Here is a 121896-nt window from a genome sequence, read left to right as displayed (position 1 = left end):
TTTTTTAGTATGCAGGGGATTGGCTTCACGGCACTGCACTACGGAGAGTTCCCTAACCTCTCCAGCCTTTGGTACAGAAAATTTTTCTGAAATCTAAAAAACAAACTGCAGGGACAAGTGAGCCCGTGAAAAAAAACATGGACGCGCCGGTGGGGGTTTGTTTACATCTAACAGCATCCACTACCGATACGTCGAGATGCCATCGTCATCTGAATTTTATGATTTTAAGAAAATATGCCGTTCTGTGTAGTTGCGGCCACACTCGCAGGATAACTGACATTCTCTCACAAAACTTCGTAAACAAGCGTTTATTTCCTATTTTCTTCTGAACAGAGCTGTTGTCGGCATGCATGCGACGCGCTCGCAGAGGACGACGCCATTTTTTAATTCCGGTTACCACAATCAAGTCCTTTCTTGACCAAGCTGCATGCATTAGCACGTTTTTTTTTTTTCTTTATTGCGCGATCTGTTCAATCTAAAGAGACCTCAGCAAAATGAATCAAGGTAGCTTAAGCAATGCCCCCAAATGGTTCTTTCAGCATGGACGAGCCCAGCTCGTCTTTGGTGGGAGCGGTACAAACCATGAGGACGAGTCTTTGGTAGGGAAAGGGTTAAGCAACACATAAAGGCACAAAAAAAAAGTTTGATTGCCTGACATGGCCAAACAAAAGTTGATCATTTACACAGTTCAACCAGCTTGACTGAGTCGTGCATGTCACTTGTGCACTGGCATGTGTTTTAAATCCACACATGTATCGCTTAGATTTATCATTTTGGAAATCAATGACTAGCTATGAAAGCACATGAGTGCTAGACATAGGGAACACAGCTACGACTGTGTAACGCTCATGATATAAATTAACTGCTGTGAATACATGCAACATGTCTGTTTTCTAAAATACTTCAGCTGCAATATGGAGTTATACAATTGCTTCAAATCAAGGCTATACTCACTGTTTTGTCAAACAATAACCTTTCCCATGATGATGAAAGGTGTGACAATTTGTAAAATTCAAAAGCTGCAAATCACTGCAACTTTAGAAGCTCTATAAACAGTGCCAAATACCATGACAAGTTTAATGACATTAAGCAAGACATTCAAGAGTCTTACACAGTGCTAGATAACATGCATGTCATTACTGTAATAAAATTTGCACATTTTAGATTAGTGCCCATGCCCTCTCACATAGAATTCAGTGTGCTCTTCTAGAACCAGCTATTTTTAAGAAGCCAAGAAACATATTGTAGGCACTGCCAAGAGCACATAAGTTTTCAACTGCTGAGGAGACCGCACAGAATATGAGTATAGTACGGGATTAGCCTTCGGTAACCAACTCCTAGTTGTGCCCTTGTATGATAGTATTATGCGGCAAGTGCAAAGGTATGTATGTGTGCCACATGCAGTAGGGAAGGTTATGGCACGCTTTTTCCACTGTGTGCATGTGTATGTTTGCAAACAATGCCAATGGCCCAAACTTTGTGCAATTGGTTTTAGAAATGTATTAAGAGCTGTGACAGGTTCCTATGTCTCCCAGGCCAATCTGAGATGCATAAAATCCACCTTACAACTAGATGAATGGCAAACAGTGCAAGTAGGTAGTGCATGTTACACAGCATGCACACAAAGCTGTTTTTCAGCAGTGTATTGCAATCAATGGAGTGTCACTTGTGCTGAAGAAAGAACATTCACAAAATGCCTTTGTAATGTTCTGTGCTGGTATGACTGGCAGTGCAGTGGGGTTACATGGTTCACACATAAAGGAAAGCTATCAAAGTGGATGGAATGTGATTGTATACATAGCTATGCAATTGCTTTTATGCAAATGTTGTGACTTATAAACAATAGAGAAACTAGGGACATGACTAGTTAAAACACAGGCATCAGCTACTCATTACCAAAGGAAACCTAAGTTTTCAACAGTGGGTTCACGTGCCATGTGACACCAGAAAATTTTTCTCAGCTGCCCATCACCGATACAAAGCCATTTGATTCACAATGTCCTCCATTGAAGTGTCGCCAAACTTGTCACTGTGTGCTGCCATGAGCCGGTAGATCTCTTCTAGCTGCTTCCTTTGAGCCCTAGCAAATTGGCATCAAAAAGAGATCATGTAGCAGCACATTCGGTTTTGACAAAATGAAATCTGCATGCACATTCATAAGCCTTTAGTGAACTTCACTGCACAGCACGAAAGGTATAGTTTTGTAATGGTGCTACTATTGTTTTAAAGACTAAAAAAACTGTGAGCAAACAAATCGCACTGAAAAGTTTTAAGCAATGCATTTGTAGGGAAAAGAATGCACCTTCCACTTTCTTTGCAGTTTTTGTGGAGTCCTGCTCAGTGCTGTCAGGTATGGCTACTTTGTGCCTATTTGGCTACTTTTTTGAGCCAGTGGAGGCATAAAAAACAGCTGGGCTACTTCGCTACATTTTGGCTTTTTTCTCGTTGCCTCAATTTGAACCAAATTATCAATATCGGGTGACATCGCAGCCATTGGCGTTCACCTATGCAGTGTCAGAAAATGGCGGCAAAGGTGTGTTTCAAGCTCACAAAATTGAATTTGACACTTGAATTATGCAAAAGAAAATGCTTTTGGATATGTGGCTGGGACTCTGGGAAAACTGTTGCATGGCACCTCATTTTACACACCACACACTGCTAAATGCGACTTTAAACCATCATTGAAAGTGAACAGGACAATCAAAAGCGCCACGTCCAGGGTATCCTGCACTCATAAACATTAGAATGTGAATGTCCAATGAATTGCTTGTGTAATTTCTACTAGGCACAGACTGCTACTGAGCAACATTAACTGTTTGCAATTTGTCATTATGCAAGAAATTATTGCAAAACTGCAATTTATGCTTCAATCCCAGCAACTGTGATCTTGAGCACGCTCATGCTGTACTCATTTTTATTCTTGCCATAGGATGCATGAAGAGAGTGTCATTTTTGCAACAGCGCAAAAAACTTCATTATCCTGCACAAAATAATTGCTAAAGTCAACAATTTATGCCTGAATCTAAGGAATTCTGGTATTGAAGGGCTCATGCTGTACTATTTATTTACATTTTAGCCAAGAGGCTTCTGCATTTAGTCATTTAAATAAAAGTGCTGCAGTTGTTTTCACACACGCATGGCTACTTTTGGCTACTTTTCCAATTTTCTGGCTATTTTTTTTCAACCTGGCAACCCTGGCCCTGCTGTGTTTTTACCTGACAAGATAAATCTGAAAACAAGAGTAGACAGACATTACACATGTTGGACTACAACTGCCAGTTACTTCGCAGTTGGTAACATGAGGTAGAAACAATCTCATACAATGCACTTCTCTTACTTTCTGATGCCAACAAAAGGAGTGATAATGAAACCATCCCCCTCATTTGTTAACGCAGAATGCTTCAAAGACCGACCTGTTCTCTTCTCTGTATTTAAACTGACATAGGATGCGTGTTATAGTAAAGTTGGCTACACTGACATTTTCAAGAGTGATCAGTCGTTTTTACTTGTGCACACTGTTCTCTCATCCTCACAGCCAAATGTGCATTGCACATGGGTTCAATCTTTGTGCTCCACATTTTGCATTGTATTGTTATAAAACCAACAAATATACGCATAATTCAATGTACTTCATAATCGTCAACGTAGACCTAGAAGAGAGTTTCATTGCAGCTTCAGAAATGTTCCGATGTCTACCTTTTTTATGCTTACACTTCATCATAAACAATGTGTTAAAAAAAGTACAATTCCATTCACTGCACAATTCACGTTGCATACTTCATAGCATGTTCATAGCTAAAGACATGCCACTAAAAAATTTTGTCTTGCTATTCATTTTCCTAAACATTCTCCTTTCGAGAAAAGAAGACACTGTATTTAAGCACAGAGCATGCAGCAGCTATGTGACATGGCTGAATGCAGCTTTTGTAATCTGAATAACGTTTGCTGTCGGGCTAGTTGGTGTATAGCTTAACTTCAATTGATGGCGCAAATGTTAAAGACACGTAAGACACGGACAAGCGCACTTGTCCGTGTCTTACGTGTCTTCTACGTTCCTGTCTTAACATTTGCGCCATCAATTGAAGTTAAGTTTTCTAATCTGCTCAATATTCAGCAAGTTTCCACACAGATAGCCACGATACACTTTAAAACTGTCGGATAAGGTGACAGGAAAGCATAAACATGACACTTGAAAAGATCAACTTTCATGCGCATTTGCCACCTGAAAATAACAAAAAATAATAATCTGGCTACTAAATTAATGGATAGAGAGAGTGAAACAGCTACTGTTTCCTGCACTCACTCTTTTTCCAATGTCTTCTGCTCTTCAGTCATTGTAGCCTCAATTAGCGACTCGGCTGCTTTGGCTGCCTGAGGTTTCGCAGACATCTGCTCCTTCTCCTCGTCAGATAACCCATCAAGATCAATGTCCTGAAAAACCAGAAAACTCTTGGAAGACCTACATTTTTCATTTCTTTTATAAACTTGCACATACATGGCAGCAAAAAAAAAGGTAAGAATAAACAGTAAACTTGAGCATTTGGAAAACATACAATAGTAAGTTAAAACTAAAAGCCTGGGACATTTCTAAATAGGTTTCTAATTTAAAAAAGAAATAGAAAGCTTAATTTGCTACCTACACAAGTCCGTACGACAGGCTCTCCAGTTGGTGCAGCAAACAAGTTAAGCTGGGGTGCTATCACGCAGCAATTGTATTGCGATTATATGATTTTTTTATGCCTCTTGCCACATTAACTGTCTGCCATTGGTCAAAAGGCACGGCCCGGAAATTTTGACCAATGGCAGACAGCTAATGGCGGCGAAAGGCACCAAAAAAGTCGTAGATTCACAATAGCATGGCTCTGCAATAGTACCCCTGCTGTACACTGAGCAGCAGGCCAAGATGAATAAAAGGCTTCCTTTGCAGTGCTCAGATAATAAAGATTAAAACACTGAAAAAGAAGCCACAGCAAGGGCTTCAATACATTTCCTTACAAAAGGAACTGTGCAGTAAATGGCATGCACATATTGGAAAAGGTTACACGTTCAGATGAAATTACTGATCAGTTATCTGCAGTGACTGTTGGTGGACTTCAAGTGAACATAACCCTAGTGAAGAATCTGATCAACATAAAAGCTACTTGTGAGCTGATGAATATTAGGCAAGAGCTCGTAATACAATGTGCAAAGTGGTTCAGAAGTATGTAAACAGAGATTCTGTTCAATAATGCATGCACTCGTCAAATTCTTTTAAACTTAAAAGAAATATGCTCACTTAAACTCTTAAGTGTGTAAATACATAGAACCCACATATACCGAACTCACATATAATGAATTATTGCGTATATTGAACAGTTGTAAAATCCCTTTAAAATATTTTCCATATATAAAATGTTTTATAGTCGAATTACCTATACGTTTCAAACTCGATCTAACGAAACCCAATTTTACGAATTTCCCAATCTAACGAAGAGATTTCCATTCCCTGGCAGCTACCCATAGGGTTCAGTGTTCTCAACTCGAATTAACAAAGCTATCATGACACCAAATCCGATTTAATGAAGCTTTTTTGGAACTAAGTGAGTAAAAAATGCAGTGATTTTTTTTTTCTAATTTTGAAACAGACTAGTTTTTAGATGCAAAGCAGTTTTTGCTCGGGGCTGTGTCCGTCGTCGGTGGTGGCGTCCGCGCTCCACTGCGCATGCGCCTACACCCTCTCCCACTCTCCTCCATTATGCAGGTGTGTGGTCGCCTTCTCTCCTCTCCTCCCCCGCGCTGCAGCTGCGGCGCAGCCTCTCCTCCCACGTGATGCAGCCACGCCGCAGCCAAATACAGCATATAACACACACTCTCCTCTCCCTCCCCCATTTCATGTATATATACGCGCGTGTGCTCGGTCGGCTTCCGTCATTCTCGCTTTGCTCCCATTCAGATGAGTTGTAACGTCAACGTCGGCGCCACTCGTTCACTCGGCGCTAACGGAAAGCAACGCACAAACACAACGTAATGATAACACAAACACTAAATACAAACCTCACACACTAACGGAAACGCCGAGTGAACGTAACGGAAACTTGGTGTGTGCCCCCAATGCTGCTTCGCATCCCCTCATGGTTCCCTTGAGTGGGAGATGGTGTATTCTTCGGGCGTGCGTTACACATCAGGCCACCTTAGTAACGACCCTAGTTTTATTCTGACGAGGCTGCATGCCACAGCCATGCATGGAACAATGGACTTGACAGTCGGTAGCGCTTTTACATACCAAATGGCACTAGGGGCGGTTTGTTTTCCCTGGAAATGTTCCCACAGGAACGTAGTGGTTGCTTTCATTATGTAAAGGTTTATGCGACAAGTCGCTCTGATCGTCTCCTTGCAACTTTCTTGCTCGGCCTGCTCGCATAATCACTGCATTTGTTCTCGCCGATTTTGCATATCAGCAACTTGTCATAACTGCATCACCGTGACATGGGAAGCTCTATGTATGGGCCCCCTCGCGGATTTTTCATATGCACAGGCAGTGTTAGTGGCAAATAAAGTGCCCCGGTAGCTTTTGTATGTTGCTACATTAGAACTTCACATTTTGAAAGACCAAAAATCCTCTTCTTGATCTTATGAACTTCCCGATTTAACGAAATAATCCAAGCGTGTAGAACTTTTTGTGATCCCTTGAAAAGATCTACCTAGTGCAGATGCAATTGCACACAAAGAAAGCTACGAAAAGCCCACAGGGCATAATTCAACATCTTTTATACTGTCTCGTGGAAATAAGTTAGACAAAAAACAATTTCATACAGTGCGTACATACAAGCATAGAAATAACTTGGCCAAGATGGAAGCTAGTCCACGTAAGAACAAAGTATGTTCACTGTCTCTAGTTCCTTCAGATATTACTATGGATATGGCCCACTATGTCAACATCAACATTATCTTTAAGTGCCACAGCTCCCTGGATGACTAGTTATTTCTGCACTTCTAAACATATACTGTGTGTATCTTACTTCCATGCGACAATGCGTACAAATAGAATGGAAACTGCAACAGTAGTTGGCAAAGGCTTCAATGCCTTTCTTTGCCACAAGGAACCTTGTTTGCAACTAAGACACTTGAACTCCTAAAGCATGTCTGTGATGTACAAGGATTGTTTCAATGTTAGCCAGAACTTTTCACAAGGAAAATAAAATTTCTCACAGTTACGAAATTAGTAATTTTTTTCAAAAAAGTCCTCTAGGATGTTTAGCCACCATGCCACATCACAGCAACTCTACAATCATTACTGTGCAGAACGACACAAAGATGTTCACAGCATTTGTAAACTGCTCGTCATAGCACTACCTCTATCTTGAGCACATTCTGACTCAAAATTCTTGCTTATGGGTCTAGACAAGCAGACACCTCTAAAAGCCTACTCGGAGCTGCAAGTCGTATTTCATCAACTTCACTCACATAGCACTTATTTTTTCACAGCACATGTGTTTAGGTTTTGAGTTACCTTATGGTGGCTGGTTATACTGGTTCACATATAGACACATTCAATCACAATTGCGCCCGATCAGGGTTGAAATTCTTGACCACAATTGGCTCCCTTTCATAGCTTCCACAAGTCAATCTCACCTAAACAATTTGATCCCTATTGCAATCTAAAATGCACAATTTGACACTCATATTATACCAACTTCTTATTGTTTTCTGTGAAGCTTGTTTAGGAGACATCCAATTTCAAGAAAGCTTGGGCACTTTTTCCATGATTGCAAGCTTTGCATTAAAACTCAAAAGAAAAACTTAAAAGGAAAAAGAGAAACAACAAAATTGCAGGTTCTGTATAAAGAACATGGCATTGAAATAAAATATTTCCTGCACAAATACAAGGGTGCCACTAAAGGGCATATTTCTATACCAGGAGTTGATGAGGGCATACAACTCAATCTTGTGGCACTGCATGGTGGAAGTATCAGAGCAATGGTGCAGAGGTTCGGGGAGGAAATAGTAGAAAGGTGGAGGTAGGGGTGGGCCACCCCCATTCCCCCCCCCCCCTTTTTTTTAGAGCCACTCTTGCACAGTATGCAGAGAGAATGACTTAAAAACCAGTTAAGAAACAACCTTTTATGGAACAACAAATGCAATAGCCACCATCATTGTTACTTATTAGCAATATTTTTGGTACGCTGAAGCTCTCAATAATTCTTGCCTTATGACACGTGTTATACATATATCCTTTTCTTTTTTTTTTTAGTGCTTGCCTAGACTTAAACAATAAATATTCCAAAGCTGTAATGAAGTTACCTGTATTCTGGTTCCACACAAGTTATAATCTTAACTGGTATATGCAGCACTTTCACGTTTATGTGCACAGTGGAGTGAGCTCCCACACATTCATGAACCACACATTTACAAGCCATCTACTTTTTACAGCCAGCAACACTACTTAAACCACCAATAAATTGCGCCTTTTTGTGTGCTTAGGCAAGAATCGAACTTTCATGTAAGTCTGCAAAATTAAACCTTTGTTGTATTGACAAGCTTTTAAAACTGTAAGAATGGTTCAACCAGCTTTAAACAGCTTCCATAGTGCATTTCTGCACAAATGTATGCACGTTCTCTATCAATAACACCATTGTGAGAGTCTGTGGGCGTTATAGAGGCAGAAAAATGCTGCTTCTGGCACACGTTTCCGTACTCTCTCGCAGGAGAAAAGAAACCTAGTTTTGGTATTTTTGTTTACGACATTTCTTGACCCGCCAATGTCTATTTTGTCAACAACCTTTTGAACGACGTCGCAATCGATTGCGACAATCGGAAATCAACCTGAAATCACATTGTACTGATTGTGCCCCTATCTGTATGCAGGGTCGACGTTTATGAGGTGAATTAAGCTCGAACTTAACGACATTTGAAGACGCGCAAGAAATACAAAAACAAAATTCATTGTTAGCTTCGCATTTTGGCTCTTCCCAATACGCATCAATGGTACGCTTATCGAATAATATTACAACATCGAAAGTTGACAGAATGTATCTGTTGTGACACTTGTGCCCTAGTGTGTACGTAGTAACGTTCAAACGCAAAGTAAACCGCGCCAGCGTAAACACAAGGGCCGCAGGCACAGTTTGGCGATATCGGTACTACATGCAAGTGCAACACTCCGTACCGTTTTCCTTTGCCTTATAAAGCAGCCGTACTTCGACGTTCTGTACGCGAAAATAACTGTAAAGAATACTACAAGTGCTGAAGTGACCAGAGAAAGCAAGAACACCGGACTGAAATTTGTCCACACGTCTTCCATAGCGAAACCAACACAGCCTTTCACTTTCGACGACGTATGATGGTGTGATGATGATGATGGTGATGCGCTCTGGCGGTCTTGCAACGGCAATCGACGGGGATTTTTGCTCATAATAATACTTGCGCTCCGTTTCATAGATGCAACCCTGTGGAAGCTTGCGAGACTTCTTGTAGGGGGTGCGTTCGCACCAAGGAATAGTTCAATGATTTTACCACCCGTACGTGTGTGTTTGTTTTGTTTTGTTTTTCTGTTTTTAGACTCGCTAATATATCAAGATGCTTTGTGCATTAGAAATAAACAAACCCCATTATTTATACGGCTGTCAAATGGTTGTTCTGAATCGCTTAGCGTGTCTTTGTCTTCGTATCGCATGGCCTCCCCGATTGGTTCCGGTAGCGCACAGCCGGAGACCACCGCGGAGGCCGCGTTTACAACGACGAATCCAAGCGCGAGACGCGCGAACTTTACATATTTTGCTGACCACCGAACTTCTTGCACAGCTTCCACAGCTTTCACCTGAACGGACACTCGTAAGAAAAAATTGAGTATTTGGGGAGTATTTCCGCCACGCAACAACACTGTAAGAAAAAATCGAGTATTTGGGGAGTATTTCTGCCACGCAACAACACTCTAAGAAAAAATGTAGTATTTGGGGAGTATTTCTGCCGCACAACAATAATCGTCATCTGGCTTGTTCGCGTTTCCTTTCTTGAAAACCCAGCTCTCATCACTTCCCTATCAAGGTGCTGTGTCACGCTGATAAAGCGCGCGCCGTTCGTGACCCGGAAGTACCGGGATCGCGGTGATAGCGCGATGAAAGTACGCGAGGTGGATGACGATTACATTGTGGGGCAGAAATACTCCCCAAATACTCGCTTTTTAACAGCGAAGCTGTTTAGCAAATCGTTCGTTGTCCGGCAAACCAAAAAAACTCTCATCATAAACAGGTATGTGCCAGAGAAATGCTGTAAATCCAACTACTCACCACTAATCCACAAAAAAAAAATGAAAAAGGCAACAGTTAGCCCAAGAAATGGCTGCGAAGCGACGGCGGCAAGCCGAAGACCCCAAGTACGTACAACAAGAGAATACTAGGGAACGGGAAAGACAACGACGGCTTCGAGAAGACCCCGAAGCGATGGAAGGCCTACGCAACGACGATCGACGTGCCCAAAGCTCTATGAGAGGTGCGAACGCTTAGTTTCAGCGCGAGGTTCTGTCTCTGCAGTTTGGACATCCATGCCATGTCTGTGACCATCTCTTGTTTAAGTCAAATCTCTCTGCGCTGAGAATCAACGTAGAAACAACCTAGCTGAAACCTAGAAACGACCTAGAAGCAACCTAGAAACAACCTGTATCACCTAGCGCCTGCGAGCAGACCGCGAAGTGATAGAAGGCCTACGTCAACGACGACGTGCCCGTAGATCTATGAGAGGTGCGAACGCTTGGTCTCAGCGCGAGGTTCTGTCTGTGCAGTTTAGACATTCCTGTCGTGTATGTAACTGTCTGTGGTTTAACTCGAACCTCTCTGCGCTGAGAATCAACGCAGAAGCAACCTAGGATCACCTAGTTAAGGTCTATCAACGACCTAGGAGCAATAGAAACAATCTGCATCACCTAGCTAAAGCGTAGAAACAACTTAGAAGCACCCAGATTAGTCTCCAGAATCGTCCAATTTCGCTGTTTCAAGCCTTGCGCGGCTTAGTGCAAGCTTCGCCAATTTTTTCGGTCTTACATTCCTTCATTATTTCTTAAACTGTACACTCTAAGAAAATACCAAGCAAAAAAGCCATAAAAATTAACAAGGTCCTAAACATAACAGTTGAACTGCCATCAACACGTATACCATATATCTGTAAAGTCACATTGCGTACTCTATACCCCTTACGCAACACCCCCAAACAGGGGGTCTTTAAAAACAATAAACTGAACTGACGTTCCCAATGGTGTTTGCCAGCATGCTTAACTTCGGTACTATGTCTCTTTATCCACAGTTCAATGTTTAATATCTTCACATGGCTCTCACCTATCCGAAGACGGGCCAGTAAGATGGATAAGATGGCTCTCATCCATCTTACTGTTCAACAACAAAAAAAAAAAACCAATGACGAATATCTGGCCCTCAGTTTTATTGCAATAGCAATTATATGGACAGTCTCGACGGGTTTTTGGCGTCGCCGTTGCCGTCATGTACGTCCTTCCGGTATGAAGTCCAAATTGATAAGATCCCCCCCCCTCCCCCACCGCGCATTGTATGTTCTACCGCGCGTAAAAGCGCGCGAGCGGGGGCGACGAACGCGGCCGAAGCAGAGTTCAAACAAGACGGCCCTCGCTCGGAGGGTGCATGCGATAACATCACCCCGCTCGGAAGGCCTGCCGTCGAAGCAGACAGGAAATGCCCCGCCCGTCTTTAACGAGCCTTAAAGGGATACTGAACAAAAATTTGAAAAATCTACGAAAACACTTACATTCGACTCGGACGACACGACTGTTCTTATAAACAGCGTTTATTTCACGTAATTTCGAGCAGTTGGTCGTATTTTTGGTGGATTGTGAGAGCGCGGCGGCTGCACGCCAGTGCGCTTTTCGACGGCCGTGACGTCGAATGCTCCTGCAAGAGCGGGGCAACCGGCACGCTCTTTCCTGCCCTGTCACTTCCCTTTCTCCACCTCTCCTCTCAAGAACCGAGGGTGGCTTGGGGAGCTTGGGGTAAAGCAAAAGCCCCTTGATCTAGAAAGTAGCGACACTCTCCTCCGCGCGCGCGTTTTCCTCCTCAATTCTCCTCGGATTTCTCCCCTCCCCTGGCCGGCGCGCTGCGCACGGCACGCTGAACCCTCCACTGGCTCGCCGCAGCCGCATTAAAATCACTGCACGCGCTTGTTTATTCGGCCCCTTGAAGCGTCAAATGAGAACCTGTTTCTTAAGCAATAGTCATGACGAAAGTGGGCTTCCGATAGAACAGTGACAAATATATTTTTAAAGACGCGTCGGTATATACAAATAAGCGCTTCGAAAAAAAAATGAGTATATCAACTGGCGGCTGAGCGGTTTACCTAGTTTACCTTCCCGTCGCCGCCTGGGCTGTCCTTAACACGGTGTATTAAGGCATATAATGTAACCAGCATAAAGTATAGGCGAGAATTTTTTTCATAATTGTGGTCTTGATGAGCTAAAAGAAGGCACCCAAGAAGGAATGTGGTGGTTTACTTAAATTGGGCCAAATGAGTGAGCCCGAAGCCTTTTTGTGTCAATTCCGCTGTCAGACACGCACGCACGCACACGATGCATGCACGCAGGCACACACACACGCCTATACACACGTGATAAAGACACGCACATATGTACACACACGGACATGCATACACACGCGATACAGACACGCACACACAGATACACACGATCATACGCACGGGATACAGGCAGGCACGCTCATACACATGCAATATAGATACGCACATACATACACACGCGCGTACACACGTGTTATAGACACACGTGCGTGGACATGCGAACAGACACGCACGCACTTACATACACATGCGCATACACACGTGATATAGACACGCACGCACGCACATACATACATATACACGCGCATATAGACGCGATACAGACACGCACGCACATACATACATACACACGCGATACAGACACGCACGCTCATACATACATACACACGCGATACAGACACGCACGCTCATACATACACACGCGATACAGACACGCACGCTCATACATATATATACACGCGATATAGACACGCACGCACATACATACACACACTATGCAGACACGCACGCACACACATACACACGCGATGCAGACACGCACGCGCATAAATACACACGTGATACTGAGACGCAGGCACATACATACACACGCGATACAGACACACACGCACATACACAGCGATACAGAAACGCACGCGCATGCACAAGTGATACAGAGTATACAGACACGCACGCGCACGCATACACATACGTGCGTACACGCACAAACACCGCGAATACACAAACGCACGCACATGCACTCACACGTTAACACGTGCGCACACGCACATACAAACGCAGGCGCACATATGCGCACATACAAACACGCATACACTTGCACACACCCGTACACACACGCCTGGAGTGTTGACGCCTGGAGGGTTCATGGCGGGCGTGAGCAGCTGAAAGCGCGCGAAGTTTGCTTGCGCTCGCTTCTCGTGACGTCAGGGTCACCTGACTGGGAGCTATCGCGCGTCGCAGCCATTCAGCGTTGCGGATGCGCCGGCTCCGCGAAAGAGAGGGTGAAAAAAGAGGAGGTTGACGGCGCGGCGAGGATGAGCAAAGACTATGAGCCGGCGTGGATAAAGGAGCGTCGCTACTTTCCAACTCCAAGGGGCTTTAGCTTGGGGTGGCTGGTGTGGCGCTGAGCCTATACTCGCGGACTACTTTTCTTGGGAATGAAGGAAAGGCTACGGGGCGGAGCTACTGCACATGTACTGTTCCGCGAAGTAGTCCGGTACGGCGCGCGTTTCGAATTTAGTTTTGGTTTGTGAACCTTCCTTACCTCCTGTGACGGCCATTTGATTATTCGAGCGGTCGTCACAGGCTTAGACAGCCATTTTTTGGTGAAATGCGTCACAAGCTCCCTCGACGAGCCGTCGGAAAAGCTGGAGGGTGACGAGCGCCCACCTGAAGACGAAGACGCCATTTTGATTGTGAGGTGCACGTAAAAGGTGCGGCGTTTTCACAGGTGCAAAAACGCGAAATGGCACTGCATAAAGCAAAACAAATATAAATATCTCTTTGGTGCGCTCTGACCCTCTCTTCAAACAGCGCCCCGTAGAAAATAAAGTAATGTTGTTTTTGTTATTCTCACGCAGAAAACACGGACACAGTTGTGGGACTATAATCTTCAGCGGTAGTACACGCGTAGTTCGGCTCTCTAGACTTCCCTTCATTGCCAAGAAAAGTTGTCCGCGAGTATAGTCCTCTTTTCCCCACATGGAGACAAAATAGCGCTTCTTCCTCAAAAACCACTACAACTACCGAGCGCGTCGCGAGCGCGCAAAGATGCAAGGTGCGAGTGACAGTGGTTCTACGAGCGGTGATTGCTACTCCGAGTTCGATAGGCCTCCAAAACGGATGCGCCAAACCATATGCGTGTGACCCCTTCTGCTTCCTCAAGCGACAGCAAGGACGACGAGCCAGACGAGCCGCCATAGCCCAGCCGGGACCAGCAATTTATACAGTGACTCATAGTCACTATCCTCGAAGTGTTCGGAGCACAAAAAGTCACGCTTTGAAGGCACCCATGTTGGCTGCGATGGGCGCACAGCGCGAATCTATATCCTTCGAAAGTTCGGCTCTGTCGGAAAGGCATGACAGGGCTCGTCTCTCTCGACGCTGCTTTTCGCACACCCTAGCGCAGAACAGCGTTGAGGCATTCTGCGTTGCGCCAGGTGCTTCACCGCTCACATTACGTAGCAGCGCACAACACAAACGGCAGATTCGTAGACGTGAGCGCAAGCTTAGGGATGGTAAAATCGATGAACGATTAATCGATTAAAGGTCCACAATTAATCGATTAATCATAATCGATTTGTGCCTTCGATTAATTAAATTAATCGATTAAAACTATTCGATTAATCGATTACGGCATCCCCCACTCCCGCCCCCAACCTCGCCCCTTGGCTGGAGCGCGTGACTGCGAGGCGCAGTCCTGAACGCTATCCTTAGACGCAGGAAGTTGCAAAGCCGAATACAACTACTTTTTCTGGTTCTATTTGGGATGCCGTCGATCGCGCACTTCTACGAAATTACGTTGCACTGGAGTAACATCCGATGAACTAAATGCCTTCTCAGTTCAAGACATACTATAGTAACCCTGTAGTCGATCGCCGCACCAATCCGAACCCACTTGAGACTTGGCCCAGCATGCGAACTGGCCTAGATCATGTGTTTGACGTTGCAATGGAGTATTTGCCAATTCCTGCAACGTCAGTAGCACCCGAGCGCCTTTCTTCGCGTGCTGGATGTGTGGCGACCCAAAGGAGGTGTCGGTTGTCGCCCGAGCATCTCGGGCAACTGACATTTCTTCGCTCTGTAGAAAAAAGCATGTGGTTCGGAGCAGCAGCCCCATGAAACAAAACAAAAGGGGACTGTTGAGAAAGTAAGCAGCACATGGATTCGCCAACTTTCAACAGAGAAGTTTATTCTTTTCTGTAAATTTCATATGTGCCAGGGCAACATCTTGTAGCTTACTTTGTTCGTGTTTGGTTTTTGCCGCGGTGTTTCATCGTGTTGCCGCATTAACGCATGTCTGCTTACATTTGATAAACGAGTAGTTTTCGTCATCTGTAGTGTCAATCGCAACTTTCTTTGTATATTATTCAACCCTCAGATTTTACTCGTTTCTTGTGTAAGTGCGGCATTGTAATATGCGCTGCTTATTTCCTCACTGGTTCTTAGTGCCGTTCTGTTTTACTCTTTAGCAAATAAAATATTGTTTAAAAATGAAAGAGACAGAGAAAATATATTATAAGGCAAAAAGGGAGGCCTGAGCTAGTACGCCCCTGCCTGCTACTCTGCACCGGGGAAAACGCAACGGGGCAAAAAGAGTGATGAAGTACGATGATGGGGAGATGATTGGGTAATCCGTATATACATAAAATACACGTTTGCTAGCGTAAAGAGGAGAAGGACGCTAGTGACTATCTTTTATTATGCTGTATACCAACTAGGCCAACTGTCCGTCTTGTAGGGTATATACCATTTTCATAATTGTTGAGCTAACTTTCCTATGATGCTGTTAGCCCAATTAATGGCAGCTAGTCACTTCTTCAAACAGAGTGTTCAAGCGCGGTTTGCTTGCGCTGGAATGCGGAAAGTGTAGACTCCGCTCTCTTGACACGAACACGCATAATAGACAAACGCCAGCATGCGCAACTACGACCTCGTCTTCTCTTGAAGCACGAAAGTTGCTGCCATTAGTTGAGAGAAAATGTAGCGCAGGAATGCGCACTCGCGAATTGTGAAACGGGTCTTATAGACCCTTTATGTAATCCGCAACTTTACGCGTCGGTTTACCGAACGTCTAGCATCCATTGCATTACTATTGAAGAAGTGACCTTGCAGCATTTAGCAATACTGTATGGTCGCATATTTAGGGAGAAATACAGCTTTCAGCTAGAGGCCCCCGTCTTCTGCTGTGAGAAGAAAGAAGGACAGTCGCGAAATTTATGTTGTAATGTCTGATACACTAAATAGCGCTCACAGTTCAGGCTGTTCGCACGATTGAAAAGGTGCGAGTGGCGCCGTGTTACGGCTTCGATGAGATGAAACCTGCGGAGTATACTGGCCCAGCTGCTGTTTTTTCTAGCCGGGAGGCAGAAACTCATGTCACTCTATTTCCCGCAATATTAATTAGAACTAACAGAAAATAATGCCAAGGAAAGTATAAGGGATGTTATTTGCAATAATTGGGATATCAATGTGACGAAAGTAAAGTGGACGAAAAGATGACTTGCCGCCGGCAGGGACCGAACTTGCGACCTTCGAATAACGCACCCGATGCTCTACCACTGAGCTACGGCGGCGGTCATCCCCCCGTCCACTTCATAGGGTACACATGTGCATTTAAACCTAGGAGTGTTAGTGAGCGCCGATCACAGCCATGGCGGCTAGTGTGGAACACTCTTTTTCTGCTTTTTGACGTCACGTAGCAAGTGACCTTTTTTCACGAGCTGGCAGCTGACCAAAAGTCCCTCGCATACTACCTGAAGGCACCAAGTCTGCCAGAACGAGACCCTCGCTATGAATGAAGGAAAGAAGTGAAAATTTGAAGGGCTCGTTTTTCTTTGTCATACACCCTTAACATCCCCTATACTTCACTTGGCATTATTGTCTGTTAATTCTAATTATTATTGTGTTTAACAAAGGAAAACGAGCCCCTAAAAGTAATCTTCTTTCCTTCATTCATAGCGAGGGTCTCGTTCCGGCAGACTTGGTGCCTTCAGGTAGTATGCGAGGGATTATTGGTCAGCTGCCAGCTCGTAAAAAGATAACTTGCTACGTGACTCCAAAAGGCAGAAAAAGAGTGTTCCACACTCGCCGCCATGGCTGCAATCGGCGCTGACTAACACTCCTAGATTTAAATGCACACGCATACCCTATGAGGTGGACGGGGGGATGACCGCTGCCGTAGCTCAGTGGTAGATCATCGGACGCGTTATTCGAAGGTCGCAGGTTTGGTCCCTTCCGGCGACAAGTTATCTTTCCGTCCACTTTACTTTCTTCAGATTTATATCCCAATTATTACAAATAACACCCCCTATACTTTTCCTTGGCAATATTGTCTGTTAGTTCTAATTAATAATTTGTCTAACAAAGAAAAACGAGCCCCTAAATGTCATCTTCTTTCCTTCTATTTCCCGCAGTTGCCTGTACGGATGGTCTATTTGAGGGCAGTATATTTCTCTGTAATCTCTGCATAGGTTAACCCTAGAAAAAGACCGCGTCAGTCCGTAATTATAGTATTATGTAGGGCTTCCACACTATCTAACCGACAAACCGAGAAAAGATGCCTTGCTTACTAGAGCGAGCGTCTTATTAAATTTTGCCTCGTCTCTGTTTTACCTTTCTCGGGATTTACTCACCTTCCGCCACACTGCATGTTTCAACTGCGACTTTCCAACCGGTGTGGTCCCTGAACGCGCCTCCGCTTTCGATGAGCTCGAGTAGGGAGGCTTCGAGAAAATACGACCTGCTGCCGAATAGTCCAGGGATGATGGCCACAGATGCTGCTTGAATCTGCGACATCAACCAACGACTACGGGCCCCTTGCGTCCAGTGTGCGAAAGTATGAATTTTCGCACACTGGACACAAGGGGCTCGTCGTCGACACTTTCGAAAGTGGGAATTTTGGATCGTCAGCGCGTCTAATAAAAAGATTTGGGCCAATATCAAACACGAACGATGCCTCTCAAACAAAGAGATATCGGTTTTAAAGCACCCATTTAAAATGTCGATTAATCGATTAATCGATTAAAAGTTTCCACCGAAAGCAATTAATCGATTAAAGGCTAAATCGATTAACGATTAACGATTAATCGATTAAACATTTTAATCGACCATCCCTACGCAAGCTCCGCTTGAGAAAACAAATATACGGCCGAGAGCGCGGCAATGGAGTCGTTGGCTGCCTGTTGAGAACACGCACGGAGAACACCTTCCCGACCGTGAAAACACGTTTTGAGAGAGACGCGCGGCAGCGGGTGGTGGCTTGCGATGTCGATTGGTAAGCGATTTTGCAGCGAGCGCGGTTGGCGAGTCAGTATCCGCCAGTATCCGCCGAGTTTCGCGTCACTTCCTCTCTAGTTCGCGGCGCGGCCGCTAGACGCGCCAATTTGCGAAAAAATGCAGTAAATTCATTATTTTCTGCTAGTCTCTGGCTGAAATGAAGGTTGTTTCAACAAACTTCAGCACCCAGTCTTTCAATTGGGCCATTTATCTCGGCGGCGAAAATTTTGTTCAGTATCTTAAAGACAGGGGGGTGTGGGGGGGGGGGGGGGGGGGAGTGTCGCGTCGCGTCGCGCGAGGAGCAACTTTGAACTTTGAATCTAAGGGCGCGGTGGCGATCGCTGGCGCGCGCGCTATCTCGAAAGCCATCACAGAGGGCGGCTCGTATACCCTTCTACGTGCTTCGCTCTCGACGCGAATGTAACTTCGAAGAGCATCTCTCCTTGGAGCGGTCGTATTCTCTTACACCAGCGTTTTGTAGTTACGCGAGATCGGATGCAAAACAGGATGCCAGCCTCACTTCGTGCAACACTACAATTTGTTGCTATCGCATTCATTGCTTCGCCCTTGCGGTGAAACTGTGACTTTTTTTATCAATCTAAAAAAAGCATTTGACAGCATAAATCATAATATTCTGTTCACTAATCTCGAGTCCATTGGCATTTGCGGTCCTGCTCATTCACTACTGAGAATCTACTTAGTCCGCCGCGGTGGATCAGTGGTTCCCAGTGCTCGGCTGCTGACCCGAAGGTAGCGGGTTCGATCCCGGCCCCGGCGGTCGCATTTCGGTGGAGGCGAAATGGTAGAGGCCCGTGTCCTGTGCGATGTCAGTGCAGGTTAAAGAACACTAGATGGTCGAAATATCCGGAGCCCTCCACTACGGCGTGCGTCATAATCGTATCGTGGTTTTGGCACGTAAAACGCCAGATATTATTATTATTATTAAAAAGATACTTATATAGCAGAGTTCAAATTATTTCTATTTCCAACGTTTATTCCCGACAGCGAACCACTAAAATCGGTGGGCCCAATTGGGCTCTATCCTGGGGCCACTTGAGTTTCTGATTTATATTAATGACTTACCTAATTGTCTTTCTTCTGCCCCGTGCATTTTTTACGCTGATGATACCATCATATTTACCTTTCATAAAGATATCGCATCTCTTGTAAATAATCTGAACGCCGATTTAGCGAATATTTTAAGGTGGTGTAATATCAACATGCTATTAATGCTTCGAAAACCTGATTCGTTCCATTCACTTCACATCAGCGAAACTTAATATCGATACCACCTATCGCTTTTGGTACCCACTCTCTCTCTCCAAGTTCATGTTCTTCTTTTCTTGGCATTCTACTTGATAGCAATTTAAAATATCAGCATCATATTTCTCACATAAAAAAAATAGCTTACAGTATACGCGTTTTAATTAAAACGCGCCCTCACTTCTCACGTGCCACATTACTGTCTCTTCATCACTCGTTTGTCCATTCTTATTTATGGCATAACATGTTGGGGAAATACAATAACTCATACTGCGTCTCTCCAGATTGTTCAAAACCAACCTAAAAGAATAATTGCATGCGGTTCACGCTTTTCTAATGCCAAACCACTACCACACGGGAATAACATCCTTACCGTTACTGAACTCACTAAATGCAACAGAGGTATTTTTTTCTACAGATTATCAATGATGAACTCCCGCCGGCCATATTCTTGCCTTCTAACCTGATGATTTATACTACTACCCGATTCGCGTTGAACAACAATTGCCAAGAGTTCGTACTATTACCACTCCTACCAAGAATTCGTACTCCAAGAATTGTACCGAGATTTCGTACTAATTACGGTAAGCAAACTGTGACATTCACTTCTATATCATTATGGAACACTCTTCCACTTATCATCAAAACTGCAAGATTATTACAGCAATTTAAGAAAGAGCTACTTACTTCGCGCAGACTAACCAGAAGACCTACTGTTTTTTCCATTTAATGTTTGCTTTGTTGTTCGGTGTATTTTTTTTGGTTTTTTTTATCAAGCTTGCGAATCACCTGTTGTTTCTCTTTTTTTCCTTAGAATTCTTTTTTTGCAATCATGTGACATGCTAAAATCGTTCCATTGTATGTAATCACTTGCGCATTTTGTTCTGCTAGTGTTCTGTTTTTCGCTTGAATACTGCCTTGTGCTACTGTTGCTTCGAATTGACCTCCATAACTGTCTTTGTACAGGAGGTTCTGATACAGTCCCTGACTATGGGACATCCTTCTGTATACTAAATGCCTGTAATATTACCCAACTTTTAATAAAATTCTGACTCTGATAGGATTATAGTACTGTGCACGGGGGGGGGGGGTTCAAACCTAATCGTCGAAAGGGGGCACCTAGTCTGCCCATATACGTAGAGTTACTGTATATGACCCAAGGGGAACTTATAGAGTAACTCTACCCATGCCGTTACTGAGCCGCGGACCTGTCCCTTCATTGTTCAAAGTGCAGAGTTATGGCGATGCAGGTTTTTTACGATAATGGCGGCCGAGGACCACTCACCTTACATTCCAACAGCTGTTTACTTCTCACCTCTACCTCCGGAAAGTCGGGCACTAAAGGCAGACCGTTGTGAGAATACGTCGTCTCTTCATTTTCATTTTGCGAAGCTTGTTTCCTTTCGGACTCGATAAATTGGGAGGGGGGGGGGGGTATACATAAGAGTTGCTTCCGGTCCACACGGTGATCGTAGACTTACAGCGCAAGGACACACACACACACAAAAATGCAGCATACACAATTACTGACCGACTGCTTCGCATGAAACCGATTCTCATAAGGCGTGGGATCTGCCGAATTTTTTTTTGTGTGTGTGCGCGCTGCTTAAATTCATAACGAAATAATAGTTTCGGGCCTATTTCACCATGTGCCAAGGGTGGAGGCTTGGGCTTGTTGGAAATTCATGACAGTAGGCGTACAGCGCGAGGACACAAAGACAACTGAGAAGATGACACACTGCGCTGCGCAGTGCGCTGCGCATTTTTCGGCTTTGAGCCAAACGTTACGAGGTGGATCGACGTTTTTTTGTAAGTGTAGTCGTTGGGGGCCCAACGGTGGCTTACCAGGAACGTCGACTACACTGGTGTTTAAAGGGTAACTTATAGTCTGACGTAACGTCAGCACTCACGTTAGAGCACGGACGTCACTATTATTGAAACGAAGTGCACTTTGCGGTGCGATCCCCTAGCAAAAATTCCCAATAAAAAACCAATAGCCTATTGGGTTATTGACACCTATTGGTCTATTGGTTCTATAGGTCTATTGGAACTGTATTTGGCTATTGGTCTATTGGTTCTATATCAGCCTACTGGACCTATATTGGTGTATTGGTTCTCTATTAGCCAATTGGAATTATATTGGCCTATTGGTTCTGTATTTGCCTGCTGGCATTGTATTAGTTTTGTATTTGCCCACTTCTCAGCCCCATTAGAATTAGTCTTGCGCAAGTGTTTTATGGGTGTCTTGTCGTCATGCAGAAGGCCCACACTGTGGCAGCGCCCCTGCAATGATAATCACAGTGGATGAATGAGGCATATGTTCAAATATATTCTCATAATCAAAACTACAAGTGCTTCTTCTGGCCCTTGATGATGTTGACGATCTTGCGGGCGACTATTTTGCCAAGGCAACTATGTCTTGTGTCAATTTCTTCTGGACTGCCTCATCAGCACTCGAGGAAGTGCCTGAAAGATTCTGTAAATAAACAGAGCCATGAAATCAGAAAACAGTAACACATGTTTAATTAAAGTTTACCTTCGAAGCAATGTATAGAAAGTAGGCGGCACAGTGAGAAATTATCTAGACCTTAATTCACTGCACATGTTCACAATGTTGCAGGAGCTGAACTATAGCAAAAAACTGAGTGAAATATTACACACCCAACTGTGGCTTATTGCGTGGAAGAAAACAGTATATCGGCAAAATTTTGCGGCAAAAAAGGAAGGAAAAGAAAGGGGCAAAATTTTTTTAAAAATTAAGCAGCACCTTATCCCGTTTACACGCTTGCGTCCTGTGTTTTTTGAGCTGTACCCAAGAATGAACTGCAAACTCGTCCTTAAATTACAGCAAACTCAATAATCACTTACTATCTGTGACGTGCTCTTTTTCACGATGGTGGTGCGACTATCATACCTAGAGCATGCCACTAAATCTCAACTTAAAGATGGCATGAAATAAATTAAGCTAAGGTAGATTCACGATGAGGCAACGGTAATATGTAAGACAGTAGTAAAGGCAGCCTAGATTCCATATCGTTGCAAGCACAACACAGCAGTCAGGCTGCAATGAGTTGGATATAACACACATGCTGCATGTTACGTGCTTATGCAATTAAGCCAACAACATTAATAAACCCACTCCTGCGATAGCCCTAATTGGGCTGCAGTATGTAAAAATAAAAAAATATGAAATAAAAAATCGCACCAGTGCAGTACATATGCTATGCACATTTTGTATAATGAATTATCATGTGGCCTTCTGTGGCTCTTGTGACATTATGTCGAACAAGTATGATAAGCCGATTGGCGCGCACTACAACACACAAACCGCATCGACTAGAGCGTTTTACTATAAGGCGATAAACGCGTTTTCGGCTTAACACGCACGTTGTAAATACTTACAAAGGGCTTGCGAGACTCCAACTACACTCACGAGCAGGGCGCCTGTCCTTTACCTCTAATCTATGCTACGTTTTTTTGTGCATACTGACAAACACAAAAACAAACTGCAGTAATATATGCGCCCAATCATTCAACTTCTGAGAGCGTGTGGACTTGCAATCGAGGCGTCGCTGGTCTCGCTGTCATCAAATACCGGAGACAAAGGACGAGGGACTTGTTTTCCCGACCTTTCAGCTTCGTCCCAAGTTTGATAAAAAAAAAAAGGTGATATCAAATAAATACTAAATAGGAGTAACTACCATGCCCACTCAACTCACCAAACAATCGGAGCACATGGGCCTTGTTGCTCGTCTTGCCATTATTCTTGGTGCCACTTTGTAGAGTCGAAATCGGTCGAAATCCAAGACATTTATGGCTCAGAACGTCTCCATCTGGTGCACGCTGAACACAGTCTTCACGTTATTGTCGCGGAAGCACACTAAAGCAAACATCGTGTAAGCAGGCTTACGTGAAGCATCGAGATCACACAAAGCGCGCGCTAGGGCGACAGACACAACGTTTTGGCTTAGCTTGGCCGCAGGCTGGGCTGGCTGGGCTTGTCTTCGTATCGGCCGAGCACGGATGGCGCGCCAAACGCACGGTCGGTCGCGTTTGCAGATCCACAATTCTTTCTCCTGTATCTTTACAGCACTACTTATATTGCTTAGCATAAATAGTTATAAACTTTACATATTATCCAAAGCTTATCTTAAAGCTTAGCACATGGCTTAGCCTGCTTAACCAAGGAACGTGTAAAAAAAAAATGTTCACACATGCAGCGTCGCCACGCTGCGCACCGTCTCACTTTTTTTTTTTTTGTCACCTGGGTGGTTCTATCCGCTTGTGATCTCATGGCGGTTTCTTTATTATTATTCTGTGGTGTCTGTGTTGTCGATTCCTTCGCAAGTTCTTCTTTAGCGTGTTTTACTATAGTGCCCGTTTACCGCACGGCATGTACGGAGACACCGTACCGCCGTGGTCGACACACAGCCTTTTTATATAACTCTTTTAGTCGCGTGAGTTGCTAACTGCACACGGTGTCTCACGGTGTACGATTAAGCTCAATCGGGATCAGACTTATCAAAAGTGAATTGATCCCGTCTGCAGCTTGCTTGTAATGCTGCCAATCATGATCAAGAAATTTGATCGGGATCGGGTCCGACGCGCTCAATCAGTCATAAGATGTTATAAACAGCTACCAATAGGCGGTAGCTGTTTGAACAATAAAACTCCTGTTGGCCTTATACATCTTCTGTTAGTACATTAAGAAACCAATAGGAGTACTTATTTGACCAATACAACTCCTATTGGCCCAATAAGTCACCGATAGGCAGCACCGATTTGACCAATACAACTCCTATTGGTCCAATAAGACACCAAAAGGCAGCCCCTATTTGACCAATACAACTTCTATTGGTCCAATAAGACACCAATAGGTGGTGGCTATTGGTGTATATCGGTACCCATAGAAGTCTTATACAACCAATACAGCTCCAATAGATGTCCTATAGAACCAATAGCGATTTCCTATTGGACCAATAGGAAATCCTATTGGTATTTTTGCTAGGGTCATTTGAATATCACACGCCACTTTCGTTAGCTTAATTCCTCCGGGGTCAAGCAACGCTTGAGTACATATAGCTTGCTGAATCATAGCAATACAAATGTAATGCTTATTAGACTGCTGTAAAAGCGGAGCCAACACTGCAACCACAACAGATATTAACCCGGCATGACGCCCCTATCATAGGAGTACATATGTAATGCTTATTGCTTTGTTATAAGATTAGATAGCCAGAACCGCAACCACAGTTGACGTTGCGTTGGCATTACGCCTGTATACGGTATTTTCCAAAGCTGCTTCAAGACGTGGCGTGGCTCTGTGGTAGAATACCTGACTGCCACGCAGAACGTTTGGGTTCTATTCCTGCTGAGATCCGGATTTTCATTCTTTGCATTCGTCTGGTCAACGCTGCCGACATCGGTTTTTCTTAACGCTCTCGCATTTAAATGACTAATGTCTGTTCTCGCCGTTCCTGGGTTGACTCCTCAAGCTGTAGTGAAGCGTTGCTCAAATACGCCGACTACCTCTACTTCTAATAGGCACATCATCGAGCCGCAGCGTGCACTTTGTTGAGATAAAACTGACATCGCTTTAACGTGAGTACCGACGTTACGTCGGCTACCCTTTACCATGAATTACCCTTTACATGCGAGTGTGTTCGACGTGCCTGGCAAGCCCAGAATATAGGCACAACTATATACTGCATTTACACAAAGACGTCGATGCACCTCGTAACGCCTGACTCAAAGCTAAATATCCGGCATAAGCTGCTACTCGCCGACTGCTTCGCATGAAATTGATTCGTTCCCGCAATGCGTGGGATCTGTCGGATTTTTTTAAAGAGCTTGCTTGGGTCAGCGTCCATCGACTTTTGACCTTTGGCCGTCCTGTGTGGCGGGTATTTCGCAAGGGCATGTTTATTCCCACTACTTTTACCTTTCAGGCTTTTAAAATTTGGATCTTGGTCCATTGACAGGTCTAACACTGAGTGGAAAATGCCCCTCACAAGAATTTATATGCGCGGAATATGTTGTTTGGATGAACAGCTGAAGTGCCCGCTTATGCTATGACAGGCTAAAAATAGTCTTAAATCGCGCAGAGAGAGAGAACAACTTTATTGGTTCGATCCGGCAAAACAGGGGAGGGGATAGGGATGGAGACTCTTGCGTGCCCGCTTGCCCTACGGAGGCGGGGGCCGTACTACAAGCCCGAAGGCGAGCACTGGCCGCCTCGCGCTCCAAGGGGAACGTGGCACGTGCTGGATCTTGTCTCTGTCGGTAGTCTTGCCTTCGTTGTGAATCGCGCAGCAACATCTCTTGGCTTTTAGACTACAAAAAAAAAAATGCTTCTGAGAGTAAAAAGCATCTCCGACACGGTTAGTCAGTGAATGTTTTCGCACAGTCTTTCTCGCCAAGCAAAAAAGTGTAATTTCTTGGATGTCTACAAATGGGTGCACTTTCGACCTGCTTACAGTAGTGCCGAGAAAAGAAGGTGGTACGCATTTTCGAATGGTCAGTAAAGAGTTTTGCTACGAGTTCTGTCAACGAAGAGCGACTCGGATACTCCTCCAGAAAACAACTTTTGGTGAAACAATTCGTAACGCCAACTTCGCACAAGGTGTAGTGGTACCAAATGGTATTTGCCACCAGCTGATAATTATTTCTGGCCATCTTAAATTGAATTGACTTGTATAATTAAAGCTTCCTGTGCCAGCATTATCCCACCTTCCCATGGTCGGTGCATGTTTTACAAAAGTAAACCATGAATGACAACAAAATAACACCCGAGAAGCCAAATAGCAGCATCGCAAAACACAATAAAAACAAATGGACACTGCATTGACAAAAAAAAAAAAAAAAACCTGTGGGGGAAGAAAGCGGTTTGGCCTTCCTGTGATGCGCTACCCTTGTGCGCTATGCTATGCTTCCTGCGTAAAACAAGTGTCCTCTAGGGGATAAAAGTAAGTGTAGAGACGCCCACTAGAGCGCTTCGTAATGAGATCGCTGTGCCGGCACGTAAGAGACGAAAGCTGTGGTAAAATTGCTAATTTGAAGATCGGGCTCGCCAGAAAAGGAATATATATATATATATATATATATATATATATATATATATATATATATATATATATATATATATATAGGGAGAGAGAGAGAGAGAGACGTGTAAAATAGCATGTCGGGCAAGGGGTACATAGCTGCTCACAATACCATGGCGTTTCCGAATTAACCACAGTTTTTTCCTCCGGCAATCCAGGGACTAACTTGACACGCTTGCCGTGCAGCGCAGTGTCGTTTCCTCGCGTGTTCGCACACATAGGTAGAAACCTATGCCACACAGACACAAATGGTGTTGGCGAAACTCTCTTTATTAAGTTTTGTCACCCCTCCAGCCTGCGCAAATCACTAAGCGACCTGTGCAAATCCAATGAGATCATTGCCCCGGTCAAATATAGTGCAAACCAGGACCGTAACTAAGGTGGGGGGGGGGGGGGGGGTGAGAGGGTTCTGGCACCCCCCGAAATTTTTTCATGCTTGAACTTATCGGGTGACACTAAAATACTTGCACGCCTTCAAAGCGACTACCAATTGTCAAAGTTAGCCGTTCTACACAAAAACACCCCTCCCGAAAAAAATTCCTGGGTACGGCCCTGGTGCAAACATGACGCATGAAGCTTGTCCCAAGACATAATCGGTTGGCTTGCCGTGCTCCTTAAAACCGCTGTAACAGAGTACTTTTTTTTTTGGGGGGGGGGGGGGTCTATACCATGAAACAGCAAATAAGAAGGGCAATAATTTTTGTAGTTGTGAGAAAGTGCGCTCACAATTTCCGTTCACCTTAGGAAAATGAAATCCGCATTCTGCCACTCTAGCTTGTGCAGTCTGCACATACAATGCACTCACCCATTGTTGTTCACTCTGACATCATTTCCTTACTTACCTGCAAACATTTATTACAGATCATGGGCAACTAACCAAGGCGTTTATCAACTGGATCAATACTGATTTGAGGTAGACAGCGGCCGTCTCACTAAACCACATTAGCATTGGTGATTTGACCGAGAACATTCCAATGCACTGTTCAAAATGAATCATAACAGCTGTGCATATGCAGCTGCCGCGTCAGCCATGGCCTAACATAGGCTATAGTGGTCGCATACATTGGATGCCACTGACGGCGGCACATTGCATCAGATCACGCGTTCGCTACGGACTGCTGCAACCATCATACACTGCTTGCCACTGAGCTCGGGGGTCCTATAAGCCTTCCGACCCCTTCCGTGCCTCCTTTTATACCCACTTTTTCATTGCCAAGCTTCTGTCTCACATACGTGAGATTTCTTTCGGTGTCCTGAAACTTTTTACTCGTTGCTTTTTTTTTTCCTTTGGTTGAAAGCCCACTATAGCGTCGCCGGCACGGGTACGCTCACGTATTTGCGAATTCCTATCCTCGCTAAATTATTTCTAGACTCTTGATAAAAGAGGAAAAAGTGCACCAATGGCACGGGTCATGACGGTATATATTTAAGAAATGATAATAACAGCAAACAGACTCATTTGTAAGGTACGATCGAACATCAATAGCACCAGCCTATAGAATATAGTATATGTTCTGTATATGCACGTTGTTTCAGAAAATGGTTCATCCACCATCTGAAAGTTTCCCGGCTGAATAGTACAGGTTTTACTCAAGACTTGGGGTCGTCGTTTGCGGAAGGTTTGTTTAGGGGCGAGAGGGACCATAGGTGCAAAGAGGAGCACCGGGTCAAAAAAAGAAGACATCTGTTGTACCTCGATGTCTCTCACCGACCCAAGAAGATTTAGGAAATTCTGGAGTAATTGGGTGGTGTTTTCGGCCCTTGTAAAGCTTTCTGGCGTGTGCCACCTCTTGGATGAACAAAATGAAAGGCCGCAGCGCGTATCAGAGGAGGAGGTTTGTTCCTGTGTTAGATACGCGGTGTGCGCAATCTTCTTGACGTGCGGTAGACGGTACGTGGGCCAAACGTCACGTTGTCTGTTGTGAGCGCAATCACAGCATTCGTACAAGAGTCTCAGGCCATCTGGGCATCCATGGGCAGAAATAAAGGTGCGTACGCCTGTCTTTGAAGACAATGTGGTCCCTTGCACGTAATCAGGGTCAGAGGGTGAGGGAGATCATTGAAGCGGGGGAGATCGTGCGGTCGGGTCACGCATGCATTGTCATTTAACCTTTAGCTGTCATGCCTTCGTAGTATTTGTCAGACAATCATATTTCATTTCTGCAATGATCACGGGACGGAAACGAACAGTGTGCATCGGAGTGACGTCGACTATCTTGCTTATGTTAATCCAGCGTGCGATTCGACGTTTCGGTTGTTTTGTAATTTCAACGCGATAGCGTTAAAGAGCTCGTTTCGCAGAAATTCCGGTGTCGCTGTCGGCGTCATTGGTTGTGAGCGAAAAATGAGCGTTGTTCGTGAGTTGAAATTCGGGATAGATGCAAATAAAGAAATAATAAAAACACTTAATTGGTTCGAGTGGGAATCTAACCCTGGACTTCTGTGTGGCAACACGGTGTTCTGCCAGAGAGCCACGCCCGTTCTAGAAAGTGTTTCGGAAAAAGAAATAAAAAAAACACTATATAAATGTTATCTAGCGCGAGGAGTGTCCTTAACGCATGTAATATTGCGCGGCAGAAGCGTAAAATCGCACCATGCTTCAAAACATGTGAATTGTGCATCGGGTGGTTGGTTTAAAGGCTCACCAATTACAAAGCACACAGGCATACTTAATGAACATTATCAGCAACAGCATCAACAACGTGTGCAGCCGCGCAGGTGCGCGCGTGTTGCCTTACGGACGCGTAGTGGGTACTTCGCCAATTCGCAAAAGGAAAGATTACGTCGTAGTCGGCACTCCGCAGCTGTACCTGCAGTAGGCATTCTAGGATACTCTGAAACAGCCAATTTAGACGTGCACAGTCATTCCTTTCCTTGTGGCACGGTGTCCACCGAGAAGCGAAGCGAGGCTAGCGATTGAAAAGGCGATGCGAACGGGACCCGATTACGCTATCGTGTTCTACTCCTAAAGACGAAGCTCAACCGTCCTCCAAGTTTTGTTCTTTGTTTTCTTCAGTTTGTCTTAAAATAGAGTTATTCGACGACAACAGCAATTTCAACGCTCGTTGACACCCTTAGGAAATTGACTGATTCCGGTTTAACAGCAGCAGAAGTGTTTATTGACTTCGCGAAGGCGCTTGGCTCTAAAGCATAATGTGCTTAAATGCAAACTTGATCGATACGGAATTACTGGAGCACGTCTAGCGCATATCAGCAGCTATTTAAACGATATATAACAAAAAATCGTTCAATTAGGCAGGTTGATGTGCTAAGTTAATGGACGTCAGCGTGCCACAAGTTTCTTATAGGACCATTCCTTTTTTTTCTTTTGTTTGTTAATGATTCGCCCTCTCACCTAGTCAGTGACACTGCGACACTTTTTACGCAACTTCAACCTCCTTTCTTTTCCTTGATTTTCTGTTTGTACACATGCGCGCAGCTATCTGATAAATTTCTGTTGGAAGAAAGCGCTGCGCCGTAATGCTGTCTGGCCTCCTGTGTTGAGGGTGCGCTTTACCATTATAACTGAATAGTTTCGACCAGCCCAAATCGTCACTCTCTTTATTCGATATTTGATTCGATTCACTTCTGGCGTTGTTCGATTTGTGTTGGATATGGCCTCAAATATTAGCTTGAATATTAGGATTGGTGAGCCCCTAATTCCGCGCCTTACAATAATGCTAAGCAAGAATGCATCTATTTTTTTTTAATATTGTCTGGGGTTTAACGTCCCAAAACCACGATATGATTATGAGAGACGCTGGACATGTTAATATGTCTAGAGAAATCAATTAGGCACTTTGGTAATTAAGGAAATTGAATTAATTATCTTTTGCGGAGACAGGTGGTCGGATCAAATGGGAGAATGGAGCTTTGAGATTTCAAAAAAAAAAAAATAAGAGAGACGCTGGTAATATTAGAAAAGGGACGAAATCTGACCCATTTCGCCGGCGAAACCGAAACAGGAACAGAAACGCGTAAGAGCGCTACTGCCACAGCAGAATAAGCGAGCGTCGTTATAGCAGCCAGCGATCTACATCGCTTCGTGAGTGTGAGAGCTGCGCTTTCGATTCTAGCACACGTGGCGCACGCAAGTTGACGAACGCATAAGAAATAACAACACTACAATCGTTGTCGTGAACAGCGACGTCATTCTGGTCGTCTGCTAGTTGCGCTTATCTGCGCTTCGGTTTCGATTTTGCAGGTGAATTTGGTCTAGCTTCATTACTCCGCAATAATTACCAAAAGCCTGGAGAGAGGGAGAGAAGGTTATGAAATGCGGGGCGGTTAATTAAACCAGAGGCCGACTTTTTCGAAATCTCAAAGCGGCAATGGGCTCTTCGAGGGAAGGACTTCAGCTCTTCCATTTGACCTGACCGCCTGTATCCACTAATGAAAAAGTTAATTAAATTATTTTATTTAATTACTGCCGCACTTAATGTCTCTAGTCATTTTAGGTGTAGTTAAGCCATCTCTAGTAATCTTAAGATGTACCGAAAGTAGTAACGAAGGCAGCAAGCAAATATTTCATTTCCATTATTTTTGAGGATTTTCGTACGCATTTCTTGAAACACCCTGTATATTCACGATGTTGTGATGGTTAGCTATGCTTATAGAGACTTGCGTTCTCGTGTTTTATGTTTTTTTATTTCTTTCTTTCTTTTTTCTGTTTTGTCATATAGAGCATCAGTCGGTCGAACAACTTGTAACGTAGCGCTCGATAAAGAAACGTGAAAACGAAGGACGCAGAATGCACGCGTTGCCTTAAGACTGCAGTTATATTGCACCATTTATTCGCTTTTCTCGTCTTTTTCGGTTTCTTGCCCTTTTCCGCGACGAGGCCCGTCTTTCCTTTTTGATTGCTATCAAAAATCATCTACACAACTGCAGCGGACGTTTCACAAGTCCCCCGAATCCCAGCATGCCTTTTCTACGCCAGAACTCTCAAAAGGCTACGTCACGCACCGTCGCTGACACCTAGCTTGGTTTTGACAATATTTTATCAACTATTCCGTCCATATCTATGGCAGTCCTTTTATTTGGTAACTCACGAGACTATTATCGCTATCCATGCGTTGGTCTGTGCAATCACGCCATAAAAAGAAGTCCGCACTTCAGTGACGCCCATTTACGTTTATTGTCCAATCACCGAATGTTTTAGTAGATTTTAAAAAGGAGAGACAATTCCATGTTCGCGACATAACGCGCCATCGCCGCAGTTTTTTTAGCGCGTACGCTTAGCCGGAGTTGTCCTATTTTCAAGCAGCACAGGACTTTCCAGCAAATCTACGACTGCTTGCGAGTGACAACAGCACCGACTCGAGGGATCTGCCAGTTCTGTGGAGAAGTATTCGATAGGAGCACGAGGAAGTGAAAAGCACGATGGGCGGCCTCTGTTGCTGCTGCATGCCTTCGCTGTCGGAAGTGGACGAGCGGTCGGTGCTTGCATCTCGGGCGGAAGCCATAGCCGCTGAGCCGGTGTACCGACCCATCGCGTCCAACATACCCGCCTTTAATCAACCACCGCTGGTTCCAAAAGCGCCGCCACCGCAACCCCTGGTTACACCACAGCGACCCGAAACAACCAGGGCCCGGCTCATGACTTTCAGTGAGCAGGTGCCGGTATCCCACTCTGAAGACTTGGTAAAGCAGCGCTCTTCGTCTGACGCCGAAGTTAACAGGATAGAGGGGCCCTTGTTAACTTCGAGCCCTAAGATCGAAGGTCAGAAGGCTTCGTCTGACGTCGGCCCCAGCGGCTGCTGAGAGAAGCCCGTCACGTCTGGCTTTGTATACGAGGTAAGAAACTGAGCTGGTGTTGCCCGCCTAAAGCTTCGATGGCGAGCCCTATGTTAATTTATTATTACTCCTATATTTATACACCTTGGTTATCGCTTTCTATTTGTCGCTTCACTGCAGCGTGAAGCGACAAGTCCCCAATCCCCCAGTGTACGGTAGCCAACCGGAAGCTTTTCTGGTTAACCTCCCTGCCTTTTCTGTTTCCTTCCATTTGTAGCTTCAGTTACCGAATAGGAAGCCTATTTCATGGTATAATCGACGCGACATGCAGAATAGCTGCTTTTGTAGCAGCTTCGTGCACTTTATATGGTGTTGGTAGTGTACCAACGATTTGCCAGTTATATGGCTTGATGTCGTGAGCTTCCCATGAGCCGCTTCCCACAACCACTGAGCCGCAGTGGCTCAGTGCATGGTTGTGGTGCTCGGCTGCCGACCCGAAACGGGCGGATTCGATCACGGCCGCGACGGTCGCATTTCGATGTAGGCGAAATGCTAGAGGCCCGTGCAATATGCAGTGTCAGCGCACTTTAGTCTACCTTCATCGCAGGTGGACTGTTACATTTTGTAACCGCTACGTCGATCTCATGTCGTTCAACTCCAAGCTTTCCTTTTTTTTTTTTTTTTTTGCAGGTTTGGTTCCTGCTCTTCAGACCAACGCTTTGGCCCAGGTATCCTCGTCCTGCATGTTAAGTCTTCGCTACGGGGCACATCTGCTTTCTTTTTTTAATCATCCGCGGCTTGCTGCGTGGCTTTAAAACTATGTACATACACAAACTGGAGTGCGCATGTTTTTCATTCTGGCACCCCTATTCGTGGAATAAAGCTTTGATTTTAGCCTTCACTGCCTTCCCATTTTTGAAATCTTGCTTTGCCGGCATGCAGGCACAAGGCGTTTCTGGTTCCGCAGAGTTTTGGCATTGCACCGTTCGGGCACGCCATTCTAAAAGCGCACCTCACCACTTTGAGCGGTAAGCGTTCAGCAATTCTGTGCTTTTAAACTCAGCCAATCAACTTGTTCCTTCGTTTACCCTTGTCCGCAACAATTTACGTTTGATATTGTTTTCTTTTCAACCTGTAGTGGTGATGCGCCAATCGCACGTCGGGACGACGTGCGATTTAATTAGCTGAAAAGGTCGTTATGAAATACGTTGTTATCGACTGCAGCTTGCTTTTCCAGCCTATACTGATGGACAGTTAACACGTTTTGAAAATGTAACAACTGTTTATTGCTCTGCCGAAGGGCGCCACGCTACAGAATGAGCGTTAGCAAGCGCGCGGCCGGGCGTGGCCGTTTCGAATCCGATTGTAATGCTGTATACAACAAAGGGGCTGACTGGCCTAGTGAAAAATGAGCACAAGGACGAAGACTGCGATTTTCAGTTTATTTCTCGTTGTCGTGTTTGCACTAATTTCGCCCAATTCTCTTCGGCAATGCGATACTTCGCTTGTGCGGTCCGAGGAGTGCGCCGGTGCATTCCTCAGTGTAATGATACGTGCTGGGTGTTTTTTTTTTTTTTCGTTTTCGAGGCAATAATCTTTTTTTTGTATACATGCTGACGGTCGGGTACCTGTCGTCCTTGCGGACGAACTCTACGTCAAGGCAGAAATACCTTACCGGTGCTAAAGCTACGTTGAAAAGACTAAACTTCATAATCAACTTTTTTTTTTATTATCGACTTGTAGGACGTAACGATCTGAGTAAGCCCCGTCTGTTAGAAAAAAAAGAAACATTGAGCCATTCCACTCAGTGAAGATGTATGACCAGCGAAGCTGTTCAGCACATGATACTGAGGTGACACAGAATTTCGAAGCATAGCCGATCACGTACACACGTGCAACTAAATGGGAAATGTCTGTCCAGAAGGTACGTACCTTTTGAATTTAGCGTATGCTCCTTTAAAATCTCAATTACGAGCGGCATGCGTCTTTTTTCCACAACATGCGTCGTCTTGTCTGGCTTGCCGCATGCGCGTGGTGCGTGTCGCGCTCGATCTTAATTGGTGCTTGCCGCCTGTGCTCCCTTCTTCCTTCTTATTGGACTTGGGGTCAGTAGCAGGGTTTGCCCAACTTGTGTGATACACGCGTCGGTATTTAATCGCCCCTGTGTTCCCTTCTTCATTTATAGTGGATCAGTCGTGAGAAGTGGTGTTTGCCCAATTTCTGCAGCACGTACATTTTTGTCCGCGGACGATGGACGTGCCCTAGCCATGTGTACAGTTTCGCCGTAGAAAGTCTCGCGTAATATATGAGATAATCATTCTCGAATTTTGAGGCTTCCGGTACGCTGGGAGGGCAGAAAGGTCGACCGCTCTGTGTCGTAAAACTCACAATCACAGGTCGGCAAACTCACTCATGAGTCGACTCACTCAGACTCACTCAGACTCATATCGAGACGTGAGTCTGAGTCTGAGTGAGTCCGGGTGAGTAAAGTTTTTGTGAGTCTAAGTCCGAGTGAGTTCGATTGGGAAAAATTTGGTGAGTCTGAGACCGAGTGAGTCCGGTTGAGGAAAATTTTGGTGAGTCTGAGTCCGAGTGAGCCCTAAGGGCAAAATATACTGCATGAGTGAGTCTGAGTGAGCTCCACATTTTTTGCCGACATATGGTCCTATCTACTCAACTTTAGCATTACTATCAGCCCTATGTCAGCTCACGTTTATACTCCCGCATACTTCAACGCGCTACCGTTCATACGTCAGCTCAATATTTATTGATCAGAGGCATGAGTTTAGGAGGGAGAGGGGGAGGAGGTGCCTTGACCTCCCCCCGCAAACTTTTTCATGGGAAGTTACTGATAAAAATATCTCGTGAGTCATGACTTTCAATAAAAAGGTCCTTATTGAACTGCAAACTCAGATAACTCGTATTTGAAGGTACGAGATCAAAAGGTGCTAAGTAGCGCACCGATTATGCGAGATATTGGCGTTAAAGAGCATTGACATTATGGTAGAAAAATGGTAATTAAATGCTAACGGATTCGTGAGTCGACTCACTCAGACTCAGATCGAGCCGTGAGTCTGAGTGAGTCCGGCTGAGTAATATGTTGGTGAGTTTGAGTCCGAGTGAGTCCGGTTGAGAAAAATTATAGTGAGTCTGAGTCCGTGTGAGTCCGGTTGAGAAAAATTATAGTGAGTCTGAGTCCGAGTGAGCCCTGAGGGTAAGATATGTTTCGTGAGTGAGTCTGAGTGAGCTCCACATTTTTTGCCGACCTATGCTCACAATAAATCGCGAAATTTGAATAAGGGCGCGTCGCGGCGGTATCTTGTCGGGAAACGTGGCAAGTCATCTCGCGAGCACCTCGGGATCGCTTATCTATTTCGCCTGATTTTTTGGTGCTTATCTGTTTATTTCGCGCTGTGCCTGTGCGAGGAAACCGCCTTTTCTACTTTTTCAGTGCACTACTGCGTAAAACTGCGAATTAGCCATTGGGGGCGGTGCTTTTTTCTTGCATACAGTGCGGGAAGCGAAAGTGATTTGGGCCTGTTTGTACTGTAAGAAAGAAACAAGTAAGCAACACACATTGTACGCAAAGAATACGCTTTCCGCTTTTGCATGCCGGATGACTTGCCGTTTGTTTTAGCGGGCTATGCTGCGACGCTCCTTCATTCAAATATCGTCACGGGGCGTTTCCGTGCGATGTAACAGAGCGGCCACTTTGCGAGCTCGACGTTCTCGGTTTCGATATGGTCTTGAAATTCGATTATGCATTTTTCAAATTATATGTGAATTTTCGGATTTTTAGAAAATGGGGTCTGCCTTAAAATGTGAAGCCCTACAACTTTTTGATTTAAACAACTGCCCTCAAGCTGATAAGAAAATGTTAACACGTTTTTGTTAATTAGACTTTTCAAAGCAACACTAACAGAGGCAGGACATCCCCGCCTCGTCTTATATATATACCGTAAAATGCCGAGCAAGCGCCCCCCTCCCTTTTTCGGGTGATCTGAAATAAGCGCCAATGGCCGAGCAAGCGCCCCCCTCCTCCTCTGCGGCCACTTATTTTTTTCAAGGCGAGCATCGCTTGTGTAAAAAGAACCACAAGAATGAGTACACTGAATGCGTATTCAGCAGGTGTGGAATATCTAATGCACTAGATGGTTCGGAGGATGCTTCGCTGTACGCCAGGCTCTCCGATGTCGGCGATGTGCCACCAGAAGACTGCATGTCTCTGCAGGCCTGGTGCGCGGACTTTTGCCTCCGATTATGAGGAGTCGTTTGACGAGTTTGACAGTGACCAGGGGAAATAAAAACAGTAAATAAATGAAGCATTTCATTAGAAACATGGACTGGCATTTTTATTTTTAGTGGCTCTCCCACCACCATCTTGAATTTCGGTCCGGGACCGAGCAAGCGCCCCCCCTCCAAATCCGGTCGGATTATCCTTCACCGTAGGGGGGGGGGGGGGGGGGCGTTTGCTCGACATTTTCCGGTAGAGTTCGTCTGCATGTACAAAAGGTGGCTTACTTTCATAGCCTTTTGATTTTAAGGCGAAAGGCTTAGATGTCTCATCAAACGCGAACATTGACCGGTGTCCCGCGTCGGCGTCCCCTATCGGCGGCGTCAACGCAAGTGGTGCAAAAAAACGTCATCACGTGATTACGTCACCATATGACATCATCATGACGTCACAGATAGCCAAATTTGTGACGCCATGATGACGTCACAAATTCTGGTATCGTCTCAAAGCACCGGTATTGAATGTGCCTATAGCGGAACAGGAAGGGAAGTATATCCAGGGTACCACACTCTGGATATACTTCCCACTACTCAACCAATCCGTTTTCATTTACGATATATATATATATATATATATATATATATATATGAGGGAAAGGCAGGCAGGTCAGCCAGAATTGTGACATCCGGTTTGCTACCCTACACATAAGGGTAGGGTGAAGGGGAAAGAAAGATAGAAAGATGAGCGAAGAGTTTACATTTCGCGTAGTGGTATTTCCACTAAATCATCCCGTACCGTGGTCAAAATTATGCTAATATGAGATTTGTCTATCAATAAAATCTGTTACTATTTACAGTTTCACTAAATATGGAAAGCAAATAAGTTCGTTTTCTTTTCAGCTGTATCTCTTTAGAACTCAGTACCTGCTTCGTAAAGATGTTTTCATACATGTGTTTTTTCAAGTTTGTTCTAGAAATTTGTAATGATTGAACTGCTATCGTGATTTTTAACTCTGCCACTGTTTTCTTTCGAAGATGATCACCAGAACTCAATAATTATTCTCACCTTAATCTTTATATCTTAACATCGGAGCTTTTAAACGCGGGCGTAAGGTGTGATCCGTGGACTGGAAGAACCTCGCCGAGCGATGACGTCACTGCTCGTCGCCATAGCAACCGGGCGCAGCCAAAATCATGAAAAGGGCGCGAAACGCATGGCTATGCTCGCTTGAGCTTGGATACACGTTTAATACGGATCGATATCTAATCGATAGCCAATCAGTACTGATCGATAAACAATCAATATACAATAATTTATGGGAAGGAATTGAAGCGTCACCTAACTTTGCCATTCGAAAGAACGGCTTTCCCATGCTTCACATATTTATTTATTTATTATTTATTTTCAAATACTGCAGCCCAATGCAGGGCTATTGCAGGAGTGGGGTACATACAATAGGAAAGAATAACAGTAACATCACAACAAGTTCTTCTTCAGAACAAATATCGCCACCTCTTGAGCACAACCGGGTACATAAATGAAAAGAAGAAAAAAAAATAGGACAACAATGTCATTCAAGTGCCTCCAAAAAATCTGACATATTCATTTCACGAACAGAACCGGGTAGATCGTTCCAGTAGACAATAATTTTCGGAAAAAAAAAACTGTATTTGAACATACTAGTATGTGCGAAGAATGGCCTTATGTTAAGATTGTGACCACGTCTAGTTGCAAGAGCATTAGCATACACGATGTAATTATCATTAGATAGCCGGCATGATGAATGAACATAAGAGTGCAAAAGTTTCAAAGAGTCAATATCACGCCTAGCGCACAATGGAGATAACTTCAAAGATTTCATTGCAGATGAGGGCGAAAAATCATGGTCATAGCGATGAAAAATGAAGCGAACAGATTTCCTTTGGACAGATTCAATTTTATTCACGTCACACACTTTGTATGGATTCCACACACACGAAGCGTACTCATATAGGGCGGATCAGTGTTTTGTACATTAGTAATTTGGTGGATTTTGGCGATGCAGATGATGTACGTCTTAAGTAACCTAATTTTTTTAATGCTTTAGATGTAATGTAATCTATGTGATGCGACCATTGCATGTTATATGTGAACATAACGCCAAGGTATTTGTATGTCTGTGCTCGGGGAACTGCGATGTTGTTGAAGGAGTATGCATATTGTGATGGAGAATGGCTGTTCGTGAAAGACAAAACTACTGTTTTTTGGAAGTTTATCTGCATCTGCCAATCCGAGCACCAAGAACAAAACTGCGAGAAAGAATCTTGAAGTATGGCATGATCATTAGGAGAAGTAATTACTTGGTAAAGTACACAGTCGTCGGCGTACAGGCGAACTTGGGACCTAATATTGCTGGGAAGGTTATTTATAAAAATCAGAAATAACAGGGGACCGAGAACGGAGCCCTGTGGGACACCAAATGTAACTTTTACTGCTGACGAGGACTTGGAATTGAATGAGACGAATTGAGAGCGCGAGTTTAGAAAACTTGCTAACCAGTCAATTAATTGCGGATTATTTAAAAGTACCTCTAGTTTACCTATAAGCTTGCTGTGTATAACGGTGTCGAAAGCCTTCGAGAAATCTATAAATAATGCATCAATTTGATTACCAATATCTAAATTACTAATAATATCATGTGAAAATTCCACCAGTTGCGTTATTGTGCTGAAGCCGCGACGAAATCCATGTTGTGTGCAGGACAGAAGATTATTCGATTCAAGAAACTCAGTTATGTGTTTATGAATGATGTGTTCGAGCAGCTTTCCAGAATTGGAAGTAAGTGATATGGGTCTATAGTTGGAGAGGAGTTGTCTGTTTCCTGATTTATGCAGAGGCAGGACCTTGGCTAACTTCCAGGACTCGGGGGCTGTACTTGAAGACAAAGATTTGTTAAAATGATAGTCAAATAACGTGAACACCACAGAGCGTATCGCACCGGAAAGCTATTCGGAATATTATCGGGGCCAGTGCACTTCTTCGTATCTAACTTGAGAATCAAGTTTAGGATACCATCTGTGCTAATTACCAGATCGTCGACGGACAGCTCTGGATTAGAACTTCTAAGCGAATGGAGAGCATTATTGTCGTGCGTGAACACTGACTGAAAATAGATATTGAACGCATTAGCTATCTTAATAGGGTCTGAAACTGCCGTGCCATCTAATATAAAGGAAACTGTATCGGTTCTAGCGGGGTTAATAGAAGACCAGAATTTGCGTGGGTTAGATTTTAATAATGCTGGAAGTTCAATTTGGAAATAAAAGTTCCTAGCACATTCCATTTTTTTACGCAGATCTATCACAGCAGTGTTAAAGCGACTGATAACATCTGGATTACCTGTCTTTTTCAAACGGCGCAGACGACGAACGCGACGTGAAGTTTGCAGCAAGCTGCGATTCATCCATGGAATCTGCGGATTTCTTTTTTTGGTTTTGAGAGGAACGAACTGATCAATGCATAACTTCACGACATGCTCAAATGCGCTGACTAAAGTGTCAACGTGACCGTGACTACAAAGTGCCTGAAAAGAATCAAAGTTGGAAGCTAGCACATTTGTGATAGAGGCATCATCAGCATGAACGAAATCATGAAACTGCGTAATGCTAGGCTGCTGTTTAATTAGACGGGATGGAAGCGATATGTGCACAGCATTGTGGTCGGAAATGCCATCAATTACGTCGCACTGAAATGCTGTTTGAACTAAATGAGAACTGAGGAAAACGAGGTCTAGGAGAGCGTTGTGGCGAGTTGGAGATTGTACAATTTGAGTGAGGCCCAGGGTTAGGGAAATTGATACGAGTTCCCTACAAATAGAAATTTCTTGCCCAGTGCAACTTTTTGTTTGCCAGTTAATACCCGGTGCATCAAAGTCCCCCATAAAGACAAATTCTGAGGTACCGAAGTCATGTTTGTGCATAAATGTGTAAGCCTTTGTAAATATTCTAAGGAAGAACCTGGTGCACGATAGCATACACCAACAATTATTGACAGTTTATTTAAACATAGTTTACACCAAACTAGTTCAACATCTGGTGTGTCGGGGAGCACAAAAAATTTGATGTCAGAACGAATCAGTAGCGCTACACCACCACCTTTATCACGTGATCGGTCATTGCGTACTGCTACATAACCGGGTGGGGTAAATTCACAATCAAACACTCCATCATGTAGCCAGGTTTCCGTTATGGCCACCACTACATGGGGAGAGTACGACGTAACAAGAGCAAGTAAAGGCACGAGCTCTTAAACAATACTTCTGGCATTTAAATACAAAATACTGAGATTTTTAGAAATCCCTGGCAGTCAACGAGAAGTTGCTTTAGTTTTTGAAGCAAACGATTCTTTAGTGGCACCAGTAGAATCACGCTTTAAGGAATCTGTACTATTGTCCCAGATATAGCGCACGTCATCAATATAGGCATGATCATATGGGTCATTCCTGAAGGAGGCTTGGCGTCAGGATTCGAGAAACGCCGACACCGATTGTCAGGAAGAATAAAATCGGGACGCCGATTCTGAAATATTGTTCCACGGTTATGCTGAACACATCGTGACCGCATGGGGTGCCTCACGAAAAAAAGATGCCTGAGACCGGTCCCGTCTCTGCAGCTTGCCCGAAAAAAGCGTTATGAATCGCAAGAGGTGAGAAAATAATGCGAATACCTTTTAGCAGTCGCAAGACCTTATTCCTTGTGAAGCCGCGGGCCGCATGCGGCCCGCGTGTTTGAGACCCCTGCTTCAAACAGTCATCTTGTTGGGCAAGGAGTACATTAACAAATGTAATATCGCGTGGAAAAAAAGTAGAATGGCACCTGACGCCACACAATGCTGATTGCGCAACGAGTGAATGGTTTAAAGGCCCAGCCATTACAAATCGCTCAGCCATAATTAATCATCATCATCATCATCATCATCATCATCTACAGCATCAGCAAAGCGTGCGGCTGCGTAGGTGTGCGTATTGCCTTACGGACGCGTAGTGGATACATCGGCACTACGCAGTATGATGAATTACGGCGTAATGGGCACATCGCAACTGTACTTGCGGTAGGCACCCTAGGAGAATTTACAACTGCCAATGAGAGGCGCACCGACGTTCCTTCCCTTCCAGTTGATGTGTGCACCGAGAAGCGAAGCATGGCAAGCTAATTAGAAAGCCACGCGAACGGGACTCAATTGCGCTATCGCAGTTCCGCTCTTAAATGTGAAAGCGTACGTCCTCCAAATTTTTTCATCTGCCTGCTATATAATTACGCTCTGTACACTTGAATATTTTCTTTCCGGAGGCCTTTCTGGCGGTTTTTCTTCCATGAACTGTCTTCCGTAAAACTTTAGATAGCGTGTAATGTTTAATTGATTAATTAGTTGAAATAAATTACTCGAATCCTTCATTGCATATTAACGGGGCCAAATACTGAACGCAAGAAAGTTTGTGAATGCTTACTGCGCCACGACTGCCCGACTGCAATAAAATACTTTGAAATCTCTGATGCATGTCACTCCAGAGTGTCAATAATTTCAGTATCCTATATATGCACGGATTTCACGTCCTGACTTACATGCGCTCGTGGTTTCTAGGGCCTTTATTTCCTGTTTTATGTTAAAGAACGAGAAAAAAATATCAGGAATAAGATTGTTCAAACAAAACTGGCATCAGCATAAACTCTGCGTTCGTCTTTAGCTTTCCTTAAAGGGTAGTTGTAAGGCTTCCCAACACATTCACATAGTCGGAAACCTAGAGCACGCCATCAGAATATTCCACTTTATTGTAGTTTTGCTTTCGCCATCTCACTGCACCGTAGCTCTCAAGAACAACATGGGGCGCGCACACATGCCACTAGCGCGCTTCAGCGAAGCCTATCCTGTCGGCATTTCGGTCAAAGACTGTGTAGAACTTCCGCATGAAAACTTGGCCCAGGATCCACAAAGGCTTCTTCGTTCCATAGTCGTCAGTAGTTCCAAAGCCGGCGTAGCATCGCACCTTGTTGTTGGATGTTTGCAGCTGCATTTTGAAAAGAAGGATCGTAATTATATATGTAATGTGCAAAACGATAGTGCATACATGCAGTGGGTAAATGAGCTTTCTATTCTGCTTATTTTACACTATTTACCATTTGATGATGACGATGTGGTGCTCAACGCGCGGTGAGCTTGTGAGAGAAAGAAAGTCAGAACAAAAACCGAGAAAAACCACCGAAGAGTGTTAGAATTACAGGAAATCAAACTTGCACTAAAAAAGTCACAGTTTCACCGCAAGGGCGAAGCAATGAATGCGATAGCAACACATTGTAGTGCTACACGAAGTGAGCCTGGCAGCTAACTGTTTTGTATCCGATCTCGCGCAACTACAAAACGCTGGTGTAAGAGAATACGGCCGCTCCAGGGAGAGATGCTCTCCGCATAGTCACTTCACGTTGAGAGCGCAGCACGCAGAAGGGTATACGAGCCGCCCGCTGTGATGGCTTTCGAGATAGCGCGCGCGCGCGCCAGCGATCGCGACCGCGCCCTTAGATCCAAAGTTCAATGTAGTGGCTACTCGCGCAACAACACCCCCCCCCCCCGCGTCTTTTTTCATGGTCGTTAAAGACAGGCGGGGCGTTTCCTGTCTGCGTCGACGGCAGGCCTCCCGAGCGGGGTGATGTTATCGCATGCACCCTCCGAGCGACGGAAACGGGCCGGCTCGTTTGATCTCTGCTTCGGCCGCGTTCGTCGCCCCCGCTCGCGCGCTTTTACCCGCGGTAGAACAACAATGCGCGGGGGATCTTATCAATTTGGACTTCATACCGGAAGGACATGACGGTGACGGCAACGGCGACGGCAAAAACCCGTCGAGACTGTCCATATAATTGCTATCGCAATAAAACGTTGGCAGCACCATTGAATTTTTTACCGTTAAAACTGGGGACGAAAGATTAGAAACTATGCGAAAATAATAGTTTTCGCCTTGGCTTTCGAGAGACCGCTACTAAGCATCGCGCTTCATTAGTTTCCTTAGTTTTGACTGCGTCCTCCATTCCTTCTCATGCTGCTCGAATAACATGGCAATTCAGTCCACAGAAAGAGCTTTCATCTTACCTTAACTATGTAGTCGACTCCCTTGAGCGTGTGTTGCCTGCCGCCAATGGTGAAGATGAGCTTCGGCAACTTGCTAACTTTCTTGCAGTCGACGAGATACTGTGGCATTTTACAAGAAATGAACATAGAAATGTAATATTGACATTTTAAACATGTCCCGTTCAAACATATATCAGTTAGCTTCTCGACACGTCATGGTGCTTATTCCCCAATTTTTCTGCACTAAATGCCATCTATAGAGGTTAAAATTGATTTGCTTTGAACAGACTTGATGTTTTGTTTGCTTGTTTCTCTTTACATTGCTTTCCTTATTCGGACAGGGCAAGGTGCCGCGCTGCTGTGATCGGGGACGAGTGTTCGATTTCCGGCCCTGGCGACCGAATTTCGGTGATGGTGAAATGCAAGAACACCCGCGTACTTATACGTATATAGGTACGCGCTAAAGGACCCTAGATGGTCAGAATTAATCCGGACTGCCCTACTATAGCGCGCCTCATAATCATATCGTGGTTTTGGCACGTGCAACTCCACGACTGCATTACATGGGTTCAGCCGTTTGAATAAACGAAAGAAAGGGTACGTAGTTGTATTCTTCAGGGGCGCACCTAGAATTCCCCAGCGGCACCGAAGAGACGCCCCTAAATGAAGGAATTAATTCGTGCCAGTTGCACACAATAAGCAAGCGGAGGAATAAAGTGAAGCTTTTAACAGCGAAGCTGTTTAAGCCAGCCGTAAAAACTTTGGTGTGTACAAATGTGTACAAAAAACTATCATCATCATCAACGGGTATGTGCCACAGAAATTGGGCAAATCCCACTACTCACCGCTGGTCCACTAGAAATGGAGAAGGGAACAGACGGGCGGCAAACACCAATTAAGTTTTCTAGACAGACGGGACCAGTAATTGAGAAAATCTTTATTAAACCGTCGGTATTAACCCAGTGATAAACTCAGTGGCCGCACGCCTCAGCTTCGCGGACGCATCTGTACAGAGTGCTTCGGCGGTACAAGGCGAGAGTACTAGGAAACGGGAAAGGCAATGGAGGCTGCGAGAAGACCCCGAAGCGATGGAAGCCCTACGCGAAGGACGACGTGCCCGCAGGTGCGAACGCTCGGTTTCAGCGCGAGTTTCTGTCTCTGGAGTTTGGACATCCGTGTCGTGTCCTGCTGAGAAGCAACCTAGAAACAACCTAGCATCACCTAGCTAAAGCCTAACAACAAATCTACAAGTAACCAGATTAGACTTCAGAATCGTACTGCTTCGCTATTTCAAGCCTTGCGCGACTCAGTGCAAGTTTCGCCATTGTTTTTTTCATTACAGCAAAGTTGTACATGGCTAGGGCATTCCATATGTACGCAGAAAACCTCTAGTGTCCTCTAGGGACCAGAGTACGAACTAATGTGTATTGAAGCATTTTGAAGCATTACAGTGGAACCCCTGGCACCCTTTATGTAGTGGCGTAAGAAACTAATGGATTAGAGTGGAAACAAAATTCCCCGACGATTACAATATTGCCTAATGCGAATTCTGAGCGCAGCTTCGTGTTGGGGCAAGGCCAACTGCGTCTGAAGTTTTGGCTTTCCGCAAGGTATCGACTACGCCATAAATCAATTTTTGTGAAGTAGGACAGCACCCACTACGCCATTATTTGTCTTTCTGCCGATAAGTAAGGTACCCGCTACACATCTGCAAGGTATTATGCACGCTTTGTTGATGCTGCATGTGGCTGATGACGATGAAGAATTATGGCTGAGCAATTCGCAGTGTGTGGGAAGCATTAAACCACGCACTCGTTGCGCAATTAGCATTGTGCGATTGCCGGTTGTTCTTTTACTCTTCTGCCATGCTTTATTACATAGGTTAACGCGATTCCTTGCCCGACATGGCGCTTGTATAGTACCTTTTTGCAAATGAGTTTCGAGCCCCAGCGTGGCTCTGTACACTTGCCTACAAAGTGTACAGAGCCACGCTGGACTACCTGTTTTCTGTTGGAAAGAAAAAGCCTTACAAGGATGTACGTGACATTCTCTTGCCCATCCCAATGTAGAGAGCGCTATATACTGCAGGCAAGGGTCAGAATGTACTTAAGCGAGTTAAAAAAAATGGAAGCAGCTACAAATGCAAAATCTTTCTCTCTTAAATTACACACATGAACACTACCAGTAAGAACCTTTTTAGAGGAGCGAGGTTTCTATATGCCATGGGGCTCCGACTGCTTTATCTGTAACCAACCTGAAACAATTGACCACGTCTTTCTGCACTGTTGGGAGGGGGTGTACTTTTGGGACGTGTTGCAGAGGAGAATAAAAAAAGGATTTCCGTTAGATCCTCATGGAATTAGGTACTTAGGAATAGACATTGAGGACGGATTACCATTTGACCTACTCGTAATCATGATGATCGGCTTGCACAGTATATGGCGCTCACGAATGGCTGGAGTTTACTGTGACCCGGATAGAGGACCAGCAAGACAGTATTTTAAAGAAAGTATGGCCCGGTTTATCGAGGTATAAAAAACAAAAGAATGTGTTCCTTCATGATTGGCTAGGGTAGAACTCCTGCTTGCTATGAAGGAATTTTAAATCGCAATGTTGTTCGTGCAGTGGTTGACGGTAGATGTGCGCTTACATGTTTGGTTTGTTGTGTCTTGTAACATAATCCTGTAACACAATCACCCCCCCCCCTCCCCCGAAAAAAAGTTCTGCCTACGCCACTGTGATGAACCACCAACTAGCCCAAGTTTCTCTTCTAGTGCATACCTATTATTTAGAAATCACAAAAATTGCATGCGATTCGAGATATTCATCATCGAGGGTGCTATTCTGGACATTGTCAAATTCCGCCATTGGTCAACCCTGATTGGTCCAGAGGGCTGCTACGGCCGCTCTGATTGGCTTAAAATGCTACCATTATGAAATTTTACAATATGCCGGAATTTGAAACTGTCCAGAATAGCACCCCGAATTTTAATGGCACCCGGCGCGCAGGAGGCGCGGCCGCTCTGTGACGAAATTCGAATCAAGGTGCGCCGTGGCAGTATATTGCCGTGGAAAGCGCCAAGTCATCTCACTTGCACCAGCGGATCGCCTTTCCATTGCGTTTGTTGTTTGGCACTTATTGTTGCGTTTGGGGCGTTTGTTGTTTGGGGCTTGTTGTTTCTAGCTGTGCTCAAGAAAACCGCAATATAGCCTTTTCTTTCTCGGTACAGCGCCAAACTCCGGCACATCCGCTGCGGCGCTTCTTTTTGCAGAAGAGCGAACGAGTTGCTTTGTACTTGCTTATAGTTTAAGAAAGAAACAGATAAGCACCACACATCGCACACAAAGAATAAGAGGTCTACTTGTGTAATTCGGGCTACTCGCTGTTTTCCCCGATCAGATCCTGCTTCGATGCGCCTTGCTTCAAATTTCGCCACTTTCTTGTCACGGGAACTTTCGGTCTGACGTAACAGAGTGGCCGCGTTTCCTGCGAGCCGGACGCAGTCAATTTCGACGTCGCCATTAAAATTCCATTATGAATATCTCGAATTACGTGCAAGTTTTGTGATTTCTAAAAAAATGGGTATGCAATAAATTGTCACGAACTACAACTTTCCAATATGAACAACTGCCCTCAAGTCAATAACTGAAAAAAATTATTAACGAGCTGTTGTTGATTACTCATTTCAGTGTCACTTTAGCTGCGGCAAAGTATATCCCCCTCGTCGTAAAAGTATCCCCTCGTTTATAAAAAATCTGTATTGTCTAAAAAAAAAAAGAACACTCTGTATAACACAGCACGACGGGCACGCATGCGGGAAGCGCTACGAGAGCACCAATCGAACAAGCAAACAGTCCGAGTAAATATGTAGCTGCAGCCGATGACTTCTGATATATCAAGTAACAACTTCGTATTTGTCCGAAAATGGCTGCCGGCCAGAAACCGACGTAAGAATTCTTGGTACATGTGCATGAGATGGTTTGTTGTACAAGTCGGGCCTGTGACATGTGCACGAGATCCCACATGTTCACCGAGTCATTCTTCACAGGCGAGATCCTAAACAAAATTATAACAAAGTGTCATTGTATACATGCTAGCATTCAAATGACATCGACATAAACACATATATTCAACACTAAATTTCTGCGTGAACTTCTTATAAACATATAAATGTTGCAGGCGTAGTGCACAGTTCAAGAGTAAGATACTGCTTATATAGCAAGGAGGGCAGAGAATGACCTCAAGGGAGGGAGTGCGACCCAAGCATCCGAGCAGGGATGCTTATGTATATATATGTGTCCGGGGACAGTTGTACGCACCCTCTCGTGCTCTGTCTTCTGGGCACCAATAACTTTGTTAATCCTGTCGATTTCCTCTTGGGGCCCTTCGATGAGCGAAGATCCCGAGTCGACCACTGTCCAGCAGCCGCCGACACAGAAGCGTTTGTCACTTCCAGCTTGAACCCTTGGGGCAGAAACAGAGGTAATTCAGTCAACGCATAACCGTGTTACTTGTTCGCGCGCATACAAAGCGCGCACAAAAAAGGATGATAGACAGAGAAAAGGGTCCTAATGTGTATTTTCCGAAGCCGCGCGCGTGTGTGCTTTTTAGAGGGAGTGGGGAGGAGGGGCGCGCAGAACCAAGTACGCTTTACGCGCTTTTTTCACCTTTGTTGCGGATATTGTGAAATCCAGGCCTATAGTTTATCTACTATAAGGTGCAGTTGGGGGCGGAAGAGCACGAATCTCGGCCCTTGGGGCTAACAAACCAACAATCCCCCCCCCCCCCCCCGTCCCCACATGGTTTCCTGTAAAGGAAATAGAGAGAAAAGGCGGGAAGTGCCTCTCAGGCGAGGACAAGTCACGCTCTCAAAAAAAAAAAAATCTCTAATTTCTTGTGACTATGTAGCGCTTCCTACACTTATTGAGGAGTGGAACCAGCCAAAAGACGACGCACAGAGGACAGTTCTCGAAGTCTGTCTCATCAGCATGCAAGGCGATAATTGCATCAGCGCCCCTCCTGTCTCACTGATACAGGAGAGACTAAGCTTCCTGTCACACTGGCGATAGCCACTTGATGTATCTCTCTATACCAATGTTGTTTGGTGTTTGTTATGCTTTGAGCTTCGCATGCCCGCCTTGTTTTCCTGGGAGATGATGGAGGTTTCAGTAAAGCACGATTGTTAGCCCAATCGTCGTGTGTGCCACTTCTCCCCCCTGTGCTTCGTCTTTTGGCAGCTTCCAATCCTCAAGAATATGTGCCAACTGACCCAGATCACAACTCTACCACGTTTTCTACAGTTCTTTTGAAGGATATGACTTTAATGTTCAGGTACAGTGGACGACGTCCTCTAAATAGCAGTATACAAATATATGTGCTGATGAAAGTCTTGTTTGAGGTGATTTTAAGGGACTGAAACAAAATCAAAACTTCAAAAATTGTGTAGACATAGAATTTGCGCCATGGTTTCAGCGGCGAGTCTCATACCTGTGCAATATATAGTGTAATAATACAGAAGAATGACTGAAACGGAAACAGAAGTCTTTCATTTCATAAGAAAAATATGAATATGGGTTCTGTAGTAGGTTGTGATGCTGTTTTTATTTTACTCAAAATAAAACTTGCGTAAGGTGTTTTGTAGAAGACCAATGCCCGCTCGTATTCACAAAACCATCTTACGAATAGACAAAAGAAAAAAGAAACGTGCGAGAAACTTCATGAATTCAGATCCAGATTGCCGATGCTGGGAGATGGACTTTTGAAGATTGTAGAAAAATCAGAGATGATCGTTTCTGTCTTCCTGTATTGTCCGCCAAAAATTTGTCAAGTTTTCGCCGTTCTGTGTGTAAATGAAAAGCAGTGCAGACGAGAGACTGAGTATACTTTACTGTGCATTTGAGATCATGCGAAGCACGCACGGCAGACAGTGCAAGTTAAAATAATTTCTATATAGGCTAAATTGAAATGTAGAAAACGCCCCTTTTCAGCAGTTGTACTTGTGCGAGGTTTCGTGTTGTAATTCTGTTCAGCTTAGTTGAGATTGCTTCACTTAAATTCTGGTCGCCATTCGTGTGCCGTATACAAAGTTTAAAAAAAAACTGAGAAAGGAAAAATTTTCTACTCTCAAGATCACAGCGTCACGCATGCGCTTAAAATAGTCACATTTTTCGAAACGTCTGAGGTTTTCCTTGTGTGCATTTTGTTTTGTTTTTCACTTTTTTAACGAAGTTGCGTGCTGTAAAAAAGAAAGGGAGGGGGGGGGGGAGAGAAACGAGACAAGCCCGGTTTCGGTGCTCGAAAATTGGGGTGCCCGTTTGTATTAGTTCTTGCAAAGCAATATGTAGAGCCCCGTGCGAAACCTCTTGCAAGCACCGCTTAAAAGTCTGCGGCCTGGTCAGGAGGTTGCTTGTGTACATCTCATAAATTGATCGGTGTCCAATGGTAAACTTGAACCGCTCATCTCCCGGTAGACGAGCCGGGAGCCTTACCCGTCGGGCCAACGCTGCGGTCTAGTGAATGGAGTCCTTTTGCAGCGTTATGTCAAACTTTCTTACAAAAAAAGAAATGGTCGAGACATACATGACAGGCTTACTGAGGCTTATCGTTTTAAAGCAGTGTAAAAAAGTGTAAACGCGTTGGTTGAAAAAAATAATGGCTGCATGCGTTGTGACCATGCTTGAGACTGTGGTTATCATTATTTCAAGTAAACCATTAATTATGTCCCTTCATGGACGTCTCAACACCTGAAAGATCCCAAATGACAAACTTCTTGCACATTCTTTTGAGCTGTCGCTTGTCTGTTCACGTCACATTTAAGTTATTCCGCCTGATCTTCTCCACATATTGTGCATTTCTGGGTGACCACAAGAAAGCTTTTCGGGTTTGTCGGAGAGCTTCGTGAAATCTACCTCTGTACAAAGTTAGGCAACCAGGGGGACATAAAGTGTTATCATAATTGTCACCATTAGTCACCTAATCAACTAAAACAGAAGAGTGGATTTTTTAATGACTTCAGTAAGCAGGCATTCTTTATTGGAAACTTAGTGACCGTCGTATTCACAAACAATTCCAGTCAGTAGAATTATTCTAGCATGCCCGTGTTTCGACGTATCCGCCTGTTAATTTTAATCTCAGTTCATATTGCGCATTCAACACCCGGCTTGAGAATCGGCGCAGAGCACCTGCCCGTTGTGACATACCTATTGTCTGTTGCGCCTTGTCTGACAACTGGGTAGAGGCGTAAGTAAAACTGAAAGCTGTTATTATTTCCCTCTCAGCCGGTGAAATCAAAGAAGGGCTGCGCGGTTGCACTTTGTATAGTGAACGGTCCCTAGTTCTTCGATTTTACGGTGTGTGCAATTTTCTGATACTGTTACACCTTTCTTACTATTGATGTGAAGATTTGGGCTAGTTGGTACTCCATTGCACAAGATATCGAGAGCGCGAAAAGTGAACGAAGGACAAGCGAGGGGACACAGACAAGCGCTGACTTCCAACTGAAAATTTATTTAAGAAAGCACACGTATATAAGTACAGACATGCACATAAGCAAAACTGCGCAGCTGCGAAAAACAACAAACAGTCGAGCGAATCAGCCTCTCACCCAAGGAACTTGATTACCTGTTTTCTGCGCAGATATCTCCGGGATACTGTCTCTCTCTCTCTCTCTCTTTTCTCGCGACTGTCTGCTCTTTTTTGCAGTTGCGCAGTTTTGCTTATGTGTCCGTACTTATATACGCGTGCTTTCCGAAATAAATTTTCAGTTGGAAGTCAGCGCGTGCCTTCCTTACCTACTGTGTTCCTGGTTAGTCCTGGAATGGGACGACGAAAATGGAACGTGCAAGTTAGCGACACGTATATACTACCGCTTACCGGTCCATCTGAAATTCCCAGTGGCGTTTCTTGCTGACCGACACGTAATGCATGCTGCCCTTGAAGCGTTCGTGGTTGATGCCTCCGAGTACAAGTTCGCCGGCAGGTCTGGCGTCGGAGCTTCTTCCCAGGTAGAAGGAGAAGACGGACTGGGGCACCAGCTTCTTCTCCATGATAGCGTCGAACACCGGCTTCACCTTTAGCGACGACACCTTAGGGTAGGCGAGCCCGATGATGCCGTCGAAGGGAACGTCCCGCGCTATCGCTCCGTCGAACTGGTTCGGGCCGAAAGATACCTTGCGACGCGTGCGTGATTTCGGCGAATGGCTGTGCGGGCACCACACCATCGCCCAGGTGCAACGTGTCGGAGCCGAGCACGCCGCGTACCTCGCCGCTGCCGTACTGAATGGACACCTGCTTGCCGTCCGGAATGTGCGAGCTGGAGTGCGAAGGGTCGTACCTCCTGCGATCGTCTGCGGTTGCCGCAGATGGTATATGTAGTCGTCAAGTGAAGCTCGCCGCGGGCAAAAAGAAATAACGCGCAGAAGCGACCCAGCACTAAGGCAAGATAAGGCACGTGTGGCACATGTTGTTTTGCCCAATGTGTATACTTACTCGCCAATTCACGGGTATTACGTAAGACGCCCCTAACGAGATAAGTACAGGTAAGAGGTAACACCAAATACGAATAAATATTAGTGTGAAGTATCGGAAACTTTAAATGAGAATCAAACCGTCGGCGCTATTCGCAGACGGTTCAGAATTTCACTACTTTGAAATCTTCGAATATCCATTTCTGTTCAATATTAGAAAGGTGAATACTTATCTGGTCACAGGTCAAAATGATTCTTCTGCACAATAGCTGCGGACTGTTACGCAGACGAACCAGTTCCCGAGTGAACGCATGGATTAAATACCTGTTGCTCCATAATTTCCTGTCGTTCAGTAACGATGTGCCGCTGTTACACAGCCTACACATTTGACGCCTCAGTTTACGCAAATACATTTCTTTATTTGGCCAATACTTCAGAAAGATATGCTGTAGTTTCTTAGCTTCATCAACAAACGTAACGTTCGAAGTACATCTAGTGACGCGCTATTCCTTTGTTCATCACTGACGTTGTCATGTTGTATACCCTACGAATATTCGCCTTTCAGTTTCTCATTTGCGTCTTCTTCGTTGAACGCGCATCCACTTGTGAGCGGGATCACATGTACCGAATTATCAAGAAGTTTTCCTATTTACAAAACAGGATACAGCCTTCATATCCGTGAAGGCCACCCCGAGCCAGAGGCGGCCCAGGAGCGTCTCCTCAGCTCTAGTTATTCCCGACGGAAGACGGAGCTGTAGATTCGGGTCCAAGTTGTGAAGACGGGCGTTGGTAAATTCCGTCGAGTTCCGCTGTGCGAGTGTCAATTCATTTCGAATCGGAATGGCCAGCAGCCCGACATGTGATAACTGTAGCTGCGAGGAGAGAATTCGTCCATCTTCTCTGTGAGTGTCCTTGTTTCAGTGCACCAAGAAAAGAACTGGCAGAAGTGTTAGATAGACTTGACAATCGCCCATTGTCGGAAGGAAAAGGTCTTAGGACACTGGCCGAAACCGTCCTCGGCACGGAAAGCTTTGAGAGCGTTGTTGCGCTTTTTGCGGACAACTTGTCTCAGAGACAGGCCTTAAGAAGTGTCGTTTATCGTATTATTGATCTTTTTTTCTCTCTCCTTTTTTTTTGTAACATCTCATTTCTATCATCTTTTATTACTCCTTTCCCCAGAACAGGGTAGCCAGCCGGTCTGAGAACTGGCTAACCTCCCTGTCCTTCCGTTTTTTCCTTTGCTCCTCCTCGGCCATCATATCTTATTTTCTTTACGAAATGAGAAAATATTCGCAATTGAAGATTATCTTCGAATGTTGTTCTTTCTCGAATATTCATATTTTATTTGATTAGAAAGTTTAGCCATCCACGCTTCATTTCAAGAACAAAGGCGAAGTTGTTCCAAGAGAGTTCCTTTTTTTAGTTATATGTTTATAGCAGAAAATCTTGCGTTATTTAGTATACTCACAGCAGCCATCCGTACACTGAATAGATGGCACCCAGAAGTCAGCGGATCCCGTGTCGAAAATAATGCGGAATGTTTGACCCGGTGTACCCAGCTTCACTTCGCCTACTGTAGTCCATCTGCGTATCAAACGTCACGAGTTATACTAAATGACACTCCTAATGCGGGAGAAGCTACCGAAGTCAAATATTGTGTTCTTTTCTTACACATGCACTCGGCATGTACATTAGAAATCAAAGCACAAAATTATTCGCAGCACGGGACCTGAAAGAGTTATGTCGCTGCCAATGACACATTATAAGCTCGAATCGAAAGGTGCAGTGCGTTATAAGGATCCCCACATTTCTCATCCGCTTAGCTGGTGATAGCAATGTCAGTTTGCACTTTTGCAACTGAAAGGACACATTTAATATACTATATACTGAAGGCATATGTGCGGGTTGCGCAATGTGTTTATGAGTTTGTATAGCCTCATATTGCGGATGCCCGCTGCCTGCATGACTGGCATAACCACATTTGGGATCGTTATAGGGTCATCATGTGTTGAAGCGCTGTTAAAGCCATAGCGTTTCTTTCAAAAGCTACTAGAGAGAACTTGGCGCTGGAGTTAGCCTTCAAACCATGTTAGGACTCTCATATGTAGTGTGCTATGGTTTTACTCTTGCTGGCACGTGCTGATGACAACGCCACAGGAAGCAGGATCCTGGTAAATGTTTTGGGAACGCGAAGTTCGCGGCGTTGCGTATGGTAGATTGCAAGAGGAATCCTTGACATTTCACTCACGTCCATATGATTTTCCAGACGTTCATGAATCGGTGTATTCGCTCTGCCAAACGAAGAAGTCCAGTTGGATTCGACCAACATTAGGGGCACCCTGCAAATGAATATGAAATATTTACTCAGAAGGTGATGCCGATAATTTTGAGTTCAGATAGCTTTCTTTTCATATAAGGTACGTATTCCTAGAGTTTCTTGATGAAACAATGGTTACCGCGATTTCACCACGTGGCATGGTATCGAAACCATTACTTTCCTGCATACTACCTTCTGTCTTCGTTGCATAGCGCTTGTCGTTGGCAGGTACGCCCGATATATGTCCGTACGTGCTGTCTGATACTCTCTGGCAGCTGTCGGGGAACGTACAAATAACATTCTCACATTCTGAATGTGATCGCTGTAACCAGGCGATCCCGCGACCTCATGTACTCGTCAGCACAAGGCTATAGTAACTCGACCACCTCGGTAATGGTGCGTCTTGTTTTGCTACGCACGGGAACTAGCCTACATACAAGAACACCAATGTGAAGTATTGAGACGGAGGTCCACCTTCATCTTGATGACGACCCGGGCGCAACCTTGACCTTCTTTAAATGTTCAACTGTAGAAAAGCAGTTAGTAGAGCGGGAGGCAAGCGCACTATTGTTGAAAACGTGAAAGTATAAATAGCCGGATTGCTTGACGTGATGTGCGTGTCATTGCAATGATATTCGTGACCAAAAGTAGCGACTGTCATTCAGAAATGGTATGCCTCTTGGGCAGTTTTGCAGTCCTTTATTTATAATATACTGCAGACCACAATAAGGTACTTGCAGAAAGGTCACTCATATAGCAAACGAGGCAAATAAAACAGAAAAAAAAATGCTAGTCAAACATTACAAAATATGCAAACAATCATACAGGCACATGGGCAGCGCACTTCATTAGGAAAGTTAGTTAACACGCTATGTGTTTAGAGTTTTGCTCTGATACTGCTCGAGGGAAGAAATAAAATTTGTAAGTATTTGGGTGAATGCACTTGTTTGATCGTGACATGTACGCCTTGGGTACAAAGGAATTGCATATAAGGCGGATTCTAGCGATAATATGGGACAAATTACGTATTGTAGAATACTCAGGCGAAGCACCTGCCTCCGTGTTTCTAGGAGAGGATATTATTTACCGTCATTAGCTGTGCGAGAAAATCGGTGCGCTTAGACCTCGACAAATAAAACGAATAACCCCGCTCTGCATGCCCTCAGTACCTTTAATGTTAAGGTTAGTGCGTGGAATCTCATGTAACACGCAAGCATACTGTAGTTTGGGTTCACGCGGGCCCCCCTTTCCCCGAGGAAACTCACTTGTCGTCCTCCCCCTCCCCCTTCCCCCTCCTCCTGCCTTCCTGCTCCTAAGGCCTTCCCAGTCCTCAATCCCCTTAACCTATAGAGAGTAGCGTGCAGGCGCCTTTATATACGCCGGAAGAATACTCTGTTGTTCAATAACGAGCTCCCTCTGTCTCACTTGCCTGGCGCTACCCTCTTTTGGGGTCCAATAAATGTCACATAACTTAGTAATATAATGCTGGCAGGCGAATTCCTGAGCTTGTGTCTTAGTTTACGGTGAGTGGAGGAACGAATACTCTTAGTAAGTAAATTCCAGAAAGGTTATCAGTGAATTTTCCACCTACATATTTATAGCTGTCCACTTGCCTTATCGTTGAGGCGGCTAGTGCGTATTTTAACGGGTTGCAATATATAAAGGCGTTCAGTGGTACAATGAATTTTGTTGAAAGTTTGCGCTGGGTGCATCTTCTTCTCTGTTGTCCCTGTCTCTCTCTCTCTTTTTACGCAATCGTACTTAAGTAATGGTGTATTCTGGTGTATTCATGCGGAAGGTCAGGCTGCTGCTGATGATGATGAGTTAAGTAATTGATTACCAACTGGCCCAGAATGCTGCTCTCATTTTAACGGGATTTCAGGTGCTATATTTTCCGATTCCACGCAATCAAGTCCTTACTGACCGAAGCGCCGTTTGGCCTATCATTGTAGTAACAACGAAGGTGTGCTATATATCATAAAAGAAGGTAATGTGTGCCAACAAGGAAGAGAGGAAAAGAGCAAGACAACACAAGCGCTGGTTTGTGTTGTTCGCTTGTTCCGTGTTCGCACGCCTTGCTTCCTTGTATGGTGAATTATTACCAACTAGCTCAGCTTTCTGTCGTTTTTAGGTGCTATTTATCTATTGGGTAAAACAAATCCGTCCGAAAAAAAAAAAGTGATGTTGGTCATTTATTCTGCGGCGTTCATTCCACTACAGTGTCTTCCAAACGCGAGTCACCGAGAATCGCACGTACTGGATTAGTTTTAGTATGTAGAATTCAGATTCTGCAATAGCGAGCAAGTTGCGTGAAAGGTATTTGATCCTGTAATTTTTTTATGAGCGGTGCTCATGCGTTTCATTACCCGAATAGACGATAAAATGGTGCAACTTGAAAAGCTTAAAAGCATGCCGCCATCAGGAAGGTTGAAGAAAGTCGATATTGTTTCTCGCATACCGGGGGTCACAATTTCTTGTGTTTTTATTTTTTGCCATGCCACTTTGAGCGAGAGCGAGATATCGCAAGTTACCTGAACTGGCACGAGGACAGTGCCGATCAGGGACCACACAGCGATGATTGCCAACGCGGAGCTCGTCATCCTGGCACTGCCGTTCTCTGGGCCGTATAGATGGAGACTGACGCTGCTGTGCAGTTTTCCGCCGAGCGAAGCCTTCACGCCACGTGCGGTGTGGTGCATCGCAGCAACGTCTTATCGCTGAGCTTAGTCAGACCAACTGAGCTCAGATAGTTTGTAGAGAGAGCTTTGCATTTCGCCGGCAGTACTTGTTTTACGCGTGTTTTGTTTGAAGTATCAAGTAAGTTGTATATACCTCAATAAAAGCCGAAAATGCCCCCCCCCCCCCCCCCCCCCCGTCGGTGTTTAGACGCAGCTCTAAAAGGAGGCGATGAGCAGGAAGTGACCCCCACAGTAGCACGCAGTTGAATTCATGCGACCTTCGGCAGAAATTTGACTGGCATGTCTCATTTTTTTAACGCCTCATGTTCAAATGCTCTTACTTATATAACTGTATATACACCTGCGCTGATGTACAAGTAATGTAAAAAATGCGTAGTCTCTAGCAGCGTTATAACGAAAACCAGCAAGTAATGAAGCCAAGGAAGGTATAGGGGATGTTATTTGTAGTCTTTTAACTCTATCGTAGTAATTATGATATAAATGTGAACAAATTAAAGTTGACGAAAAGACAACTTGTCCCCGGCAGGGACCTGCAGCCTTCGGCTAACACGCCCGATGCTCTACCAACTGAGCTACAGCGGCGGTCATCCACCCGTTCACTTTATCGGGTGTTTATGCTGCATGCAAACCTACGAGTGTTTGTCAGCGCCGGCTCGTAGCCATGACGACGACTGTGGAACGCTCTTTTTTTTTTTTTGCCAGCTGGCATCACGTAGCACGTGATCTTTTTACGAGCTGGCAGCTGGCTAATAAGCTCTCGCATGCTACCTGAGGCATCAAGTCTGCCAGAACGAGGCCCTCGCTATGAATCAAAGAAATAAGGGGGATATTAAGGGCTCGTTAATATTTTTTAGGCACAACTTTAATGAAAACTAACAGACAGTGAATCCAAGGGAGGTATAGGGGACGTTACATGTAGTCTCTTAACTCTATTGTGGTGATTATGATATAAATGTGAAGAAATTAAAGTTTACGAGAGAGAGAGAGAGATAATAAAACGAGAGAAAGGCAGGAAGGTCAACCAGAATTGTAGCATCCGGTTTGCTACCCTGCACTAAGGGGAGGGGGAAAGGGAAAGAAAGTTTACGAAAAGGCAACTGGTCCTTGCCGGCGGCAAGTTGTATTTTCGTTCACTTTAATTTCTGCACATTTATATGGTAATCACTAAACACAGTTAAAAGACTACAAATGACGTCCCCTATATCTTCGTTGGCTTCATCGTCTGTTGGTTTTTATTGAGGTCGTGTCTAACAAAGAAAAACGAGCCCTCAAAATTTATTTTCTTTCGTTCATTAGCAACATTATTAGGTGCACAATTAGGTCGTTTTGTTTACATTGCAATCGAAGCTGATGCCGTACGATTGTCTTGTCTGATGAGGTCAGTGGATGTTTCCTGACCTCACAGCCATTGGCTCAAGAGCCGAAGAATGCGACACATAGAGAAATAAATTTATTATGAAAAAGAAAAGGAACCAGGCGCTCGCTTGCAGAGGCAAGAGAAAGCTCCTGGACATTTCGAACGATAGAAAGTTAAGCTAGTGTATAGGGATCCATCGCAAAAGTAAGTGGCGCGAGCAAACACGGTTACAGGAGAAGCGAACACGACAACACAAACGCAGACTATTACCTGAAAGGTCGTGTGGTGCTAAAGAAAGCAGACACAAAGCTTATCTGCGCGAGCTCAGGAACGGCAGTTCGACCCCTCAATCAGGCACACGTGCGGGCCCAACCAAGAGATAACTCCTTAAACATTTAATTTCCAGTTCATGCAAGGCAGTCGAAAGCTGGCTCGCGGGTGCATTTCTACAATGTATTGATGTACCAAGCCTCAACAATAAGACGCGTTTTTTTTGTGTGTGTTCTTGTGTATCTGTAAACTGTGCAATAATCGAATTTTGGTGTGCATTTACAATTGCGGCAATGCAACAAAAGATTAGACGGTGATTCTCCGCTTAACCACCTTTTGTGATCAATTAATCTCTGATAATTACAACAGCCTTTCTGTACGAAGAAAGCGACCACGATTGAGACGAACTTCATATACTATACCAGTACGCCATTGCATGAATTTACGAGACGCATGTCTGTCCATTTTTTGTATTCCACCTGCTCGTTCCTTCTCTGCAAATCGGCGCATATACATCCCCACATATCTTGCCGACAGCCGTAAAAACAACGTAGCTGGAATGAGCGACTGCGCAGTCCGGATCTCACGCATCAACTCCAGGCCGTCCAGAGGGCTCGTGTCGTCGCCGAGTGTCATCATCTCCCGGTGCCGACATGGGTGGAGCCACCGGCTTGACTGGGGAGGTCTCTTGGCCTCTTCTAATCTCGTCCCTCAGAACTCCGATAAAGTTCTTTGTATGTATGTAACACTGCGTCTACTTCAACTTTTATTTAGCCTGTGCGATAGGGATTGGATGCACGGAATACGACTCTCTTCTTGTTATTTTTGTTTTCTGCAACCGTATTCGGGGTTGAATGTGGTTCAAGTCCTCAGAGCACACACACATTGCACGTGTGTGTTCTGTGAAGGATAATGTGGAAATATGCAGCGTCGCTACGTTACTTTATATAGTAGCGTTGTCATCTGCCACAGCAAGGCCAATTGAGCAAGTTAAAGGGACACTAAAGAGAAACAATGAATTGGTATAGATTGATAAAGTGTGCTCGGAGAACTCTTGTGTAGTTTATTTCACCACCATTGGTTTATTATTAGAAGAGAAAACCAAGTTCAAAGTTTCATTTTTTAATTTCGCGCCGAACTTTGTAATTCGTGACGTAAAAGATTTCAAAGAGCATTTAACGTATTTTGGCGCCACTGGCTCGACGAAATTTCCACAAACTCGTTATGTCAAGTCTCTGGCCCCATCAGAGGACAATGTACTTTCGATTTAACCGATTAGGAACTACGTAGGCCCAAGCAGGCGCCGTCAAAAATATGTGACGTCACAGCAAATGGTACGGGAATTCCAAGGTGGCGTCGCCACCTGTATTTTCTTTTTGCGCGTTTTCTCGCTTATTAAGCGTCTTCTCGCAGCAAGCGTGGTGTTTTTGGTATCGTGGAAGACTACTTTACTAATGCGAGAAAAATCGTCCTGCTCTTTAGTGTCCCTTTAATATGCTTTTCTCCTTCCCTCGTCGCGGTACTCGCAACTGGCCCACAAAACGGCCATTTTTGTTACCTCTGCAATGCGACATCACGTACAATACTGCCAATAGTATACTTCATTTTAGTTTATCGAACTGCTTGTTTATTCGTAAAACCGCATTCGGGCTGTTCATAAGTCCTATTTTATTTTATGCAGCGCAGGGACACAGTTTGCTAACGTTAAGCTCTTGGGTTACCAAAACCACCATCTAAAAATGAGGCACGTCGTGAAAGGGGGAAGGGGGAATTACGGATGAAGTTTGTTCTTTAACTTTCATTTAACGTGCATCTAACGTGCATTTAACGTGCTGCTCGACCACCTAAGGTTCTTTAGCGCTGACGCCGGGACCGGGAGTCTAAACTACGAACTCTTACTTTTTTACCGCTGCAATGCGTGATCACCTACAATACTGCTAATAGTATACTTCATTTTAGTTCATTTTGGCCTAGTGGTTACAGCAACGCTATAACCACTAGGCCACCATGAAGGGCCAATAGCTTGTTAAATTTTTTAATGCTTGTCTACGAACGCAGCCTGCATCATAGGGGAGGCTGCTAAGCTGCTTGATTATAAAACTATAAAGGAGTTCATATTTTATCGGTTTCTTTCGTTCCAAGAAATATTTGATCAACGTTCCTGATATTACATGGGGTTCAGATTACTATAAGAGCTATGCAATTTAGCAGAGTATTTTTCTTGCGTCGGTAGCCTTATGGACGCCAAATAATGAGTTCAATTTCGTAATCTATTGTTGATGAAACTTACATAATTCACAACGCTCGAGTGACTGAACAACCTTAGAAAAATACGACCGGGTAAACATATTGTGGCATCTTATAAAGGTGCCCTAAAAACAAAAGGAATATGAAAAAAAAAACGTTTAAGAAATCAGCAAATAATTCCGCGAAAAAGTATAGCGCGCGTGGGAGCGTCTTGTTTATCCGTTGGCGGTTTGACTCTGCACTCGTTGATCTCTGCACCCCGGGCGCTTTTGTCAGCGCACTCGTGAGGTGTCGGCAAAGGTTGCGTTGCTAGCCAAACAGGACAATGCAGACTATGCACAGAGCGGCGCTTGAGCCCTCGGTGTGAGCGCGCAAGGCGCCGATAAAGGCAGACCACAGCGGCGCTTCTTCAGAGTCCGTGCTGTACTAAGCGATCAGAAGCCACACTCCGGAACCATGAAACCGCTGGTGCTCCTGGGTACCGCGCTTTGCGCGGTGCTCTTGGCGAAGTTTGCCAACGCAGCTAAGCAACTCAAGTGAGACCCACTGCACCAATCCTGCATTTTTCTCGAAGTTCCTCGACAATTGTTGCCGTATACAGTGAGCTGCCGCACGTTGTTTTATAGTGCTGTCCTTTTAAGTGCGGAGCACTTTAGGGAACCAGGCTGTCGTATATGCTGTCGTCGTCTCATGTAGCTTCGCGTAACGCTGGCAAAACCACGTATAGCATAGCCATCTCTAGCATATTGAGCGCTCGCTCGCGCCAAGAAGTGTACTGCCGCTTGTTCTTCGAGCGCCTTGATGATGATATCAAGTGCGGAGCACTTTAGGGACCCGGGCTGTCGTATGCTGTTGTATGCTGTCGTCTCTTGGAGTAACGCAGGCAAAACCACGTATAAAAATAGAAAAAAAGAGGAAGCAAGCGAGAAATAGAAAGGGAGAGAGAAAGAAAGGGGAAAAATAGGACGAAAAATAGAAATAAATAGAAATAAAGAGAGAAAACACGACAGAAAGAACTGGAAAAGATGAAAAAGAAAGAAAGAGAGCAGGAAAGAAAGAGAAAGCCGAAGAGTAACAAAGAAGGCTGCCCAGCTCCGCACTTCCTTCAGGCTTGGCACCGCTAGAGCGAAGCTGCCTAAATTTTTTGCTTCTCATTTAACTAGAACGTCGCCAAACGTGCTTCGTTTGGTTAGCGTTCTCACCAATGTGAGCCCTTTTCAAAAATTTTGAAGTCACTACAAGCGCGAGTGGAGCAACCGGATGTGCTCTCGGGTACTACTAATTTACAATTTTAAACACTTCGCAGCGCAGGAATTCTAATTCACAATGTTTCTACAATTCTAATTTACAATGTTTACCTAACTGCAGGAACGAATTTCTTGACGATGTACATCACAATTTACGATTTTTTGCCGGTGAGCTCTAAGACTTACTCCTTCTCAGGATGATAGCGCTTTCGAGATATGCGCTCCCATCCTAAAGTGTGCCACCAGGTACAGTGACGTTTTGTCATGGTTCTGATGTAAGCATAAAGCAGTCTTTTTTTTTTATTGAATTCAACCTTACCTTAAGCTTCTCGGTGCATATTTGAGTACCGGTGCCTGTTGGACTATTTTTTAAAGCGTCTTAAGACTGCCTGGTATTTGCAGGATTCCCCTGATGTACGTTGGTCAAAACAATACGTACTTGGGGAGGTCGCCTGTGCCGGAACCTCTCAGTTGCGATGAAGCAGTAAGTAGCAACGTCACGAAACACATAATGTGTTCCCATGAGGGGATAAAGAGCTGCGTCACGATGCATGCCTTGAAGTGAGTATAGATGTTGTCGAATCATAGGACAGTCATGCTTAAGTTGTACGCGCGAGAATACCCCTTCCGACTTTCCTCCGTGACACGGCCTCGATCAGGTCCTGGAGAGCTTATTCCATTCGTAGATCTATTTTTATTCCGTAGATTTATTCCTTTTCCCATGCACGAATGAGGAAATATAATTATAGCTATTGCTTTCTATTTCTACATTTCTCTTTATTTCTTAATCGTTTCTGCTTTGTACGCTCATTTTCCATATTACGCCCTAATAACCTAGCACCTATGTTGGTGTGATGATTGTACGTACATCATCGCCAACCACAAGCGTATAACGGGGACCTAGAGATTTTAGAGTTGCGTGTCAGTCCTATATGCAAACATGTGCAGGTTAAGTTCTTTCCCTTTCTCGTCCTCTTTTTTATGCATTCAGTCAGTAAAGAAAGCATCTTATGTTTGAGGCACACAAAAATATACGACAATTTCGGATAAGTTTCGTTACGACCTCTTAGGCTTTGCGAACTTCAAAAAAACACGTGGTGTGTACACTAAGAACTACACTCATTTTGCTAAATCATATACATTAGTTCCGCGTAATGATTCGCGTTTATTTTCATTTACATACACGATACATGACTGGCTAGACAGTTAACCTCTTCAGGCCTGACTTTTTTTTTTACCTGAAGAAAAAAGTTGAAGCTTACCTAAAATTCTTTTATTAGTATTGTGCGGACGTGAAAAAAAAGGAAAGACAGTTTGCTGTCACATTGTGGAATTTGTGGCCTTTTCGCCAACAAGCGACAAGAGGCATCTACGCAAAAAAAAAAAAAATGATAAGGCAAGTACCTGCATACTCAAATAAATTTGCGCACCAATACCAGATCAGATAGGAAAAAATTCTCAATATCAACATGCTTGGTCTTCTGACTAACACGTGAATTCGTATTTACAAATATTGCCACGCGCGCTTCTTTTTGTATTTTTATGCAACCGGTCCGTTACACGTATAACCATTGCTTTGTGCAAACCGCGCCAGAATGTCTGGGAACCTTCCAGAGTATTTTAGGATCTTCTGATAAGCTTGAGCGCGCCACACGAACAGTGGAGTTGATTCTTGAAATAACCCGGTGACCAACTGATGGCACTGGAGCCTTCGATGCCGCAAGTATGAAATGCCGACGCGCTTGGCTGCTGATCAGTTTACTCGACGGCCGACGACTTTGCTCGCCGCTATCAGTGTACAGCGTGAATTGCTTGTATGCACTTTGACTTTTCTTTTGCCGGGCTCAAGTTCGCCCAAAGAGTTAGGTATTTCCCATGGTCTTGCTGCAGCCTTCGTCCCCGTCACACTACGTGACAATATGACTTATGCAGGGTGCCTCAGCTAGCTCTAGCCAGAGCTTAACCCTTATTGCACGAATTATTAAATCATGGGGAATTTTTTTTTGCTATGCAATCGTATTTTGCATCAAGGAACGCTTTCAGTAGATGGCAGAGACACACACATGGGACGACGCGAGGAAATGCACGTTGCTGACTATTGCATGCAATAGGTCACACAACTTTTTTTTTTGTTCAGCTTAATTGCTTAATTGGGCAAGATTAATTAACTAGCTCCTAAAGCAAGGAAGGTGGCTAAGAAAATTCCAATTAGAAAGTTGTCGACCGGTTAGCGAAACGTCCGATTAGAAAGTTCCTAACTTTCCATCTACTAAGTATTAGTGCTTGCTTACTGCGGTGCCCGGGAAATAAAAAGCAGTACCACGTGACAGGCCTGCTAGTGCGCCGCAGTTGCAGTGCTCCCTAACGTTCCGCGTATAAATGATATACTTCCCTTGCGAAGGTCCATAACAGCGATAATCAGACGCGGCCGTTATCTGTTGTGCTGCCGCAAGCAACAGGTGCGTCATCGCACGGCCGCCACCATCGTCGCTGTCCTGTCGCCTTTTAAGCGGCAGCACACATGGCCGAATGCTATGGTAATTTGCAGGCGGAACATTAGGGAGCACTGCAACTGCATTGCTCAGGCGCGCATGTCACGTGGTATTTTTTTTTTTATTTCGCGGGCATCTGCAGGAAGCAGAAAAACACCAACACTTAATTGATAGAAAGCTAGAAGCTGCCTATACGGACGTCTTAAAAACCGAATTACAACTTTCTAATTGCAATTTTCTGCCGAGCTTCCTTGCTTTAGAAGTTAGTAAATAATCTTGTCCAATTAAGCAATTAAGCTGAACACAAAATTGTGGGACGCTTAAGCTTCGCCTTTAAGAGCTCAACGCGATAGCGATATTCTGTTCCTACTGCGCAGTTCGAACACTACGAGGGTTTAACAGAATGCGCCCACTAAGGCGTGTGCCTTATGTAATGGGTAGCATGCTTTAAACCAGGAGCAATTATGCGCGAGAAACTTCTTCGAAGTTACGATGCACCCACTACGTGGTCTTAAGGGAATACGCGCACTAATGTGTGCGCCTTTTGTAATGGGTGGCTGTCTTTAAACCACGAAGTCGGTATGATATTGGCGTGGTGTGACGCCCTATGGCAATGTACACTTGTACCACGCAATATTACTGCGATATTACATCTCGTACTCTGACACCTGTATACAGGACGCGTATTTTTGGGTAGCATGAAAGTTACTTTCAGTGCAGCCCCAAGCAGAGGCGTGGCTGTGTGGTAGAACACCTGCTTGCCACGCAGACGGCCTGGGTTCGATTCTCATTCGGACCCAACATTTTTATTATTTATTTTATTTGCAGCTTTTTCGATTTTTCGGTCACGGACATGATGATGATTTTTCGCTCACAACCAACGGCCCCGACGCCGACAGCGCAATTTCTGCGATACGAGCTCTTTAACGCTATCGCGTTAATAAATAGCGTGACTTACTACATGCAGCAGTCAGCAACATGCATTTGGTCGCGTTATCATTAAGTGCGTCGGCATATTTTCAAACCCTGGCAAGAGTTAGCTGGGGCACCCTGTATACTGCCAATGTAAGCCGACGTATTGCCAAATAACATTTTTTTTTTTTAAATTTGGCTTTCTGATTCAGGTAACGATGAATTCACGTCAAAGTGATTCCTAACAGCGCGTTGATCTGAAAACGCTACATATACCATTCCTGGCATATAATTCACCGGCTATCGTTACGTCTTTATTTCTCCCAACTTAATATGGTATATCGGTGAGAATGAACAAAAAAAAAACATATCTTTTGTTATTATTCATAAGCTTAGCTCATCTGTCCGATGAACATGAAAGTGCATGAAGTCAAGCGATGTCTGCAGACAGCGTTTTATTTATGCAAACACTAGTGTCTTGTACTGTGGCTTTATGTTGTTGTGTTTACCAGACACCTAACAATATTGTATAATATTGCTGTTCTCGCGTTTTCGCACGATGTAGAAGTGCACTGTCGGCGTGTCGAGAATTCACATCACTCGGACAGAAAGGATTAAGGCTTTTAAGAATACGTAGGTTCATGCTACATGCATAAAATTCGGAAGATCCCATGCGTTATGGGAATCGGTTTCATGCGAAGCAGTCAGCGAGTACTTCTATGCTGCACTTTATGGCTTTGAGCCAAGCGTTACGAGGTGGATCGACGTGTTTTTGTAAGCGTAGTAGGCTGTGTGCACATCGCGGGCTTACCAGGCACGTCGACAACACTGGCGTTTAAAGGGTAACTTATGGTGCGACGTAACGTCAGCCCTCACGTTAGAGTACATACGTCAGTACTATCGAAACTATGTGCACTTTATGGTGCAATCATGTGAATATCACACGTAACTTTCGTTAATGTATTGCACCGGGATCGAGCAATGCTTCCATATAGCTTGCTGAATCATAGGAATACAAATGTAATGTTTATTAGACTGCTATAAGAGCGGAGCCAACACTAGAACCACAGACGTTAATCTGTTATGACGCCTGTATCGTAGGAGTACACATGTACTGTTTATTGCTTCCTTGTAAAATTAAATAGCCAGCACCACAAACACAATTGACGTTGCACCGACATCACGCCTGCATAGGCTGTTTTTCTAAACCAGTTTAGAGACCAGGCGTGGCTCTTTGGTAGAATACCTGATTGCCACGCAGAACGCTTGGTTTCGATTCCTGCTGGGATCCTAATTATTATTATTTCCATTCGTCGAGTCAACGCTGCCCATATCGGTTTTTCTTAACGCTCTGTTATTTAAATTACCAATGTCTGTTCTCGCCTTTCCTGAGTAGATATAAACTGTCAATCACCTGTGGCGCATACCCGTACACCGCGGCCAGTAGTAAACGGTTACGTGCCACACGTGTCTGGAGGTAAGGGTTTGACGACCTACCCGACATGGTCTTCACGTTATTTATGTCGTGACCCGACAGTCATATTCGGCAAATCCTCTTACCCTCCCATGCCAATTTTGGTCTACACCAAGTTAAGGAGGCGATCATGAGAGCCCCCAGACGTAGGGGGAGATAGATAGATAGATATAGATACGTAGATAGAACGCTCAAAGTGCCAAAGTTTCGCTAAGAAATGCTTTGCATTTAAAATTTTCTGTCGTTTCTAGAAACTGATGTACGAATAGAAATAGCAAACATCAGCCCCCCCCCCCCCCCCTTCTTCCTCATTTGCAACAGATGCGATACGTCGGCGTGGTAACCCTGGGCACACCACCGCAATCATTCAAGGTGCTGTTCGACACGGGCTCTTCAAACCTGTGGGTGCCATCGAGCAAATGCGTCGATTCGAACATCGGTTGCAGTAAGAGCTCGACTGTCCATCTGATACTTTCTTGCACGTTATAGTGACTTGCAACGACTGGCTGTTGTGTTATTGTGGAACTCAAAATACGAATGTCTTTACGAGATAGCCCGCTGCGGTTTCATGTTCCCAGTTGGTCCGTGAATAATCTAAGTTCAATTGGGTATTAGCGCCATGTTTCGATCATAAAGAAGTTAACCCAATCCGCGTTTAGTTACTCATTATACATGTACAGGCCTACAATTTCAGTCAGGTCGCGGGATCGAATCCCGGCCGCGGCGGCTGCATTTTTGATGAAGGCGAAAATGTTTGAGGCCCGTGTACTTAGATTTAGGTGCACGTCAAAGAATCCCAGGTGGTCGAAATTTCCGGAGCCCTCCACTTGGAGGGCTCCGGAAAGCGTTGTTGGGAGCTGCTTATTGGGTTTATACTATATTTTTGCAGGAAGTTCCGATGTAATCACTGATATATTAACGTCGTAATGAGAGATACACCAAAGAATACCACGTGCGCTATGACAATCCCCCAGTGAATGCGTTTTATTACGAATCGCGTATGAGGTCATCCCACTGATACGTTCTGTATGCCACTCCGATAACTGCACATGTTTTCAGTACGAATCATATGTTAATATATGAAAAATGCTTCAGAGTTGTAGCAAATATAACTTATATGCGGAATTATACGGAATTACTGAAATAGCACGCTGAATCTTTCATAAGGTATTAAATGAGCGACGGGGTCTTTGTTTTAGCGCATTGTTCAGCGCGTAATTTGCCAGCTCACGCGCTCGCTTTCGAACATGTATATACAGTAGATGCAGCGTTTTTTTTTTTCATTTCTTTTTCTCGCATGAAGAACCCGCGTTAGCGTTCATCTGCGTCACGGCTTTTTCGCTGCCTCACACTTTACGAACGAATCAGAAGAAATCAGCGGACGCATAGGCAATAAATTGAATTATAGACTGAGGCTACTACATTGTAAACCCTGTATACCTCAGACTTTAACTAAGGCTTCTACAGAAGGGGGCATACCTAAACTGCTTACTACGTCACGGGATTCACCCCAAAATTCAGACAAATGCACATGCACTATGCAATGACTTCGCGAACTGAAATCACACGTTCTGGCGGTGTCCCGCGTTAAGCGGTGATGAAAGCAACACTTCTTCACACTGGGATACGGTTCTGCGCACCCCCAACCTCGATGGACAGTTGTGGGCTGTAGAGGTGTGCACGGGCTCCGGGTAGCCCGAAAGCCCGAGCCCGACCCGGCCCGCGGGCCGGGCTCGGGCGGGCCGACGTGTTTTCACCTCGGGCCCGGGCCGGGCTAGGGCTACTTGGAGTTTTATCGGGCCGGGCTCGGGCTCGGCGCAAAGCCCGACTCAAGCCCGAAATATAGAGAGCGGGAATTGTTTTCCAGCACGCACACAGCGCCTTTTCCGCGACCACCCTTTACCGCTTTTCCTTTCCATTCCCTACTTTAAACAAAAAGAGAGCAGGTAAAGCACTGCCTCTGTTGCACTCCGACAAACAGAGAAGTAACACCACCTGAGCTAGTGACGGCGCCACGCGAATGTTCGCGTTAGATTTACGGCCAAATCCCATATGAGTGAAAATGCACGCGACAGCGACGAACGACCCGACGTAGATCGCCTTCGTGCAAGCTGACGCTTGCATGGGCATACCCCGTACACGTGATGGCTTTGGCGAGCGAGCTCCATTGTTGCTGGCATGAGGCCGTCTACTTGTATTTTGTAATCTGTGTAATAGAGACTGTTCGTCGTGTGTCGTTTGATCATATTTGATATGCTATATAAAATGCCAAATTACCAGAAAACGATGTTTTGTTTTCGCAGCGAACCTTCAAAAAGCCGGGCCGGGCCGGGCCGGGGATTGTGTTTTCTTACGTCGGGCCGGGCCGGGCGGGCTCGCAGCCCTTTGCCGTCGGGCTCGGGCGGGCCTTCGACAAAGTCAGCGGGCCCGGGCCGGGCTCGGGCTCCGAAATACGGCCCGTGCACAGCTCTAGTGGGCTGTCCAATGGGCCCGCGACGCGGAGGCTCGGCCTTTTTTAGGGTGTCTCGATGCGGACACATCGAGGCGCCCCAGCCTTTCTTACCTGACGTAGGAGCGGCCCGCTGCGCGCCCTAAAGCACAACAATAAAGTTTTTCATCCATCCATCCCACCTGTAACTGACAGACGTAGAGTGAACTTCAGGTTTGTGCGAGGAAATTTTATTGCGCCACAAAATTTTGTAATAGATGTCGGCCGCTGCCTACGTATACAGCCGACTAAACACCATAGGTGGGTATGGATGCTGTGATCGAGAACAAGGTGATTTTCTAACGAAGTATTCAGTCACTATAGTTTCGTTGCTTTCGTAACGGCGGGTGGGCTGGCGCATCGCTTTCAGGTTGAGTAGGTCGCGAGGACATCCAGTGACGACATTTGCAGGTAATGATGAGCGAGGGACAAGGTGAATTTGCGCAGAACTGGATACGTTTGAAAGGACAGACTGGCTTGAAAGGACAGTGATAACGCACTGGTGCGCTTTTAGACCATTTAGATTCGTATTCGCGATCTATGCAGTACAAAAACACTGCGGAAGTAGAAACGCATTATGCATACCGCCAAAGCACGATTTTAAAAATTGGAAGACAGTGAACGATAAAAAGCTTTATTTCAAGAATTATGGTGGCAGAAGTGTTTGTAAACATGCGCACGCTAGTTTGTGTGACGTAGTTTGAAAGCCACGCAACAGGCAGATTAAAAACGCAGGTGTGCTCAGTAGCGAAGATCGAACATGCAGGCGGAGGATACTTGAGCCATTACGGTTGTCTAAAGAGCAGGGACAGGACCTGGAAATTAAAGTGTTGAGAGATTGGTGACATCTGCTTGACCAACGAGCAACAACAAAACACAAAGCTCTGCTGCGATGAAGACGGACAGTACGAGAGTGGTGGCAAAGTAGGCGACAAAAAAGTGCCGTTTCTTTCCCTCGCTGTTCACGCTTTACGAATGACACCTGCAGTCATGAATGCCCCCCCCCCCCCTTTTTTTTTCTTTGCTGTAAAACGTTAATGTTCACAAGTAGACGGTACACCACAAACACCGTATGAAGTGTGCATGCAAGTACTTCAAGAGCATATATTCTGCACGCCACGTCACTTATATACTATATATGTAAAGATTTGCCATTCGGTAATGAAAGGTATGAGTTTGCAGATGACAGGCTATGACATCGTTAATAGCACACGTCCGACAAGGACAGATGAACAATAGAACTGGTAAGCGGGACATACCAGCTCACCATTTCCTGAATACAATGCCAGGCGCGACGGGCTCCTCTCAGCGGCTGCTGGAACCAACCTCAGATGAAGCGTTCGTTTCCTGGCCGTCGAGCTTGGGGATAGAAGCTGACGGGAGCACCAAGCTCTCGTTCGCTTCAGCGTCAGATGCAGAACGCTGCCGTACAGAGACGTCAGAGGTGGATGCTGACAGCTGCTCACTAAAGGTCGCGGACCGCACCCTCGTTGTTTCGGGTAGTTGCGTTGGATTCAGGGCTGGGGGTGGTGCCTGCGCTTCAGCGTCGGATGCAGAGCGCTGTCGTACAGGGACGTCGCTAGATGTGGATGCCGACAGCTGCTCACTAAAGGCCGCGGACCGCGCCCTCGTTGTTTCGGGTTGTTGCGGTGGCTCGGGGGCTGGTGGTGGCGCCTGCATTTCAGCGTCAGATGCAGAGCGCTGTCGTACAGGGACGTCGTCAGAGGTCGATGCCGACAGCTGCTCACTAAAGGCCGCAAACCGCACCCTCGTTGTTTCGGGTCGTTGAGGTGGTTCCGGGGCTGGTGGTGGCGCCTGCGCTTCAGCGTCAGATGCAGAGCGCTGTCGTACAGAGACGTCGTCAGAGGTGGATGCCGACAGCTGCTCACTAAAAGTCACGGGACCGCGCCCTCGTGTTTCGGGTCGTCGAGGTGGATCCTGGGCTGGAGGTGGCGCCTGCGCTTCCAGCGTCAGATGCAGAGCGCTGTCGTCAGAGACGTCGTCAGAGGTGGATGCCGACAGCTGCTCACTAAAAGTCACGGACCGCGCCCTCGTTGTTTCGGGTCGTCGAGGTGGATCCAGGGCTGGTGGTGGCGCCTGCGCTTCAGCGTCAGATGCAGAGCGCTGTCGTACAGAGACGTCGTCAGAGGTGGATGCCGACAGCTGCTCACTAAAAGTCACGGACCGCGCCCTCGTTGTTCCGGGTCGTCGAGGTGGATCCAAGGCTGGTGGTGGCGCCTGCGCTTCTGGCACAGGCGGTGGCTGATTAAGCACTGCTACGTTGGACGCAATGGATCGGTAGTCCGGCTCGGTGGCTGTGGCGTGTGAACGAGGTATAAGCCTCGACCGCTCGTCGACAGCCGACAACGAAGGCCTGCAGCACGAGCACAGACCGCCCATTGTGCTTTTCAGTTCTATGTGCTTCTATCGAAGACTTGTCCTCATAACTAGTAGATCCCTTGAGTCGGTGCTGCTGTCTTCACTCGTAAGCTGTCGTAGTTTCGCTGGAAGGTCTTGTGGTGCTTGAAAATATTAATACTCAGACTGCAGGTACGCGCTAGGAACTGCGGTGGCGTGTTATGCTAAGAGCACGGAATTGTCGCTCCTTTTTAAAATCTGCTGACAAATTTGGTGATTGGCCGATACACTTAAAGGTGCGTCACTGAACTGTTAACTCCCTCTTTCTTTCTTTTTGAAGTGTTGGTTCCGCACTACATGACCGTGCATAACGATAACAGCCTAGAGAGTCACCACGTCCCGTTTTTCGAAACGCCTTTTTGCATCAAATACAAATGCTGCAAAAAAGTTAGATGGAACAGTTAGTTAATAACAAATCACGTCACATACCACCGAAAAATGATTATCTAAGTTTATGCGTTTAGCATTTCAACACCAAGGACACACAAGCGCGCGCGCGCGCGCGCGCGCACACACACACACACACACACACACACACACACACACACACACACACACACACACACACACACACACACTGTAATGTGCACAGACACGCGAATTTATAGGGTCGTTGCACCGGCAAGATGGCACTACGACGATTTTACTTATCATGCTAAAATACTGTCCTCGGACACCACACTTCAACACGTAGAACGCTGCATCCGGCGCACGACACACTGTGTGGCTGATAAAGTACCGCATCCGGTCCTGCATAGGTGTTACGTGTTACTTCCTGTTTTCTTCAACGGTGGTGCCCTCACCGTAGTCCGACGGACGAGCGCGCCAAAGCGCAAAGTATTTTTTACAGCGAAGCTATGTATGACTCGTTGGGCGCATTTCTTCGTGTCCGGAGACAGGATTGCGAAGTGGAGGAGAAGGATTGCGGTTGCGCAATCGCACGCATTGCGTGCCTCGCTCGTCACCCTGCTCTGGCCGCTGAACGATGCGTGATGGTGAGCCGCTATCGCCTGCTCGGTCTCCCTGCGACAACTGTGAAGGACTTCCTTTTCCCCGCATGATCGAAGATACCAGCCCTGCGAGCGTTCTTCGAGTTTGCGGTTCCTGCACTTCGTGCTGCCGCCTGCGCTGACAAGACACTCTCTTGCCATGCTACTCTCTCCTATCTTTCTTCTGTTCTTCTTCCTATAATCTTTACTTCCACTTTTCGTTTCTTCTTTAGCGTCCTTTTTGCGTCTTCTTTTTTTTCCCCGCAAGGGGAGAAATTCGGCCTTGCTGGTAAGACATGAAGCGAGATTTAGCGCAAAGTACCACAAGGACGCGAAGGGAGGACACAGCCTTCTCGTCCTTGTGGTACGTTGGGCCAAGTATCGCTTCACTTCTTTCCCCAACTACTCCCTCTTTCTAGTCACCCTTCCACCAGTTCTCTGGGGGCGCACGGCGGATCGAGTTGCCGTGCTCTCACTGCGCTGCACGCCTGTCTGTAAATGGAGTAGTGTGCGCTGCACGATAAATATCATCCTGCTCAAATTCGATGCCGTTCTTTCTTGGAAACTGCAGACGGACTTTCTATCTTGTCGGACGACGGGCAGCTGCAAATTGGGGTAGATGAATTGCGGCTCTGAACAAGATACCGGCGCTGTGTCTCTCAGAGACATTGTGAGATACATCACTCCCCCTTCCCCTTTCCCCAGCACAGGGTAGCCAGCTGGTCTGAGAACTGGCTAACCTCCCTGTCTTTCCGTTTTTCTTCTCCTCCTCCTTTCAGGAACTCATCGAATGTACCGGAATAGTTTGTAAAAGGCTAGTGGAGAATAAGCGCCGTAAGCTCTTCTCTCACGCAAGGGGTGACGCATGCGTTCAAGCATCTGAACTTCAGTCAGACTAAGTAGATTGCGGGGATGTATGTGACATGAAGACTGAAGATGGAGTCTCATGATATTTGATGAAGCAGCGCACAAGAGGACAAATTCACGCACAGCATAAAATGACACAAACACAAGCGCTCGGTACAGCGCTTGTCCTTGTGTCATTTTATGTGTGCGTGAATTTTTCCTTTTGTGCGCTGCTTCATCAAATATCATGGCTCACCAACTAGCCCATCAGTACATATTAATGGAGTCTCAATCTTCACAGTGTACATCTCTACCAACACATCGAAAACGGACATCTAGTCACTCGCTCCTCTTGGGTGATTATGGATCACGTCAGGCCGATTATCATTGTCGGAGACTTCAATGTGGACATTTCAAATCCCGAGAAGAAATGGTTCGTCCAGTGTGTGATGGAAGAGCGGGGATGTTTCACCAGTCCAAGTCACCCAACCACTGTGCGGTTGTGCCACATCTCCTGCCCTCGTGCTACCATTCCTCCCGCGGGAAGATTGGTCAGTCGCCAGAGTTTCGGCGAACCCTTGTCTCCCCCCACAAACGCCATTGAGCTGCGGACCCGTGGGAAAAAGTCCTTCCTCGACCGTGCCATGCAAGCTTATGGCGAACGGTCAACATACCGCCTACGCAGGTGGCCTTCCTTACCGTGGGAAGCGATCTAGACCACGTCCCAATTGCCGTGGAAGGGGACGCGAGGCAGCGGACGAGAAGGTCGAGCTGGCAGGCTACAAAGAAAAGACACGACACACACAAGCGCTTCTGTGTGTCGTGTCTTTCCTTCGTGGGGCATCTTGTGTGTTTGCACTGCTACTTTTACCTCAGGAATATGTGCCAACTAGGCCCAAATGAAGCTTTATGGCAGGCTACGTACATCGATACTAGTTTAATGGCTATAAACTTATCGTTCTACAAAACGCTTGTCTCCTTGTTCAGCCTCTAAGCGGAAGTGCGACCTCGGCTACGTTGGCTCGTCAGCCTTGCGGCTCACTACGACACGCTAGCCTTGCGACTGGGAAAGTTCACAACAGTGATTGGAGAGGTGGGATACCACGACCTGTATCTCAAAGCTGTGCACCGGAGGTACGACCACGTACTTTCCAACAGTACACAGGTTAAAGTAGCAGTTAATAAACTCAGTGTGTACCACAGCGATTTTTGTGTGAGCAGCGCGCTCCTTTCGCAAAAGCGGCCGCTGCAGTGAGCGAAGTGAGCTTCGTGCTCTCAACGCAAACTTGCCGTAAGAGCACAAGACGTATACAAACCACCGCCATCAAGAGATAAGCGCGCGCACGAGCGACCACGTCCTGTAGAGGCGCGCACTCATCGCGACGCGTGGGGCGTCGATCTTTAAAGCGCGCTCTCCGAGCCCTTCGCGCCATGTCGCTAGTGATAATGCAAACACGCTGATGTACCACCGATCTCAGAGTACCGCCACTGGCAAATGGTGTATATAAATAGCTCGCCGTTAGCTCGGCGAAGAACGTGCTGTCTGTGGCCTAGCGTTTCGCGCCGCGCGCTGCTGAGCGATGGGTCGTAAGATCGACTCCCGGTGACGGAACTTTTTTCTTCTAGTTTTTTTTTCTTTGCCATCTCTTAGTCTCTATGTTTTACAACGTCATATTCGTGACGGAAATACGTCAGTGGAGCCGTGGTGGACCCCGGCATAAAACACGTTCGTGTTAATAATATCCCAGTTAACGCCTGCTGACTCCTCGAGTACCTCCGCTAGCCTATATACAGCTTCACACGACAGGGTCCCGCGTGTCGAGCGTTGCCAGGTTGTTTCCAGTGGCGGCCTGTAAGTCAGCTCTCACTTGAAGCTCTTGAATTTCCATAGCTCGGACGTTTAAACATTCTAAACTCGTTTGCAGCTTGCCTGATCCAGCCCCCTGAGTGATTAGTCAGGTAGCCCGTACACGAGGGAACTTTTTCAAGGATAGGTGCGTTGGATGTTTTGGAAGTGTCATTTGGCCGGCTTGCCTCTGTGTGAGCATCGAATGGGCACCGTTTAATCGTGGCTACACAACGATGCCGCGATGCTATCTGGCAGGTCGAGGGTTTCGCGTAATTCCTGTTAAACCGACCTGTAGTAACCAACTTTTCCGGGACGCTACTGTGGCCTGGTACATAACTGATTAATCTCAGTAAAGTAGTCACATCACGAGTATTGCCTGACTTTAACGCTGCCGCGTACTCCAGCCTTAAAGGGCGACGACCCAACTTGCTGGATAGCATAATCTTGGAGTCTTGGACCTAGTGCTCTATGCATAAATAAATAAGATAGATAAGTAACATATATATCTCGGTGCGTTAGTACACTTTTTCCTTTCATTCTTACTCGAGTAAATCGATAAATAAATACAGAAGTAAAGAGAATGGCAAACTTAGAATGTAGCTGAGCTAGTTGGTAGGTATTCATGTTAAGAAGACATGAAGTAGAAACGCGGACATGAGAGAAAAGTTGAGAGAGTGGACAGCTATCTCTCACGTCGACCACCCATACTCGCACTTGATTGATAGGTATGGCCTCTTACGTGGAAATGCGCAGATAAATATTTGTGTCTACCTTCGGTTCCACCGCTGTGTGATTTCTCAGTTGTTAGAGGCGTTTCTGGTGTCTTGACTACTCTCCCGTGTCCGTGTTTGCACGCCCTGCTTTTAAAAAAGGCTCCTAACAGCCTCTGAAAATACAAAAAAAAAAACAACGAGCGCGTTATTCTCTCTTGGCGTTTGTCTTTTGGTGCACTTCGTGATGCCAGAACAGTGATTCACGTGACATCATCAGGATACATACTCTCGACTGGTCCGTATACGAGAAATGCCAGTTATGAATTGTCTCCCATACTGCTTTGGTGTGCAGCCGCCCACTCGCTCTTGCTTCTCTCGCAAGACTATGGTGCGCGATTAACTGATTTCGCTCCATTTTGTGCGTTTGCGACCGCGCATGCAGAGATAACAGACTATGGCCGACAAGCGCGAAATCATAATAGGTTTAACGCTTAGTGCTGACATTGTACACGTGCTTTATGAAGAAATAAGTGGCGAGGAGATGTCCCCTGTAAGATGGGCATTGAAGGCGAGAACGAAACCAATGGAAAAGGCGCCGGATTTTATTATTCTTCCAACGGACTCACTCTTTACAGCGGAGACGATGCAGGTTTCCAGGAAAAAGACGAGCCCGCTTCGATGGTTTTCTTGTATATTTTTTATTGCGTTAGCAATTGCGTGGACATTCAGGACAGGTTTTCACCGTCGCCGTCATGTTCCGTATAAACTCTACATCGATAACATCGCTCCGCGCATTGTATACCCACGAGTGAAAGCTCGCGAGCATTGGCAAGGAACATGGCTAAAGCAGAGATGAAACAAGCTGTCCATCTCCGTCACACGGAATAACATCAACCCGCGTGCGAAGCCTGCCGTCTATTGCTCCTCAAGCAGAAGGAAACGCCCCGCCCGTCATTTGCTGGGCGAAGGAGCAGGAAGGAATGTCTGGGGAGAGGGACTGTGTAACTCGAGCAGCAACTGTGAACTTTGACTATAAGGGCGCGGTCGAGAGCGCTGGCACGCGCGCTGTTTCGGCAGACACCCCCCAACGAACGGCTCCTATACCTTCTACGCGCTGTGAGCGCTGTGATCTCACTGCTTCGCCCTCGGACCACTGATACGACAAACTGACCGAAAACCGCTTCCCTACCGGTAGCGGCCGTATTGCCATACACCAGCAATTTGTAGAGTTAAGTGAGACCAGAGCAAAAAGAGCTGCTAGCCCTCATTCATGTAACATTACGGCGTGTACTTATCGCATTCATTGCTTCGCCCCCCCCCCCCCCCCCACCCACCCTCGAGCCGCGCCGCCGCCGGTCCGATGAACCCCGCGCCGTTCACGCGCCGCCGCCGGAGGTGGAAACATCGGCGCATCGCCGCCGGTGATTTTGTGTCCGGCGCACATGTCTAATAAGAACTAAATGAAAACAAATAAAAACTATCTTTAACTTCCTTTTTTTACTCTCATTCCTAGCATTCTCAAACTTATGCAGTTCTAATTTGAGGTAACGCAAGGAGCAAACGAGCATCACCCAAGTGGTACACCAAAGGAAATTCGGTTTATTATGCAACCACAATATCCTGTTCGTACCCAAACATAATGGTTCCCGCTAGCTGAAAAAAAGAAACTCGGAAAGCAGCATGCTGCTCCAATATCCTACCGGTACGGCAGCGCAAGAAACTAAACAAACAAACAAACAAACAAACAAACAAACAAACAAAAACACGATTCTCTTCATGCATCGTGGGCGCGTCTACAACGGCCAGACATTTGGCATGGCACGTCTAGAAAAACTGCCAATTCATTGCCAGTCGTCGCCGTCGAGATAACGCTGACAAACAGCGCTCTCTTTTCTGCGCACCGAGGTGAAGCGACAGTCTCGGGGCGTGTGTACTGTTTCTTTTGATTCTCTTTTATTTAATGCCGCGTCACTGCATACGTCATGGCGGGACTTTTGAATTCTTTAAGGTCGATACGCCACGTGGTGTCGTTCACGCGAACTAGGCCGCTGGTGTCCAGAAAAGCTGCATATGGGGTTCATAACGGATGATGGCTGTATGGATGGCACTTTTCTGTTAGCTGATGATAGGGTGCCTTGATGCCAAGCCAAGGCAAGGTAAAAAAAGGGGATGTAGCGCACCCGTGTCGCTACCTGAATGGGGGAGTAAAGGAGGCAGGTACACCCAGTAGATATGCCTGTATAAATGATCGAATGACTGAGGGATTAAATGAATGAGTACATCCATTCAACGGCTGTTTAGGTAGCTGCGTGTCAAGTGCGTTGTTTCTCTGATTCACGCAGCCGGTAGAAGCAAGTACGACAAAGACGCATCATCTACGTACAAGAAAAATGGGCGGCGCTTCAAGATGACTTACGAATCCGGAATGGTGCGGGGAACGTTGAGCAGAGACGACCTGGGCGTGGCAGGAGTCTCCGTCAGGGGACAAATATTCGGCGAAATCACGCACACTACTGGAGACGTCTTTAAAGTGGTCACCTTCGACGGAATTTTTGGCCTCGGCTACCCGGACATCTCCGAGAAGGACGTGGTTCCGCCGTTCGACAACATGCTCAAGCAGGAACTCGTCACTGAGCCCCTGTTCTCAGTTTTTCTTGGCAGCACGCCCAGCCAACAGGATGGAGGTGAAATCCTTTTCGGCGGCGTCAACAGTGAGCGCTACACCGGAGACATCACCTATACGGACGTCACTAAAAAGGGATACTGGCAGTTCAGCATGGACAGGTATGTGATGGCAGCCCAGACGCAAAATTTCAATTATCTAGCTGCGTAGTTCAATGCTTACTTCCGCGATTCGCCAACATGTGACGGAAAGGGAAATCTTTAATTCGACGAAGAGGCTTCAAGAACTTTTTGCACCCACTCGGTTGTTCAGTGGTTCTTTTAATCTGCTGCTAAGCGCGAGGTCGTAACAATAAAAATCACAGGGTCCCTTATGAATTCACCTAAGACGACTCGAAGGCGAAAGCCAGCTTTTTTTTCTTCTCAGTCGATGTATTTTTTTATCTATTATGTATTGATTCTGCCCCTCCATTCGCCGAAAGCTATCCGCACCTATCGCCATTTCGCACTGCCCCGAGGATCGGGGGCACCTCACCTGGTTTAGCACTGCCTCCGCGATCGGCCCACCTTTGAACAAGCAATAATGTCATATGATGACGTCAGCATGTGACGTCACGTGATGTCATGATGTCGTCACAAATGTCATGATGTCATCACGACGTCATATATGACGCCACGACGGCGTCATATGGTGACGTCATCACGTGATGATATTTTGCATCACTCGTGTTGGCGCCGACGCCGCGGGATGAGGCATCTAAGGCTTTCGTCTTAATATCAGGCGATACACGTGCTAAAGCTACGATATAATATGAGGGACACATTAGAGGCAGACTCCGGATTAATTTGGCCACTCGGGGTTCTTTAACGCGCTCCTAAATCTAAGTGCACGGGCGTTCTTTCATTTCGCCGCTATCGAAATGCGGCCGCTGTGGCCGGGAATCGAACACGGGTCCTCGAGCTTAGTATAGTGCGACGCCTTACCTGCTAAGCTACCACGGCAGGCTTAGCCGGCTTTAGCCTAATCGTGCGAGAATATTTGTACAGCGATTTGCTACTGAGCAAAAACCGGCTCCCCTTTGTTGAAACGCGGTACGTGCTTGCGCAGATTGTTCCGAACGAATTGTGTGCAGTGCGTCGCCTGGCGCTCACGCCATGCAGTCTGCAGCGACACTTGCTCTAATGTTCAGACGCGCGCATTTGCCGGTGGAGTGTCTGATCAGCGAGTATTAATTGTTCTATTTGGTCGTGCCGGTGTCACTCCTGATGGTGCGGCGCGGGTGTGGTGGCTATTTTCTTAAGCCGAGGCGGTGATGGTGATGCTGCTTTAGTTATAGTGAAAGCTACGCGTGGCGCCTTTGGATTGCCGCCACACACGCTGCCGAGCAGAGAACTGAAGATGCTTATCGCGATAGGATTGTCTGCGGGAAGTATAGTAATCGCGCGTTTGTCGGTGATCGTCATAACGGCTCTGTGCATTGTAATCATCGGTTGGTCGGTCTTCACAATCGAAAATGCGGGATATATTTTGCTGCACAGTGTGCCGTAGGCCACGCGGTGAGTTCAGGGCAGTTAACGTTCGGGCAAGAAACGGCGATAGCCGTGCATTCTATTCTGTTTGCTCGACGGTACCCTCTTGTCGCCCGCCCACGTGCAACATTTCCACGCTAAGGTCACTTGCGAAAGATTTATTTCCTCTCGACCGCTGTTTGCCAATCTTCCAGAGGGGCATGGCGTGTGTATGCCATGCGCAGGGATTTCGTTAAACTGAAATGGCGGCCCAGTTTGTCTGTGCGAAATCGCAAAAAAAAAAAGAAAATAGATGGCTTTCGATGAAGCTAGGCTTACAAAATGCAGATACATCGTTACGTCGCAGATTTTTTCAAACCAGGGTTCGTTGTATCGTGGTTTATTGCATGGTATACTTATTCCGTATAGAAAATGTCGCAGATATAGAACTGTACCATAAGGCGCAAGGAGTGGAATTTATATGGAAGCTCTACTTCCGTAGCTTCCGCAGCGTTGCCTATACTGTATGAAACGGAGCATACGTGGCACAATAAAACTGCACTAGCATGAGTACGATACTTTTGTTCACTAGAGCACTTTACAAAAATGACTAACTGTTCATGGTCACTGACACAACTATGTGTACGCCAGTCTCCAGGTAGGAAGCAAGTCGATAGTGACCAGCCCCACCGAAGCGGTGGTTGACAGCGGTACCACGGTTATGGCAGGGCCGAAAGAAGAAATCGAACGCATCAACAAGTATCTCAGAGCTACTCCAGGTCCCCGAGGGACGGTGAGTGCGTCTCCATCTTTGTCCACTGTACAATGTGCTTGAAATAGCGAAGGTACACATGGAGGGGGGGGGGGGGAGGCTTTCCTCACACCTTTTCTGGCAGTTAGCACTGTATGCACACCTACATGTTCCCTAACACAATCCTGCATAAAACCAGCTTATATATCTTATAGTCACTAGAAAAAAAAAACACGTTTTCTATTGACTTCATAGCAGTAAGCAAAGGGAGGCACTGACCGTACTCACTCACTCACTCACTCACTCACTCACTCACTCACTCACTCACTCACTTGCATGCATGTTTTATTGTTGTTTCAAGGAGCCCTGCAACACTTTTTCAGCATGGTCAGAAAACGCTGCCGATCGGTATTCGGGGCTCCTAGAACACGCGAGCCAAACATTATAGCGCAGCATGCAGCCTGGAATTTACAGTTATTTCTGAAAATCAGCTTGGAATAGTTCCCTATTCTCTCAACAAATTGTGCCATAAACCCAAATGACCGCGCCATAAAGCCAAGGTCCCTGGTCATTGCCTGATTTGAGCATCATGAGCTGCATAGTTACCGCGGCCGCCGCAGGATGCCGCCACGTGCCCGCTCGCGATCACTCCGAAAGTAAGCCGCGCGTTCGGAGAAAAAACAAGAAAAGAAAGTGCTCAGGGTCATCACGTGCGCTGACGAACGAACGCATCTTCTTGACCCCTTGTCATCCCCCTCCCTCCGCAGCTTTGAGCGCGCTCGCTGGCACGAGAGGAGAGAGAGAGAGCGCTTGAAGCGCGCGACAAATCCCTGTAACTCGGCTCGTACCTGACGGATTCCAAAATTTTTGCGGCAGTCGATTCGCGAGGCAATAGGCTCATTTAATGAATCCATTCGACGATTACTTCGAAAAGTATTGCACCTCGTGTTCTTCTGCTAGCTTTTTGCTTTCAGAACATGTGCCGTACGGAGTAATGTAAGAAGTTAAAATGATTCTTCCCATTCCTTAGTTATGACGAATTTCACCTTCATAAAAGCCTTGCCTCTCAGGTTATACAATAAAGCGCTCCGGACAAGCGGCTGCTATCATTTGGGAAAATATTGGGGCTATATCGAAGAATTGAACTGCAAAATCGTGCATTCTATGCTTAAAATTTTTTTTGCGAGATTTTAATATTGTAGATAATTAGCGCGGTTTATCGTGTTAGGCAACTTATGTTGTAACGTCGTATTGTAGAGTGTACAAGTGAGTGTAAATGATCTTCAACGTAAGTGGATGCTATATTTCAAATTTTTTATGCTGTCAGATACGATAAGCTCTTCTGAGCATATCTTAACTGATTGTATGTGTTCCAACCTCTTTTCTCGTTTGGATTATTTGTTTACGAGTTTGCTTGAGCCGGTGAACATTTGCTGTGTGTTGTGTCTGTTCTATTTGTTCGTGCGTTCGAACGAAACCGAACTACATTGGTTATTTTTAGTTATCCTAAGAGAGAGTTCTACAGTTCTTAAAAAGAATTTGGGTAAAAATTTCGCGTCGCATACGCGAAGTTTGAAAGAAGAGAATTTTGAGGGCTCGATCGCTTCTTTGACACAGCCTTAAAGAAAACCAGCTGATAATGAAGCCACGGAATTGGTGGAGCATCGGGCGCGTTATCCGAGGGTTGCAAGGTCCGGTCCCCGCCAGCGGCAAGTTGTCTTTTCGTCCACTTTACTTTCTTCACATCTATATCACAATTATTATACTACATTTAAAACAGTGCGATGAACGTCGCCTATATCTTCCTTGGCTTCATTATCTGCTGGTTTTCATTAGGGATATAAAAAGTTTGTAATAACTGCTGAGTTTCGTTTCTTTCCCTGACCCTCCTCCACCGCCATTCCTCATCGGTGTTTGTGGAATCCGGTCACATCAATCACGCATAAAGAATTAAAAAGCACATTATTACACGCAATTAATAGTGCACGTTGCTTGGAGTCCAGGGGAACCAACGGCTCTAACTTTTAGTCCCTGACATATGCAGTTAGTTCATTAGAATTAGATAAATTTCAGAGTGTTTTTCTAACTGCCAAGATGCCAGTAAGGTAGTTGTAAGGAGTTGCAGCAGTTGCCGAAATACGATGTTTCCCGAATGTGCTCATAGCATCATTATCTATTCCAGAGCAGAGCGAAAGCCAGCGAAAAAAAATATTCCTTACAATTTCGTGCCTGTGCAGTTATCGCCTTTCAAGCACTGGCATTGCTCTGATGAGCAGCTTCACCCGCGTACCCGGACGAAACTGGAAGCGCGGGCCTAGTGTCGTTCGAAATAGCTTTAATGATCGGCCTTCAAGCTCTGGCACCGTTGTTGCTAACAGCATCTCCAAGCGGACCGTGGCTTTTTCCTTGAGCTGCCTTGTCGCGGGAGGAGAGGCAAGGGTTTTTTGTGAACGATTTACCTGAATCCAAAGTGGGAGTGTATAGGTGTGTGGGCGTGCGGCAGTCTTTAATGTATCTTGAATATCCAGACAAAGGTGAGTTTGCTTAATTCGCTTGTATGGCGCCTTAGTTTGATAGCTTGTCATACGCTTCTCACAGCGCATATGCGAAAACAAGTGTGTTATTAGCAAGCCACTCGCAAGTGGCACCATGGACAGCAATATGGGCAACACTTCCTGGTTTATATTTGAAGCATTAGCTCTAAATGTCATCAGCATAATAATGGGAAAGATAAATCTGCACTGATTTTTTTTCAGTACCGTGTAAAGTGCAAGAATATCCCTAATATGCCCAAGGCTGTCTTCACCATTGCTGGCAGGCAGTTTGAATTTGAAGCCAAAGACTATATTCGGCAGGTAAGTTTCCCTGTTGTTCTGTAAAGGCAATTAAGAAACAATACATAAGGGATGTCGGAACCAACCGCGATCAACACTGCGCAAGACGTACTATATGTACTATATCAGAGGCTTGCACGCAGAGGTGAACTTTATTTATTTATACATACTGCAGCCCATGTAGGGCTATTGCAGGAGTGGTATTGGTTTCATGTGCACAGCATTATAACAAAATGCTGGATTGGCAAACAAATCAGAACAGTGGTAAACAGCAAGTAAATATATAAATAAGGTGGCGGCATTTTGCGAGGTATCGACAAAAATATATCGAGCGGTATAGTTCCACCACTCTGTTGTCAGAGGGAAGAAGCAAAATTTCAAGATGTTAGTCCGCGCAGACATAGGTGTCTAGTTCATGGTAGCTCCGTGTTGATCATTCTTTGCTGAACTCCAAAACGGTCTTTGACAGTCCGCTGTTGTAATGTGTAATGTTAATGGATCACAGCGTATTGTTCTTAAAAACTCATTATTACGACATTGAGAAAGAGGAGTTAAGTCCAGTGAGACTAAAGCTGTGGAACAAAAAAAAATCGTGGCCGTAACAGTGAAAGATGAAACGAGCTGCCTTCCTTTGAACGGATTCGAAAAGATTAATTTCGCATTGCTTATAAGGACACCAGGCAGCGCAAGCATACTCCAATATCCTAGTCGTCAGCTCTTTATGCCAGCTGTTAACGAGAGACGCATGGTTTTCAGGATAACGTTGTAAAGCGTGGCCTGTCGAACCACCTCAGCCTAGGCCAGAACAGTGTCTGGGTCAATGGGGCGCAGAGGTCATCAGGCATGGTCGGACAACTATCTCAGGGGCATGGAAAAATGCTGCCTTTAAGGATAGCCAGATTTTTTCTGGCAGCAACATACTGAGTGCTGTCTGGGGCCTATGAAAGGTCGACTATGCACATCTTCTTGCATTGCACGGTGTATGCATTGTACAGCCGCGCTTCAGGAGTCTAGTCGGGCGCAGGCCTGAATGGAGACTTACGACTATGTGGAACGAGTATCTTGAGTGAAGGCCGTTAGAGGACTCTAGATGAGGCCATCACTTCTAGTGGACATTCTAGCAGTTCTGGTGTGAATAATGGGTTGTTACACTCTGGTAATTAGGAGGAATTAGTCTTATCACTGTGTTGAAAGTAGTATCTTTAAACATTGTCACTGAGGGCAACAGTACGAGGCATATGGGGTGGCCTTTACGGGGAACACTCTCAGAATTTTTTTTTTTTTTTGCTGTGTGAGGCCTTGCATAAAAGAAACTAACTATATCTCTCCTTAACAATGTTGACGTTCTTGTAAATAAGTCTCGAGGAAAGGGACGCTCCCACAGAGTAGGGAACGAGACCAGAAGACTTACATAAACTGGAAATTAAACAAACAAGAGCAATCATGTCACATTTGGTTCATGGTGGTCTCCAGTTCTGATCATGGTCATGACCAGAACTGCTGACCATGGTTATGGGAAGAGATCCAAAGCAAAAAAAATTTAATGATAAAAAAAGATGCATATGTGCTAAGTATTTTAAACTGTTGCTTACAGTTGCATTTTGCAATAATAATAATAATAATAATAATAATAATAATAATAATAATAATAATAATAACCCTGGTTTTAGTACGATATGATTATGAGGCGCTTTCCAAATAATCTTGGAGCATGTTGCATAAAGCCACTAAAGCTAGCGTAGTTTACTCAGACAACTAGTGTCTACCTCGAATAAATCTGGATCCCACCCGTGGACCTTCTCAGTGCATCTGTAGTATAGGTAATAATTTTTAGACAGGTAACGAAGTTCTGTCGCAATGAAGGAATAGGAAGGTGCATTGTAGGCCTCGCTCATATTGAGGACTTAATTTTTCTTGGGTAAGCTGAAACTATGACTATATACGTTCTAATTTAAAAATTTCTCTTTATAGGTCCAGTCCCCTGACAAGGTACGCTGTTACAGTGGCTTTGAGGAGTACGACGGAACCGTTTGGGTTCTGGGACAAGTGTTCATGCGTCATATTTACACCATTTTTGACCGGGGCAACAACCGTATTGGATTTGCACAGGTTGCCTAAGAACAACCTGCGCAGGCTGATGCTGTGACAAAAAGTGATAAAGAGAGAGCTTCTCCGAGTTCATGAGGCATAGGTTGCACAACAAGTGTCTCATTGCATCTGTTGCTTTAAACAACTGTGGCCATAGGCCTGAGACACGGAGGAAGAGGGTCGACTTCAAACTTGCATTCTTCGGGCTTTTTTCTGGTTCAGCAAGAAGCGATACTTCTTGCTGAGCCAGACAACAAAGCGAAGCTTCACGCGGACTGATTCCGGATGGAGGCCGGAGTTCGAGTGTAGGGTTTATTTGGTGGAGTCTCGCATGTGTTATGCTTGACCTGTTCCACTCCGCCAGACCGAGACTACGTGCCAGGTGACGAAGCTGTCTTGCAGCGTCTGTCCTTCGATGGAGGCGAAACGTTAGAGGCCCGTGCACTTAGATTTAGAACACTAGATGGTCAAAATTTCCTGAGCCCACCACTACGGCGTCCCTCATAATCATGCCGTGGTTTTGGGATTATTATTATATTGGCGTCTGTCCTTGAAAGAGGAATCGGAACGGCGTCCTCTTCTTGATGGAATGTATATGAGCCGCGTTGTCTGCGTGAACATTGGCACTGATCCTGCAATGACCAAGTAGCCACTGAAAATCAACCTCGTGGCCTTTTTCTTTGACGCAGTGGTGAAGCTGCACAATTTCGTACGTAAGCTGTTCGTGGCATCCGCGTCGAAGAGCTGACTGCATACACTGTAACGCCGGCTTCGAGTCGGAAAACACAGCCCATTTGCTAGGTCTCTCAGAATCGACGTAATCTAGGGCACTGCGCAGAGCCGTAGCTAATGCCGCCGCAGACGTAGTGACATGAGTCGCAGTGTTATTTCTCGTGCTATTATCACCACCGCACCGCCAGAACTGAACACCGTGGTCGAGCCAGTGATGTAGAGAGAGAGAGAGAGAGAGAGAGAGAGAGAGAGGGAGAGAGATAATAAAACGAGAGAAAGGCAGGGAGGTTAACCAGAATTGTAGCATCCGGTTTGCTACCCTACACTAAGGGGAGGGGGAAAGGGAAAGAAAGATGGAAAGGACAGCGGAGAGAAGAGCAGGCGCGCGATAAGAAAAGATATAAACAAAAGGAAGCTGCAGAGCGGGAATACTAAAGCCTATTCAATAGGCCACTAGCACGCAAAAATTTCAGTAAGGCCGTAAATGATTTTCGCTGTGCAGACAGTTCGGGTCGGCATTCCAGCACTGACTGTTCCGATAGGGGTCTGTCGTCAAGGCGGGCCAACACAGCAGCTAGCGACAGTCTGTGGGAGCTGTAGCGAGGTCAGCGACAAAGAACGTGGTCTATCGTTTCTTCGCTGTCACACATCCAGCCAGTGATGTAGATGCGCACGTGGTTACTGTAGGTTTTGTGCAAGAAAAGAAGTACAGTGAACTGGGCTAGTTGGCACTGGCTCATTGTCACAGCGCGACAAGAACTAGAAAAAAAAAAGCGCTCAGTCCTGTCCTATGTGTGCCTTAGCTTTTTCCTCGTTCTTGTCGCGCTGTAACATAATGAATAAGAGTAGGTTGAGTGGTTTTAGTGCCAGGGCAAGTAAATCTGTTTTCTTCTGCAGTCCTGGAACTGTTTGACGTACTTGTGGAAGGTACAAGCACCACGGAGGAAACACCAGTTTCTCCGCAGGCGCGTACTCTGACGCTTATGAAGCGCGAGAAACCCGGGGACGAAGCAGAGACACACTGTGAAACATTCCACTGGCGAACAAAGACATTGACAGGATAGGAAGAGACACACAACGCCTGTTTTGTGTGTCTCTTCCTATCCTGCCTCGTCGTGCGTCTCTTCCTATCCTGTTCATGTCTTTGTTCGCCAGTAGAATGTTTCACACTATTCACCGGAACCAACTAGCCCAGTTGTCAACGCTCAGAGATACACACAGGACAAGCGCTTGCTCTGCTTCGTCCCCGTGTATCTCTGCTTCGTCCCCGTGTATCTCTGCTTCGTCCCCGTGTTTTTCGCGCTTCATAAGCATGAACCGATTCCAACTAGATCCGATAGCTGTGTTGCTACCCTGACGTGAACAATGCACGATGCGCACAGACAGTTGCAATAGATGTCGTACGGGGCCTTTCAGCAGCGAGGCTCGCCAGGTGGTGGGAAAGGTTTCTGGTAGGGGTGTGCGAATGTCAAAATTTTCGAATACGAATCGAATACGAATATCCACTTTCGAATATCGAATCGAATATCGAATATCAAAGGAAAAATGCATCCACAGTAACAATATTTTATTTAACATGTAGCTATTTGAAAAAAAAGACAAAAAAAACATTAACAGCCTGACTGGCAACACAACATACACTGCTATCTCCAAAACACAATGTCCAGGCTAGCACAATGCACACCACAACACAAGCAAATATCACGGCACAATGAAAGTATTGACTAGATGTTATCATGAAGAAATATGAGTTGCTCCACATGATCAGGCAGCAGGCGCTCCCTTCTAACAGAGACAACCCCCCCCCCTTCCACTGAAAAGGCACGCTCGCTTGGAACAGAAGTGGCTGGTATAGGGAGGTACGTGGGGCAAAGCTTTGCCAGACTGGGGTATCTGAAGGTGCCTAAGTCCGCCACCAGTCGCATGGGTCACTGTCTTTCTTCAGAAGTGGTCCCGCATAGTGAACGAATGGTAGTGCGGCACGTTACGGCCGCATAATATTGAAAATGTACGGTTACATGATCGCCAACAGCGCTGCACGTCGGAGATGCACCAGCAATAAATCATACGTATTGGGGCGCTCGTCGCAGGCAGATATCGTGCCTCCGTGTACTTACGATGTTTATCGCTCCTCTCGGCAACGTTTTTAGCTATACGAACGCAGCAGAAATGTGGAAGACGAGTTATTTGATGCATGATAATCGAATCGCATATTCGAATTTTTCAAATATTCGAAGTTATCGAATAATCGAAACTTTTCGAATACACGATTTTCGAATCGAATACGAATATATCGAATGTAATATTCGACGAATATTCGAAACTTTCGAATATTCGCACACCCCTAGTTTCTGGCATATTGCCTGAGGTAAGTACGCATCGTCTCAACGGTGATGTGCGTCGTGATCGAGTAGTCCTGATCAATGGCAATGCCTTCAACCGTTGACGCGCAGCGTAGTAAATCAAGGCATACCCTAAATTCTAAGTGCCTGGGCTTGAATGCTTTGGATCGTACGCAGGTGAGTTCTGCAAGTATTGGATATTGCAGGTAGGCTGTGCCACAGGAATGTAATAAACAATATACTGTACAGCTGTAACATAGACTATGGATACTCCCCAAGTTTTTCCTGCCAGGAACCTGAACAAGCGACAAAAGCAGTCAGCCGCTTTTTCACGTAGTTTACGTGTGTAGTCCCAGACAGGTCTATGTCGATTATGACTCCCATGAACCTGTGACCCCTGCTGGATGACACAAATTGTCCGTTAATTGATATGCCATAAACGGATATTGGCTTTCTGGTGAATGCCACGACTGCGCACTTTCCACATGCGATAACTACACAGTGTTTCTAGGCAGGGTTGCCGTTGGTGGCTACTTTGTGCCAAATTAACTACTTTACGACCCTGTCTGGCGACAGAAATTTCAGGTTGTCTCCATGGCTACTTTCTGGCTACTTCGAGCTCACATTTTGGTGAATTTACTAGACATTTTTCTGATTACTTGCAGTGAAAATAGCAAGCAAGTCTACAGAATAACCATTGTCTGCAAGCTTGTCTCTCGTGTTGGCCTATGCACGCTCGTGTCCTCCCCACGCCAGCGAGCTCTGTGCATCGAGACACCCAACACGCGGCGCGACTGCGAAGACGTAGTGACGCGCGAATGTAAGGAAACGTGTGGGTATAGTGCATGTACTGCTGACACCAGATTCTAATACTGAAGCAGAGAGCGTGAAAGACATATCCGCAACAAATGACGCTGGACTGATCATCTCTGACCAGATTTCGCTGCTCCAATTTCGGTCTGCGGCTTCAAGGAAAAACAGCGTCAACGTTTAATGTTTCTTTTGAGTTGTTGGCCAGAAATGTATACTTTGGCAAGAACTCTATCTATCGAAGACAATCTGAATGCAGGCGCACTAAAATTATGGTAATTTATTAATTTGCAACTTGATTGGAGACCAAGCAAGATGGGAAAATATTGTGCTCGTTATTCTCCGTTATCGCTTATTCAAAATAACATTATTTACTCTTGAATAATAATAAATCTATTCATAATATCGTTCTTTATTTATATTTGGCTAGTAAAATGGCACTAAAATTAAATGGCATGGCTACCTTGGCTACTTTAAGCTTGAGTTTTGCCTTCTTTTCAAATATACCCAATGGCAACCCTGCTCTTATCACTCACAGAAAAGATCGGGTAAAAAGGGCGCCTTTTTGTCCCACAACGATAATCGTAATCTGGCTTACTTGCGTTTCCTTTCTTGAAAACTCGGCGCTGGCCACTTTCCTACCAAGCAGTGCTGGGCAGTATCGAAGATACATGTATCTTAGATACTATCTTAGATACCCTATGGGTATCTTGTATCTGTATCGCGATACGTCTCGAAAGACGAGTATCTGTATCTGTATTTCCGATACATTCGATAATGTATCGTGTATCTTAAGATACAAGATACTTCTATCGCAACACAACCGTGCGAAACAATAATCGCTGGCCAAGCTCCGCTTCTCAAGCCGGTGCTGGTGCCACTAAGCCATCTGGATAAGTCTAAGGGCAGTGACGTTATTTTATTTTTTCGCCAGAGTCATCGAGTGAGGGTAGACGATCAGGAAGACAAGCACGCGGATGTCTACACCCAGCCCACGTACCTTTTGCTTTCTCGATTTCTTTTCTTTTTAGTTGCGCCAATGCCGCGACACTTGCTCTTAGCCACTGTCCTGCGCTGCGTACTCCACTGCGTGCGGCGTCTATCGCGCAAATTCTGATGCTGTTACAGTGTCGTTATTGAAGATTCTCTTGAGTCTTGCTCCGTAACGAAATGTGATGCGTGCAAGAATGGGGTTGCTTTGCGTCGCGTGGATTTCACATATCAGCGATTTGAAGAAACTTGTCGATGTAAGTTTGACTTGCATGCAATAAATTAACTTATATGCAAATAAAATTCTAACAACTTTAGCACCACTGGTACTGATGCTAGATTAATAGAGCAAGCGTTTAACTAACAGAAAATAACTTGGCGTACCGTATTTTTCACTTCCATCTACATTTATTCAAAGAACTTATGAGATCATATTTTGATTATTAGCGCAAGTGCTTTCTTAGCACATAGGCCTTTGCACTGTTTTACCGGTCTGGTCACTGCGCTATGTCTTTTGTAACGCGCTCGCAAAATAAGATTTCTGCTTTATTCTTCTAACTGTCTGCTTTATTTCTACTACTCTTTACACTTTTATGCGTTGCCAAGGCGATTTTGAAAACAAATGTATTATTATGTGGGCTTCCTTTGAGTATTGGCCTCGAGGCCCACCACTGGAAACGCCGGCGCCACCGTCGGCGTGACGTGCTTGGCAGCATCATGTGGTCTCAGCGGCCGCGTCGGCTGCTTGTGGAGCACTGTCGCGTGCTTTGAAAACGAGTTTCAAGTCCCACATGCACTGCGGTCTGTTCATATACGGAAGTTTTCTCTCATTTTCTACTCAATTGAAACCATTGTAATAGAGTGGCTGCCTCCGAAGGCGACGAACATGGGGCTGTACCGCTCGGTGCCGCAGTGCCGCGCTTACGCAACGGAGCCCAGTGTCAGCCTGCACCGGTACCTGCGGTACAAGAAACTGCGTGAAGGATAAAGCTACGAGTATTGTGTGCAACAAGCACTTCCGCGACGAAGATTTTCGTTATTGCGTCGGGCCTGCGATGTTCGGTGAGTAGCAGACAGCGCGCACTGAGACGAAGGCTTGCGCGCGCTTCCCGCCGGCAAATAATGCTTATCTGCCACACGACGGAAAAGGCGCTACCTATTACCACGTGCGAAGCCATCTAAGAACCCTCCCGTGCGACCTCTTGATCGTCGCCCCGTGTTCAGCGTCCACAAAATCGGCTGCAGATGCGCAAGTCATTGTTTAGATACGTTGAATTAAAATATCACAGGGTCCCTTATGCATTCGCCAAAGATGACTAGAAGGCGAAACCCATCTTCTTCTTGTCAGTCGATGTATTGATTCTCCCGCCCCCCCCCCCCAAAAGCGTTCTGCACATAACGCGGTTTTGCACGGTCTCCGTGACCGATCACGGAGGCAATGCAAAGCGACCATGACGTGTGAATACGTCACCATGGGACGTCATGTTATGTGACGTCATAATGACGCTACATATTTGGAGATATATGACGTCATGATGACGTCATATGGTGACACAGTCACGTGACGGTTATTTTTTGCATCACTCGTGTTGACGCCGCCAACGCGGTACGCCGACGGGCAATCTTCCTATTTGATGAGGCATCTAGGGCTTTCGCCTTCATAAGCTACGCGACTTTTGCTGGTGGACTAGCGAGAGTCAAATGCTGCGGCTATGTGCTGCATTTATGTTGGCAATAACATTTTTTCAGTCGAGCTTCCGTTCCCCTGAGGCAAACACGATGTGCTAAAAAAGCACAAATTTATTTGTGCCACTCTCAAACTCACGTTGGGCCTCTCACACCCCACGTATTTTCTTGGAGCCGCAGTTATTTACGTGGTGTGACGTGGTTTATTGACGCGTCTTCAGGGAATGTCAACAAGCGTCTAGAGTAGGGCGTCGGAGAGCGGCGGGCGTCAAGCAGCCAAAATCCGGGCAAGCGCGAGCTGGAGTCCCCTGCTACTCTTGACACTGCGGCTTGCTTGCTTGCTAGCTTGCTCGTGTGTTTCTTCGTCGTACTCTCTTCACTACATTGGCCCCCGGGGAATAGCGGAGCCATCCTGGCGACTTAAGGCGTTGACAAGATAGCGGGGTCATAATATGGCTTGATCCGAGACACGTGGACGATTTCTCGGCCGCGACGGCGCAAGTCGTCAGATGGTGTCAAGGGCTCGACCTCGTAATTGACAAGAGAAGTCTGAGCAAGAATGCGGTAGGGGCCGTGGTATCGGGCTAGTAACTTGGAGGAAAGTCCAGGAGTGTTCGGCGGTACCCAAAGCCAGACGAGAGCACCTGTCTTGAAAGCAGCAAGAGGTCCGTCGTCGTCGCGCCTAAGCTTCTGGCGACCTTGGTCTTCTGTCGTAAATGAACGGGCCAACTGTCGGCAATCTTCTGCGTACCTGGCAAACTCGGAAATTGGGCTGTACTCACATGCGTCCGGTGTGTAAGGAAGCATGGTGTCCAGCATGCATGATGGCTCTCGTCCGTATAAAAGAAAGAACGGTGAGAATCCTGTGGTGGCTTGCGTAGCAGTGTTGTACGCGTATGTCACGAAAGGAAGAACGGTGTCCCAGTTGGTCTGGTCGGATGCGGTGTACATCGTCAGCATATCCCCGAGAGTGCGATTAAATCTTTCGGTTAGGCCATTGGTTTGTGGATGATATGCGGTCGTCATGCGGTGAACGATATTGCACTGAACGAGCAATGCTTCAATAGCTTCGGACAGGAAAACACGTCCTCTGTCGCTCAAAAGTTCGCGCGGGGCGCCGTGGCGCAGGACGAAGTTGCGTAGAATGAAAAACGCAACTTCTGTGGCTGTTGCTGTGGCCAAAGCTGCAGTCTCTGCGTAACGCGTGAGGTGGTCTACGCCGACAATAATCCATCTGTTCCCAGAAGTGGTCGAGGGAAGCGGGCCGTATAAATCAATACCGACGCGGTCAAACGGACGCGCCGGGCACGGGAGAGGCTGAAGTGTACCGGCTGGTCGTTGGGGTGGAGCCTTTCGTCGCTGACAGGCGGTACAAGTGCGGACATACTTGCACACAAATGAATACAGTCCGCGCCAATAGTATCGCTGACGCAGGCGGTTGTAGGTCTTGAGAACGCCGGCGTGAGCGCTTTGCGGGTCGGTGTGAAAAGCAGCGCACATTTCCATGCGCATGTGGCGAGGTATCACAAGGAGCCACCTCCGACCATCAGACGCGTAATTCCGCCGATAGAGGAGACCATCTCGAATAGCGAAATGGGGCGCTTGGCGACGAAGAGTTCTTGAAGCGGGGTAAGCTGATGGATCAGCCAGAAAGTCGAGCATGTGGCAAACCCACGCATCCTTGCGTTGCTCCAACGACATGTCTGCGACGTCGATTGGCGACAAGGAAGCTGATGGGGAAGCTGTGTCGGACGCTAGCGGTGAGCGGGAGAGCGCATCAGCATCAGAGTGCTTGCGGCCCGATCGGTACACAACACGAATGTCGTACTCTTGCAGCCGAAGCGCCCAACGACCGAGGCGTCCCGACGGATCTTTCAGCGATGAGAGCCAACATAGAGCATGGTGGTCCGTGACGACGTCGAAAGGGCGGCCATAGAGGTACGGGCGAAACTTAGCCAAAGCCCAAATTATGGCAAGGCATTCCTTCTCAGTAACCGAATAATTGCACTCAGCTTTCTTGAGAGTTCGACTCGCGTAAGCGACGACGTATTCTTCGTATCCCGGTTTCTTTTGAGCCAGTACTGCACCAAGGCCGACGCCGCTGGCGTCAGTATGGATTTCCGTTGGCGCATCAGGGTCAAAGTGCCGAAGTATTGGAGGCGATGTCAGTAAGCGCCGTAGCGTTTCGAAAGATGTGTCGCACTCTCTTGACCAAGCAGACAGGCCATTAGAAGTTGTCAAAAGATTGGTAAGAGGGGCGATGATGGAAGCAAAGTCGCGGACAAATCGGCGAAAATAGGAACACAGCCCAATGAAACTTCGAAGCGTCTTCATGCAAGTGGGCTTGGGGTATTCGGCAACGGCCCGGAGTTTCGCTGGGTCCGGAAGAACGCCTTCCTTGCAGACGACGTGACCCAGTATCGTCAACTGGCGCGCCGCAAAATGACACTTTTTGATGTTGAGTTGAAGACCAGCTGAGGTGAGGCACGTCAAAATCTCACGCAGGCGGACAAGGTGAGTAGGGAAATCCCTAGAAAAGACTACGATGTCGTCGAGGTAGCAAAGGCAGGTGTTCCACTTGTAGCCGCGAAGGATGTTGTCCATCATCGTTCGAAGGTAGCGGGGGCGTTGCACAATCCGAACGGCATGACGTTAAACTCGTAGAGTCCATCAGGAGTGACGAAAGCAGTCTTCGCACGATCGGTGACATCCATCGGTACTTGCCAATAACCCGAGCGTAGATCTAAAGACGAGAAATATTCTGCCCCTTGTAAGCAATCGAGAGCGTCATCGATGCGTGGCAACGGGTACACATCCTTTCGAGTAATCTTATTGAGGCGGCGATAGTCAACGCAGAACCTTATTGATCCATCCTTCTTGCGCACAAGTACGACAGGAGAGGACCAGGGGCTCTGGGACGGCTGTATCACTGCGCGTTTAAGCATGTCGTCGACTTGTTCGTTGATAATTTGCCGTTCTGCCGCGGAAACTCGATAGGGTCGTTGGCGTAAGGGAGCATGTGAACCGGTGTCGATGTGGTGTGTGACGCTCGTCGTGCGGCCCAAGGTTGGCTGGGCACAATCGAAGGACGAGCGGAAGTCTTGCAGAAGGGCGAGGAGTTGGCTGCGATGCGATGGCGGTAGATCGTCGGCGATTGAAGGGCGGAAATTATCTGGGGCTGAAGAGTTGGGAACAGGTGACGTCATGGCGTTCAGCTGAAGGTGGTGTTGGTCCTCAGAGAAGTCCAGGGAACGCAAGAGGTCGACGTCTTGTACGTGCCCCAAAGATTCCCCGCGAAGCAAGGTAACGGCGGACGTCAGCGAGTTGGCAACGAGCATTATCGTAGCGCCAGAATTAATCGATAGTACTGCAAAGGGCAGTCGTAAGCCGCGACGACGTAGAAATACGTCCGACGGGGCAAAGAGTGCTGTTCCGTCTGGTGCGGTCGTACAGGTCAGTGCTACAAGGGTCCACGTGTTTGGGGGTATATCTGTGTCCTCAGCGACGACTAGTTTGTGGGGAGGGTCCGACGAAAGAGAGGTCTGCAGCGGCATAAGAGCTACTTCTGCACGAGAACAGTCTATGATGGCGCTATGACTCGATAGGAAGTCCCAACCGAGAATAATGTCGTGGGAGCAGGACGGTAGCACAAAGAACTCGATCACGTAAAGTGCACCTTGTATGGTGACTCGCACAGTGCAGACAGCTGACGGCGCAATGCACTGTGGGCTGGCAGTACGGAGCATTAGTCCTGATAGCGACGTCGTCAACTTCTTTATCTTGCGGCACAGTGTCTCAGAGATGACGGAAACGGCGGCCCCTGTGTCAATAAGCGCAACGGCGGCGGTTCCTTCGACATCGACGTCTATAACATTTGGCGGCGAAACACATGGAGGCCTTGGGCAGTTCGACTTGCATGCAGCTCTTGCCTCCGGAACTGCAGCAATCAGTTTCCCTCCTCTGTAGCTGAGCGACGACGCATGGGTGACAGAGAGCGTCGTCGAGGAGATGGTGATCGACGATTGGAGAAGGATGGTCGATTATCAGCGGCGTACCTAGGTGGTGTGCGTGACGACGAAGGATCAGGTGTGGCCACGGTGTCGAAGAAAGAAGGTGGGCAACGGCGGCAGTGGCGAGCGACGTGTCCAGCGACACCGCAGGCGAAGCAGATGGGCCTGTTGTCCGGCGTTCGCCACACGTCTTGACGGCGGAAAAACGAAGGCGAGTGCCCCGCGTAGTGAAGCAGCGACGAAGTCGTGGTCAGCGGCGAGGCAGGGGTCGGCATCGCAGGAGTTGGCAACGCAGGGGTTGGCATCGCAGGGGTTGGCATCGCAGGTCGGGTATACGGCATAGGCTGCTGAGGGGGCCGAGCAGCGACAGCTGCGTAAGTGAGCGGCGCAGTGACGAGTGGTTGTTGGGGTATAGATGGTGGTAGGTGCTCAGCAATTTGGGTCCGAATGACGTGTTGAAGGTCAGGGGCCAAAGTCTGCACTGGCTCGTTCGTGAGAGGTAGTAGTAAAAGCTGACGCGCTACCTCTTCGCGGATAAACTCCTTGATGGTGGATAGCAGCGGCTGCTGATCGGCAGGGCGAGCAGTAACGTGCAAGCTCGATAGCGTGTCGGTCGTCGTGAGGGCTTGGCGCGCGATCAAGCGCTGCCGACGCAACTCGTCAAAGCTCTGACACAAGGAGACGAGTGCAGCGACTGTGGTGGGATTCCTTGCGAGGAGCATCTGAAAAGCATCGTCCTCGATGCCCTTCAGGATGTGCTTGATCTTATCCTCTTCGGTCATGGTAGAGTTCACGCGGTTGCAGAGGTTCAGCACATCCTCAATGTAGCCCGTGAAGTTCTCGCCGGGTTGCTGCGCGCGTTGACGCAAGCGCTGCTCTGCCCGAAGCTTGCGAGCCGATGGCCGACCGAAAACGTCCGTAATGGAAGTCTTAAAGACGGACCAAGTGGGAATGTCGCTCTCGTGGTTGTTATACCACAGCTGGGCGATGTCCGCAAGGTAGAACTGGACGTAACCAAGCTTCATTTGGTCGTCCCATTTGTTGCTGGCACTCACACGTTCGTATTTCGAGAGCCATTCTTCCACGTCCGAGTCACCTGAGCCGGTAAAGATGGGTGGATCTCGCTGGCGGAACACGGCGCCGCAGGTGACGTGGACTGCCGAAGGTCCCGACTGGAGAGGGGTCTCCTCGGCCATGGTGGCGATGTGGTCACGAACCGGGGGGAGTTTCCGGGAGCGAAGGTCCAGGTTGGTACTGGGAATCCACGTACCTCCACCAAATGTGACGTGGTTTATTGACGCGTCTTCAGGGAATGTCAACAAGCGTCTAGAGTAGGGCGTCGGAGAGCGGCGGGCGTCAAGCAGCCAAAATCCGGGCAAGCGCGAGCTGGAGTCCCCTGCTACTCTTGACACTGCGGCTTGCTTGCTTGCTAGCTTGCTCGTGTGTTTCTTCGTCGTCCTCTCTTCACTACAGTGGGAAAGATACCACCCTGTTGGCGTTAGACACGACACCTCTGCCAAAATTGCTGGGGTACTCGCCAAATAATTATTATCCTGTTTTGCGGCTGCTGGTTGCTGCAATAACTTCTATTTTCTTCACCGCTATTTCAAGTTCACGTGGGTCCTAGTTCACAGCCGACGTTTGCAGAACAAGTCCGGCGAACGTTACTGTATTTTCTTTATTTTCCTTGGCGTTGCATGCTACTACATGCTCGGACTCGTAGACTGCTTCTCCTTCCACCTGCAATCTCGAACTGGTGAAGCTTTGGTCTATGAATTCGTTGATGACAGAGAGCGGCAAGTACACTGGAATGCAAAGGGATCGATAATTAAGGAGCATTAAAAAAGGCGTCGCATTTGCTCACGTTTTGTGTGAGCACTGATGTGATCAGGGTTCTGCCCAGAGGACCGGAGCCAGCCAGAGTCCCGGGGAGATGTCGAGGAGAGGAGCCCGGAGCTGTTAACAGTAACGTTTATTACATTTATTTACAGGTAGCGTGTTGCTACATGATGGGGTTAGCATCATGGAAGCTCTCGAGCTTCTGGGAGCTTCTCGGAGCTTGTGAGAGCTTGAGAGAACTTGTGAGAGCTTGTCGGGAGCGCATCGGCGCTCGCATTTTATGTCCTGGCCTTCCCAGGGTTCCCTGTAGGAAAAACAATGGAGGCCAGGACAGTCCAATGAAAATTTCCATCTTCACCTCCGCTCCCAAAAGGGGAAGGTGAAACGCCGCCTCCTTCCCAACCCACGAAAGGAGAAAGAGGCACGTCCAGTTCGTCCCACGGCGAGGGAAAAACACTGCCCACCGCGCACTACACGGCACAGCACGAAGACGTTGAGTCTTACGTGGAAGTCAATTTCGTAGTCTGTTGCAGTGATGGGTATGCGGCGCCAGGCAGACCACGAATTGTGGAAACAGCGGCACCAAGGCGCCACGGAGAACGTGGGAAATGCATCCGCAGACGGTTCCCAGACGCTGGGCCCTTTGTCCGGGGCACCTTGACGACAAAGCAAGCCGCCTCGACGGCCAAAAACTCTTCCTAATCCGTCAGTCGGTCAGGCGTGCCCAAAGGGTTTTACGAGGGGCGCAGACAACCTGAGATAATTAGACGAACGACTTTCGTGTTGTCGCCGCTCTTGGTGCATCTCTGGAACCGCTGACCCAGAAGAAATCAGGGTAGTCTTAGCCGCAACGTCTCATGCGTCAAAGCGGCGCCAAGCCAGGCAGGCCGATCATAACAGCCCGTCCACCGTCACAGGAGGTCTCGAAGGGGTTGCAGCACCAAAGCACTCCGCAGAAACCGTAGATCTGCTCCCTTGTAGATGTTGACGCAGGCTGCACCAATCTCTGGACCTGAGCCATGGCCAGCAAACGCCAGAAACGAACCACGCAAGACCCGAGGCACAACAAACATAGAGCACTCAACTGACCTCGAGAAATGCCAGGTTACAGTTTTGGTAAAACTCCCTAGAAATTTACAATTGGTGCGCTCACTCGTGAAAATCAAGAATCAGATAACGAAGCCATAACAAACTCAGACCTACTACGTGCGAAGCAAATCAACAGCCTAACGTTTTGTATCATTTCCCAGAGAGATTACGGCGGCGGTTGAGCTTGTAGTCATAACTGAACCATCAGTGTAAATATGGGTGTGAGTAATGTACACCTCATGTAAATACAGTAGTGCAGCCTGTTTAAGGGCAACCGATGACATTCTTCTTTTCATCGTAATTCCTGGTATGGTAAGGCGCACTTCGGGTCGATGTAGGCACCATATAGGCGAGGCCGTAATAGGCCGTAATAATTCCAGCAAGAGCTACCACAATACAGCTCAAAATGTTTCACGCAACCTCAACTACGGCTGCTGAACTAGTAGCGCTCCGTGCTGCTCTTCAATTTGTCATGGAGCAGACACCTAATTCGTGGTCTATCTTCTGCGATAGCAAAGCAGCCCTCCAAAGTCTACCCTCCGCTTTACGTCATGGCTCACATGAGCAGCTCGTCGCGGAAATCAGGCAAATCCACCATGAAGCAATAGAAAAAGGGCACCGAGTAATATTCCAGTGGCTGCCTAGTCACTGCGGCATTCAGGGAAATGACCAAGCGGATGCAGCTGCCCGATCCGCTCATGACGGTGTCAGCAGTGTCATCATTCCCCTGTCAAGATCGGACGCCGCAAGAGAACTTCGTATGCTAGCTCGTCGCATAACGTTGGACTTGTGGAAGTCATCATCTACATTTACAAGTGCACGGCTGCATGCCTTGGACCCTGATCTTGAATTACGCATCCCGTCCACCTTATCACGACGTGACTCTACCCTGCTGGTCCGTCTATGGCTTGGAGTGGCCTTCTCAAATGCCTATTCGTATATTATTGGAATGGCTGAGAGCCCGTCGTGTGAAGTCTGCGGGTGCAGCGAAACAGTCGCGCACCTTCTCTGTGAGTGCACCCGCTTCAGCTCCGAAAGAGCGGCCCTCTCAGCCGCACTAGGCCAGCTGGACAACCGCCCTCTCACGGAGAACAAAATCCTAGGGCCCTGGCCTACCCTGTCTTCAGCACGAGCCGCTCTGATGGCGTTGTTGCGGTTTCTCCACGCAACCGGACTCAATGTCAAACTGTGACTGCTGGAAGAAAATGGTGCTGTGTAGTACTTGGACTGCGGTTATGACTTCGTTTTGTTTTGTTTTGTTGTATTTTGTCGCGTGCTGTCGTCACAAACTCTTCTTCTTCTCTTTCATTCTTTTACATCCCCTTTCCCCTTCCCACGTGCAGGGTAGCAAACCGGAGACTGCTTCTGGTTAACCTCCCTGTCTTTCCTTTCTCCCTCTTCTCTCTCTCCCAGAGAGATTCACAGCGTTCAAGGCACGCAGGTGCTACGGGCGAAACAAAACGAAAGGAGGTAGTTAATGAATTACGCCTCTCACAGTATAAGTAAAACTCAAAATCAAACTTGCGCGTATGAAAATAAAACAAACAGAGAAACAAAAAACCTACACTACACTGATGCGCATACTAACAAGTGTGCTGCAATTTACACAAGGTTTATACAGAGGCTTTTACCCTCAGCCTACTTCTCTGTTAAAAATCAACTTGCGCAAAACCCTCTACTCGGGTGTTAGGTTTCGCTAAATGTAAGCAAACACTCAGTTCAACAAGTATCTTAATGTCTGCAGTTATTATGAGGAAGAAAATAAAAGTTACAAAAATCGACATATTCCTTGCTCATCTGCAGACACGCGAACATTAAAAGCAAAACAATTCAAAACTGGATACAAGAGAAATTCTTGGTAGCCTTACACTGTCCGAACATTATGCGTATAAAATAAATCAACAAAAGCAAAAACCTACACTTCACTGCAAGAACAGAAGGTTTAAACAGAGGCTTTTACCTTCAGCCTACTTCTCTGTTAACATCAGCGCAAAACCCTCTACTCGGGTGCTAGCTTTTGCAAAATGTAAGCAAACAAGCAGTTTACCAAATATCTCAATGTCTGCAGTTAAGATGAGGAGGAAAATAAAACTTTCAAAAATCGACACAGTCCTTGCTCATCGGCAGACATGCAAACGTTAGACAGCTAAACAAAACAATAATAAAACTGGATACAAGACAAATTCTTACTATCCTTCGTGACACTGCGTAATTTAATGCGGCACCCTTTCAGACGTGCTCTGGGGGGACGCGCATACCACAGTTATCGATGGGCCAGATCGCGACGGAGGGACAAAAAGCCAACCTGTCCGAAGCACACAGTGGCGGTGACCTTTGTTCCACGGGCCCCGAACTCCGACAAAGAGGCACCCGGACGCTTACTCACTGTGGGCCTCCCAGAGCAGCGGTCACCCTCTCGCAAACTTGGGGGAGGACCTTTGTCGTTACAGTCGCGTACGCACCACCTCGCCTTGCTCCACCGTTTAGCCTTCACCAAAGATGAAGAAACCAGGCGACCACATCGGCGTCTCTTTTTCCTGGCCCTCGCGACACGCTTTATGCCTAATCTCAATTTGTGCGAGACCCGCAACTTTTGACTTTTAGAGAACCTTTTCGGGGTTTCCAGCCTCCGCTCGAGGCAACTTGGACCTTTCCCCTTTCCCCGAAGTTTTCGCTGGCGCCTTTTTCTTTCGGGGCGGCACGGAACGCTCACCGACTCGGCACTAATACTCGGAAGTACATTGCTCAAAACTCCAGGCGGCTCAACTGGCTTATCCTCGGCGTTATTTCTAGCAGTCTGCACTTCAGAAACAACGCTACAATCGACACTTGCTAAACCAGCCGGCTCGCCATCAGATGTCTCTCCTTGATGAGAGTCATCACCTCGCGCTAATCTAAGCGCTTCATCACCTCGCGCTATGTTGATCGCCTCTCCCTCTCGTGGTAAGCTAAGCGCCTCCTCATCTGAACTTTTACAGTCTGCTTCATTAGCGCTTTCTGCTTCCGGAACCTCATGAGCAGACTCACAGGCCATCGGATCCGTCATAGCTGCCGCCGATTCGTCACCAAAACAAAAGCCTTTCGAAAGCATATCCACGTCATTCTGGGAGGGATAATGCTCGGGCAGGTTTTGGGACACCAATGTTTCCATGGCGAGCAGTCTGAACGGTCCCTCACTCTCAACGCGGGCTAATGGCAAACACACACTTTCATTTTCAACTACTTGCCATGCACACGGGCGTTCCCCTGTGGTCACCTCATTTGTCAAAGAGTACGGATGTACACTATCAAACTTTGCGGCAGAGTCCCGCGGTACGTTTTCCTCAACGAATTCCTGAATGTGGGGTTTCAATTGTTCCAGATCATTGTCGCTGCTGTCCCCAAAACAGAGAACATTCCTAGGCTTGCGGCAGCCGATTGCGAAGTGGCCTAGCTCTTTGCAACGGTGGCATACAACCGGCTTCCTAGCCTTAAACGCCTTTTCTTTCTTTAGATCTTCTGAGTGGCTCACTGTAGACGTGGACTTAGCAGGACTGCCTTTCTTTTTCTTATCTGAGGGTGCTATCTCGTTATTCGGGTTACTTGATGACTGATAAAGTGCTAAAGCCAATCGCCTTTTCTCAATTATCCTGTCTTTTTCAGCCCATCTTTTGTTCTTCTCAACTTCCTCCCAGCACTCCTCAATTTCATCATCCTCCGCCCCGCCTTCCTGAATAGCCTTAATCAGCTGTGACTCTCTCTCTTCTCTCCCAACCTTAATTCCCAGCTCTTCACACAGTAGTAAGAGGTCTGGTCTCTCTAGCTTCTTTACCAACTCCATGGTCTTCACGAGTGAGGACTTTCTACCCGCCGTGACGTTAGGTAGCGAACAAGCGAAGCCTAGACGCACGGTAAAACACTGCCAGTTTTAGAACATGAAAACTAAAATGGTGAATAGCTGTGACGTATGGTAGCGGTACACAGATTTAGAAAACTTCAAAAGCTAAAACCTGGCAAATCTCAAAGAAAGCCAAGCACTCACCATATCGTTGAGGCCCGAGTCAAGCATGGGTCATCCCGTTGCTGCTAACCAGTTGATGTGTTCCAGTTGTCAGCAGCATCACACCGCTGCCATCCAGTTGATGTAATCAGGGTTCTGCCCAGAGGACCGGAGCCAGCCAGAGTCCCGGGGAGATGTCGAGTAGAGGAGCCCGGAGCTGTTAACAGTAACGTTTATTACATTTATTTACAGGTAGCGTGTTGCTACATGATGGGGTTAGCATCATAGAAGCTCTCGAGCTTCTGGGAGCTTCTCGGAGCTTGTGAGAGCTTGAGAGAATTTGTGAGAGCTTGTCGGGAGCGCATCGGCGCTCGCATTTTATGTCCTGGCCTTCCCAGGGTTCCCTGTAGGAAAAAACAATGGAGGCCAGGACAGTCCAATGAAAATTTCCATCTTCACCTCCGCCCCCAAAAGGGGAAGGTGAAACGCCGCCTCCTTCCCAACCCACGAAAGGAGAAAGAGGCACGTCCAGTTCGTCCCATGGCGAGGGAAAAACACTGCCCACCGCGCACTACACGGCACTGCACGAAGACGTTGAGTCTTACGTGGAAGTCAATTTCGTAGTCTGTTGCAGTGATGGGTATGCGGCGCCAGGCAGACCACGAATTGTGGAAACAGCGGCACCAAGGCGCCACGGAGAACGTGGGAAATGCATCCGCAGACGGTTCCCAGACGCTGGGCCCTTTGTCCGGGGTACCTTGACGACAAAGCAAGCCGCCTCGACGGCCAACAACTCTTCCTAATCCGTCAGTCGGTCAGGCGTGCCCAAAGGGTTTTACGAGGGGCGCAGACAACCTGAGATAATTAGACGAACGACTTTCGTGTTGTCGCCGCTCTTGGTGCATCTCTGGAACCGCTGACCCAGAAGAAATCAGGGTAGTCTTAGCCGCAACGTCTCATGCGTCAAAGCGGCGCCAAGCCAGGCAGGCCGATCATAACAGCACCAAACGAAACGAATGCACTGAATAAAGAAACAGAAGCAGCGGCATTTGCCCGCTGAGAAGACCGATCAATAAGCAGTGCGAGACAACTTGTCAAATGACATTAAAACGTACACAAATTTAGACGAAAAAAAAAAACACTGAAACGTCGCGACGGCACATCACGAAGTTGCCATGCGCACCGAAGCCGTAGTTGTAACGAAACTGTTTTTTGAACTGCTCTGATAGCATCCGCGGAACAGTAGTTGTTTGTGTACTCACAATTTCTCATATTTTGCGGCCTAAAGTTCACAGCGCGGTGCCAAAACGCGCTCGTAGCGAAAGCGAAACCATCAGTACGAACATACATGCAGACGCTCATACATGCAGAGGCAACGTCAGTCGTCGCGAACCCGTGCGATCGCTGGCTTGAGGCTTCTTTCTATTCGCAACTTTCAGCTATGGTGGCGCCGCCACGCGGCAACCGGTGAAAGCCGCGTTCCGGTGATAGAACGAAAACTTGCCTGGCGACAACGTGCGGGCTGTGCTTCGTCGTCGGTGTGTCCTGCAACTTGTTGTGCGTGTGGCCAGTTAATTACGATGGATTTTGTTGGTGCAACATTGTGGAAGCTTTGCGGTTCAGTAATGGATAAACAGCACAAGAGAAATCGCGTGTACTGCGTGCCAAAATGCTCAAACCGTATACTGTGAAAGGCGTCGTAAACGTGGCTGGTTTCCCCTTGGACCGGCGGCAGAAAAGACAATGGGATATCCACGTGCGCATCGGGAAGCTTGTCATACGAGAAAATGATGGTTTCCATCGTGCTTCTCAAATCGGCTGAATTTTGGGACACAACTGAATTCCTCGGATATTACGTGCCAATACCACGATACGATTATGGGACGCGCTGTAGTGAGGAGCTCCGGATGAATTTCGACCACCTGGGGTTCTTTAATGTGCTCCTAAATCTAAGCACGCAGGCCATCTTTTGCATTTTTCCTCCATCGAAATGCGGTCGCTGTGGCCGGGAATCGAATCCGCGTGAACATGCATCGCAACACCTTACGTACTGCGCTACCACGGTCCTTGGAGACAGCAGGCGAGTGCTCTTTTTTTTTTTTTTGCTTAATTTAGAAGACGACGGTCAATAAAACTATTGCTCGCGAGCGAAAGCCACATCAAAACAGCCTGCCACAACTGACACCTGCGAGCGGCGGCTAGGCAGACGCCGCTGCCGTCCGCGATCGAGCGCGAGCACGCCGTAGAGTGAGCAAATTTTGCTAGCGCGATTGATATTGTATTCTTATGTCGGGCGTCGACATACGCAATTCGTTTTCTCGACACCCTCAATATTAAGAGCAAAGGTGGAAGCGAAGCAAGCCGGTTAAGTAAGACGGCCTGCAGTGTCACTGCTTATCTGCGAATGCATCGCAGGTGCCTTCGCATCGTGGTTCCCGATCTCGCGAGTGGTGTGGACGCCGGTGCTTTTTTTTTATTAGTGCCACACTGGAAGTACCGCAGTATTGAATGACGAATTAGTTTGCGTGACAAAATAATTGCAGCACATCCTTTCATGCCACCGATAGCGGCGATACCGGCAAATACTTCGGCATCCTCAGACATGATGATGGGAGCGGTAAGAAACCGAGCAGCGGCACGACGTTGCCTGTCTCCCGTGCTGCTGCCACTACGGCTATACGGCCGTGCGATCGCCGGACCGGGCGGATGAGAAAAATCTGCCGAGTTTAACGCACGCCGGACGCCCGATCCGGCGACCCCGACGGTGAAACATCACCATTCCGGCTGCTACACAAGCGCGTAGGACGTCAAATCGGATGCAAAATCGTGCCGTGTGTCTCGCAGTTTATGCTCTCAAGCGTGAGCCACTCCATGCATAGGAAGTTCAATGCGGTGGAAAATTATCCTAGCCGGCAAGCGCCAGCAACCAGCGACAACACATGCGGTGATCGCTCCGTGTGTACGGGTGATCACCGCATAGACAGCCATATTGGATTTCTTGTGGCGCCCCCTATAGTTGCTGAAAGTTGCGAATTATGCTCCATTTGGTTATACAGGCAGTCTACTATAACGAGATATTTCACATATTTTGCACTCAGCGAGTGACTACCTTTCATGCAAGAAGTCGGCTCAGGACTCTCCAACGCAGTGACTGTGTGAAGCGGGTGCTCGGTTTTCTGCAGAGAGACAGCGACTGTAGACTATCTTGTGCTTTCAGTTCGTCGAAAATGATTATTTTGACAGTAAAGAACACAGTTCCTTTCGAAAGTACTTACAGAAATGCCCTGGAGGGCTTCCGTGAGGTGTTTTTGTAGAGCGCCGACAGCAAAACCTATGGGGAGCGCGCCAGCGGTATCCTATCTAGCACGCAATCGAGGCGCGTCCGATAGAGGGCGACTCCGTTACTCCTCGCGGCCAATACAGCACAAAATATTCTGCTTACCGCTTAAGAAAATCGCGAAATTGAGTTTGCATTATAATAATGGAAATCATTAGGAGCCATCTTAAAGATGCTAGGAAGGGGATTCGAGAAACGTTGTTTTACTGAATGCTCCGTTTTACTCATGAGCATCCATACGAGTCGTTTCATGCAATTTTCCATAGGCACTGAATTTTCTATCGTCTCAACAAGTAAGTTGAAGATACTTCGTGCAGTCCGCCGCGGTGGTATAGCGGCTACGGTGCTCGGCTGCTGACCCGAAGGTCGCGGGTTCGATCCCGGCCGCGGCGGTCCCATTTCGATGGAGGCGAAATGGTTGAGGCCCGTGTACTTAGATTTAGGTGCACGTTAAAGAACACCAGATGGTCGAAATTTCCGGAGCCCTCCACTACGGCGTCTCTCATATCGTGGTTTTGGGACGTTAAACCCCAGATATTATTATTATTGAAGATACTTCATGCTCAGAGCTATTAAGGGCGCCGTCTGTATTGTGTTTTTGTACTCATTCAATGTGAATGTTTGATGCACAACCACCTCTGTATTTTACTTATATAATTGTTTTGCTGTTTTAGGCCTTCTTAAATATTTGTCGTATTACTAATCGCCACGTAATGGGAGCGGAGCCATAAGCGGCAATAGCGCGAATAGCGGCTGTGTCCTGTGACGCTTTGTGCAACTATACAATACGACTGAGACATTTGTGGTCTAGTGGTTATGGCGCTCGACTGCTGACCCGAAGGTCGCGGGATCGAATCCCGGCCGCGGCGGCTGCAATTTCAATCGAGGCGAAAATGTTTGAGGCCCGTGTACTTAGATTTAGGTGCACGTTAAAGATCCCCAGGTGGTCGAAATTTCCGGAGCCCTCCACTACGGCGTCTCTCATAATCATATCGTGGTTTTGGGACGTTAAACCCCAGATATTATTATTATTATTATTGACTGAGACATTTCTGTGTTGCACATGTTCTCTCGGTGAAAAAAAATTGCTAAAAGATTGCACGTTAGTGAGTATATCAACAAAGAATCCCTTACGCCAGCAGCTAAGTAGAACATGGAAATTCATTGCAGTTTTACGTCATCTACTTATACACCAGGGGTCTCAAACTCATGCTTATGGCCGGCGGGCCGCAGTCGCGAAATTTAGCTCCAAGGGCCGGGGCAGTGAAGATGGTGGGTAGGAGAGTTTGAACAAAATGACGTTGCCATTTGAAAGGAAGCCTTTCCCATATCTCATATATAGGTCATTTCTGAAGGGGATTTGGAGTCAGGATTCGAGAAACACCGATACCGACGTACACAACGAGTGAAATCTGGACGTGGATTGAAATATAGGGGTTTTGTTCCACTTTTATGTTTCAGCACATGGTGACAACATGTTCTTCACGAAAGAAATGCTTGAGAACAGTCATGTCTGTGTAGCTCACGAACATACTTATTTAGAAAATAAAAATTAATGGGACGGAGACGGTCATTTGTGCCGGCCGGGCCGCTAGCGAATGGTCTCAAACCCCGTATACACCATGCGGTCCCCCCCCCCCCCCGTCCCCCCCCCCCCCAAAAAAAAAAAAAAAGTCGCTACCAGCGTTGTTGCTGCTGTACACCTGTCCGGATATACGGTATTGTGCAAACTGCCTTTTACGGACAAGGTAAAGGTCCACACAGGTATTTGCGCCGTCGTGCGAAGGCTTCTTATTGACGTTATTGTGATTATATGGCAACCCGCTAGCTGGTCGGCAAGCTGAGCAGCGACTCCTATCAATTGCAAAAATGACAAGCAAGAACCGCTGTCAGCGAAGTGTATAAAGAGTTGTCCTGTGAAGAAGCTAAAACAAGCCCCAATAAGTTCTTTTGGAAGGAAACTAATGTACTTTGAGCTAGAAGGACAAACTTTTGAGATACTAACAGGCATTTCGTTCAAGTGAAACAAAATAGATCACAGTTAAGAAATTTTCAAGCCAACATTTTCGTGTATAGGCGTTTGCTGCGACATTATATGGATCTATAATAACAAATTTGAGAATGTATCGAAGTATCTTAAGATACAATTGCCAAGTATCGCATCGGATACAATTATTGCGGCAGTATCTTGTATCTGTATCTCCAATACTTCTTGCCTGAGTATCTTGTATCGTATCGCGATACAATTTCAAAGTATCTTTGCCCAGCCCTGCTACCAAGAATGCTATGTCAACCTGACAGCGCACATGCCGTTCGTGACCAGAAAGTGCCGGGCGCGCTGCGATAATGCAAGGAAAGGAAGGCAAAATAAATGATGATTATTGTTGTGGGATAAAAAAACGCCCTCTTTACCCGATCTTTTCTGTGAGTGTAGGCACTAAAAAATGTATGCGTGTTCTTCATTAGGCCTGTTTTAAGAAAACATTATACAAATCCAACGGAAATGCTTGAATTTATACATATTAGGTGAAACGTGAGTTTCACATTGTAATAAGTGAAATACAACTAAATGCGATGCGCACATTTCCGTTCGACTTTGTTGCAGCGATGCCACAAGGAGTAAGGCAACTGCATGATGTTCATCGGGGAAAGGCTATAGCGATGAGAAGCGTGTGTACAGAGAAGTACGACACATGCATATGTGTACATGCATGTATATAGCGATTCTATATCTTTCGCATCATTGGGACACGACCCTCCCTGGAGGAATGACTGAGCGTAGGCCCGTGCTTAGTGCCACGTACCAGTTAGCCAAGAATTAGTTGTCCAAATATAACTTTATGAATGCCAAAGACATTATAGGAAATCTCGAGTTGTCTGTAGAGTTTGTACATTTATAAATACGTATGATCGGACACTATACTTGGAGGTTGCATGTCATGATATATGAATTTATTATGTTTATACATAACCAAGGTGTGCCCAATGGCAATACTTTTTTTTGTGAAGTTATGTGAATGTCAGTCGTGTCCTGATAATGAAATTTCCAAAGCAACTCGAATGTGAACATTCAAGATGACCTTCAATTACTTGATGAAATATATATTTTCTCAGCAAGGGTGGAACTTTGGCCTTGTTGGTGCGACATATGTATAACGTTAAGCGCAGTACTGAATTGACTAGGACGGGACAGGGAGTGACACACACGCACAAGCGCTTGTGTGTGTGTCACTCCCTGTCCCGTCCTCGTCAATTCAGTACTGCGCTTAACGTTATACATATGTATTTTCTCGTCTCTCAGACTGTGGAAACACGAACCGTGACCAGTCATGTCTGTTGGCAACTTACTCCACTGATTTGTGGTCGTCAAGAAAACCGAACTCGAAAGAAACTATACTGAATACTGAGAAGAATAGAACAAATTATCAAGAAGCAATCAGGACTAACAGGCTCCCGTACTGCGACTGATCTTTTTTTTTTTTTTTGCAGTAATGGTCCTGCTGCAACAAGTTTTAAACAGCCGACCAATATCTCTTGGAGCTGCTCGCAGTTACCAGCCGCACAACTGCTGGCGAGCTCTACAACATTATGTGCATGATCTGTACAAGACTTTTGTTGAGCCAAGGCATAGTTGCGGCCGAAATTTGCGACGCCGTAACGTGTCTTGCTCGATTCTTAATTCGGCGCACCATGTCGTCAAACAGAAAACGTGGCCACCATAAACGGAAGTGCCGTAATTTAGGTAGTCAGCTTGCTTGCGTACTATATAATTTAGATTGCAGATATTTCGTGCTTGTGGCGTGCGACGATTTTCGACGTTGCGCATTCATCGGACTGAGTGGAGAGCAACTGGTTCGATTCGGTGAACATGATAGCGTCGGCGTCGCACTACTCTGGGCAGCACCAGAAGCTTTGATTACAAGCCGCGGCGGCAGAACAGGCACGGCAGCTTCGCTCGTCCCATATTACCACAGTACGTTGGACCTTGGTAGTTGTGGCAGCGTAAAGAGCGGGTCCTTTAACGCTTCCACTTGTCTATTGCGGACCTTTTGGAGCAAGCGCGGTTTTTTGCCTGAAAGTTCGTGTCCGTGCTACGTGACGGCTGCATCCTTCGAGTACACCTGCACCGCCCGCGAAAAGGCCAGCCTACATAGTGCCACTTGGCTTTTACGTCACACTCTGGTGTCACATCAAAGGACGCCGCGCCGCTGCGACGGACAAGGCGATTGACACCTTGGCAGCCGAGGCAGCGTACGGAGCGGATCCTCAACGCTTCCACTTGTCTGTTCAGGTTTGAATTTTCCTGATTCTTTGTCCACTACTTCAATTTGTATCCTGCTGCCTGTGCTGCCACTATAGCTGTTGTTGCGTGTGGTTAACTAGCTCTGACGATGACGCGAGAACGTGATGCCTCGCAGCGTGATAGCGTTAAGAAATGTAAGTATGATTGTTGGGGTTTTACGTCCCAAATCCACGATATGATTATGAGGGACGCCGTAGTGGAGTGCTCCGGAAATTTCGATCAACTGGGGTTCTTTAACGGGCACCTAAATCTAAGTACACAGGCCTCTAGCATTTCACCTTCCATGCGGCCGCCACGGCTGGGCTAACGAAATGTTTCATATTTCATAATCCCGTTATTAAATATTTCATTCAAAAGCTTTAGTAGTCGCCTGACAACATCACGCCCAAATATTTATTCTTGGATTTCCTGCTTAAAATATCACTCATCAAGTAGTAGCTGGTATCAAGTTTTTCTTCTTCTTAGTAAAACATACATGGATGCACTTAAGAGTATTCAAATTCATTTTCCACTTGGAACACCATTCACTAATACGTTCTAGGTCGGCCTGAAGCTTGAGGACATTATGTTCACTCTCGGTTTCTCTACATATAATACAGTCATCTGCGAAGGGCCGCATCTTAGAGTGAATGTCTGAGTTAACGTCATTGACGTAAACGAAAAATAAGAGAGGCTTCAGGACAGATCCCTGCGGGATGCCTGACGTGACCGACAGATAATCTGAATTAGTACCACGGAGGACAACACGTTGACGGCGTTTTGAGAAGTAGTTTTCGATCCAGCTAAAAGCACTAGAATCTTCATTTATCATTCGAAGTGTTTGAAGTAGCAAAGAATGGCAAACACTATCGAGTGCTTTCTGGAAGTCTAGAAATACCAGCACTTCTGAGGTGCGTATGTTACTCTCACTGAATTATGTAAAGCCATCGTTGAACAAGGTGCTGCGCAAAGGAAACACGGACAAGGAAGTGAACGAGGACGGGCGCATCCATCGATTTGGACGGGGCCCCCCATGGCTGCAGCTTCCTTCCTGGACAATAGTGACGACAGTGCCATGTTTCAAGAGCAAGGGAAACGCACCTGGGCCAGCGCACTTTTCTCTTGAACACATTAACACCAACTAGAGAGCCCGCCGTCACATTTACACTGATGGCTCTGGCACAGATAGATCATCTGCTGTAGGTCTGCGAATACCGTCGGCGAATGTTATACATCTCTGCCACTCTGAGTCACCGCACTTATGCCACAGCTACTGAGTTGGCTGCAGAGCGCTCCTGTATTAAAGATCAGACACCCGATCCTCGTGTGATATTCTCCGACTCACGAGCGGCACTGAAATCACTGAAGTCGCCGCGTGCGCAAGAACTACAGGTTTTGCCTCTCAGTAGTCCAAGCGCCAATTAAAAAAAAAAAAAAAGAACCGCCAGGCCTGCGCGTAACACGCCGCACAGTCACAGCGAAAGCCGCTGGAGGAGCGGCCTTTCTAAAGCCCGTTGTGAACTCTCTTGGGTCGACTACTGCAAGTACAGTTGCAGGGTACCCACTATACGCCACAAATCTTCATAATTTTTGTGAAGTATGGAAGCACCCACTATGCCATTATTCAGCATTCTGAGGAGAAGCGAAATACCCACTATACATCTGTAAGGCATTACGTGCACTTTGTGGGACCCTCAGGATATATTTTGTGCATTCTAGAGCAGAGGGGTGGAAATACAGTGTAAGAGCAAAATAAATACAGGATTGTTTGTACCAAAAACCGGCGGCGGCGGCGGCGGCGGACAGCTACGCCACCAAAGTTGGCTGCTGTATTGAATGCAGTACACGACACCGGTGTGTGTGTGTGTGTGTGTTGTGTTTTATGCACCTTGCAAACCGCAGCAGATCTGTTCATTAATGAGCAAAAATGTCACGGTGTTGTGCGCGAAGAAGCATGCTAGTGTTTTCACGAAGTGTGTTTCAGGTGTCGTGTACTGCATTCCGTTAACATGTGGAAAACTTTACATCGGGCAGTCTGGGCGATGTATTAATGAACGAATGCGGGAACACAGTCTGGCCGTTAGGGGCAAGAATGGTGGGCACCTAGATTTCCATTGCAGGAGCTGCGGTTGCGTTGCGCAACTCGACAAAGTGGGAATCATGGCTAAGTCAAAAGACAGAACAGAACGAGAAATCACAGAAGCTTTTTTCATAAGGCAGCATAATGACAAGTGCGTCAGCACGCCTTCTGTTTTACTTTCGCACAGAGTTGAGTTCCTGGATGGTTTCGTTTAACTTCAGGGTTTTTTTTTCTTGTCTTGTTTTCATTCTGTGCCTTTGTTCTTCCACATAGTTCATCTTAGCCGTGTTTATTGTTATCGGTGGTTGCTTCTTCATCTGTCGCGCTTTTCTACCTCAGTTTCTCGTTTTTTTTTTACACTTGTCGTTTTGTAGCTTTGTTACAAGGATTAGATTCTTCTCGTGGTTTGAGGGGCTCGAGCTTTTTGTCGTTTGGATCGTGCCACTGATGCAGTCCTTTTTAGAAGCAAGTTTTTAGGTGGCTCATGTTAATCGGATCAGTGGTGTTTGTGATATTGTTGTCAACAGAGGCGGCTTGTCTTGTGATCGTGAAAAGGAGATGAGATTATGCTTTATGCATACGTGTGGTTTTTGCGCATGCATGATGCTTGGGACTTTTTCGCATACGTGCACGTGGTTTTTTTTTTTTTTTTTTCCATGTGTCACTAGAGCAATAGTGTTCGCAGAGGCTGGGTTTGCGCACACGGGCGGCGCATTTGCTGTGTATGCATATATATTGGCTTGTTGTTCTGAGTATAAATAAACAGTTGGAAGTCTGCGCTCTTTCCTGTCTTCTTCTGCTTCTTTCCTTAAGTGCTTGCGCAGAACGCTACCCGTTCAATGGTATGAACCGACTAGCCTGCAAAAAGGCCTTATTCCTACGCAGACTACGGTGCGCCGCCTCCTCTCGTCCCCACCGTATCATACATTCTCCTCTCCTGCATTTTTTGTTCGCTGCTTTTCGCTACAGAAAAAAAAAGGGGGGGGGGGTGAGGCGTGTCTTGCCATTTTGGCGCTCGTTGAAGCGCTTCTACATGATTACGACTGCAACTGTTTCCACATCGGCTTAGCAGCATCGGCATTTCTAGTAGAAACAGCCAAGGACGAGCTCATCGAGTAGACGGCTCTTAATTATTTATATATTTTTTTAATATCTGAGGTTTAACGTCCCAAAACCACGGTATGATTATGAGGGAATTCTGGGGTTACGTCCCAAACCACGATATGGATATGAGGGACGCCGTATTGGCTCCGGAAAATTTCGACCCACCTGGGGTTCTTTAACGTGCACCTAAATCTAAGTACACGGGCCTCAAACATTTTCGCCTCCATCGAAAATGCAGCCGCCGCGGCCGGGATTCGATCCCGCGACCTTTGGGTCAGCACTCGAGCACCATAACCACTAGACCACCGTGGCGGGGCGCTCTTAATTATTTAACTGCTATGGACGAGCTCTCTTTGTCTCGGTGCTTTGTCGTGCTCTTGTAGATGGCAGCACACATCTCGTAGGGCAGCGCGAGCAGGAGCGAGTTCACTTGGGTGGAAAATTAAAATATTTTGGCAAGTGGAGTCCGTGATAAAAAAAAGGGGCAATTTTTTGGCAGCATTCGGCATAATACTGTGGAACGGAGCGAGTTAGGCGGAAATCATAGAAGAGTCTGGTGCTGGGCCTGTTGGTACATAGTTTGGAAAGTCGACGAACCCAGCCTTCAAAAACGCGTACACAAGAGGTGACATTTTGACGAACACACACGCTGGGACTGGTAACAGTTTAACGAAACAACAGCTACTCGAAAGGAAAACCATGCACAGGCGCCATGCACGATGCAGTAGAGGTGAAAGCGGTGGCCATGAGACAGACTATGCACAACCTAAGCGCCCATAGGTCTTAAAAAACCGCGCAGATCAAAACGCAGCGCATGGCATCTTCTAATTACGTTTCTCTAGAAACGTCACCTCTTTTCGTGATAACGATGGGGAAGTTAGACTTACACACGGATCATATCATATCCGTGTTTTTGCATTTGATAGGCTTCGATGATTTTCCTCTCATATTTCGTTGCTCCCCTGCCAATATATCTGAGTATCATTTAAAAAAGTCACAGTTTCGCCGCAAGGGCGATGCAATGAATGCGATAGCAAGAAAAGCGGCCCGTGACGGACGCGCTGCTACGCTGCAGAAACATCTGCCCCCGGCAGGAACTACCGCGCGAGCAGAGAGCGGAAGGGCAAGGTTGTCCCTGCGTAAATATTAGAAGCAGCTAGCGAGCTCGCCGATGGCTTTTAAATGCGCCCGTTGCGCTCCTCGCGCCATCTCGCTGGTAATGAAGAAACGCTTATAATCGCCTGCCGTCTCTGAGTATTGCGGTAAAGGGTGTGTATATAACGCTCGCCGTTAGCTACCTGAAGGATCTGTGTTTTGTGGCGTAGTGGTTAGCGCCACGCGCTGCTGAGCGAGAGGTCGCTGGTTCGATTCCGCGCTTCGGAAGCATTTTTCTGAATTATTTTTCTTTGGGATTTATATATATATATATATATATATATATATATATATATATATATATATATACGGGGCATGACGGCGGCGACGGCAAAAACCAGCCGAGACTCTCCATATAATTGCTATCGCAATAAACTGGGGGAGCAACCGCACGCTCTACAATGAGCAGGCAAGTTCGCGCCTCCTCCAGAAGTGACAGATGTATCACGTTCTTTCAAGCGAGTATTGGCGCAGCGCCCCGTCTGCCCTGTGTACACTCTACCAAAAGAAAGTGGTATGCGATACACGACATTTATTATGCATTCGGTGACTCTAGTGGAAAGTGGTCCAAATGCTCTTTTATTTTCAGTCTTCAACGTTTCGTAGTTTGTAGTTTTCAATTTTCGTAGTTTGTATATGAATAATTATTCGCGATATTTTAAGAGCGAACGCAGCTTGCGTGCGTTAATTATGTTACATGCATCTACATTGTTTTTTTTTTCGCGAGAAATTATATATATACTGAAATAATTCTTGTAGCTAAATAAGCGGTGGGACCAAAAGTAATAAGAGACAGTTCCGAAAGGCATCCCGTTTGGTGTGTTCAGCCGTTAATGTTGTAAAAACATGGTTGATCACTGCATCATAGGAATCGGTATAACACGAAAGTAAAACGTGCCTTTAAAGAAGTAGTTGAATGTTTACTGTACATTGATATAAGAGAGCTTGCACAATGTCTATTGATGTTTGACAGCTATAGCACTGTTTAACGTGGATGCACCTACGTTGACGCTTGGTGACACATCTCCATCCCGACGACTAACGTCCATGATCAATGATTAACAAACATTTGTGGTAGCTGTAGTAGTTAACGGTGAGACCCTAATCAGAGAAAGCGGTGTGACAGCTTTCTCGAGGGCGTCGCTGATTGGACGCAGAACTTGGACTAAGGTCGCCATCCCGCCGCTTGTTAGTTATTCACCCCGGCGGGACTAGGGAAACGCAACGCGCGTCATGTCTACCCTCTAGCCAGGCTGCGATTTTTCTCGGGACGAGCTTAAGCGGGCACCGTGCCTCAATTAACGAGGAACACGGGACTCTACGGTACCTGCGAGTGCGCTGCAAGGGATGCTCATCAGCGTCCCTGCCAATCGTGGTCCGCATCCCACAAGAACGCTTCGCGAGCAGCGCGTGCCTTACAGCCCGCGCAACGCAACCCTATTCACTGCGACCGTAGCGCCACGATAATATTTTCCACATTCCGCGCCTCACTCCAACTCAAGCGCGGAACCGGCTGTTCGGCCCATAGAGTTTCCTATTGGCCGCGAGATCGAGCGGAGTCGCCGCCTGGCGGCTACTGGCTGAAGCGCGCCTATAGTGTGGATTGCTCCATGCGTCGTCTGCTAGCCGCGTTGTGTTTGCATGTGCGCGTACGTCATGCAGGGCCTCAAAAGGCGGTTTGTTCCGTTGCGTTGGTGCAACTTTAACCGCTCGTACGTATGCCTAACACGATGTAAAGAAGCATTTGGCCTTGATCGGCTCTATATGTACTGTAATAAGATCAGTGAGTGCACTTGTCAAGAGTGCTGTGTGTGGTCGTCGTACCGTGCGTTCACGAGAGTCATATCAGTGTAGTGCCGCTCTGTGGTTCAAGCGCATTACAAAGTGAACTTGGCGTTGTCCTAAAGATGAGAAGTATTAAATCTCATGTGAATATAGCCTTTTAGCGGCTCGGTGGTTAAAAAAAAGGCTCTCATGCACTTGCGCGTTATGGTTAGGTGTATAACTTCGGGGCTGTCGTTTATAGGTTACGCGACGAGCTTTAGTTGTGTACGGTCCTGGTCCCACTGCAGAGAAATATTTCTGTCAAGTCACGTCTGACACTTCGGTACTTATTGTCCCCTAAACAGAACAGAAAATGGAATGACACGGAAATGAGTTGCCTTCGCAATTATAACTTGTGGCGAAATGTATACAAAGACACCCGTGTACTTGCGAGGTAGCTTATGCCTGTCAAGTTTGCGCTTTGGCAAGTTCAGTGTCGGAAGTGCGTCAGGCCTCAATCTCTTCCGCGAAAACCCTTAAAAAAAAGAGAGCGAGCGAGAAAAATATATTCATCAAGATCAGCAGTGGCGATAAAATCGCTCACGCATTTTCATCGCTTACGTGGCGAGTGAGGGCTCATAAAACGATACCCTTTACTATGCACCAGATCATGCATGCACACTTGCCGCGTTTCGGTGCACGTACTTGCCCTGCGAAACACTGAGAACTGTTCTCGCGGCCGTGTAAACACAATGGAACATACGCGAACTACATAAGGGCTCGGGGACACTCATTTAAACAGACTCATAGCCAAGCGCGAACAAACTTTGCATTCACAGCGCAGACGGTACATGAATGACACAGAATAAATTCCATGAATTAACTTCCTTCTTTCTCGATTGATTCTCGCTTAATTTTCCTGCGGATGTGTAGGAAAATCAAAGCACATGGAAGCTTCCCCGAGCGTTAGCTTACTACAACCGTCTTCACGCTCGTAGTGCACAGCAGCAACAAGCATATAAATGCACACATTAGCGTAGTTATCGCTGACTACTCACCACCGTTCTCGTTCGCGAACGCTAGAATGCACCGTTGTCGAAGTGCTTGCTGCACACCATCGCGTACTTGGAAGGCGTCTTGCCGTTACGAAGCCTAACTAGCCACAGTCGGCGACGTTCCGCGTCGGTGGGATAGAAATGGAAGCTTATCCCTCGCTCTGTGTAGTATGTGCGGCATTGTGGCACCGAACAAAACCTCACCATCGTTAACGAAGAGTTTTCTGTGGGTACGGAACACAAAATCACGATGTGAAAACAGAAGCCCCGTGCACTTCTATACACACCACACGAAACCAGTATCCACACTAGCGGGGTGACGGTGCTGCCACCTATGGGTCGATCTCGCCGCGAATAGATACACTAGTGGGAACTCTGGCGCTATAGTGTCTATGGGAGCTACAACGCATGGCGCTTCAGCCAGCATGGGAATGATGGGTAGTACATGGATTTGTCTACACTGCGTCCTTTCGGCCCCGTTTGGCTGCGCGTCGCCTGCATCCGCTTTGTCGCAAGACGAAGTTCAGCAAAAATCAGCCGTTCCACTTCACCACTTTAACCCTTTTAGGCTCACCAATTCAAATCTGGTCACGAAGATCACAACAGTCCATTCTTTTATCCGAAACGAACGCCAAAACACAGCAATAAACAAAGCCACAAGTGCGTTCGAAGCGTTCGAAGCCGTAAGCACGAATATTAGGCAAATCTGTGTACTACCCATCATTTCCATGGTGGCTGAACGATCGCAGCGCCAGAGTTCCCTCTACTACGCACATTACTTTCCCACATTACTAAAGGAAACAAAAGTGCTATCGAGGCTCAAAGATAGGACCGCGCGAGAGATTGTGGAGGCACTCTACATTCACAAATCAGCTGACGTATGTGTGGCAAGGCCTTCGGTGAACTTGCATAAGCTCGAGATTGACTATCTTACCGCCAACCTGTAATCATAACCGTGCACGTGTCTGTCCTTTTTCTTTTTCTTTATATGTGTGGTTTCTGACAAAAAACCTTCAGTTAGTCTGCGCTCGTCTCGTGGTTCTTCCCTTCGTGTTCGTGCTTTTCGCGCAAAATGCAATCTGGAGTTCCCTCTAGGTAATTGTAGGAAACTCTATGGTTCGGCCCACTCAAAACGCTTCTAGTACACTCTAGCCAGGCCGAGGCTTGGGCTAAGGTCGCCACCTCGCGTGTGTTAAGGCGTTGACAAAATTGCGCTTCTCCTATTGGAAACGCGCCGAATGGGACGGACGCGTTGCAGGAGCTAATAGCGGAGGCCACGGTCATGATGCATTACTTCACTTTACCGCGCCCAGACAGCGACACCACCCCGTCGACCAAAGGCACTGTGAGAGGAAAGTGTGAGATATAAAAGACTCGTTTGTAAAGCTTCTGCAGTGTGTAACCGTGGCGCAGTGGATAGCGTGCCTGGCATCTGTTGTCGCGGGATCGGAAGGTCGTGGGTTCGACTCCCGTTTTTTTTTTTTCAGTTTTCTTTACCATATGATCGTATTTTTTCGACGTAATTTCCGTGACAACGGAAATACGTCACCGAAGTCTTGGTGGATCCTGGCATAAAACACTTTCGTGTTAAAAAATGTCTCGTAAGGCATATTGTGGGCATTGCTCACCTTTCGTCTTCGCAATCGCCTCGAACATTTGCTTAATAGTTTATTATTATTATTATTATATTTCCATATAGTGGACAGTAAATCTTTGAGCCGCTTTTTCTAGACAGTGAAATAACGGATGCTGGCTTTAATTTTTTTTCAGCCAGTGTTCTGAATTTCCCGCGGCACCTCTTTTTTATTAAATGTTTCATATTTTAGGCCTGCTGTGCGGAACTACACACATCGGTCATTTCGCTTACCTGCTCGCGGACTGAATTCCGATGAATAAAGGACCCGCTTGGAAGAACAGTTGCAAACATTCGCTTCTCCGGTGTGGTCGTACATGGTTGCTGTGGGAAAAGAAGCAGTCTCCTGATACGTCAGTTTTTTTTTTCTATAGTAATGGAGTGAACAGTTTTGGATACAAGTGGCTAGCTGCACCATGCTGATTTGTATATCATGCATGAACATAGGCGTGCGCACAGAGGGGGGGGGGGGGGCGCAAAATCTGCCTCATACATTGACTTAGTAGGGTGCGGGGGCGCTGCGATGAACCTTTGCCCCCCCCCCTGATGGGGAACCCTGCGCACGCCTATGTGCATGAATAAAGACTTTACCTGACGCCATTCCCTTCTGACGGTCCTCAAGCTGTCGACCGGGTAGCATTCGTTCTGCTATTAATATTATTAACCACCTGTGTGTCGCAACTCATTCTTTTTATTTTATTATTTTATGCTTTCGGTGTCCTGTGCGTTACTGCTCTCATCGGTCAGCAAGCAAGGGAAATCGCTTTATTGTTCCTTGTATATCCCTTCTAGTCTTCTGTTCTTAGCTTTGTTACGCTTTATGCATTAATTCTGCGTGTCTTAAGCTTAAGTTGAAGGCGAACAGAAAACAAAGCTGATCAGAACAGTTCTTGCACGTAATTACATGAGTACCTTTCCGTGACGAAGAGAAACGTAGCGTGATACCTTGTCGTACATTTTCGCTCCCACATCGGTTTTATCTCGGCGGTGGTATGTGCTTACTCATTGCTTTCCAGCGTGCCATTGCGAATTACTGGCGATTACATCAACTTCGTGTGTAAATAATGCCATACCGGGAGATTAAAGGCTGTAATAGTTATACTAATGTCTTCTTTTCGCCTGCAAAGATACCTTTCGGAATTTGAAGCTACTGAGCGGCTGTATGTGTCCAGGCGCGGCCGGACTGTGCGTGGCCCGCGCCTGACGGTCGTAACATACAGCGACTGAGCACGTAAGTGGTCTTGCACGTTGTCTGCGGCGGGTGTAAATGCAGCGCGAGCCGAGATGGCTGGTCCATTCGTGTGGGCTGTCTTCCTTAGCGTCTATAGTGCTGTAAATCGCGTTATCTAACTGTTAAGGATACGCGTTGAAGTGAGAGGCAACAAAATGCGTTTGGCCACTCTGCTCGCGCTGTTTATCACCC

General features: G+C 46.5%; 3 protein-coding genes and 4 long non-coding RNA genes across 7 annotated transcripts; 3 read left to right on the top strand and 4 right to left on the bottom strand.

The window, feature by feature from the left end:
* Nucleotides 1-1681: 1681 nt before the first annotated feature.
* LOC119404806 (uncharacterized) lies at nt 1682-9323 on the bottom strand. Its single transcript, XM_037671480.2, has 3 exons — nt 9146-9323; nt 4304-4431; nt 1682-2080 (listed from the first exon to the last, which is right to left on the bottom strand). Exons 1-3 carry the CDS (start codon nt 9278-9280, stop codon nt 1969-1971), a joined length of 375 nt encoding a protein of 124 aa, XP_037527408.1. The 5' UTR covers nt 9281-9323; the 3' UTR covers nt 1682-1968.
* Nucleotides 9324-32065: 22742 nt separating this feature from the next.
* Nucleotides 32066-33570, top strand: LOC119387478 (uncharacterized). Its single transcript, XR_005182509.2, has 2 exons — nt 32066-32729; nt 33360-33570. It is a non-coding gene; the product is annotated as an uncharacterized LOC119387478 (long non-coding RNA).
* A 9120-nt stretch (nt 33571-42690) lies between these two features.
* On the bottom strand, nt 42691-54048 carry LOC119404797 (cathepsin D). Its single transcript, XM_037671471.2, has 5 exons — nt 53933-54048; nt 51872-52344; nt 48319-48463; nt 44020-44118; nt 42691-42946 (listed from the first exon to the last, which is right to left on the bottom strand). Exons 1-5 carry the CDS (start codon nt 53939-53941, stop codon nt 42782-42784), a joined length of 891 nt encoding a protein of 296 aa, XP_037527399.1. The 5' UTR covers nt 53942-54048; the 3' UTR covers nt 42691-42781.
* Nucleotides 54049-61767: 7719 nt separating this feature from the next.
* On the top strand, nt 61768-86691 carry LOC119404776 (lysosomal aspartic protease). The gene is made up of 7 exons (XM_037671440.2): nt 61768-61890; nt 63004-63085; nt 67801-67924; nt 79125-79566; nt 81565-81706; nt 84421-84519; nt 86470-86691. Exons 1-7 carry the CDS (start codon nt 61811-61813, stop codon nt 86614-86616), a joined length of 1116 nt encoding a protein of 371 aa, XP_037527368.1. The 5' UTR covers nt 61768-61810; the 3' UTR covers nt 86617-86691.
* On the bottom strand, nt 70596-71573 carry LOC119404783 (uncharacterized). Its single transcript, XR_007417161.1, has 2 exons — nt 71235-71573; nt 70596-70782 (listed from the first exon to the last, which is right to left on the bottom strand). It is a non-coding gene; the product is annotated as an uncharacterized LOC119404783 (long non-coding RNA).
* On the top strand, nt 71334-72183 carry LOC125759560 (uncharacterized). Its single transcript, XR_007417158.1, has 3 exons — nt 71334-71438; nt 71721-71834; nt 71976-72183. It is a non-coding gene; the product is annotated as an uncharacterized LOC125759560 (long non-coding RNA).
* A 12796-nt stretch (nt 86692-99487) lies between the features above and the next one.
* LOC125759561 (uncharacterized) lies at nt 99488-105026 on the bottom strand. The gene is made up of 2 exons (XR_007417162.1): nt 104821-105026; nt 99488-99651 (listed from the first exon to the last, which is right to left on the bottom strand). It is a non-coding gene; the product is annotated as an uncharacterized LOC125759561 (long non-coding RNA).
* Nucleotides 105027-121896: the final 16870 nt, after the last annotated feature.

Source organism: Rhipicephalus sanguineus, chromosome 1 (assembly GCF_013339695.2).
Source record: "Rhipicephalus sanguineus isolate Rsan-2018 chromosome 1, BIME_Rsan_1.4, whole genome shotgun sequence".
Lineage (NCBI taxonomy): Eukaryota > Metazoa > Arthropoda > Arachnida > Ixodida > Ixodidae > Rhipicephalus > Rhipicephalus sanguineus.
The sequence above is the reverse complement of the archived record's forward strand: the minus strand, read 5'-3'. Positions and strand labels throughout refer to the sequence as shown.

Excerpts from the sequence above, each read along its gene's own strand:
- LOC119404806 (XM_037671480.2), bottom strand. The coding sequence starts at position 9,280 with ATGGAAGACGTGTGGACAAATTTCAGTCCGGTGTTCTTGCTTTCTCTG. Across the intron at positions 4,432-9,145 it reads TTATAAGGCAAAGGAAAACG|GACATTGATCTTGATGGGTT; the intron begins GTACGGAGTGTT and ends CTGGTTTTTCAG. Across the intron at positions 2,081-4,303 it reads CAGAAGACATTGGAAAAAGA|GGCTCAAAGGAAGCAGCTAG; the intron begins GTGAGTGCAGGA and ends CCAATTTGCTAG.
- LOC119404797 (XM_037671471.2), bottom strand. Across the intron at positions 48,464-51,871 it reads TGGGAATTTCAGATGGACCG|GGTTCAAGCTGGAAGTGACA; the intron begins GTAAGCGGTAGT and ends TTCTGCCCCAAG. Across the intron at positions 42,947-44,019 it reads GAGTCGACTACATAGTTAAG|CTGCAAACATCCAACAACAA; the intron begins GTAAGATGAAAG and ends TTCAAAATGCAG.
- LOC119404776 (XM_037671440.2), top strand. The coding sequence starts at position 61,811 with ATGAAACCGCTGGTGCTCCTGGGTACCGCGCTTTGCGCGGTGCTCTTG. Across the intron at positions 79,567-81,564 it reads TGGCAGTTCAGCATGGACAG|TCTCCAGGTAGGAAGCAAGT; the intron begins GTATGTGATGGC and ends TGTGTACGCCAG. Across the intron at positions 81,707-84,420 it reads CTCCAGGTCCCCGAGGGACG|TACCGTGTAAAGTGCAAGAA; the intron begins GTGAGTGCGTCT and ends ATTTTTTTTCAG.